This window comes from Anser brachyrhynchus, assembly GCF_964034855.1.
Source record: "Anser brachyrhynchus genome assembly, chromosome: 13".
NCBI lineage: Eukaryota > Metazoa > Chordata > Aves > Anseriformes > Anatidae > Anser > Anser brachyrhynchus.
The window spans coordinates 870,221-1,008,623 of NC_137708.1; the positions used below are offsets into that span (position 1 = coordinate 870,221).

General features: G+C 56.2%; 3 protein-coding genes across 9 annotated transcripts in view; 2 read left to right on the top strand and 1 right to left on the bottom strand.

The window, feature by feature from the left end:
* Nucleotides 1-2,917: 2,917 nt before the first annotated feature.
* Nucleotides 2,918-65,334, bottom strand: OPHN1 (oligophrenin 1). 2 transcript variants are annotated; one of them, XR_013938730.1, is made up of 24 exons: nt 64,979-65,334; nt 45,423-45,518; nt 41,618-41,679; nt 39,516-39,587; nt 32,915-33,016; nt 31,859-31,969; nt 31,044-31,148; nt 29,862-29,991; nt 27,985-28,085; nt 26,344-26,435; nt 26,134-26,212; nt 24,785-24,818; nt 23,143-23,205; nt 22,300-22,374; nt 19,606-19,690; nt 19,214-19,272; nt 17,298-17,403; nt 15,189-15,348; nt 11,498-11,645; nt 10,032-10,307; nt 7,807-7,972; nt 6,282-6,393; nt 5,649-5,699; nt 2,918-5,268 (listed from the first exon to the last, which is right to left on the bottom strand). XR_013938730.1 is itself a non-coding variant. In XM_080553346.1 (24 exons), the coding sequence occupies exons 1-23, from the start codon at nt 65,130-65,132 to the stop codon at nt 5,657-5,659; spliced, it is 2,370 nt and encodes a 789-aa protein (XP_080409472.1). In that variant the 5' UTR covers nt 65,133-65,330; the 3' UTR covers nt 2,918-5,268; nt 5,649-5,656. The 2 variants fall into 2 exon arrangements, 1 of the variants encoding a protein (XP_080409472.1); XM_080553346.1 differs by having other exon boundaries at nt 6,343-6,393; nt 64,979-65,330.
* Nucleotides 65,335-65,765: 431 nt separating this feature from the next.
* On the top strand, nt 65,766-72,177 carry YIPF6 (Yip1 domain family member 6). Its single transcript, XM_080553348.1, has 7 exons — nt 65,766-65,923; nt 66,824-66,952; nt 67,493-67,571; nt 67,972-68,014; nt 68,951-69,076; nt 69,188-69,345; nt 70,193-72,177. Exons 1-7 carry the CDS (start codon nt 65,876-65,878, stop codon nt 70,309-70,311), a joined length of 702 nt encoding a protein of 233 aa, XP_080409474.1. The 5' UTR covers nt 65,766-65,875; the 3' UTR covers nt 70,312-72,177.
* Nucleotides 72,178-86,749: 14,572 nt separating this feature from the next.
* Nucleotides 86,750-138,403, top strand: part of STARD8 (StAR related lipid transfer domain containing 8) — a 60,606-nt gene continuing 8,952 nt past the window's right edge. Inside the window, exons 1-5 of one of the 6 annotated variants that reach the window (XM_080553330.1) lie at nt 86,750-88,320; nt 92,427-92,460; nt 132,617-132,688; nt 134,963-135,044; nt 137,945-138,008. In XM_080553330.1, coding sequence (XP_080409456.1) covers nt 88,276-88,320; nt 92,427-92,460; nt 132,617-132,688; nt 134,963-135,044; nt 137,945-138,008 — 297 coding nt within the window. In that variant the 5' untranslated portion in view covers nt 86,750-88,275. Of the gene's footprint in view, nt 88,321-92,426; nt 92,461-97,535; nt 97,673-104,544; nt 104,777-122,485; nt 122,865-127,891; nt 130,694-132,616; nt 132,689-134,962; nt 135,045-137,944; nt 138,009-138,403 lie in introns of those variants that run through there. The other 5 variants (XM_080553332.1, XM_080553333.1, XM_080553329.1 and 2 more) reach the window with 5 other exon arrangements.

Genomic DNA, 138,403 nt, shown 5'->3' on the forward strand with positions numbered 1-138,403 from the left:
CTGCGCCCCGCGCTGTGGTGCTGAGAGGGGACTGGGGAGGCAGGACCTGGCTCCCCGGAGCTGGTGCCCAGCCGGGTGTCATGGGGTGCAAACTGGGTGCTCGGTCTGGGGACAAGGGGTCTCTCGGAGTGACCTCCTGGCACACCGGGACACAAAGACGATAGGGACAGAGGTGAGCTGTGAACCTATAGGGCATGCCTGCAAAGTCCAGCAGCCTCAAACGGGGGCTGGAATGGCACAAAATAATTGCAGGAAAGATACCGAGAGTAACAAAACAATGAGGAGCCTGAAAAAGTGTCAAGGGTTGTTGCTGAAAAAGTGTTGCCGTTGGTTTATGGCATTTAATTAGGGCCACAGGTTGAAATGCAGGTCAGCATGTTTTCTGCTATTCAGCTGAAGCCCATCACAGACACAGGAGCTGAACTTACTCATCTGAAATGGCCAGAGCAGCTCCTGAGCCGGGCAGCTTCCCGTCTCCTTTCCGCCCCTGAGTTGTCGCCCAATGCCGCGCCGCAGAAGGCTGGCGCGCTCCACCCAAAAGCCACCGCTCACCAGTGGTGGCCGCAGCTGTACTGGCGGGACGCTTATGCAAGTCCGTCAGCATCGCTTTAAGGCTGCCCGGGGTCAGTGCCAACGTCCCAGCCACAAACACGCCAAGGCAATGCTTTAGGAGCAGGGAAAGCAGCTCGAGCTCAGGGAGCACCCGGCACCCCCTGAGGTGCGGCTCCTGCAAGCAGCCCCTGCCCGGGGGAGGCTGCCCGGTGCCCCACCAGCGCCCCGCAGCCACTTGGTGGTGAGCCCCCCCTTTATGATGTGTTTTTTGCAGATGAAAGGAAAACAAATTGTCAGGAATTGCTGAGGAAAAGCCAGAGGCAGGGCTTACAGGAAGGAAAGCCACCGGGGAGGCTGAGCCCAGGCAGGGCCTGGGGCTGAGGCAGAGCCCCCCCGACGCTCAGTGCCAGGGGCAGAGCAGGGGGTGGCGGGGGGCAGGGGGTGGTGCCAGGCGCCCGCCCTGCTGCGGGGATTCTGCTGCCGAGCGGCTGAGCCCCTCGGCCACGAGCTTGTCCCCGGGGACCAGCACCTGCAGGTGAGGTGTGCCAAAGCCCCTCGGCTCCCCGACGCCTCTCTGGGCATCGCTGCCTTGATGCTTGGTAGTAAATGGCCGCTGAAGTTAGGAAATCTCATGGTGGGGGTGTACCTCTGCTCCGGCGAGGGAAGCGCTCCCACCCCTGCCCCTTGCCCGCCGGCCGTGCCCTGCCCTGAGCTGCGGCGCCTCTGCCAGGCCCCAGAGCAGCGCGCAGCAGCTCATGGCAAAAAATCCGTGGTTTCAGAATACAGCCATTTAAGGGGAAATGGTCCAGTGAGCAACCTGGACTTGAAAGAGCTAAACAATTCAAAAACGCTTTTAGCATTTATTCGAAAACAAAACCAACAGAACACCAAAAAAGCCTGTGGGCTCAGCAGCAATTTTGGTTGAAGAAAGCCTGCCCTGCAGCAAGCTGCCGGGGGATCTGAGCCAGCCCCCCCCGCTAATTGCAGTGCAGCGGCGCTGGCAGAGGGGCTAAGAACAGGAGCAGGGGGCTGCAGGGCCCGGCGGGGTCATCGCGTCCAGCCCCGGTGCCTGCGGGGCCGCGCAACCACGCGCCCACACGGGGCGGCCGCTGCCAGTCCAGAGCCAGCCCTGAGGGAGCGGCAACCACAGCGCGGACAACGGAGACCCAGCGGAGGTTTCGTGGTTGTCTTTATTTCGGGGGTGCCGGTTCAGCCGCCCAGCACTCGCCCAGCCCCGGCCGGACCCCGGCAGCCCCGTACGGGTGGTGGTGAGGAGGGGGCTCACGGCGAGGGGAAGAGGAGCTTCCCACGTCGAGGCACGGCGAGGTCTGCCCCTGAGCACCGCCCGCAGAGCTCTTTGCTCAGACAGGCAGTGCAGGCAGCGCATCCTCCGCAGCGTGGGTGAGCGAACTCCACCTTGGAGAAAGGAAGGTACTGCTACAGCAGGAGAAAACAAAAACCTGCAGGAGAGGAGCCTGTGATGCTCTTGAGGCACAAGGGTCACAGTCCAGGTTCAGCCCAGAGCGCGCATTTTCCTGCACGTAATTAGAAGCCTGAATCATTCGGAGAAGCTGACCCCAGAAAGCAAATCACATCAACTAGCTGCAGGGAGAGGACAGTGTCAGGGACAGAACTTTCTTTTCCAAGTGCTGTACTGGAGACACAAACCCCTGCAGCAGCTGAGGCAAGTGAGCAGCCGTGCAGCGCCCAGCCTGGGCCCGCCGCCGGTGGGACAAAGCCGCTCGTGCCCACGGGGACCTGTGAGGGGCCACGGGGCCACGCAGCCAGGCCGGCACCAGAGGCTGGCACGAGGGAGCGGGGCTCCAGGCAGCGCAGGAGCAGTGGGACAGGCAGTGCAGACTCAGCTCAGTGGGAGCTTCTCCCATCAGAAGCAGCAGAAACCCGGCTCTGGGGACTTGGCGATGCCGCAGCGGACGGACGGGGAGCAGGACCTCCCCACTCCCACGGAGGCACGGCTGAGCCTTCCCGCAGCCCCTGCGTGCAGGGACGGATCCTGCACCGCCACCGGGACGGGTGAGCCTGATCTGCACAGCAGCTGAGTGCTGGCAGCTTGCGCAACCTTTAGGCATTGTTTGAAGAAGAAAAAAATGCACACTTGGACTTTTTTTTATTTTAACTTCATGGAAACTTTATGAACACTCTAAGTAATCTATGCTTTTACATGACAAAATGGCTCTGATGGCTGACGTCCCGTGGCCTGCCGCTCCTCGCAGCGCATCCCTGTGCTCCTGGCTGCAGCGGGGCTGTGCCCCTCGCCCACCTGGCGGCACAGCGGCGTGTCCACGGCGCTCAGCTCTGCTAACGGAGGAGAAAAAGGCCGGCACAGACACATGCGACAAACAAATTTAAAAGGACACCACGAAATAAGTTTTTAATAAGCTGCTTCCTTCCATTGTTTACAATGTCAGGCTTCACAACCAGACCCTCTCGGCTTTGTTTCTTCTGACTCAAACGTAAGCCCACAGGCATCTGCGCCAGGGAGCAAACATGAGGCTGGCTTTGTTCAGGAGCAGCAAGCAGCACCGCGGGGCAGGGGCGGGACGTTGAGCAGTCGCCACTGCAAACACGCCCAGCAGCTTGGGTGCCGTTAAGATTTAGGTGCAGTACGGAGGGTGCCACGCATCGGCCCTCCCTGCTCCTTTTGGTGGAAGTCCCAGTGCCCCGCTCTCCTGAAAACGTACCGCTGCAAAGGGTCCTTGAAGCACACCTCTCACATCAGAAGGCGTTTTTGGAAATGGGGGCCTTCTGTGGAGGAGCCACCGGTGTGACAACGCTGGGTGATGAGCTCCCGTTCCCGAAGAGTGCTCCTGCAGCAGGAGACTCGGGGCGGGCAGGCGGCTCCTCCGGCCGCGGCTGGGCTGGGTGCTGGTGGGAATGGCTCCCCAGCTACTGCAGCAACCCTGGGCTCAGTCAGAGCACCCCCTCTCTCCCACCTTTAAACTCACCAGTTTGCAGCCACATCTCAGTTGTCCTCTCAGTTACCTGACCGTAACAACGCAATGTGCTCTGCTTTGATGCTGCTCGCACCTCCTGCCTGCTCATGAGAGGGTGCAGCAGAGAGGACTCGACTCACCTCAGCTTAGAGAAGCCCTGAGATGCTGGTGTACATAATACAGCCTAGGTGGTGATAGTACTTTTTTTTTTTAAAGCCACTTTTACATGCCACTGTTCAGAGTACGAGTACAGGAGCGAGCAGCTGGGGCACAGCCGAAGCCCGAGGAGCGGAAGCACCATTGAGACGGGACTGGAGTGTCCAGTGAGCGCCAGAATTACATTCAGGAATAAAGCAGCTAGGTGCTAGGTGCACACAGAAGGCAAGCACCAGGAGACAGCACAGAAAGGACTGCTGCAGCATCCCCCCAGCAAACCCGCACCAGGTTCACGAGGATGGAGCACCTGGGAAGCAGCTGACGGGGAATGTTTGGCCACTGTTTTGGGAATGCTCCCAGCACCCAAGAAAAATCACTGAAAACAGGGAAGCTGCCTTTGGGCTGGTCACGGAAAGCAGGGAAGTGCTCATTGCCTATCTACAGGTAAACACTATGGCTCCGGAACCGAGCCCTGCTGTTGACTGGAACCACAAAGAAGCCTCTACACAGGTACTAGGAGCGGGCCAGGCCTGGAGGAACACGTCCCCCTCCGGACCAAAGGGCATCACCTACAATACTGCTGCTGAGGAAAAGAGAACGGAAATCTCTTGGATTGGAAATTAATGTAACAAGCAAATAAGAAACTGGGTCCCTCTTAGGAAAATGCTGGGCTTTGACCCATATTCCGTGAGTTTCGGTCCCTCACCACCTCCGTGCTGGCCCAGCAGGATAACCACAGGGCAGAGGCTCCTCCGCAGGTCCGTGGGAAGCGGCTCTGGGGGGAGGTGGGACTGGAGGAGCAGGGCCGTGCGTCTCCTGCGGCTCCCAGCCATGCTCGCGGGAGGCTGCCCCCCGAAAGCCCCACGCTGGCTGCAGCGCCCTGCCTGCCAGCGGCGTGCTGATGGCCAGCCGCGGGACCAGGCTTCCCACAGAGCCGAGCACAACGGCCCCCGGTCCCTGTCCTGCCTGCCTTAGCACAAGCAGTGTTTCCAGTACTATACACTGCCCTCCTACACACAGAAAAACACACTACAGCTTAGTGAGCGAGGAAAATGTAGCATATGGGAAGGAGCTTCTCATGGCAAGGGGGCAACACAACTTCCAGTCATTCTTCCCTTGCGTCCAAGCACTGGGAATCAGCCCCTCACGCTTCGACTGCGACATCTGTCCGAGGTCACCACCCTTGCCAAGTCACATTTCCCAAAAGCAAGCAGGTAAACACGGCTCCTGTCCTCCGCTGTCCCTTCCGCAGCCCGTCGGACGGCCCCTGCCCAGTGCTGCCCTTGTCGCTGCTCACCCAGCACTGCAAATGTGTCTGGACCCCTGCAGAGGCACCCAACGAGATCCTTCACAGCCTGTGCGGAGAGGAATGGCAGAAGGACTGGGAACAGTTCAGAACAATCGTGTAGGTAGGGTCTTCTCTCCATTTTTATCTCCCTCTCTTCTAATTTCTTGAGCCACTTATAACAGCGCGCTCTGAAATTATCGTCCGGTAAGATAGCTGCTCTCCAGGTCGTCTGAACTGGAAAAGTCTCAGCTGTGCCACGTCCATTTCACAATCACAGAAAATCTTCTGGGTCTAGCTGGGCTGAGATGGTTACAAAGTCTGAAAGAAGAAAACAAGCAGGGTAGCATGCAGCAGAGTAGGTTTGTCAGTGATGGCAAAACCGCAACCAGCACAAACCCAGATTCTGGCACCACTGTTTCCACAGTCCTCGCATTTACCCTGACTACTGCAGTGAGAAGGCCCAGGAACGGCAGGAGAACGGCTGGTTTGCTCCACCCTGCCAGAGCACCACCCGCAAACGAAGAGCACGGCGCACCCTGAGTCAGGGTCTTTCCCTCTGCAAGGCTCTCCTACAGAAGGGACATTTCTCGTGATCTCTTTTCTGAGATTCCCACTGCCTCCGCTGGAATCCCACCACCCGTTCCTGTCGAACTGAGGTTAAATGTGTGCTTTGTCTGATTGCTGTCAGAAACACATACCTTTAGTCTCAGCTCTCATCACCTGGGATCCTGCCTTGTGGTGATGAAGAACTATGCAACAAAATGGAAGAAAACAGAAAAAAAAAAAATAACACAAATAAGGAAGTGTAAACTCAGATCTACAAACCTAAATAGAGGGATGGGTAGCAGTCAGGTCAATGGTAGATTCTTCAAGTGAAGAAATCACCGTTGACACTAGGAGACAACTTCTAGCAGCTTTTCAAAGACTTATATGCAAACCTACTTGCACTTCTGGCAGATGTTGTTGATCTTTAAGAGCAGGAAACTGAAGATTATTTGAGCAGGTATTTTCTAAATAAAAACTGCTGCCACAAACCACAGTGCTTGCGATTTGGAGCCCTGCCATCCCACCAAAGCCCAAAGGCTTCAGCGCCCATGCTGCCCCTCCATCACAGCCCAGCGGGCTGCGGCGGAGCAATGCCCTGCAGACATCACGTGCAGGTGCCGTGCGCTGCTGGGCCCTGCCTCCCCGATCAGCTGCTGCGAGCCCGCCAGCCCTTCTCAGCCCTCCCACGAGCTGTCCCATCTCTGCCCTTCACGCAGGCTGACAAATCCGTACGACACGCGCTACGCTAGCTTAGATCCACGCACACTGACGTGTTCACTACTTACTCGGTGGATTTACGTTCAGTTTTGTAGGAAGCCTGTATCTGGAGTTAGATGTAGCACTTACTTGCTCGTTCTTCGGGAAGCTGTCTCAAAGAACTTTGTCCTGGAGGCCACACTGCAAACAGATCAAGAGAGGTCACTCCGGTTATCTGATAAGGCAATTTGCTAATTAGACAGCAAGGAAAAGAGCAGTAGCATTAGCAGACACTGAAGACGATCACTTTTTAGAGATGTCTTTCTGCACTCCTCTCACCCTTGGCTCCACTTCGCGCTTCTTGCACGCCACTCCGAGCGGTCAGCCCTCGATCGCTGTTAGTCATCCTGCTTATTTCCATGCTCTTGCTCAAAATCCCGTGTGCTAGTATAAGCCTGCACCCATCCCTTTTTATGGCCTCTCCTTCACTTTTATATGCTTCATATAAAGCTTCCAACTGTCGTCATAAAAAGAGAAGTTATAACAAGTGATTCAGGAGAGCGAGGGCAAAGCCCACTCATGCCCTGCAGGTGCAGAGCTGAAGCTCACAGCACCTTTCCCGGATTAAGCAGTGAAAACGCAGGATTTGAGTCAGCTGCGTAACACAGCTCTGCAAGAAGCTTTCAGCAGCAATCGGGGGCTACAGCACGGCAGACTTGGGAACCGTCATTTTTAATGACAAATGTTTTTGCCGTCTTGTATCGCTACAGGCGCTGGGTGGGTGGCCACCCCAAATCTTACAGCTCAAGGCCGGTGGCAGAGCATTGGGTGAGGGACGTCAGTGCAAGGACTCGTGTGGCAGCCCGAGAATCTACAGGCTGGCGTGGAACGGAAAGCACAGCTTGGTGAACGCGCAGCAGCTGTGAGCCCCATGTTGGGGCTTCTGTGCCATCCACGCCAAACTGGTCCTGGCTGCTGGAGCTGATAGCCACGGGGACTTAATCACCTTCTTCTTTTTTTTCTTTTTTTCTGTTTTGTTTTCTCCTCCCACTGAAGCCAGCAGGGTTTCTGTCTCTTTAAAAACTGAAAGAAATCTAACGATGAAGCTGAACCGCATCCAATGTCCTTAACGGAGGTCCAAGCTGGATCTCTCCTTCCCTGGGAAGCATCTCATTTGAGAGGCTTGTTCAGAGCCAGGCAGGGAGGGAGCTTCCCGTGGCACTGAGACGAGAAGTAACAGAGAAGGTGACAGAAAGGAAACTCAGCCCTAGAGCTACGCTGGACAAGGCTCAGAGCTTTGTTTTTCCCACAGCGTGTTTACTTTTGCTATGGCCACGCTCCCTCCCCAGTTGTGCCCTCTGGGCAGAGCCTGAGCTGGCTCTTGCACAGCTTTTCCAAAGCTACTCAAACCCACGCCTGCCATGGTGTTGAAGGCGATGTCCACCGGCTCCAGCCATTGCACGTCAAGAGAGCTGGAACGCAGCGTGGCATTTCTCCTCCTGCTCTCCCGAGGCCCCGGGTAGGTGACACCGGCTCCCGCTCCTGCTGCCAGGCGGCCCCGCTGTCCCCACACGCCCCCCGAGCCCCCGGGGGCTGGCAGCAGCCTCGACTTACACGGAGGAAGGCATTTCCTCTGCTGTTCCTGCTACCAGGTCCGGCCTCTGCTCCAGCTTCTGAGGGACGGGAGTCCTGCACGGTGGGTCTGGGGGTCTCACCGGGGGGCGCATTATCACGGGCTTATCGCCGTGGGACCGAGGCTTTGGGACACCGTCAAACTCGCCTGCAAGGTAGATTACAAACGTCACGTGCGAAGCTTTGGCAGAGGGCTCGATGTTTGTGCAGATACACTACAGGAGTCAGTGGGCTCAGATCTGTCTGTCTGCTCCAACACCCTGACAGCCGCCAGCAGCCAGACCTGGGGAACGGGAGCCAGGACAACGCTGTTCCCCCCTACCTGTCCCGGCACAGCCTTCTGACACGAGGAAGAGGGGCTGCTGCAGGAACCTCCTGACAACAAACCCGACAGCATTACTGGCTGCAAGGATGGTGCTGGCTGGGAGCTGCCAGTTTGCCTTAATTAACGTGGGCAGTGCTGCTCTTTCAAAAGCAAGGAGCAGCCCCGAGGAGACCGCCGCAGCCCCTGCGCCCCGCTTTCTGGGCGGTCGCTTCAGACAGGGGGCCCACCTCTCCTGCCCCCAGCTTTCTGCTCTGCTCACAGCAGTTCCTAGCTTGGCTGCTTTTCCTCCCGAGGTGCAGCCGGCCTCGCTGCTCACGTAACCCTTGCAGACCTCGGTCGCCCACGCTGCCGTCCCTGATGCCCGGCCCTGCCCCAGCTCCAGAGCGCGCCTCCCTGGGGAGCGCCCGCCGCGACCACCCCACTGGCTGGTCCTGCCGCTCCAAAGCGCTGCGAGGGCCGGGCTCCTGCCCTTCTGGGCTAGGCATTTCCACCGCTACAAACTCCAGCTTCTGATTAGACACAAGCCCAAGATGTTCTTCTATTCGTTAATTCATTTGGTGTAACTACTTGACCGGGTCTTTGTCAAACCTTTAGCTACTGAACCGTATTGCGCTTTGGTGCGTTAGCTCAAACACGGGCCTCAGCCAAATCTCTTCTATACTTGCCTTTGTAAATTCTGATCCTGGACTTTCTCCTTGGCAGACTGGTCAACTTGAATTTCTCAGGAGAAGGCCTATTTTCTAATCCTTCAGCTGACATATCCTCTTGGCTTCTCCAGTTTTTCAAAATTATCCTCAAGCTGTCCTCACTAAAGCATGATACAGCGTTCTAGCGCTGATCTGAAAGTATCAATACAGATGTAATATAACTTTATTACTAATTCAGTGTTTTTCTATTTATATGTCCCAGGATCAACACAGCCTATTTTATTACACTGTGTCTCCAGAACATGCTGTCAGCATGCTATGGTTGATAATGCCAAAACATAAAACTTGTAAGCACTAAATGCAGCTGATGTATAAACCAATTTTAAAAGCTATCTTACTTTTCCAAAGGCAGATTTCCACCTACCATTTATGCAACAAATTTAAATTAAGCCAGTAGTATTAGTCAGATGAATTTTATGTTTGTGCTACCCAGCCAGGCCTTTTATTCTTTCTCCTTATTGTATGTGGGAGTCATCTGTCAAGCATACAGCCCAGTTTTTATTTTCTAAATACAGGACCGTGAAGCTGTTAGAGGATGACAGCATCTAAAAAGCACTGGAAAGAGCGCAGGAAAAGCTGGCAAACTGCAGAAAGCAATACTTCTTTTTTATGACCATCGTCTTGAGTCTCTTATAAAACTCAGCACCAAACACATGCTGTTACAGCAATGCGTACCATCCAGCAAACGGCGTCCTGGCAGTGCAAGGGAGAATTTCTATAAACACACGGATAGACAAACAGCTACATGCCTTGCTCCGCTGAGATGGACAGCAACAACTCAAATTTGGCCCCAAACTAGTTATTTCTCCATATTACGTGTATAAAGCTTATTAAAATACAAATAGGACCCAAATAAGACCAAGAGACCAAGTGCTGAAGCAGATGCTCCCAGGAAAGCCTCCACATGCCAGAAGCTGTCACAGAGGGCCTGGCACACACAGCAACCAGAAATTAAAATGTGAGAGTGACTCAAAGCCACTTTATTTGAAAGTCATTATAGTGACTTTTGCTACTTTCCTGGTTTCTGCTGAGAAGAGAGTTGAAAACCCAGGGTGCTCGTGGCTGGTCAGCCTGGGCACAACGCGCGGGGGTGAAGGATGCACAGGACGAGGGCTGGCACAGACCTGCCCTGGGAAAAGGGGCTCGCCCCACCTTGCTTCGGCCGGGTTGCTCACCCTCTCTGCCGCAGACGCCCGGCCGGGGCGCGGGTCTCCTGGCGTGGAGCGTGGGGGTCCTCAGGGCAGGGCTGGCCACCACGCCGTTGGCAGCCTTGCCGGCCAGCTTGGCTCCTCCGTCCTGCAGCCTGGCCACCGGCTTCCCCAGGTCCATCTCGGCGGGGGGCCGCGCTGGCTCGTCCCCCCCCGGCCGGGGCGTGGGCAGGCGGCTGCGGAGCAGCGGCTTGGGAGCCTCCGTGCTGATGCTGCCGTTGGGGGTCTGGCCGTAGCGGTCCGCTGCGGAGCCAAGGGGACAGACAGCGGCTGGGTTAGGAACGAGCGCGGGGGTACCGCGGTGTCTGCTCCGCTGGACGTGCCTGGATCCCGCGGCGCTGAGAAATAACAGAACTGGAACAATGCTGAATACGACAGCATGCGTTTACGGGTTTCTTTTAAATTTGCAGTGCTCTTGATCGTGAGAAGCTTTGTGCCATGCTTTTATGTCCCCCCAAAAGTCATTCATCTCACCCCTCTTGTTGTGCTACAGACCCGCGTACAGGATGCCAAAGAACGGCGATAAAACTGATTACACTCTGCAGACTCGGTGAGGTCACACATTTACACCTCTGCTCCCGCTTCGGAAAAGCATTTAAATGCAAGGTAAGAGAGGTAAATGCCCTAGCTACATGAGAAGTCTTGCAATTTTATGGAGCTATTTGCATCACCCATCTCGCGCCAGTGCCAGAAGGTACACTTGCAGCATTAAACCTAAAACATCATCAAAGCTCTGAAACCTGTAACAGATAAAAAGACTTGTAGTCGCTTTTGGTGATAATGTGATCTAGGGCACAGCTTGCAACAACAATTACAGCAAACCAGGTGCAGAGAGAAACATGATTTTAAGTCAGTGTGCCCTTAAGTACGATAGTAAGGGCCTCACCATTTCCTTACAATCAAATTAATGTAACAGCAGAGTTGTACTTGGTCTAGAAAACACCCTCACTGGGTCCTGAGGAAAGGGGCTTTGCTGTTCCTGTAAAACATAAAACTGTCGGCAGCGCTGCTGCCTCTGCAGCCTGCCGGGACTAACGCAGTCTGCGGGACACGGCTCAAACAGCACGCAGCGCGCCCCTGCCGTGCGCCTGGCTCGTTCTGCAGCTCCCTTCCTCGGCTGCATCTGTGCTGCTTTGCACTTTTACCCCCGAAGCCTCAAAACCCTTTCACTGGCTTCTCACGTGCAAGAACAGAGAATGCTGCAAGGAATACAAAGAAAAAAGAAATCCGCATGCAGCTTGAGTTGTGAGGTGATGCATCCTCCGGTGATTATGTTTTTTGCTTTCCTTTCTCACTGAACACCAGAGCTCGCTTTCTGCCATGCTCGTGCCCTTGTAAATGCAATTCTGTTGTTACTTTCATCGCTTCTGGAAAGGTGTTCAAAGAAACAGTAGGGAGAGAGAGCGAGGGTGCCAGTGGGAAGCTGAACTGACCTCCACTTTCTTCCACAGAAGCCCCAAAAAAGACAGGTCTTTCCCTCAGAGGACGCTTGGAAATGGTGATGGGCTTGTGCCTCCGGGCAGCCACCCTGGGAGGAGGCACTGGTGGGGCAGCGCTGTCTTCTGGGGGGCCCGAGTAGATCTGTAACGGCAGACAGGTTTTCAGAAAATGCTCACCAGACCAAACGGCATTCTCGAAGGCTGCCTCATTAACCCTGCTTCACTACAAGGTGTCCTGCAGCAGCGTGCCTGCACCGACGTGGGCAGACCCCACGCTGCGGCCGGGGCTGCTACAGGCACCCTGCCTGTGCTGCAGCGAGCGTTCCTGCAGGCAAGTGTCCTGCTGCCCACCCGCTTCGGCAGCTGCAGCACTGAGCCGCGTCACGCAGAAAAATCACAAATACAGACAAAATGTGCAGCAGCAAATTAGATCAGATTAAGTCAGCTTTGAATCTGATATTTGCTGAGAAGCATCAGGTTTTCCACACTAGTGAGTGAGGCAATACAATCTACAGAAAGCACCCAAACAAGCCGCTGCATTGTTTTCGATTTAACGCTAAAAACCACTTTGGGTCTTGGCTTACAATGAAGTACGTGGCACCCTAAAATTACCCCAGATGAAATACTGGCATAAAAACAATACTGGTTAGGAGTTCTATCTTCTTTTCTCACTGTTCATATGGCACCTATTTGGTTGGGGTTAATTTAGAGGTCCTTATTTATGTCAGCATTCTTTTTAATAGCTGCAAAAAGAATAAAGCCTTTGGGCAGCCTTTGGATGACACGAAACAACACAGTAAGGACCCACACCAACTGCTCTTGTATTTTTCCCATGGCTATCAGCTGAACTCACACCAGCCTCAAGGAGTGAATACCGCGCAGGGAGCAGCAGGGGCTCCGAGAGCCGCAGCTGCGCCGCCCGCCCGCAGCAAGGCAGGGCCGGTCCCTGCCCCGCGGCGCCACCAGAAAGCGGCTCAAGGCCCGGGGACAAGAGCTCAGCCCAGCCACAACGAGGCGCGGGGTCACCGCTCCTTTGGCACAGACATATGTTGGTGAGCAAGAATGTTGGTATTGTCACGCAGAACTATTCTAAGATGAAGGAATTCACATTCTGATTTGATTTTTTTTTTTTATAACTTAAACTACAAGCACATTCCCCCTTCTCCCAGACAAAGAGAAATTCCAGAAAAATAAAGATGGAGCATGGTTTTCACTCTCGTCCCCTAACTTCTTGCTCCCAAGGCCTCGGCAGCGCGTAGTGAAGTGAGGATGGCAGCAGCCCGCCGCTGCAGCCTGGCTCCCTGGACCTCACGTACCGTGACAGTGCACGGGCAGCCCAGACCTGCGCCTAGCCCAGTTGTTCAGGCTCCAAAATCAGGACACTTGGCATAAAAACTGTGTACTGCTCATGGCCTCGCTCCTGACTTGCCAACCTCAGCCTGCACAACACGAGGAGGCACAAAGTGCTCTGCAGCTGCTCGTGTGGCTCCTCTTGGGGTGTTCAGCGCAGACCCAAGACCACCTCCAGGCTCTGATGCGGTTGTTTCAGCTGCTTTTCTGTCCCACTTTGGTGACACGGAGTGGCTACTGATGCTTAATGCCACTTTGGAGAGGCAGTGCACTCTGCATCCCAGAATACAAATTCCGGTGCTTACCCCCTGCCTGGATTCAGGGGAATTTGCTGAGACATTAACAGCCTGTGATTTAAAAGCAGCACATCACGCATTACTAAAGCAGCAAAGGATGATCTGCAGCAGAGCAATTTTTTGAAACATCAGCCTCATTCCTGTACGCTGACAAGTGTCCGATGTTGTTTTTAAATAAAAAGAAGTGTTAAGTTCTCTGGATGCTTACAGAGGTACCATAGACTGCTGTTTTCACGAGATGCTTTTCAACATTTGGAAACCATGCTAAAACCCACACCAAGCCACTCTTTTTGAGATGTGAGTGCAGCCCCTGCTCTGATTCTGCTTTTCAAATAAAAATCCAAGTTAACCAACTTGAAGGTACAAAAATATTGACAGACCGTCACATTTAGAAGGTTTGTACAGCGAAGAAGGTGTTTCCAGAGGGATCAACTTATTTAATTTAATTGTGGCACTGATATATAAGCTGTGGGAGCAGTAATTATCCCCAAAGACTTCATGAATAGTTACTCTGTCCTTAGAGTCTTCATATCGCACCCTATAAATAATCTCTCTCTCTTCCTCCAGGCTCATTTAAAGTGTTTGGATATGCGTGAGCTGAAGATACTTTCAGCTCTGACGATGAACTTACATGCTCAGTCTAATAAATGTTACTAACTTAACCTTATTGCTGAAGAAATTAAAAGCAAGCAAAGATGTCTGGTTTAATTAAAGATTTAATTCCAGCTCTTCGAAGTGGCAGGGTAAATTGTATGTTGACTCAGCCCCAACCATAGGCGGTATGAGAGGGGATGACAGAGGCTCAGTTCTGGAGCAAGTTCTGCAAGGATCCCAACGCACAAACACTTTGCTGTTTTGCTGTGAGAAGTTACTTAAAAAGCATTTGTTGTGACCTACAGAGACACCGGCATGTGACTTCCACGAGCTTCTTGTGTAGATACTCTGAGTCTCTCTGAGCACTTTCATCCCGTTTCTCTGTTTTCCATCTACCACAACTGACTCTCACGCCACCCATCTGGTCTCCGTTTGGTAGCTCTGACTCCACGTCCACTTTTACAAAACCCTGCTCTTTCAGCTCCGGCTTCCTCTTCCTTTCCCCAGAAGGGAGGTTCCGTCTCACGCATGCTGCCCTGGCTGCTGGGAGCAGTCCCCATCCTCCTTGACAGCAAATCCCTCTTTAGCCGATGTCTTCAAACTTCCTCCAAGACGTAAGAGAATCTTTGAACACTCTGTAAGTGCGATGAAAAGCTGAAGGATCTCAAAACTTGCTCTTAAGAACCTGGTGCTCTTATCAAGAAAGCAGTCTGGTCCCTGGTGTCCTGATCTGAATGCAAACACTGACCAAGTTTTTGCATATTATCATAAAACTCTATCACCCTCTGGTCACTCTGGAAAGCCTCAGCAGTTATATCAGATATCACAAGGAGAAAGCACTACCAAAGAAGACAGTAGAATATTCTGCATTCCGTCAGGGGGCAAAATCAGTAGTTCCCCTCCCCAGCCTTCCCTAAGTCATCCCCACACCTACATCTGAACAGGGCATATGCACAGCTGCATCATTTCCATCAACCTTTCGGTGTTTGTTTGCTTTGGTATTTTTCCTGTTCTAACAGTCAGACAGTGTCATGTCTTGGATCGTGCCTGCTGAAAACAGTTATGCTCTGGTTTGGCTCCTGGTTTCAGCAAAGGAAGGAAAAGTCCTCTAATCTCCAGATATTGAACAGTTGTTTGGTTTTTGTTTTTGTTTTTTCCAATACAGATTTATCTTATTTAAAAAGAAAACAACAACAACAAAAAACAAGACTCAGGGTTTCCTTCGGAATTAACTAACTACAACAACCACAACATATCTGTTACACTTTTTGTTTGGTTCTGAAGCATTTCAGAAGAGTATATTTTAAAATCAAAATCCCAACCCTTACGGAGACCACAAAAAAAGGAGCCAAAGCTCCAAATCGTTGCCACAGCAACAACTTGCACGAAGGCGACGGAGCAGCTCGGAGCTCCGTGGAGGCGCTCCCTGGGGCTGCCGCCCGTACCTTCCCAAAGTGCTCAATGAGGATCTCAACCACTATGTTCTGGAACTTGATGTTCATCATTGCTGCCACGGTGTCCTCCTGTGCTCGCATGAGGGTAGGTCCAAATATCACCCCCATGTTAGATGGTGACATCAGATTCTCCCGGCTGTGCTCACATACACTGTGGACAGGAGGGAAAGAAGCAATCATTATTTTTTTTTCTTATTTTTTTTTAAAGCCAATCTTATTCTAAGAAATGTAAAAGGTGCATCAAGAATCAGCCACTGCATTTTCTTCATTTTTTTAACCAGAATTTGTTTCCCAACCCTACCAGACAGAAAACATGTCTATGACATGCACCTTCTTTGGCTCAGGCAACTGTCTGGGAGAGCTACATGCTGACAGCATTTTGTTTGATCTCTTTCAACTCTGCAAACAAAAGTCATCTGTGCAACACATACACAAGAGGAATCGTTTAATTTGAAATACCCTATTTATCCAAAACTGACTTTTGGCATTTTTTGTCTCTTTGAAGGAGAAGGACCGAATGCAGGGAGGTAACTGGGGGACATTTCTTCTCAGAAAGAGCAGTCAGGCATTGGGACGGGTTGCCCAGGGAGGTGGTGGAGTCACTGTCCCTGGGGCTGTTCAAGGAGAGGTTGGACGTGGTGCTTGGGGACGTGGTTTAGTGGGTGACATTGGCAGTAGGGTGATGGTTGGACCAAATATCTTGAAGGTCTTTTCCAACCTTAACGATTCTATGACATCTTTGGAGGATCACAATAAATCTCCACGGCATCTTTTTCTGAAAGAATCAGTTTCCAAAGAGCAGAACTCTCTCTGTTCAGCAGCTTTCAAGTTTTGGAGCAACATACAAGCCTGTGGAGCAGCACAAATTATTGACTGAACACTAACCACCTAGGTGGATGCTACACGTTCTCATCCTACACGTTTCACATCCTACACATTTCACATCCTACTCTGAGGACCAAAGGAGAACGACTCTTATGCTGAAATTTAATGAATTCTGACTTTGCACTGTAGCTCTGCTGTTAGAGAGGTTTCTGACAGCATCAAGGGGGCAGGGAACATAACTTCAGTGTAAACACTTTAAGGAATAAACATAATGACCACAAAACCAGCGTTAGCTTCATCAGCCTGTAAGCCAGACACTCTCGATTCTGCCACTAAAGCAGAGAGGTTTCTAAAAAACATAAATGTGTGCATGGAAGGCTGGAAGCAGATCCTAGCTGGATCGCACAGACTTCCTCACCCCAAAAGAGAGGGCACGGCACCAAGGGCCAAGCACTTGGCTTTGAGTGCAGGGGTGTGCAAATTGCAGAGCAGCCCTACCACAGCCCAGTTTTGAAAGAGTCTTCTCTGAAAATTCAGAGCAAGCCTTTTCATTCAAAAGCCACTGCTTCTGTTAGCCCTGGTCCTTCCTGACCCCCACACAGCTTGCTTGCTTACTTTTGAGCTTCAGCATGGCTAATTAAACCCGCTACCCTGTGGGGTGGGGAGGGCAGAGTCTCCACACCGAGCTTACACGTTTGGTGTGATGGGAAGGCAGGAAAACTCCCTTTTACCCAATGCAATGCTGGTGCCATCACCATCAAGTAAGTTACTTCTCCAGTTACTCACTGGCAGAAGCAAGTGGAAGAGGTGCTGCCCTACACCCCCAAGCATCCACTGCCAACACGTCTGTACACTCACAGCTTCGTGCTGCTCTAAGGACTCAGCCCACTGAGCTGGAGATAAAACCAAAGCATGCTTCACGTTCAGCCCAGAGGCACAGGTCTTACACAGGTTCCTGAACCCCAGACCTAATGTTCTTGTTAATTGGACTGAGAGGCGACAAGTTTATAGCTCTGCTCTCTCAGATGGTATTTTCATTTTAGAATTATTTCCTGCTTCGTGCTTGTCAGAAAGGGGGTGAGAGCGGCAAGTAGAAAGAGAAGCATCACTTGATGCAGCGGGTAGCAGGGGTAATCACACCATTTGCGCAGTCAGAACGTAAATTCCTAGGGGATGGTGGTGGATATGATTTTACAAACCTGCCACAAAAAAATGCCTGTTCTCTTGATTCCATTATTCCTTTTACTTTGGCTTTAGAGAAAAACATCTGCTTACTTGACTAGGTGTCGTATGAGGAGCTCTAACATCTCTCTGTTCTTGTCAGGTAGTTTATAGACCAGAGCGTGAATGGCTCCCAGCCTGTAGTCCAGGTTCTCAGATTCTGGGGAGAAGTAACAAAGAAAAGTTTGTGCCTTTAAAGTAAATACATAAACGAAAGGTAAAGCCAAACAAGATCTGTGGGAGCTGTTCCGTAGGCTGGCTGGCCAAACCCAGTGATGGGAAGCAGAAGGAAAATGAGATTACATAGCAACAGGGTAATCATTGTGGGAAACAAAATGAAGTGGAAAGGGGAGAAAAGAAACTTGAAAGGGAGCTCGGGGCCAGACTCTTCCTCTAAGCACAGGGCTGGGGACACAGCCTGGGTACGGCTGGCTCCTGCCCTTCGCACGCTCGCCTCGCACACCAGCACACCTGGGGAACCGCACAGCCTGGCTGCTGGGTATCTTACCAGCCCGGAGAGCTGTAATGCCAAACGGCACAGTAAAATGCACTGCCGGAAAAAAAATGGAGTCCCTGACCCAAGGAGGTCACTTTCAGAAGCATAAATAATCAAGAAACAATAAAATACTCAATGTGAGAAGAATAGTGTGGGATTTTGGTGGCTGGGAAGCTTAATGGTGCAAGTTTCTGAAGGAGTGTAAGGAAGGGATTATGGTTTTGCAAATACCCAGCCATCACTGGTTTAATCAGTGCTAAAACTAATAAATCTTGGGCTTGAGCACAACCAGTGGGTGGTGGAAAATTTTCTTTGCAAGAAAGAACAAGTGTTATTAATTCTCCAAGGGTCCAAACCAAGGAGAGGCGGGGATCTTTCCTTGCCTCCTATTGACTTCAAGGAGACATGGGGGTGCGAAGGATGCTTTCATCCAAAATGCTTCCACGTGTGCCGTGGATTTCCAAATGCCAGCACTCTCATGCTGAGGCAGATGACTCGCTCCCTGCATCCCCTGCTCTACACCTCAGCGTGCTGGCTCTCAGCAGCCTGAGGACGCAGGCAGTTCAGAACTATTATGGCTCATCTGAAATGGCCATTATGGCAGCGCAGCTGAGGACTGGCTGGTTTAGCACAGGCTATGCCACGTTGCTTTGCCCGTGTTACTTGGCTAATCTCTGTTAATATTGGCTATGACTCAGCCCCAAGAGGTGCAGGAGAGAAATGCATTTCATGTACCAGTAGATTCTTTGGCCTCAAAATCCCAGGACAAATTTCATGACCTAAAAGGACCACCTAACTCTGCTTGGCAACAGCACATCACATTCCTTCACAAGCTTTAAAATAAATACACCAATACTTTTGAGAAACAATTCTTCTGGGACACTTGTGATGATTTGCGTTCAGTTAGCTGACAACCCCTGGCTCCCAGACCCTCGACAAGCACGTAGCCCTGTTACAGGGAAGCATACTGCATTAGCAAAGAAAAAGAAGGGAAGAAATACCTTCATCATCTTGCCTTAAAATTAAACACCCAGAAGAGAGAGTCACTCCTGTTTCTACAGCAGCAAGTGGCCAGATAACTCTGGTACAGTCTAGCAAAGCTTTTTCAAGTGATTTTAACATGCACTTGCTCTGAGTATGGTAAAAGCAGGCAAGTACTCTTCCAGTCCTGTGGCTCGTGGTGTAACTGACTGTTACGGCGTGGTTTTGCCCCCGGGGCCCTCTGCCGACCCTTGTGCTGCTCCTCCTCCCCGTGGGGCTCACAAGGCTCCGCTGCCCCAAGGAGCACCACGAGCCCCAGCACCAGCTGGGACGCAGGGAGGGCTGTGTGGCAGGGGACATTCAGCTGTGGGGCAAACACAAAACAGGCTCCGTGCCCAGCAGCGTGATCAGCACCAGGCGAAAGGAAGCCCCTTCCACCTGCCGGTGAGGGGTCAGGGCTCGGGGCCACCGGCAGGGCGGCAGCAGGACTTACTGGCAGCCAGGACCAACTCTTTGTGGAGCTTGTACGTCATGACAGGTTCAGACAGGTTCCTGCAACAACCAGAAAGAAAACTGAGCTCTGCAAGGACAACGTGACCTGCTCACAGCTGATCTCAAAGCAAAAAGGTGGGCAAATCTGCCCGCCTCCAGCCCACAGGTTCCCCACAGCATCTCCCCCCAGATGGCACTGCAGGACGTGGCATTTCTACAACAGGCATATTTCGCATGAAAAGAAAAAAGATCCATTCCCCTTCCCAAAGCCTTCTCTGCTTCGTCTCCCTTTCCAGCAGCCAGATGTTACCACCTGGCAGTGCTCTCAGCTTTCCACCCGACCAACCCCAAGCTCCTTTGTCCACCCTGAGCAGGGGGGACCTGCAATGTTACCTGAGATAAAACTTCAGCGAGCTGGTAATCGTCTTGATGTCCCAGTCGCTGCTTTGGAGATCTACATCCCCTGGACATTTGGGATCTGGAGGAACAAAATGGCTTTAAAATAAGACTCATTTTGAGATTGTTAATAAAAGCAAACTCTCAGGGAGGGTTTCCACTTGAGAGAGACAAAGCTAGAGCAGCCCATGAAGAAAGCTGGTGATTCTCACAAGGGGGAAAAGCAGAACAACAGTATTGGCATCAGTATTTCAGAAAGGCTGTTACTCAGGATGAAGAGAGTGGTGCTAACTAGGGGCAAAGGAAGAAGCAGCAGAAGGTAGCACTTTAACAGTTAGCAAGGGCGCATTCTCTAGTTTGTTTTTTCCCAGCTCAGTCAAAATTGGCAGAAACCATACATCCTAACAGATCCAAGATAAGCCTTCTCATACCCAAAATAATCCAACTTTCCAGCTCCGTCCCCTCCCTCCCAGCAACTCCCCTAACGGCCGTTCTGGAAGCTTCCCCTCTTGCTGCACAGAGAGGAGCGGCATGGAGAAGGAAGCAAAGCTGGGTGGAATCATGCTTCACTCCTGCCCACCCTCACTGACCAACCCGTCGTCCCTGCAGCACGACGAAGTAAAGGACACGGATGGAAGAGGGGGGTCAGCTGGACTGAGGGAACAAACTGCACGACTTATTTTAAAAAAGAAAGAGGACTAGAGACAGAAAATCTACCTCCTTACTCAAGTTCAGGAAGAAATTGTTCTGCAGCAGTTTTTTCCGCTCAGTGTTGTTGGACTCTGTGTTGTGAGTTTGTACGCAGTGGGGTAGCAAGTGGTCAACCAGAATGATGAATATTAAATAAAACGAAAAGCCGCTCACAGCTGGGGTTCAGAAGGGAAAAACACAGAGCTGCTCGCAGGGAGGGTGAGAATCAAGAAGCAATAAAAACTTAGGCTAAGTAATTAGTCATCAGGCAAGCGTAACTGGATAGCTGAAGTAGCTCCGTGGGAATCGGGTACAGCTACATGTCAGCACAAACCAGCCGATTTAATAAACAGCAACAATAGTAAAAGCAGTAACAGCCTTTGAACACTACATTAACATCAGATGTCCGCACAGGGAGCTGAAGGAAGCTGGCGCACGCCCGAGGCGTGCAGATACCAACGTAAATGTACTTTTTGCTCTAGCCCCCTCCGGCAGCCGGCCACAAGGGCTTGGCTGCGGGTGCACGGGACCCTGGGGCCCGCACAGCGGTGTGGCCCCCTGCCCTCACCCACACGAGTGCCGGGACAGGAGCGGTGGCTTCGGCGGGTCCCTGTCTGGGAACGTCCTGGCATGGAAGGCCGCTGCTGAGCCCTGTGCAGTTACCCACTGCTTCCAGAAGGACTGCCCAGTAACTAACGTGCTCCTATGAAACGCAACTCAGTGCACAGAAAGCCTTGCCACAGAAGCACGTGCACCGAGCGACTCGTCCGTGGGATGAACGAGCCCCCGCAGCAGGTATGCCTGCAGACGTTCCGGAGGCACGGCAGGAACCTGCACCCGGCCTGCCAGCGCGCAGCGTGGCTCGGCAGCGGCACTGAGGCACACGTGGACACGGTCCAGCCAAGGCCATCTCCTCCCACACCTGGGAGCGAGCACCCCCCCGTGAAGCGGGGGGCTCAGAGAAAACAGCCCGCAGGAGGTGCCCGGCCGAACGCAGGCTCAGCTCGGGGCCGCAGGGTCCCCGTGGGACACGCACCTGAGGCTCCGCCAGCTGGTGCCGGGGTCAGGCAGGCGTTGCGGATGCTGTGGGGAGATGGAAGCGCTGGTTCTGTCACACTTCTGCCACCTCCAGTCCTCAGAAAGCCTTCACAACTGTCTGCTTAGGATGTTGCAAAAGCTCTCACTGGCTTAATCTGACCTTTATGAAGAACGATTTCAGTTCTGAGCAAAAACCCTAACCCAGGTGAACGGCCTCGCTGCTAAGGTACGGTTTTTACATCCCCACCACCGTGGGATGAGGGGAAGGGACCCCAAGTTTCCTCTCCTGGGCTGCTGCAGGGCTGGCACTGCTGGGACCTATGCAGACAAGCAGCTCCTGAGGCACGTTGCTGGCCGGGCACGTCCCCTGGCAGCAGTGCTGCCTGAACACCAAGGTCCTCGGGACCAGGCTGCTAATTAACGTGGGCTAACCTTGCACCCTGTTCTCAACCACACTGCCTAAATAAGGATTGGGGCATTGGCTTTCGTAAAGGAAACGGAGCCGGGACAGCCAGGTGGGCACCAAATGTTGCTGCTGCTTGGCTGTGGGGTGACACTGGCAAGCCCGCGCCACGCGGAGGCACGGAGCAGGGGAGGCGAGGGCTCATCCCTGCTGGCCCTCATCCCGCTGCTGGGGCCGCAGCGGAGCACGCCCCAGCACGCGACGCCAAAATGCCTGAGTATTTTTAGCACGGGGTGGGAGAAGGCTTGTCCCCACAGCTCTGGGGTCACCGCCCGCCTTCATCTCCCCGCTGCTCCCATAGCTTGAAATACAAGTTGAACCAGCAGCAAACGCGGCGGAAAGGGGGAGAGGACAGGGTGGGTTGCAGAAAAAAGCTCAGAAAAGCAGGGAAGGGTGTGGCGTGCCTCAGACTCATCTCGTTTTGAAAGCTGATCCTCTTCACCCTTCTCAAACAATATAAAAATATAACAATCTAACCGCACGGAATAATTAATTCTTACCAAAAAAGGCATTCAGCAACTTCTGCACCTGAATATTGCTGCCGACCGTTCGGTAGACGCCCTCTGTAGAGATCCCTAAGCACAACAGACCAGAGCGTTAGCCAGAGCCGTCCCGTGTTGAGGGCTGTCCAAAAGCACCATCTGGCGGAGCGACGGCCTGCTGGGGAGCTGCCCGGCTTCCCAGCGCTTCTCGCTGCCCCCCGTCCCTGCAGGGCACCCCTTCACCGCCCAGCCCCGTGGGGAGGGTCCCCCCGCTCTGCTCCTCTCCCAGCCCGCGGGACTGGGACGGGGCTGGCTGCGTCCCCGAGGGGCCGGGAGACGCCAGCACCGCCACCTTCCCGTGGCAGCCCGGAGCCTCGGATGTCAGGGAGCAATTTGTCCTGCAGCCCACACCAGCGATACACACTCGGACAGGCTGGAGGTTCGGTGAGAGACCATACAGGGAGGTGTAGTCCCCTGCCCCGCTTCAGTCCTGCCCTTCTGCCTAACGCGCCCGAGCAATTCTTTACTCCAGCTGAACCCTGCCTCTAACTCCAGCACAGAGAACGCTTCCACAGCTGTTTGCCTGCAGCCTGACGGTCAGCTTTCTGAGCCAAAGATGAGAAACTGGGGAATGAAAACACCACAAAGGTGAAAATTCAGTCCTACCTGGAACTTGGTATGACAATATTCCAAATAACGTGTTATTTCTGCTCTTTTGACCCAAGTTCTCTAGTGAATTAAATTAGACAGACTTTCAACTAACAGCGCTGTGCTGAGGAAAATGGAACGCAATTCAGGGCGACGGGAACGAGGACACGCCAGGAGCGCAGTCACTCCGGGACGCCACTGCGGGCACCTTACCTTTCGTTTCTACTGCGTTGATGCATTTCCGCACAAACTTGAAGCCGACCTCGTTCAACTCCACTGTTTCAAACAAGGGAAGCAGTGTTAGCTGCCGGAGCACCAGCATGCGGTTACTTGCGGAAAACTGCTGGGAAGGGGCCATGCACAGCCACCACGCAGCGCTCCGGCACCGCAGAGCCTGAGCGCACAGCCGGCCCCACGCGTGCATCTGGCTGTTCGTTTCATCTGCATCGCGTACGTGCCTCTACGAAAACACAGGCATTCTTTACATCTTGACGAGGAATTATTAGTTTCATATGCTCTCGAGTTTTTGTTGAATTTATTTTGAGCTACAGCGTCTCCCCCTGCCCCCTTCCTGTCTTTAATAAAAGAAGTGTGAATCAGAGTCCTGCCACATGTGAATTTGTGTCTGATAATGACTTGATTAATCATTTCCAGAGCACTGCAAAATCTGCAGTTAAATCTCTTCCACATCATAGGATCATGTAATTTCTACTTATCTACCTGATTAAATTAAAAAGCAAAAAAAATAAATAAAAAACCCCACAGCTTTACCTGCTGCCTGAGTAAAGAGAACACGGGTTTTTGTTCCAGCTGGTTAATCACAGACATTTTTTATGCCTATCTTACAGGCATCATGAAGGAGGCAGAAAGTTACAATTTTTTATAGATGTATTTCAACTTTACTACTTCTGCTAATTTTTCCAGGACATCTGGACGGATTGTCCAAGTTGTACTGTGGAACACCTTTCTGTTCAGTGCAAACATTTATACTGAACCTCTCCTAAATGACTGTGCTAAATACAGACTTGTTGCAGACACCAAGCGGGAGAGAGCCCTCTGTTTTCTTTAATTCACAGATGAGACTGAGAGACAGACTTGCTTGAAAGATGTATTTGTGTAATCCAGCTGACTGGGAAAAGCCTTCTAGAATATGGAATTTTAGTTGAAAACTCCATATTCAAATTTTTATAGTCCAAAAATCCATACCACTTTACCTGGGTTTCAAACTAAATTTTGGCTGAAAATATTGACTTTGAGTTAGCATCTGGAAATGAAAGTAAAACATTCCTTACATTTAGACTTAAATATATATATATATTTTTTCCATGTTAATACACAGTGAGATTTATTTAAAATCTCTGGTAGAAAACCCAATACTTGGTGCAAGTTTGCTTGCATGCTTTAAAGAAAACAACTTTTCACTGGAAGAAACAGACACATTTGTACCACATTTGCACCCAGCCGCGCCACCCATGTGTGGTGGGGAGCTCCAGGAGCCAACCCCGTGCTGCCTCTGTTTGCCTGCTAGAACCTTCGTTATGTGAAACCTCCTCAACTTCTCTCACTGACCTTCTCTATTATTTTGGGCTTTAGAGATGCAAATCGGACTCTGCCTCCCTCTGGCTCTTGCCATATAAAATCCGCACATTGCACTCAGTAACTTTTATCACTGGCAGCTCACTCTTATCTGGCCTTGGTATCAGACACCCTGATGAAAAGGGAAGAAGTTACACGGCTGTCCTGGAAATTACACAGCCAGTCTGCAGAAGTGAAAGATGTGTATCTGCAATGAAATGCACTGCCCGGCCTCAGGCCAGCCTCACGTATGAGAGGAACGGAAACAGAAATAACTCACTTTCTTCCTGCTTCGTGATGGGACTGTGGTAGATCTGAAAAAAGGGGAGGGGGTGGAGGAAGAAACAAAAACATAATGCAATGTGATTTGATACTTTTCAAAGGAAAACGCAGCACCCCATAAATCATCCAAAGCCAATCACAAAGAGCAAGACAACGTCCCAAAGAAAGTAATTTTACAGTTAAGCAAGCTACCATTATCTCTACAATAAACAAGCTTGCTGACTTCCTAAATTTCACTGGAACAACCGTTTCTAGGGAAGGGGTCTCCCAAAAACTGAATAAGAACTTTCATTTGTCCTTTAGGTACCCTGTAAAAATGACAGCTGGACAGTCTGGCACACTTTTTTTTTTTTCTTCTTCTTTATAAAAAAATACTTAAAATATCAAGACATTCCTTCTTCACCCCATACAAAATGCCTTTTTTTTTTTAAAAAAAACGAAGAATAAACAGTAGGTGCCATTCTTGATGGAAAATCAAGAACTTTTTATACGTAGTAACATATCATGGAAACTGAGTGAGCACCTGCCATCGTATAAGTGAATGGCTGTCTGCTATAAGCGCACTGACCCTCCATATTATTCCAGTGTTTTCTCTTTAGACGACCAGGGAAAAAAAGTGTTGTTGAAGGTGCCCATGTTCCACCTCTCTGCCCCCACGTCTCCTCAGTGCATCAGCAGTAACAGCCCTGAGCTACTCCATCCAGCCGCAAGTCAGCGAGCGCAGCCACTGCCACCCTCTGACCAGGAGCACTTAGGGGAAGGCTGCTCTCAAAAGGCGAGGGGAAACCAGGAAATGTGTTTTCCCATACTGCCCATCACGCTGTCTGTTTACAGGAAATTCTGTAAAATGTAGGAGTCTGTGCTTTGCTCACATTAAAGGAAGGAAATAACAACAGCCACAGGAACCCTGGCGAGCACTTGTGCAGGGTGGCTGCTCACACCAGAGTTTACAAACACTGCTCAGAGCAGGTATAAACAAAAAAATGCTGTCATGCAGATCTAAGAGGGAGTTTTAACCAAAATATCGATTCTTTCAAACTCTGTAAGGCCACGGATTTTAGGAATTCTGCCAGTTGCAGATAAGTAGAAAAATGTACCAAAGCTTAAAGGGGGGAAAACCAGCATCCCCACTGCAAGCTGTGCGGAGAACAGGTAGCATGAAATCCAATTACAGACGTGTAGTAGCTGAACGGATGCCCTCAGTTATGGGAAAGCAACAGCAGCCAAGCGATACCTGTAAAAACGAGCTTTCCATAGGTTGCTTTATTGACCTTTCTCAAGACCCACCAGCAGAGGACACTGCCTGACAGCAAATCCACAGCTACGTAACGCTCCTTGACTACTTACTGGCTCTTTTCCGTCCATGGCTTCCATCCACAGCCTTCGATTAGCTTCTGAGAGCGCTTGCAGCGTGATGGTCCCAGACCTATGCAGAGTTTGCCCGGGGGCAGACAGGAAAACGAAGCAAAAATTATTTTAATAAACAGCAGAGATCGATTTCATCCATTTTTACAGGGCTTATCTTTCTGGAGGCCATTTTAATACTAAGCATCTCACCTCTCATTAGTTTCAATGTCAAAACAAAACCTTTTGTCTATGGAGTCAGTCTTTCTCCTTACACAGGACTTAAGCGTCAGATCCAAGGTGCTCTAGAAAAGAAAATTAAAACCAAGATTAGAGGAAAGAACCGTGGGAGAGGATTTAAGGTTTCTCAGCCCCCTCAGTCTGCAGCCTAGCATGACGCTGCCCATCGGGACACATGTCAGGGCCGCATGCTCCCAGCAGGCGCCCCGCTCATCAGATGGCTCTGGTGACATGAGCGCAGATGGTCCTTCCCACCGCTCAACAGAGCTAAGCTAACGTAAGCTAAGACCGCGATCGCAGGCTTTGTAAACCAGGTTTCCCCTCTGCAGTAACAAAATGTTCTAGATTTCATGGGATTTTCCTGCAGACAAGTGCTAAATATCTCAGCAACAAGCAATATGCTTCCGCAGGGCACAAACCTTGCTTAAAACAAGCCTTACGAGGGACTCGCTTGTTCTTTGAGAGCAGGACCGTGCTTGTCTATTGTCTGACAGAGTTGGATCCTAGTTTTTATTGGGATTAAGGAGGGCTATCAATTATCCACAGCACTGATGGCCCAATCAGCTTTACACAAAACACCTCATAAAAAAAAGAATGCTCACTGACCAAGTCTAGCGTAGACATGCTCTGATGAAAGGGCTGGGCCTCGGCCCTACGCTTTAGTGGCCCTGTTATTTACAGCAAACAGTAGGCAGCTTATGACACGTTCATAAGACCTCCACGACCTCGCAGGAACTCTGAAGAGACACCCAGGAAACTTCACAAGGAACCAGACCTCTGTGGTGGGTGCGCGAGGCTGGGACGCGTTGTGCACTGCCACCGCCGCGCTGCCGGAGCCCGCGAGGCCTCTGGGCAAAGCGGATCCCGCAGACCCAGGGCACACCAGCAGCACGGCGGCCTGCTCCAGGATTATGCTGGGTTTATGCCCGGCGCTGATAAACTCCTGGCTGAGCTGTGCGTGTTTGCTGTTTGCTTGTTTGTTTCAGAGCCCTCTGTCATCGGGGCATTTGAAGTTGTGTGGCCAGCTATGCCCTGAAGGTGCAAATTACCAGACTGCAAGAGTTTGGGAAGGTGCTAATCTAAATTTTTACGAGCCCCTACCTGCATTAAAAGGCTTTAATAAACATGTTTACAACACAGATGATGATAGATCTCTTCAGTCAATATTTTGGACATTTCTTTGCCCTCTGCCAAGGGCTTCCAAAAAACACATTTTATTTTACTGTTGCACTGTGCAGAAGGCTGCCAAAGAACACAGACCATGAGATCAGAAACTGGAGAACAGCACGCCTGACTTGCAAGTCCCCAGGGGACGCTGTTCCATGGCAGAGAGGTGGGCGGGTGGACTCAGCTGGACTCCGATCGCTATGCTCTGAGCCATGGTCTCATCCAGCTCTGTATCCTGCCCCTTCCCTAGCACACTGAGGAACTGCAGGGAACTCCCAGACACACTGGTAAAAAACAAAGTATTTTGTATCAGGTCCCCCAGTCACCCTTCCTACAACGGGGGGCTGCTCTACTCTGCGTGTGGTTTCAGAAAGAGACAGAATAGATCAACCGAAGGAAAAACTTGGTGAGCAAGTCTGCAGATATCCCTCCAGGAAACTAACTCACCTGCTTAGCTCCAGGCTTCTGGTCCATGGGGGTCATCCTTAAGGTTTTTGCCTCCTTTTCGTATTGGCAGTAATACTTCACCCAGGAGATGCCCAGCGCCCCTGCAGAAACACAGGGAGCAGGAGTCAGCAGCAGGGCACGACTTTGACCGGCAGCCGGCCGGCACCTCCCGCGGGTTTGTGCCTCCCTGGGGAAAGGGACAGCACGACCCGTGCGGGGTCCCGGCCCCAGGAGCGGCAGGAGCGAGTGGGAGCACCCCCAGGGGCACGTGGGGACACCTCCATCCCCATCACCTCCATGCTGTGGGGAGCAGGACGGAGGAGAAGGAGCACGGGGCGGCTGCTGCCTCCAGTGCCCTTCGGAAAGCTGCTGGTGAAAGGAGGTTTGTGGGGCTCTGGTTGCAAGCCAGACTGGTGTGGCAAAGCCCAGCCAAGACCTACACTAGCAGGATCCTACGTGTCAAATGCTTGCTTCACACGGAGACCACTATTTTTGCCTGTCAACAAAAAGTTGGCAGTAAAGACAACGGCACCTTTAAAGCACCTTAAAGTTCCTATTTACTTCACACTAGGATTTGCTGCCACTTTTCTTTGTTGTCTTACCTGAACCCCATTGTATGAAATACTTGAATTGATACATTTTCTGCAATTTCACTTTTAAGTTGAAGTTTTTCTTTTCATACTCCACTTGTAAGGGAAAAATAAATAAAGGCAGCAAATACTCATTGGCATGCAGGAATGTGCAAAATTTGTTTGTGGTCTAAAATTACGATGTATGTGTTTTCTTTTGAACACAGGATAAACACACATATAAATACATTTGTATATATAACCCAAAAAAATAACTGCTTACAAAATAAGTTATCTGTAGACTCAGAGGCCACAGCTCTGTATGCAGGCTTTTGTCCCTCGAATGTTCATGCTTGCATGACCAACAAGTATTTGTAAGAGACTGAATTTGACTGAGTTCAGCACGGAATCACAACTTTTGCTGCCAGCAGATTAGCCTTCAGCACTGGCTAACACTTCAGCTCTGCTCACAGGCACTCAGAGACATTGCCTGTCTGAGCCACTACGTAAAAGACACGCAATACAGGAGATGGCATCTTTCTAATGCACGAACTTTTTTAGCTGGACAAGCTCAAACACCAGCAGCGTTCTCCCAGTCCCTCCTCTTTGCCTGGAGCTGGGAGAGAGGACATCTGGAGAGAAGGTGGGGACTGAACGCCCACAGCCCTCTGTGAAACCAGCACCAGGAGTGCTGACTTGCTGCACGAGCATGCACGTCACCTGAAGTGAGCTGGTACAGGAAAACAAATAGTAAAAATTCAGCATCCAGCACATCATCCCGAAGGGAACTCCCGGCATGGGAAGAAGCAAGAAGTGCAGTACAAATACCGGTCCTGTAACCACTCAGGAACTGCACATGCTGATGTGGGCTAAAAATGACCCTCTTATCAGTGAGAAGGAAGCTGGGCAGAACAGCACATACGTTCTCACAGAAGGCAGCCAAGGTGCAATCTGCCAGAGCTCCAGCCTCTCCAGCTAGAATGTAGTAATAAATCTCATCTAATTCAAGCACAGGGCAATTAGCTCCTTGCTTACACGGCTGGCATAACCTGGAGAAAGCTTTGTGCCATCACTGAGAAAGCTGTCAGCTGCACTGCCATTAACGCTGCTGCTAGGTCCTGAGCCACCGCCGAGCATGGCCGGAGGCACTGGGCTGGCAGGTGTGACACAGCCACAGCCGTCCCGTGGCCAGTGCTGCCCAACCACAACAGGCTGGGAGCTGAGCACAGCCCTGGCAGCAGGGCTCCAAGCCACGCAGCCCAGGCTGACGCACTCTGCAACATGTTCAGTGCAAATAAAAAGCATTACATTTCTCCTGAGTGTACAGATAGCCCTCGATGGTCGGCTGCCCTGGTAGCTTGCAGGTTAGGGGGGCTTCCTTCATCCTTTTCTTGAGGTCTTCCAGCTCCTCCCGTGTGCTGGAAAAGTGATTCCTTGTCTGTTGGGGAAAAATATAAAGAGGTACATCTGAACAAGAGCAGAGAGCAAGCCTCAGGTGTTAATGATCAAAATTTCAGCCTCAGACTTTAGGTGCTCTGGCAGAAATGTGTCAGTCTCCAGTGCACAAAATGTGAAAGCCACTCCACAGATTCTGATGAAAACTCAAAACAAAAAGCTAAGAAAGTGAAAGCCATAAGAACACCGGGCTTTTAAAGATGGTTGAAGAGACAAGGTTTAACCTACCGAACATGGAAATGGTGAAGAGTCATGAGTGGGAGGACACTTTTGTTCTTACAATAAAAGAAACTTAGCACTTTTTAAGGCTAGATGGAAGAGAAGGAAGCACCTGAACTCTTTGCACTATTATTTAGGTAACAGGTGCATTCTCCTACAAACCTAGGCTGTTTTTCCTCAAAAGATCATGCTACACTGCTTGGCATGAAATTGTTTTTAAAGAGTTGTGTCAGTGAAGGGTACAAACTCAAGGCGTTTTTACGAACACCACTCACACCAATTAACGAGCCAGCAGTAAACTTGGCTTGGCATAGATTTATGGCTGTTGTTCCACTGGAATGAGGGCCAGCCATGAAAGACTGAGGATAAAACGAACAGGACACAGTGAGTATACTCTGTGAGTACACCCTGTGAGTATATTCAGTCAGAGGAGGAGCTTACCAAAGCATTTAGGAAGCTGACACCGCAAACATGAAGGTTGTAGGCCTTTTTAGAAGTCATGCACAATTTCAACCTCATGAAATTGGAAGAAATTCTCAGGTTTACGCACAAGGTTAAATGACAAAATTTTAATAGCCCGTTCTGGACAGAATTTGTGATTTCTGAAAAACACTGTAACAGCCCCCGCGGACTCTTGTGTGCAGGAGAGAAGGAAAGGTGTGTGAACTAAGGAGGAAATAACTTTCTCTGCACCTCCCACAATGCAAACACGGACAGTCTGTTTTGCATGGAAAAGCCTTTCTACTAGAGGAGTTTAAATACAAACGAGAATAGAAGTCACATGTAAAAAAATATTTCAGCTGGGCAGGAACGTACATTCTGCAGGCTGAGCTGAAGCTGCTGTTTGTAAGGGAGGAAATCCTGTGTGAGCTCAACTGTCAGGTTGTTGTAAGTGAAGAGGCTGTGGAGAAAAGCCAGCACCTGCGAAGGAGAGAAAGGACACAGATTAAACTCCTTCTAAGTTTCTAATCACAGGAAAGATAAGCAGGAAGCAGGGTTTCAGAAATTATATATACAAATACATTTTTCCTACAGTTTTGGAATGCTGCGAGTCTTAATGTGACTTACTGACCACAGCGTCTCTAATGCCCAGGTCTGCCTCCCACAGACACACTGTCTTGGTAAAACAACCCGAAATGCAAGACCCTGCTGCGGAAACAGAAGCAGGCCTGCAGACAGCTTGTCCACGAGACCCGTGCGATCCCACGGGCAGCCGTGTCCAGCGGCGGGGCAGAGCCCCCCACCCGGGCAGGGTCCCTGCACACAGCCACGAGCTGGTACCGCTGCAGCCTGTGCTGTGACAGGTAAGCAGAGCAGACATCTCTGGAGACAGATAATGCTCATCAAAGGCAAGGTGCCCAAGGCAATTCGTAGGAAGACCTCTAGCTTCCTACAGTGTCTGGCTTGCTCCTCAGGATCGACTTAGATGAGAAACCAATCTGTGGCTTCGTGGTGCTCCAGCAAACACCACTAAAGGTGTGGCTCAGCAGCAAGCCAGGTGTGCAGGTTAACTCCTGCTCCACCACAGGAATCCCCAGGACTGAATTCAGCCTGGTAGCTCACCCCTTCCTGCAACTGCCAGTATATCTGAGCATCAAACAGTAAGGGCTGAAAGAAAAGGAAGCTCCTACCGGTTCAACAATACTGAATTTCTTGCTTTCTTGTACTTCCTGGATCTGGTACACATACTCAAGGGATGACTCAAAGAAATTGTGCCTCTCTTTGTCAACCTGAAGGTCAGCCTGAAGGAAAGAAGGGTTAGGTGAGAAAAAAAAAGTAACATCCAGTTTGATAGTATTTGACTAGCATTTGTCACTTAGCCCAGAAATAGTCCTGTCCTCACTTAAGAAAAAGCCTGCTAAATGTGTCCAGCCCAGGTTTTGATCACTTTGCACAGGACCAGAAGACTCGACCACTGGACACTGTTCCCAGGTCTACCCTTTTCTAGCTCCCTGCCCTTTACAGATCCAGAACCTCACAGCACTCTGCAAGGATGAAGCCTTCCTTAAGCGCATTTGTTATTCTAACATGAGCTCCTTCTCCACCCGCAGCCCTGCACTGGTAAGGACGACAGGGTCCCCATCCTCCCTCCCGACTCCTGCTGTGACCTGAAACCAGCAATTCCAGAGCTGCAGCACAAGGCAGGACAATGTGGCATGCCGTATTACCACACCTTACACAAATTTTGCCTTGCAGAGGTGTTTGGAACTTGATCTGGCAGATCTGATTTGATCTGACCGCTCTGACGTGGGCTGGAGCGGCTGGGGCTTTCCTTTCTTGCTGCAAATACATGGCAGCAAGAGCAGCTCGAATGGGCACCATCCCTCCTCTGCCTGCTGCCACTGCCACCATGGCCCGGCTGCCACAACTGCCCCTGCAATCACCAGGAGCTAGACAAGAAACTGGCAAAAATAAAAGCTAGTTTTAACCAGGTGAGTTCACTGCCATGTACTCTGAGGGTGAGAACAAGTGATGGCAACGCAGAAAGCCGCTGCTGCTGCTCAGCACTCTGATCTGAAGTACCATGTCCACATCCCTGCTCTCACCCATCTGAACAAGCTCCAGGTAGATTTATGCTTATGTTCAACTGGTTACTAAAAGAGATTATCCCCCCCCAGTATTTAAAAATCTAGAGCAGGTGGTGGTGTTGCTTCTGGACTCGACTCTGAGGAAAACTCCATGCACACCTCCTGTAACTGGGACTCCTTCTTCTTAGAAGACAAATGCAAATGGCGATCCAGCATGGAATAAAACTTCTCACCATCCTTCTCAAACTTCTTCTTCCTTTCCTGTAGATGCAAGAGTTGAAGCAGAACCGGTTACTGGTGTCTTTCAGATAAGAACATGCAACAGTGCCAAAATCTGTTCTGCAATTCAGCATTCCCAGGGAAAAATTCTGGTGGACCCATTAGAACAGGAGGCCACTTTTCCTTCGCTCTGCTTTCACCAGGTAGTTCCTCACACCGGATTTAGTTATGCTTCGAGAGCAAGCTCTGGCAATACATCGTGGTACAGGCACTCTAAATATTTTCTCATGTCAGCACTGTAGCAGAAGCCCCACAGAAGAGGTCCTGTTCCCCTGCTCGATCTCTTCAATGTCAAGTAAACTTGAGATACACTAACGCATCAAAAACATATTGCCATTCCCTAAATGATGTTCACATAGTTCAGCATTAACTGGGTAAGTACTTTAATGCCAAAAACATGTCCAGGATAAGAAAAGATTTATTAGGAGTCTGGCAATTTTCTGTTTTTTAAGTTTTTATCACGTGTCCAAAATGTATGAGAATGAAAGCAGAAGACTAGAGGGTGATACGTGGGAGGGAAGTCATCACCCCGTCAATAGTAGTGGCAGAAACAGAGAACAGAAACCGTGCAGCCAAAACTTATACAACTTGTACTGCGTAGTGCCAGTTTGCGCACAGCCCAGCAGAGTGGTTCATCAAACATAACAATAAACAACGGTAAGAGTTCGCATCTTGGAGGTCTCCTACAGATGGTCTGGTTCTTATTGACCTCATTTACATCTCAAACATACCAAACACAGGCAAACATGAAGTGTGGGCTGATTTGTTAAGAAAGACTCTGTGAAGGAATCAGCGTAACAAAAAGGTTTGCTTACACTGACAAATCTGAAGGGGTAAATGTCTAGAACAAGAACAAGAAGAGAAATTTGAGAATGAAACCCAGAGAAAAGCTGAGCTGAGGATGTGCCTGTTGGCTTATGCCTTACAGCAACTGTGAAACCACAGTGCACTATGGCAATCACGAATCAACCATCAGTAGAAGCCAAGTTAACAAATACTCATACAAGATGGTGAGCTATCTGTGATTGCTGAGAGGGAGTTACATTGCTAAAATAAAGAAATTCCAGCCAGCCAGCAGCCCCAGTGCCAGGTCCACGCAGATGAGAACTAGTGCCTATGGGGTACGCAAAGAATGCCCAACCCCTCTGGGCAGCTTTTGAAAGCTCAAGAAAGTGGAAAGCAGAGTTAGGACACACCAGCCTACTGTGTAATTAATGATATCTTCCAACAATTAATTCCCAAAAGCCCTGAAATGCTGTTCTCTTGCAACACTTCAGCAAACACACGCCAATACCACCAAGAAACAGACCAGATGGAGTCTGGCAAACTATTAAATATTAGGCATTTTGCTCATGAATTCAATAATGACTACAAAGTTTGAGGCTATGGTTCTTAAATAAAGTTTTTTTTCTTTTTTTCAGTCAGTTCTCCTTCATGAAGTTTTACTTCCCTGTTCCACTTGCATGGATTATTCAGTCTAGTAGGATGTCATACACCGTGGGACACGTGGGGGCTCCCAAACTGGTGCTTTGGCTAGGCATGGCTAGCCCTTGGCTGTTTTCTTCTTAGCCCTTTGCTCATAGAGGCTACTGTCGTATTCTCTCTGGAAGAAGAAACGTTATTTTCACGTTGGCACACACTAGGAGGCACTTGTGGGTTGTTTACTGGAGCACATGAAGCTTGTACATCGTGGTGGGCAGCACACCGTTCCCAATGTTATCCACCGTGGATAGCATCTGTTAGAAAAGGGCAAAGGCACCCAAATCTAACAGCTAGGTCAGATCTCCGCCTAGCAATAGCTCCCTCTGGCTTTGCTGGAAGAGCACCTTGCCTCCAGCACTCAGGCTCGTGCTGGTGGACACCAGGTCCTCAGGAGCACCTTAGCCAAAGGTCGGACAAAGTTACTGCTGCTGCCTTCCTAAGGAGAGGACTTCTCACCCCACAAGTCCCGTTTCTCTAACCCTTGCGCATTGCTATTGCCAAGGACAAATACTACAGCAAAATGCAGTAACACTTTTAGAGGCAACAACTCAAATATTCCTGCTTATTTTTAACTGCCCATGGTACAGCAGGCATCTTGTAAGGACAAGACCCCTGAAGAGGATCGTGTGTATCTTCTGGTATCACCCTGTGCATTTCAGGGATACTGAAACTCCACATTAGCAAATTTAAGCCTCCGAATAAAGAGGCCCAGCCATGAAATCCAGAGGAGAAGAGTCCTCCAAGGGTAAAACGTAACATAAGAAGTGCTGCAGCTGAAGAGCTGATGCCAGGAAGAACTGTCAAAACAAAATAACGCCCTCATGACTAACGCTGGTGATGAGTAAATCCAAATCCAGAGGCAGAGAAACAAAAGCTCTCATGAAGTAGAAATTACCCTTTCCGTAAAGTCACGCTTCTGAATGGTCTGCCATTACACGGCACGTTTAATGAAAACAGGAACCTAAGCTTATTTCGATTTTTGTAAGCAGTCCCAAACCCCACGGTGTTTGTAGCACATGCCACAGAAGCGCATCAAAGCAAAGCTGCCCCGAAAGCCCGTGGTGGCCAGAGCAGCGCTACGGGTCTGCAGCTTGCACCCTCCTGCTGCCAGCGCGTTGCACGTAAGGAGGATGGCGATGCCAGGAGCAGGTTTAAAACACCATGGCCAAGCAGCCACCCCGTGGATGTGGCGTGCCAAGGAGGTCTGGGGGAGCAATGGAAGAGCTTTCCTGCAGCAGCGGCTCCTTCAGGAGGAGCCTCCTCCCCCGGCAGTGCCGCACCGTGTGGGGAGCCCCGAGCTCGTCCCCGGGCCGAGGGAGCAGGAGCCGCGGCGGGGCCGCACTCACCCGTGCACAGCTGTGGCCATGTGGAGAGCAGAGCAGTGCGAAACGGGATTGGGGGCATGCAAATGGAGGCCTGCCAGTCATTTTGCACTCTTGCTAATTAACATATAACTGAAAAGCAGAAGGATGTACTACAAATCCCTCCTGATTTTCAAGCCAAGGTTTCTAAGAGCTTGTTGGCTGTTGAACAGAGCACGCAGAAAAAAAAAAAAAAGGAACACAACAGAAGAAAACAACACCCAGACTGGAGCACAATCTGGAACTGTGAGCATAAATTAGTTCGTCATGAATATTCAGCAAAGGGCAGCATTACCTTCCCGCTAAGATTTGCCGGTGTTCAAATCCAAAAAGCCACCCACCTTTTATTTGCTCTCTAAAAAAGATGCCGATGCGATCTCACCCCAACACAGCCAGCACACGCTCAGCAAAGGAAGGCGCTCTGTGACAGCTTCGCTCTCTGAGCTGCAGCAGATGCTGGTGCAGTCAGAAACGAGCAGCCGGAGCTGCTGCACCCAGCTGTCGGCTTCAGGGTGCTGTATGTGCAGGGTGCTGCCCTGCACAGGAGGAGGCCCGTGCCCCGTGCAGGGGGCTCGGTTCCAGCCTGGGGGCTCGGTTCCAGCCTGAGCGAGAGATGGGGGAGGGTGAGAGGGACCAACGGACCTGCCAGAACTCGCCTTTAACCAATTACTCGCTGATTGGGATCCTCTGAGATTCCCCTCCTAGAAGAGGCACGGTGAGCAGCAAGCAAGGAGCCCAGCTCACGCGGCTACGGGTCTTAAACCAAACCAAACGCACCCAGAGGAGACACACGTTGCCTGCCAGGAGCCCGCACCCGAACGCGGCTGCAGGGACTCGGAGGGCGAAGGAGCGCGGCAGAAGGGCGCGCAGGCTGCTGCTGGTGCCGGGCTCCCCCTTGCCCCTGCAGAGCAAACCGAGAGGTGGCTCTGAGCAGAGCCTGCGAAACTCTGACTGACGAAAGCCTGCAAACATTAAGTGCATCTGCTTCTGCTGCATCTCCCGCCTTGGTACGCTCCTCTTCTACGATGGCGATAATCCCGCTGAAATCACAGCAGAGCTACTGGCTCACCACACGGACACCCGGCAGCGAACACGAACGGCGATGTGTTCGTGAGCGCTAGATAAAGAAGAAGACAGCGAATAAATTCAAACTGCAAATCAGTTTGGGGAAATCACAAGCTGTTGCTCGGAATCGCAGAGGAACTGAAGGCGCGGGACAGGCTGCGTGCCCGGCTTCAGCTTAAAGCACTCGGCTGGTAGAAGGCAGAGGAAAGAAACACAAAAAAGAGAAGTGTGTTCATATTGCAAAAAATACTTTATGCCCGAGTTTTCAACTAGTTTTTATGATGCCTCAGCAGTTAATATAAAAAAAATATATATGTGATTTCTAAAAAGTAAAAAGCTGTTGAGGGCTATAGGAAGAACATTTCTGTAAAAACACACCCGGAGCTCCACCATCCCAGCTACCAAGGCCACACATCCAACTCTTCTCATTTTCAAGCATCACTGCTTTGCCCGGCACACCTGTGACACAAAGAGCTCCGGCTGAAGAGAAATGGCCTGTGGCAGGATACGAAATCCACCAAGCTCATAAATTGGGCTGAGCACGGAGTCTGACCTCCATGAATACGATCTAACATGAAATGAAAAACACAAGCAATCCCATGCTCTCTCTCCTTCAGCTGAAGCCTGCACCTCTCTGATACCATTCACGCCTTTTCATTCATGCTATTCTCCAGTTTTTGGTTCATTTTGAGCAGAACAAGGCTCCAGGGCCAGGCTGAGAACCGCGTCAGCTCAGGGCATCCTGGATGCTCCGTTTTCATTTGTGACGTTTTTGTGCACAAACATTTACCACCAAGTCACAGGAGCGACAATCCCACGGCCTGCGGCCAGCAGAGGACGGCTGGGGAAGGAGGTCCTAGGGAGAGCCCGGAGAGCTGCCCCGAGTGGAGCTGAGCACAGCATCTGGCAGCAGAGACGCCGTTCAGCCCCGGAAAATGGGTTAATGCAGGCTCAGATGTCTTAGACCGTCTGGCTTCTCTCCACCCAGAGTCATCACAAAGACCCAATTCAAACACTCTTCCTATCTGGCTTCGGCATCTTGCACAGAGAACAGAAAACATCTCACAGAAGGCGACTCTGCCAAAATATGGGAAACGAATGAGAGGGCACAAGCTCCCCCGCCACATCTGTGGTCTGCGGTGCGCACGGCGGCCTGCCCGGCCTCCCTCGCGCTGCCTGAGTCAGGAGGAGCTCGGGCCCGGCAGCAGCAGAGGCAGCACAACGGGGGACGGAGCCGTGGCGGCAGCGTGCTGCTGGACAGGTCCTCACCTGGCAGCCCCGCTTCGCGCCTCCTGCTGCCGGCGCTGCAGCGGCCTGGAGACACGCTGCGAGCGGCGAAGGGCCACGGCTCCAACGGCGCCGGGACGAGTGCTGGCGCGGGCACGCCACCCCAGGCACCGCGGGGAGGTGGCGCAGCTCTCCGAGGACCTCGCACACCGAGGGCTGGCTCAAGAAGAAACAGCCTAAGAGGCATTTTAACACTCATCCTAACATTCGCAGGCTGTTGCTCTCTTGATTTAAGTGTTCCATAAACTAGAAGGGGAAGAAAAGCTTGACCTTGTCCCCGTGACCCTTCTCCGAACGCTCGCTGGCTCTCCGTTAACGCAGAGACCAGCCAGGAGGGAGGCTTCTCAGCGCCGCACGGCCGTGCCTTGGTAGCGCAGACGCCTGCAGGGCCGCGGGCCCCGGGGCGAGGTGCCGGGCCGGCAGGTGCCCGCGGCGCCGCGTGAACACGAGGGCCACGCTCACACCGCTGCCGCTTCTCAGGGGTGCGTTGTACAAACACTGTTGTACAGGGGGATTTTGAAGGGCAGGATGGCCATCAAGTCTCATTTCTTAAATCCTGTATTTATAAAACGTCAAAGGCTCCAGATGGGCTGGGCAGAATCCAAGCCCCAAGTGTTCTCCAAAACATCTCCATTTCTGAGCTGGTTCAGAGCCAGCCCCATTTCAAGCTGCCGCCGAGTAACGTGGAACCTGGACTTCTTGATAGCAGACAAGGGAAAAATAATCTTTTCTGCTCAACATGTGCAGACTTTGCTTTTCATAGTTTGTTTCTTTAAAAGTTTGATCCATCTGAAAGACTCATTAGATGCTTTATTTAAATATTTCATAACAAAAGCCCTATGACTATAATCAAGCTCTGATTGCCGGCCTCTGCTGCTCTCCCTCCCACCCCCGGCTCTAACGCACGTTTATCAGGGAAAGTATTTCACTCTCTATAGCATTAAATGAACAAAGGGGAGAAAAGAAAAAGAAGCAGGGAGTATCTCTTGATCACTCTTTGAAACAAGCATTCCTCGCTTGGAACGGAGACAGTGCTGGTATTAGGCCAGAAGAGAACCCAAAGAATTCAGGAAAAGGTTTTGGAGCCTCTTATGATTGAAAAATCAGACTAAAAGTCACAGCGCAGACACTCTCACTCCAGCAGCTGAACACCAGCGTCAGGGAAGTTTCTGAAAGCACAAAGCCTACATGTAGAACAACTTTAAAACAATAAAAGCCAGGAGGAAAAAGGAATAACATAGTAGTAGAAAACAAATCTGTTTAAATTTAAAAGAAATAAATCTTACCTTGGTGAACCCTATTTGCTCCTTCCGAAAATTTTCCAGGGGTTTTATCAGCAGATCACTAGCATTTTGTACCTAAAGTGCGGAGAAAAACACTTTAATTACAGGACACAGATTCATTTTCTCCTAAACAGAGGCTGAACAGGGCTGGGAGCCAAGAACTCCTAGATCTTTCTTAAATGTCTCTGAATACAAACTTCTCTGTACACAGGTGAAGTCACTTAACCTCTGTATCCACTTGTTCCCGTTTGCAATGCACAGAAAACTTGAATCACAGCACAAGAGGCTTTGGGGACCTCTGGTAATTAACTGAAGGGGCTTGCCCCAGCCTGCCATCTGTGCTTGCACTGCTGCACGGTGAGCCAGACCTCCCTGCCCAAAGCGCCGTGTCACTCCCCGAAATCCCCGGGACCAACCTGCCGGCCCCGGGGCCCTTCGGGACCCCGCAGCCCCATCTGCGCCCCGCAGCAGGCACGCGGCCAAGGCCGGCTTTGCTCCTGCCGCCCACCCGCCGCAGCAGGACCAGGCGGGGAAGCCCCCGGGTCTGTGAGCCGGCGCTCCGCAGAGACCCTGGCAGGATGAGCCCTTCAGAGGTGCCGGCCACCCCTCCTCTTGGGAGAGGGCGGCTGCCCGTATCTGCACGGCGAGGAGAGCCGGGTGCTCGAGGCAGGCAGGCTGCGCGCGAGCACTAACTAGAAGCAGCCCCAAGGAGGCACAGCCGCTTGTTTATCTCTCCGAGAGGCATGGAACAGGACGGATAGATTCTCAAAATGCTCCGGAGAGTTGTCAGCTCAGCTGGGTCCCAGCCTACAGCAAGCTGCCCTGCCCTGCCTGCTCCGAAGGGAAGGGACGGAGCGGAGGAAGACGCATTGCTGCTGCTGCTGCTTTCCCCCTGCCCCTCTGCTCAGGACTGCGCGGCCGCTGCACAAGCCCTGCTTTCCATGACCACATCCAAGGCTGCTGCATGTGACAGCTGGGGAAGAAGGGAAGCCGGCCTTGCCTCCCGAGCCTTACAGAAAGGAGGGGGGAAAAGAAAGGGACATGACGCTACGCTGGCGCAGACCTTTCAGGTAATTTAAAGCTGATGAACACAGTGAGAGTACGAAACCTTCTGAGGGAGCTAAGGAAAAGAGATTGGTCCTGCAAGTGGAGGGCCAAAAAAAAAATCTGTACTGTCAGCCAACATCCCCAAAAGCATCCACGATCCCTGAAATGATCCCTTCCACCCACTTACCCATTGCAAAAGAAGCCATTGCCTGGGCTGTAATTAATAAAGAAATATCTTACTGCTTTCCTCCGGCCTCTCACTGGTTTCCTCCCGCTGCCCTCTCTGCCCGTGCCCCGCAGAGCAGGACAGCAGCGTCCCACCGGTGCTGCCTCCCCTGCGGCGGGCCCAGCCAGCCTGGCGCGGGCTCTCCCTGCTGCACGAGGCAGGAGCGAGCAGGGCCAAGCAGCTAATTCCTGGCACGCTGTAAAGGCTCTCCACCGAGCCTAACCTTCGTGTTTTTCCTGGAATTAGGAGTGAAATGGAAAGCCAGCACTCGTTGCATATTGAGGAGTTTTGGAGGCGAAGAGGGCACACCACCACAGGGGACAGACGGGAAGAAATCGCCCCGCAGGATCTGCGTGCTGGGAAGGGCAGGGGCACGGCGGGACAGTGCAGCTCCCATGGGAGAAAAATGAAGAGAGAAACTCATCTTGCTGCTTATTCTTTAAGGTTCAGTTTCACCACAAGAACAGCCTGTTGCCAGCTATCAGATACCCTGCTCCGCAGAGCGAAGCTGCTGCAGGCGGCGGCACCTCAAGCAAGCCCAGCGGTGCTGGGCTCAGCAGCGGAGCAGCTGCTTGGCACTCGGGAGAGGTTTGGGGCACCGGTGTGGGACAACCTCTCCCCTTCCCCCCCAGCACCTTCCCCTCCACTGCTCAGGGCATGCAGCGAGGGCACCACAGCTCAGACGTGGTGCAAACACGACGTCCCTGCTGCTGCCAGCTCCCGCACAACGGGAAGCTCCACACCGAGCCATGTGCTGTCGTTCAGCCACGATTTGGCATTTAAATGGTACAACCAGGCAGCAACTACCGGAGCGCAGTTGGGATCATCTTACCATCATCGATCTCTCAAGCTCTACCTCCTGGAGCAACTCTGCGAACTCCTTGAAGGACTCGGCTGCAAAGAGAAGAGGGCTTTGATCAGCACGTGGCACCTTTTGGCAGAAACCAAAAAGGTTAGCAGCTGTTGAAAAGGCTATAGGCATTGACAACTCTCCCCGCAGCGTTAAACAATAAAACAAAAAAAAAAATCTTAGGCATCAGCAGTTTTCTTGGAGTCCAACCGAAACAAAAATAACATGAAACCTTTCCTTTAGCAAACTGAAAACACGAGGCTCGTTCAGCCTGGTGGAAACAAAGAGACCAGATAGGAGCAGTGCGCTGCCTGCCCGCAGAAAAAGGGCTGTCACAAAGCGGGCACCATCTGCCTTCACGGGGCAGGGCACAGAAAGCAGCTCAATTTGCTGCAGCGCAGACCGCAGGTGGCCGTCAGGGGAAAACCTCTCCCACCATGTAGGCACGAACAGCACTGAAACGAGGAGAACTGAAGTCCCGATTCCCCAGGAGACCAGAGAACAGGCTGGACCAACACCGACCTGTGCGTACGGCGCGGCTGCCTGCGGACTGCCTCGGGGACTCCTCCAACTGCATGAGCCTACCTGGGAACTATGCGGCAGCGAGCTCGCTGGCACAGGCCAGCGCTTGCTGGGAGACGTTCCCACAGCTCCGCGGCTCCCTGCGGCTCCCGGGGCAGCAGCCTGCCTGCCCCACCGCCCTCCTGCCCCGGGCAGCTCCCACCGGGATCTCGCGCTGCCCTGCGCCTCTGGCTGCCACACGGGTGGGTTTCCTTTGCAACAGCTGCAGGAATTCCTTTGCTTTGTGTGCAGGTCAGGCTCTGCGCTCACAGCAAAGCACACAGAGGGACTTGACTGACTCCTGAGCGGTTTAAGGAATATCTGAGGGTTAACCAAAAGACGGCTCAGCAGAGTGCCTGGTACCAGGGCTCTTGAGAAGGGCAGCCTCAAGAGCTCTGGGCAGGGGTGGCATGCAAGGGAACAACCCGTGCACACAGCGAGGCACGTACAGCAATAGCTCATGCCACAGATAAGGGGAGAAGATGCATTTTTGCCCTATCCACAAAGTGAGGGCCCCGCATCCACAGGCAGAACCTTAGGACAGGACCTGTCTTTCTGCTAAAAGCAGCTGTGACACGGCTGCACAGCGAGTGAGCGTGAACTTGGAGTGCTACGGGACTCGCTCGGCAATTGCTGAGGCAGACACAGAACAGAAAAACCACAGCCTCGTGATACAGTCATTCAGCTGGCATCATCAAAACGTAACCTTTCTGATGAGTCAGGGATTTCTGAGCTCTCTTCCAGAGCGAGGGCTTCAGAGCCCCGCACATCAACGTCCCAGCAGCTTACTATGCTCTACCACAGGGCTGATGGGCTGACTTTCACCGTGGTTACTCAGGACGACATGAAATCTGAAGTGCACACACAGATGCCATGAGCTAAGTATAAGGGGCCTGAGCCTGGAAAGGAATTATCATAGAGAGAAAAAGAATCCAGACCTGAAGTTACAGAGAGAAAAAAAAGTTACGGTGCCTAACATTTTCACTGGATGTGGTTTTCTTCCTCTGCAGGATGCACCCAGGCACACATTTCCTGGCTGCAGCCGCAGAGCAGCCCTGAATTTGTCCTTGCACCACGGGCACGTAGGCTACGGCCCTGCTGCGGGACCCGCGGCGTTTGGGTCTGTGCTCGCCGCGCAGGGAGGCAGCGCGCAGCTGCGGACGTGCAGCGAGGACGTGTCTGGAGCACGCGTCCCCGTGGGAAGGCGCTGCTTGCGACAGACAGCGCCAGCGGAGCGTGTGTCCTGACTCGCACTTGCAGCGTTCAAAGCCACTACCTTAGGAGCATGAGTGTCAGCTCGCTGTCTGCCTGCGTAACAAGATAAAAGCACACCATTAGCTATATTTACAGATCAAACGCGTTCCCTGAAGTACGGCAAGAAGAGCTGTCAATGTTTTGCTTCATTCCCGTATCCTGTGCCTCAGATCAGCTCCTACGCTCGCGCACATCCCTGTGCCTCAGAAGCCCTGTAAGAGATGGGAAGTGCTACAGAGATGTCAACACCCTGCTCCTGTTTGGGGAATACGAGAGACTTGCAACGCCCTGAGCTCAGCCCCGCGCAGACACTCCAGATTGGCTGTAGGAGGAGGAACACAACACAGACTTTTCACACTGGATAATCTGGGTCCTGCTCTCGGGAAAGCAAAACAAACACGACCCAGCAAAAACAGAAATAGGGAAAAAACGCCTGTTTTGCCCCAGAGTATTTTACATGTGCTGTGATCTCTTCTTGCTTTCCTCCGCCCTCTGTCCCCTTGCACCCTGCCGTCCCCTTGCACCCTGTCTGTCATTTCCAGCTGCCTTCCTAGCCCGCCGCCAGCCAAGCGCTGGGCACGGGGGCAGGGAGTGGTGAAGCAGCGGCACACGCTGGGCGTTGGAGCTCTGTGCCTGCCAGCAGCAGAAGCAATGTGATGCTCCCCTCCTCGGCTGGCTGCTGCCTTCAGATCCCTCCATGCCCAGAAGGTAGCTTATAATGCAACGTCTTCCCCTCCATTATGCAGATGGGTTTGGAAATTCAGCACCTCTATTTCCATTAGATTTGGAGGCTGACTCATTTCCAGCAGGCTTCACCTAGCAACTTTCCATAGAGGAAATCAGATTTTGAAGGACAAGCCGCAATCTGCTTTAAATAAAACAACCGAGAGAACAGGCTTTACTTCCTTCCCTTTTAAGTGACGGCTGAGACCTGACATCAGCACTGTCAGCTTGGAGCCGCTGTTCACACAACAGCCTGACAAAGCTGTTGCTATTTTATAAACGCCTCGTGTCCCGGGCACTCCGTGGCCCACCGCCTGTGCCCCTGGTGCCTCCGGCTGTGCCCAGCAGCAGGGCTGGACCCCCCCAGCAGCTGCAGCACTTCCTGATGTCCCCCAGCAGCAGGGGTGCCCACCCCCCTCCTCTGGCCATTCTGCAGCGATAGCTAATCCAACAGCAGGATTAACTTGAAAACCTCGGTTTATGGTGTTCAGTGCATTTGCTTCAGCTCCCGGGGCACAGCTGGCAGCTTTGTAATCGACACAACGTGCACTGGGCTGGCAGGGTGGGAAAACAGGCTCAGGACTGCTAATCCCAAAGCAGATGTGTGGGGAGCAGTGAGACACACGTGCCACAGGCCTCCTTCCATGCAGGCAGAGACTGGGAACTATTTTCCATATCATGACACATCCAGCAATATGTTTTTCCCGGCAGTCCAAAGCCCGGTGCCTCTTCCAGGACAGCACGGGGCTGCTTTGTGTTTGCAAGATGTTTGCAGCAGAGCACACGCAGCGTTAGGAGCAGCGCCCATCTGGCTCAGGACACGAGGCCAAACGCCCCGAGCTGCTGCAGTCCGGCTCTGCCCGGCACACGGGGACAGGGCTTAGCTGCAGGGGCCACCCAGGGGACAGGGATGGGGACAGCGAGCGGCTCCCTGCTGCGCTGCGCATCCTCCCGGTGCTGGCCAGGCAGAGGAGGGCTGGAGCCACAGAAAACCACCACAAATTATCTGCGGAATCAGGCATGTGTAACTCAACCCGCCAAAATTCAGCTTTGTAACATATGCTACTGAGTATCTTTGCTTTTCTTCTTTTTAAACTGCAAGTAACATGACAGATACGCTATGCGTTAACTGGCATCTGAGGAACCTGGCTCCAGATTCTGTTTAGTAACCATCGATGCCAGCAAATTCCTAAAGAAGGAGAGGTTTTCTCACTAAGTAAAAGTTTGCATCCAAAAGAAGAAAACTTACCAATATTAATCTCGTCATCTGTTAGGGTGTCTCCAATAAAGTCAAACTGAAAGGACTGCAAAGTCTGGGAGAATTTCTGCACTGCCGATGAGTAACCTGGAAAAGGACAGAGCAAAGAGTGTGTATTTTGCAGCAGTTACACGGAAGTCTTAAGAAATTTAGCCTGAATGTAAAAAACCTACAGTGAGGCAGTTAAAAAAAAATCCAGTCATCATGATCTTAAAGCACTTTAGAAAATGCTGCAGTGTTAATAACCAACGGAAGCTGTAGAGAGCATTCGTGTTTTGAGTGTCTCGGCGCTGCTGGAAATGCTCCGCACTTGGTGGCTGCAGCCAGCCGCACCAGCAGCTGACGGATCGCCCAGCGCCCTGCGCGGGCCGGCAGAGCCACCTCCCTGCGGGACAGCCGGCAGCCCAGGCGCAGCGCCCGCCGCCTCCTCGGGAGCGCTGAGCCCCGAACAGACCGAGCACCGTTCACGCACCAGCGTCTCGTCTGAGCACGGGTGCTGTCAGACAGGCTAATTAGTGCTCTAAGCAGTTGTTTCAATTAGAAAGGAGCAAAGTCTGTAGAGTCAGAAAATAACTGTGGGGAAAAAAGCAGGATTCAGAGGAAGTGCTCCTCTTCAGGGGAGTCAGACCCGAACAAACAGGCCCGGGGAGAAGACGGCGAGCCAGCTGACGGCAATAAGCTCCCGCTGTGCTCCGCCGAGCGTTTGCAGATGGCCCTCGGACCTGTTTCCGTCCCTCTGCTGAAGACACTTGCAGTCTTGAAGCACAGACACTTCCTGATGGTGGTTGGTAGCTCAGCCCAAATTATTTTTGGACTTTCCAGAGAAGTTTCTAGCCAAAAGGATCCTTTGTGTCTTTGCATCCTGTGTGGCTGCTTCGTAACTTTGTCAGTGGCTTCTTTGTTGTGAATTGGTCTGATTACATTGGCCGAGGAGCGTCCACAGGGACGGGGCAGCAATAACACGGAGCAGGCCCGCAGGGCACAACCACCTACCTCGGGCCAGCTGCGGAAGCCATGGACACCGTCTCACCACGGCGAGCAGCGAGCCCCTCTGCTGCCGGCGGAGCGCAGCCCCCAGCCCCAGCCCCAGCCCCTGCCCCAGCCCCTGCCCGGGGGGCAGGCAGCAACGGGGCACAGGGAGAGCACCATGGCCTGACCTGAGGCAGCCTGGTGCTGTTTGGGGAGGCAGAGCGTCCGCACGGGGTTACGGCTGCCTTGGGCTCTTGGCTTTCATGCCGTAAAACAGGCAAGGGAGCAAAGCCTGAGAAGGGACGTGCTCTGTAACAGGCCTTGGTAGCCTTTTACAGAATTAGAAAATGAAGTAAAAAGTGCGTGGCAGCATCAGGTCAATCACACCTTACTACACAGCTACAACCGGTTGCAGGGGGTAGTTTAACACCTGAGATACAAACAGAACGAGGCTGAACCTGCCTGACCTACAGCGAACAGGATGCGGACAATAAAGCAAAAGAATAATTTTAGACTTGTGTTTACATTGCTGCTTTCCCTAACTTGGACAGCAACTATAGGCACAGTCCCAGCCTGAATTCCTCTGAGGAGGTGCACCGGGGTCTAAGATTTCTGAAATTCAGGAAGTTGAAAATGTGGAAGATGTGAAGGAACAGATGTTAGCAGGCAGCTAGGTCACGGAGCATCCTCCTGTGCTAACGGGCCGCAGGTCCCTCCGCACAGGCCGCGGCTGTCCTTGCCACAGACGCTGGTCCTGACCAAAGCCATGCGGCAGGGGGAACGAAGCAGTTGGTGCTTTCTGCTGCCCAAAGGAGCTTCCCTGGGGGATACGAGACCTGCAGCACAACACAGCCCAGCGAGCCCCTCCTGCAGAGGGAGGACAGCTTCGCCGGTCCCGGAGCCGGGCTAACTCCCGTGAAGCAGACGGGATTTTACCTCACCCCACTGCTCCCGAGCCCAGCGCAGCCGACCTGAGAAGAAAGGGCGGCTTCATCCAGCCCGGCCCCAAGCCACGGGAGGAGCGGAGCCTAGGAGTGCACAGAATCCCCTCTTTCCCGTCAAAAGCCTTGTTCAGCAGTTTCCTCCCGAGGGTCAAAACTTTGCCCTTGAATGGGCAGATTCAAGCCTGAATGTAGCTATTTAGCAACCAGCTGCTGGGAGAGCCTGAGAGCGCGAGCGTAAATGGGTGAACTCTCGCACAGAATGATGTCATTAATTTGATGGAAAACCTCAGCAAATAATTCGCTTTCAGTCCCTGCAGCATTCACTGTATTCACACACTTGAGGCCGAGCCCGGAGGCTCCTATTCACTTCTTACTCAGGCAAATCTTTGTTCTTCCCCTGCAAACTGTCTTCTCCGCTGGAAGCTTTTAATTGCCTTCTGCCCAGCCTCTCATCACTCCCCACACCTTGCCCAAGTTCATTAGTGGCTGAATTCCAAATGGCCCCATTTACACGCCAAGCAGGTCCGTGAGCACAAGGCGTGCCGTGCCGCTCCGCGGGTCCGGGCTCAGCACCCCGGGGCCGGCCAGGAACAGCTCCGCGCACCCCCGGGAGCCAGGAGAGTGGCTGCACACGCAAGTCACGCTCCTGGCAGCTTGGCCTGGGCTGAGGGGTGCACACGGCGTTTTTCCATGGTGTGTGTCAGCACAGCATCTAGTCCCGCTATCGGAGAAATTGTCCTTGGCTAGCTGTTGTCCTTTTCTCTCTTTTTTTTAATAGAAACTGGATAGGGCAATAGCAGAGAAGGATTTGAAAAAGCCAAAGGCAATATATTTTTCACCAGAAAAAAAAAGAAAAAGAACCAGTAGAACCGATTTAAGTTACATTTTCCTTTCAAAAAGTTGTCTGGCCTTTGCCAAGTTTCTGGCTGAAGCAAATCCAGGTGGACACGCTATAAACCACATCTCACATTAGCTTAGTGGCGAAAAAAGACTCGAGCCCCTTGCTGAGTCTGGCACCGCTCGGTTCCATCTGGGAGAAGGAACGTGCTGCGGTGAGCGCAGCGAGCGCACCAGGGCACGGGGCTGCGGGGCTGCTCCGGCACCAGCCTCCCCCCACGCCGGGGCGAGTCGGCATCGCCCGGGCCGTGCCCTGGGGACCGCAGCAGCACGGCCAGCTCCGGTCACTCCAGCACCTCCATCCTGGCCCCGAGGTGCAGCCGCTGCCCACAGTCTGGCTCCCCAGGAGCTCGTCACAGTCCCTGAAAATCCGACAGAAATCCCCGCTCGGCAGGCCGGACGCCGGGGCTCTCTCTTGCAGCAGGAAGGGCAGCAGCTTGGTTTCGCCGCTCAGACCCGAACGCAGCGAAGTCGCTCCTTCCGCTGATGTTCAGTGCTGAGCGAGGCCTTGGCCGAGTGTCAGCATGTGGCCCGGCCCTCCTCCTGCAGGCGCTGAACCAGCCGGCCCCGGCAAGCGTCCCTGCGCCGCGCGGACGCTCACGTGCTGCAGTCCCCCCGAGCCGGGATCTGACCCCGGCAGCAGCCGGGGCACTCACACACAGCCTTCGGCACCTTACAGCTGTGGCCCTGCGACAGCAAGGAGGTGTCAGCGACAGAGTGCAGCGTCTCAGGAACCACCGGCCAGCTCAGCCCAGGTTTCCATTCCTCTTCCCTTTCTTTCTTTGGGATCTAGGGACAGCGGTACGTCCTCCTCGGAGAGCATCATTTATTCTACTTAATCAAACGACCTCAGTAATTTTCCACGCCTACAGAAAACTTCCCGAACTGAATAAAGCCCAGTCACTGCCCCAAACCATTCAGGATCCACATGGCAAAAGAACAAGGAGCGATGATGGATGTTGCTGCGTGCCCTGAGCCGTCCTGCCATCAGAGGAGAGCCGCCACCTTGGAAGGCTCTGTGCAAGGGCAGCGAATGTCACCACGGTGCTGGGGACGCTGCTCAGAGAGGGGCCAGGAAGCGGGAGGGGACGGTCCCTGACAGAGGGCGCAAGAAGCTGAGGGGCTGCCCCTGTGGGGACAGCCGTGGTGGCACCGTGAGCTCAGCGTGGTCGGAGGGGCAGGGAGGCAAGCGGCGTCCAGTGCTGGAAGACAAATTCTTTATAGGGGAACAATTATTCAAGATTTAGGGTTAGGAAAGAACTGAACTAGTTGGAAAGAGAAGCGGTGCTGCTAGCGTCTGGCATGGCTCTCAAAGATCGTTTAATGGAAACCAGATTCCTACTGACCCACGTTACTCGTCTTTGTACACGTACGGAGCCTTGGCTGAACACCGATTTCTGACAAATCCTATATATACACACAAAGACAGCGTCGGGTACTCTTATGGTATTAGGAGTGTTATTGTTCTGATGGAGATGCCTATTGGCAAATTGACATAGGGATGGTTCTGGCATCCTCCCCTGCTGCAGAAGCGCCTGCTGGCATCCCGAGCGCAGCAGGAACAGCGGACGCTCACGCATGAAGGGCTGGGCCCGGCGGGACTTGCAGCACGAGCCTGTGCCCGTGGATCACACAAGGGCCCCCAGGCAGAGCATCTGTATTTTCCCCTCGTTTAGCAGAAACTTGGAGATTTCCCCCTCTGATGCAAGTACACGGCTGCCAAATGCACGGCCCCTTCCCACTCCCTGCTTTTCACGCCCAAAGCCCGGCGGCACGGAGGTGGCCCCACGGCCTGCAGGGCCCCAGCAGCGCGCCGAGAGCCGGACGGTCACGGGGGGATGATGCTCCTTCTGCAAGCCAGGAATGGCACGCAAAAAGCAGGCGCAGTCTCATTCCTGCCCAGCAGCAGGAACATTTGATGGCCTCACGTCAGTTTTGAGGACCCTGCCTGCTTGGTACGGCTTGTTTCCATGGAAACTCACCAAAATGAATTCAATCAAAAATCCATTAGGACTCTCTCCTTGCAGTGTTCAGTAAATGATGCCAGCCTTAGCAATCTGTGGTAACAATAATTTACTCTTCTAGTAAAAATAAAGTCCAATCCTTCCACACAGGACAGCGCTAACCAAATGGCATCTGGCAAGAGGGAGAGAACAAGCGCCAGGTACAGCCCCGACACTTTCCAAGCTACAAGAATAAATTTCCATTACATTAGTGTATATATAAAGTCACCTCTATAGATTGCAGCTATTCAAGGATGCCCACACCCTGTCCAGCAAGGAACAAATGGGGTTTCTCATTTCAAACTTCTGCAGGATTATAATGGTCACCTGCTGCCGAGTGAAAGGCTTCCCCGAGTACATAAAAATAGAAATGCCACAGCCAACCCGCTGGGGACAGCTAGAGACCACCAGCACCTCTGTGCACGAGACAAAGAGGGCTGTGCTTGGCCTGCCTCATTTAATGCCCCAGAGACACAACGTGACCTTGGGTGTAACAGATGCAGAGAAAGCAGTGTGACTTTTAGAAATAAACACTGGAAAAAAACAATAAACACCCCACTGCACAGAAGAGAAGTTGCAGAGCACGCGCTCCAAATCTGTTGGGAGCAGACTGCCAGCACCCTCCGAGAGGTTTATCGATGCCCAAGCATCCCCTCGCTGAACCCTTCATTTCACCCCCTTCGTTTCACTTTCAGCATCTGGCAAACCAGGACCACCTTTATGTCACCCCAGGAAAAAGCTATTGGAGCACTGCTCCTGCTCCAGAAGGGCTCAGTGGCTGAAGCAGAGACAGGGTTCGGCAGCTCCTTTGCTAACCTAAGTCGGGCACGCAGCTGCCTAGCACCGCCCGAAGCTTACCTACATGCTGAAAGAAGGAAAACCCAAAGCGATTTTTGAGCTCTGGCAACACAAATAAACAGACCAAATGCATAAGGCGCTCTGTTTTTGCATTTTGCTTTCCTCTTTTCCAGATTGAAAACAAACAGCAAAACCAAATGCTTTGTTCTTTAAAAAAAAATAAAAACTCTGGAAATCCAGTTTTTCATGGAAATGTTACAAAACCCTGACGTACAGCAGCCGAGGACGCATGCACCTACATTTCTTCTCAAGCCTGGTCACTTCAGAACTTTTTCTAGCTCGTCGTGGAGAGTTGTGCAACGGGATATGCAGAACATGAGAAATACCATTTTTTCTCCTGCATGAGAAAGGGAGGGTTGTAATCCCTGAGGGGAAAAGAATGTGTCCATTGTTAGCAACTCCCACTGAATAATTTTACAGGGAGTTGTATAAAAGAGAGTTCATCCATGTTACCATCCAAGAGATGAGGTTTTGCATACGTGTACCCGACCCCACCGTGTTCAGAGGATTCTCTGTGCTGGCAGGGAAGCTTCACCAGCCGACATACAAAGCGTTTGGCCAGGGTGCCAGATTCTGCTCTGAGCCGTTGTACTTACACGGTGTGTACAAACTCCACAAAGTCCCCAAACATTGTCCCACCAAAATACCTCAACTCTGAAATCAACGAAGCTACCCTGCCTGCACGCAGATGTGTCATTAAGAAAGTGAGTAATACGTCCTGACTCACAGAGCAGTCCGGAACAGTACTCTACAGCTGCTTGAGCACAAAAACATGTTGATTTTTTCAGAAGAGAAAAAAAAAATCTTCCGGTTAGCCTTGTAGGTAGTCCCAAATCCACACAAGCAACTTGCTAGAAAATAGCACTCCAGCTGTTCCATACACGAGACGCTCACCGCCAGGTAATTACACAATGGCCCATTATACAGTAGGCAGTGCTCCGCATTAACCCATGGCAAGTTGTCTGCAAATGCCTCAAAGGCTTTCTAGCCACCGTGGAGATTCAGAAATACTGACACGTTTTACAAAGGTCATTTTTCACACGCTGACTTGGGTTTTCCATTTGCCAGAAATAAATGGCTAGCCCGAGCTTCTAAAAATAACTTGCTACATTTAGCTGTGTTTTACGTTTCTCTTGCAAAGGATCTTACTGAACGCCTAATGCTTTCGTTATGTATTTATCATTTCTCTATTTAATTGGTGCGTTATTGACTGTCTGTCTTATAAACTGCCTTTTCACTGCTGTGGTTGATCTAGCGCAGACTCCAGGGAACAGAGCGGGGCTGCAGTTCAGGTACAAATACATTTTTCAGTAACTGTACCTACCTACTTGTACATACCTCTTCTTACCTTTTGTAGAGCCTTTTGCGTTACAAGCTGGGATTCGCCTTGTGTATCATTAACTAAACTTGCATACCACCCTGCTACCTTTGCCACCCTGGTTTGCTTCCCATCCATGCCGTAATTTTTTGTTCCCATAAATTCTGCTCCTTGCCCCCCTTCTGTTAAGTGCACAAACTTGCTTGACGGGCATGTTTATTTCCTTACCGTTTAGTTTAAAACAAACAAGCAAAACAAACACAAGCAAAAGACCAACACAGCAATTGTTCACATTAATCATATGTTTCTGCTGCTTGCCTTATCTCCTTTACTGACTGAGGGGAACCTGCTACACCATACCTGCTGCGCTTCAGAAAAGCTGGCAAGCTTCGTGACGCTAGATCAAAGATCACAGAAATTAAAAGCGCAGCAGCTTTCCTGGCTGCCACGACCAGGAGACTGCCAGCCTCCCGACCAGCCGCTTCCCTGCGACTGCAGCGGAGCTCACGAAGTGCGAGCGGGCTGGAGGAGCCTTCCAGTCCTTCCCTTGTCCTCCAGCTCTGAAGGGTGCAACGCAGCAGCTCAAGAAGCGAATGAACAGACAAAAAAAAAGAACAAAAAACAAAAAGCAAGCATGCAAGGCTTGCCACCGCTGCAGCAGGATGGCCTCTGGAGGATGCTGTCCAAGAGGAAAGGGACAGCCGTGAACAAGGTCCTGTGCAGAGGCAGATGGGCGTGCGGGGCTGCTCAGCTCACCCACAGCACACCCCGTGCTCTGTCCCGCAGCCCGGGGGAAGCGCCTGCCAAAGCATCAGTACCATTTCCTCCAACTCCCCCTGGTCCCTCTAAAGCCCAAACCGGCACAGGTCCTCCTCTTCTGGAGAGCGTTTCTCCCTGTTCCCTGGGATGGAGGAGGCTCGAGCACAGACTCAGGGGTCCTGCATTACCGACTGTGCCACCCCTGGGAGACAGCAAGAAGAAGGCAGAGAGCTTTAGTTTCGTTTCCCACTCAGCACTGACTACGAGTCCCACCTCTAGGAAGGTGCCAGCCTGGGGGAAGCTGACTGCCCGCCTGCCCCCACCGGGAAGGCCGGTGGCTGCTCTGCTGGGTCTGCCGCGGGACCGTGCACCCCTCCACCTAGCTCAGGGCTGTCAGCTGCAAACACAAGAGGAAAAGAAGGCATAGCTTGAAACAAAAGTTTTGGGGCTCTTCAGTCTGTTTTGGAGAAAACGGCAAGTGAGGGATGCAGGTAACATTTGATGTGAAGACAAGCAAGGAACAAAGCCCCATATTAAAGCAAAGACACAGAGCAGACCATACTCCCACACAGACACCCACTGGCTGAGGAAGAGCTGGCCTGCCTTCCTGCAGAGCAGCACCCGAGGCCACTTTTTTTTGTTTTTATAATGGACAGAATCGGGTTTATTTTTTATGATTTTGCTTCTGCCATTTCAGTACAGCCACGATCTCCCTGCGAAGCGCAGGGCATTCACTCAGCGCAGCCAGCTCGTGCCGGGCCAGGCAGGGACGCAGGCGCTGGTACCCGCCTGCTCTCCCCGCAAAGAGCGGCACTACAGCATCGCCGCTGCTGCTGGCAAAACCACTTCCAGTGCTGTTGGCTCCAGTCAAAACTTAATGCTCCTCATCACGAGCAGGAGGCAGAACTAGACTCTGAACGCTCGACTCCTGAAAGAACAATTTTTCACCGCTGGCATTTTTCTGGCCTTTCAGACCCATCCAGCAGTTCTGCAAAGCTGGAGTAGTTCCCTCAGCAAAACTGGAAAAAGACATGAGGGAGATGGGGCAGAGCACATGACTAACTGAGATGGGAGTTACAAAGACGAGCAGCCTTAGAAATCAACAGAAATGTTGAAATACGCATTAAGAAATAATGCAGCTATAACTTATCTCAATCCTTTATGTCAAGACGTTCATCCAGTATATCATAGGGGAAATAACCAAGTTTTCTTCATTAATTTTAACTCCAGGTTTACACAAAAGTTGCATTCAGAAAAAGATCCTACCGCCCCAGAAGATCAAAGTAGCTGGCAAACATCCCTCTGCTGGGAGCGCAGTTGCAGTCAGCCCACCTCATTCATTATTTCATCCCAGACTCACACGGCATGGATCCCTTAGATCGCAACTGAGCTCCAGGCAGAGCCTGAACCCTCAGGAAATTCGTAGCTTTTGTATTTCACTTCAGCTACCGTGATGGAAAGGAAAATACATTTCGTGAAGACCACAGTGGATCAAAGGACCGTGGCCACATTTCCTCCCCAGGGGAGTCTTCTCACTAGACCTGCGAAAATTGCAGACTACCCGGTGTCTCATCAAACCATCGCCAGAATGGGAAATTATGCAGCACCTCCCTGGAATTTATTAAACTGGAGCAAATGAAGGAGAGCCTCTTGAGAGCCCAGACACGAGAGGAATGCTGCCCAGCTCCTGCTCTGCAGGCACAAACGCTGGAGATGAAGGTGGGGCGGGGGTTTTTGTACTAAGGCAATCGGTAAATCCCAAGCACGCTCTGGGAGGGCTCCGCAGGCGGCTGCTGTGTACCTACCGACACCCGCGTTTATCTCGATACCACATGAGGCCAGCCTCCTTTCCTGACAGTCCTCCCCAGCCCCGGGGACAGGCCCAAAGGACGCTGAGTGAAGAGCACCAGCTTTCGGCAGGGCGGCTCTGGCACAGGCGGCAGCTGGGGGTGTGCTCCAGGAGCCGCGGCTCCCGGCCGCACAAGCAGCACGAAGGCTGGGAAAACAAACATGAAAACAACAGACACTTATCCGGGCCTGAGCACTTGCAGTCCCCACAGAGAGATCTTGTGATCGGCAAAGCCATCGGAGGCTTCCCTCCAGCAGCCCACCTCCCGGAGAGGCGAGGCGAGGCGAGCCGACCCACGCGCTTTCTGGGATCGCCTCAGCAAGGGAGCGGAGCAGGCGGCTCAGCCCTCGCGCGATGATTTCAGAGTTTCCCTGGGATAACAGCGCCGAGGGCCGGGCAGGAGGCCACAGGAGTCACGCGGGGGATCGCACGGCCGCCGAGGAGCGGTGCGGTGCCGCTCAGCACCGGGCTGCAGCACTGTGTTCGCCCTCGCGCGTGGCTGCTCCCTGCCCCGCGGCCCACACACGGGCAGGGGCCCGCGCACCCCAGCCCCACGCCGCCCTCCTTGTGCTGCCGTGAGGAGAGAGGGGCCGGCCCTGAGCAGCACCAGCGGGGCACGTATGAGAACCACCCCCTGCTCCGAAGGCAGCCACGGGACCGAAGGCTGCACGGAGGGTCTCCAGCCCCCTCACGGCGGCACAAATTCCCCGTCTGCCTGCAGTCCCCCCAGGGAGGCCGGCAGCCTCACTCCCCTCGCCAACGCTGGGCGCCTCCTCGGAGGGGACCCCGGGTCCTGTGCCTCTGCTGCTGCGGGACAGACGGGGCCCGTGCACCCAGCAGGTCCCCGGCCTGCACGTGATAGCAAAAAGCAGGTCGTGTTCGTTGTCCTTTGTTTTCACAGCTGCAAGTTTAGTAGGATTAATGAAATTACTCTTGTTTTTAAAATATCTGGCCTCAGCACTTCATAATCAGTCTTGGCTGGAGGAACAGAAACCGGATAAAAAAAGGAGGGGGAAACAGACTGCAGAGAGCAACTCGGTGGCTGGTTGGAGTTCTGTGTTCTATGTATATTTAGAAATGTTATCTCAGACTATTCAACTGCTCTTATCATCATTCAAACAACACATGAATGTGACTGTGTTTACCTGAACGGAGAGCTAAGTGACAAAAAAGGATGCCAGCTGCAAAGAAACTTTTTGAATATGTCCAAGAGATGAAGATCCAGCAGTAGCTGGAGGATCACATCTCCCAGAGGAGATCCTGACACCAATTAGCAGTCTACGACTCAAAACAAAACCAACGGAAAAGTTCAACATCACCAACACAAAACCGAGAAGTTTCCGCAAGCATTTTCCTCATAATTATCAGGCACTAACGTAATAGTTTTGCACAGTTTGAAACATTCGTTTAACGTTTAGTATGAAAAATAATTGCTGCCTGCTGAATTTCACCAGCAGTTTCAAAGGAGCTTTCATTTTGGAGCGTTCAATACCTGTAAAGTAGAGCTATTTGCTCACAGGGAAAAAGTTTGCCATTTCTTTTCTGTGAACACCACGGTTCTTCAAACTGCACAGAGACTTTGTAATTCCCAAAACATCGCTGAGCAGCGGCGGTCCCAGTGACAGGGCCCTGCTCCTGCGCCCAGACACCCACGGCAGGGGTGGCAGCGGCGCTGCTTTGTGCAGCCAGCACAGAGCTCCTGCCGAACCCCAGCCTGGACGCACACCGGGGGACCACGGCTCGGAGCTCCGCGCTCCTGCCAGGCTGGGCACAGCACGGCACAGCACCAGCGGAGCAGCGCTGCCAAGCCCAGCACCACACCGGACCCAGCGCCACGCCGCAGTGGTGCAGGAGCCACCCACGGGACGCCTGCGGGTGAATGGGGAGGCCACATCTGTAGTTACCAACATGCTACCAACAGAATTAATAACTGAAATATTCAAAAAATTTCTCAAGAAAAAAGCCAGAAAAGCTGAGTCTTCATACGGTGACTCAAGAGGAAACTCTTTAGTCAGCAGCAGCGCTGCTGCGAGCCCATGGACTTTGAGGCACGTTACAAAACATGGATAACACCCACATCCTTCCAGGGAAGGAGCCAAGAAAGGCAACAGAAGATGGATGAAAAGCTGCATGCATGTCTCGTGCAGCGGAAGAAAAAATACAGAAACACATCAAAACCCTTCAATTTTGTGATCTTGCCCGTCGTGACGATGCAGGCAGCCGAGCTCTCACGAGACAGCCGTGCGCCCCGATGCGATTCCCGTGCGGGCAGACAGCTCCGCGCCCGCCGGCTGCGCTCCCTGCCACCATGGGCACTGCTTCTCCGCAGGGCCATGGCCATCTGTGGCACCACGCTGGGAAGCGGCTCAGGGCGCGGACCCAGGCTGGAAAATGCCCCCACGAAACAATGCACGTTGGTTTGTTGTAAGCTGGCCAAGTGCTGCACCGCAGCACGCTCCAGCAGCACCTGGGTGGGCACGGAGAAGGGGCTGGCACCTGCTGCAGCGGGGCAGGCAGGAAGCGGCTTCAGACAAAAGCCCTGCCCGGCGCCTCCCATCTCCAAACCCTGACCTGAGCACCCCTTGCGCAGGCCACCAGGACGTGACCGGGATCCAGCCCTTGCCGGGGGCAGGAGCCGACACGAAGCCGTCCTGCCGCCGGGCACAGCAGCGGCCAGCGGCTCCAGCCACGCGGCCAGGCAGGGCAGCGCCGGCACGCGGGGCAGCGAGCTGCATCCAGCCAGGAACGACATCCAACAAACGCACAGCAGTGAGCCCCGGAACAAGGGGAAGATATGCCTCGCAACTGGAGCGCGCAGATACTGTGCAGGCTCCTTTTCCTTCCTGTCTGCATCTGAAGATTAGGTTTTGGGGGGTGACCCGCTTTGTTTTGTTTGTTTGTTTTTCAGTTTCTGGTTAAGGCACATCTGTTTTAGCTTTGTGCCACCTTGGGACCTTCAGTTCTGTGCACAGTGCCGAACGCCCAGGAAAATGAGCGTCTTCACCGCCCGCTGGGCTGCAGGGAGACTCCCCTCTTCCACCTGTCCCAAGCATGCTCCACGGGAGTGGAAAAGCTCAACGGGGAGAACTGTCAGTGGCACGTGAGCTCAAGTCTGCTGTGTTGACATAAAGACACAGAAAGTATTTTGCAAGTTGAGCACTGCTCCAGAAGTGCTCTAGGGTGTGGGGATTTTGAGTTCTCACTCCCAGAAAGGCAGAGATAGGCACCCAGAAAAAAATGCCATATGATTTTTCAGAGAAAGGAATCACGTTTGTTGGGTATCTTTACGCACATCCAATTCTGTCGGTAACCCCAAAGCCAAAGCACTTCCATCACCACTTCTGTAAACGGCGTGGTTTGATACCACTACCGCAGGACGCTGTGGTCTCTCCCACACGCAGCCATGCAGTTACTCTGCGGGCTCTGCGCCTCCCAGGGTCTGTGTGCGTGCCGCCAGGCGCTCCTGCTGCCACCCTGCACCCGGACAGCACAAACCGCCAGCCCCGCGGCGCAGCCATGCTCAGGAGCACGTGGCTCTCTTCAAAGCCGTAAGACTTGCATTGTATTACTGCACGCTTCTCCTTGGAGAGGAGAAACATGCAGGAAATCAACGGTTCTTGGCAAAATTAGCACGTCCTTGACACCCTGAATTTGAAGATGTATGTGGTTTAAGTCTAGGAGGTGTCTAGGTCTATACAACATGTCCCCTAAACGATCTATTGCTTTTAAGTTGGTCTGCTGTCTTTTCAGACAATGAGAGCTGAGAAATTAGGAGAAAAAAATTAAAGATATCTACAGTAACTACACATGATTCTGAAAACCCTCCTGTAAGGACCAGGACAAGTGTCGGAAAGCAGTGGCTACGATAACCCAGCAAGGAAGGAAGGAATTTTCTGCACGTGTCAGCGAGCATCTGACCAGCCGTAGCTGGAGGAAACCCACAGCAAGGACGGAGAAGACAAGTGAGGAGCGGAGAAACGCAGGCAGACGTTATTGCTACAGGAGAGTGATGTATTTTCCAGCAAGTCATTTTTCCCCCACTAAAGTCCAGAAACGGCTTAACACTAACTGCTGTACTGTAGTCCGCTCCAGGAAAAAGGGGGAAGGTGTCCCTTCAGCTGGGGGCTTCCCACGGCAGCTCTCTTCAGGAGACTTAGTGACAGCTCAGAGGGACAGCCGGCAGATTGGGGCCTCTCTTTATTCTCTGTGAAGCTTTCTCAGACTCCCTCAATTTCCAAGGCCAGCAGCGAGGCAGAGGGTCTGGACAGCCCGCTGAACCCACCCAGCCCCAGTTTGGGCGGCTGCAGACAGGCGCCCTGCAGCGCTCACAGCCAAAGAAGATCTCAGGAAGCAGCAAGTAAGCTGTGTGTGTTCTTCCCGATAACGCGCCCCTAAGCTGTTGCTTCCCTGCTTTGGGAGCCTGGTCTGATCCTGCACCCGTTCCAGGTGCTGACTGCTGCTCGAGGCCCATGGAAGTGCAAGGAGACAAGCGGGGGAGAGAGGAGAACAGAGCAGTTTTTAACAAGCTGGATGGGTTCGGTGGCAGCTGTACCGCGATCCTGGACGCAGGAGCAGTCTCCCCGCTCTTGCCTGACCGGTGGCATCGGAGGCTGTTTACACACATCCTGGCTGGGCTCCGGGCTCCCCCGAGCACACTGGGCAGCTCAACGAGCGGCTTTCCGCGAGACAGAAGGGCTCTGTGCACCCACACGGACGGTTTCTGTGCACATCTTCGTTAACGTGCCATATGCTGGCTCACAACTAAGCTGTCTTTGTGCAACAGGAGAGTTTTAAATGCGAGCTCCTCGATGCCCAGCTCTGTGGAGCGCAGAGCTAATGTTTGCCCGGAGAGCTCCCGCGTTTCATGCGGCAGCAGGCGAGGGGCACGCGTGGGACAGAGCTCCTTCCTCTTCCTCCCTTTTCCAGAGAGCTTTGGCTTTGTTCGCACACGGGCAAAACCCAGCATCTGGATCTAAAGCACTGTACCAACAGCCAGAAACCTTATCGCTACGGATTCAAGTCTTTGTCTACAGACTGTGCATGAAATAGCACATGGGTTTTCTGCAAGAATCCGACAGACCGCCGCAGGGCTGCTTTAATCTCATTAAAATATTACATTTTCTTGACACGCTGCTTTCTGCACTCCAAAGCACTGAATCCTCAAGCACCGTCCCTGATGGCAGCACCATAATGTGTCGAGAGCAGCGCTGGCGGCTGCAGAGCCCCGCGCCGAGCGGCGACCCTGCCCGCACAGCCCTGCGGCGGCTGCCAGGGGAAGCGGACGAAGGCAGGGCCTTCCCCGCGAGTAACCACCCTCTGCAGAGAAAAGCCCATCCAGTCTCTTCTGTTACTGACGCCTGCGTGCTCTGCAGGCACGGACACCTCTGCACATTCGTTCGTAGCGCTGCCCTTCCAGGATAAAAGCTTACGCTGCCTGGAGAAGCTGATTAACCGGCATGCAAATTCCCAAGCAATCTGCACAACTTTACGCCACACAGAAACAGAGTTCAAAAGCACTTATGCAACATAGGCATGAGAACTCAAAGCTCTTCCAGCTTCAAAAGCTAGCTTAAACCACTGTAGCACTCACACATTAGTAAAAACAGCCTCTACCTGATATTTATCGAGCTCCATTTGATAGATAATTGCAGGAGAGGATCAAAGACCGGGGGAAAGTAGATGTTTTTGCACAGATAAGCACACACAGCAGAATGCAGGAAAAAGAAGAGATCCCCCCCCAAATAAAAGAGCGTATTGAGCCACAGAAAGAAAATGACATAAATAACCCATTCTTACGACGACTACGATGCTGCCTAGTCACCTGCATCCTAGCACACTCGTTTGCTGCCTCAAGCACGCAGGCTGCTTGCTGATTTTCAAGAAACCGTAAGATTTCAGAAGGACCAGACACGATTTGTCAGGTGGGTAGTAGCGACTGCCAGTCCAGGGCAGACAGGCGCACGGTGCCGTACAACAGGCAGCCTCAACACCTTTCTTTGCCTTTTAAGCCTGGAAGAAAAGCGACTGCACTTTGAGCCTGCCACGTCAGCCCTCCCTCAAGAGAGGTGAGCGCAGGCACCGCGCACCTGAGCTTTGCTCCCTTCCGACCTGCCCCGTACCTCGCGCCGGGGCTCAGCGCGGCCCCGGCACTTCCCGGGGGCTGAGGCAGCCCCAGCCCCACGGCAGCCCCGGCAGGGCCGCGGTCGAGGCCCACCTCCGGCGGCAGCAGGGCAACGTATAGGAGTAACGCGGTCACTTGGCTCTTCCAGCGACTCTGAGCGCTTTTGGCACGAAAAGGAAGGGATACGGCCAACTTTGCAACAAAAACCACTCCTATTTCTGTCTTGAAGTAACCTTTTCATTTGCTATCTTTGACTTCTAAGCCCAAGCTTAATACAAGTGAACAATATTTATCTTTGCTTTAGTCAGTTCTGTTTCTCACTTGGCACAATCTTCCACTCAGTCACCTCACGGTGCCCTACGCGCAGTCAGCCGCGGGTTTTTCAGTCGAGAACAAAGCCCTTACAAGGGAGGCAACGCGCGGGAGCACGCATCGGGACGCGGGCAGCCGCACGGCGCTCAGGAGAGCCGCGTGCTGTTCTGGTTATTTCGGCAGGTAACACATCAGACCTGGCTGGGAAAACCACCACCTGACTTCTCTGAATCCCTCGAGAGGCTGGAGGAGCTCAGCGAGCACAGCGCTCGCACAGATGTCAGCCCGCGCCATGCTCCCAGCGAAGCGCTGCAGCACCGGCCGCTCGCGGAGCCGCGCGGGGCCACCGGCCGCCTCGGCGCTGCCCGCACAGGCAGGGTGGCACGAGGGACACCGCGAGGGACACCGCGAGGGACACCGCGAGGGACACCGCGAGGGACACCGCGAGCACCGCTGCCGGCCGGCACAGGGCTGCCCTCCTCCAAGGGCACCGCATGCATTCTCAAGCCTGTTCTTAAACAAGTCCTGCAAGTACTTGAAGGACTTGTTTAAGAATTTGCGCTCGAGGTCACCTATTAATCAGCTACAAATACAGTAGCAGTGAATCGACCTACCGGCAAACGTGCTACAAAAAAAAAGTCAGAGGCCCTCCAAATATCTTCAAATGGAAGTCACTGAAATAGCGCTTATCAGAGAGGTGCTGGGGGGCTGGCTTGTGCTGCTAGCGTTGAAGTGCCACCAAGTAGGGTAGCTTTTGTTTCGGTTTGTTTGCTTTCTGCGTTAGCCTCTAGAGATTCTGCTAGAACGCTCCTGCCCAGCCGGTAGGTTGCCGCTAGGTTTTCTTGCCCAACAGGTAGCTTGAGACAGCTCTAACTTTCAAAACCAACAGGTTTTTGAGCCTAAACGTGGACTGTTCCCAGCAGATCACGCAGAGGCGCAGCAGGCCCTTTCCCCACCGTGGGGAACCGCACTTTTCTTGGTACGCCGCGCGGACGCTGCCGCGCTCGGGTAATTCACAGAATCACCGAGGTTGGAAGAGACCTCCAAGATCTCCGAGTCCAACCTCTGACCTAACGCTAACGAGTCCTCAAATTCACGAGGACGCGCGTGCTGGCGCCCAGGCAGACTGCATCGCGCCCGGGCCTCTTGGTCTGCGGCTCCCACCACGGCGTCCGGCAGGACAGCCTGCCAGCCAGGGGCAGCAGGAGCTCGGCACTTCCACGAGTCTGCGCGCAAAGCAGGGGATTGAGCTGCTTTAAATCTTGTTCCACCGTATTCGCTAATCAGACCAACCAGACAACATGAACCTTGCAGGTCCCCTGAGCTCTGTACTCCGGTCGGTGAACCAATGCCCTGATCAGTCTGGCCAGGGGTTTCAGCGACAGCGTGCCTCGCCCAGGGAAACGCGCAACGCGAAGGTCACTGCCTCTGGATCGGCATCGTCTGCGGCTCGGTTTTAGCAGCCTGAGACCCTCGCACATCGCTCCGCCTCCCTCGCAAGTTCTCTCCCAAACTTTACTTCAACCCCACCCTAACAGCCACTTTATTTTTAAAATGTTAATGGCGACTGTCGACTACAGACAAGCGAAAACCTGTTGTGTTCTCCTGTAAATACTAATTGTGAGTCCGTGGTGACTGCTAATGAGCTCCGGGACAAAAACCTCACAACTCTGAGTCTTCAGGTAACAGGTCTAATGAGAGCAATCACCCTAATGAACGCTTTACCCTTAACGAAGAACTCTCTCTCTCTCTCCCGGTAGGGCTGCCATTACCTTTGCCTCCCTGCTGCTGAGGGAGGCATCCCACAGCTCCACCAAGGAGCAGGGCTGAATCACCCCTCACCGGGAAGTGGGACTTAATGAACCTAGGGTGCTTAGGCAACGAGACAGCTCCTGGCCCCAGAGTCCTAACTACAGCCCTACGCGGACAGGATTCCGAGGGGAAGACACCAGTATTTTTGCAAGCCCCCAGCTACCACGGATGAGGTGGGAGCCACAGGGGTCGGACGAGCCCACCGGTGGGTGGGCAGCACCCTGGCACCCTCCCAGCCTGTCCCCAGCGGGCTGGAGCGCTTCCTGCGCCTGCTTGCTCAGCTTCAGCCTGAAAGACAAAACAAGAACACGCCCACATCATTGCAGGCAAGAAATTTCAGGTTTCCTGAGTTCTGGGGGGTAAACCGTGCCATCTGGTGAACGCGGCTTCTTCCCACTTCTTCCCTTCCTCCGTCGCCAGCCAGTTTGGTGGGAAGGGTCTGCTGAGCCAGCAAAATCCCAGCGCGGCGGGTACCCAGCGAGCTCGCACGAGGGCTTATAAACATTAAAAAGGGAAACTGTTTTGACCAAAGCAATTAGGAAAGAGCAACATATTTACATTAACAAAGAGGCTATTTGAAATCCTTTTTATTTTTTTATTTTTTTCCCCTTGGACCAAGCAGAGATTTGGGGATTTCTTTTGCAGAAGATCAGCATCTTGCAGCCCAGCAGCGTCTGCTGTTTCAGTCACACTAGCTTTTGTCATCGCTGTTTTCCAGATGGGGAAACACAGGCTATTCCAGTCATGGCCTTGATAACAAGGAAGCTCTTAACAAAAGGGCAGCATCTAAACCTATTAATACCAACTAGAAATCAACGAGCTGATGAGAAAAGCAGCATATGAGCAGACCTTGCACTGCAGATATTTTTTTTTGTCTTCACTTGGTCCGATGCAAGCACAGCACTTATAGATCTTGCGCTATCATTTCTGGCCATATTTAACACGCTTCCGAACAAGCGACCCCCTTAAAGTCACCCCTGAAGTCTGCACTTAGGTGGATAAAATTCTCATCGTTATTTAAAAAGAAGGGGAACAAAAAGGGGAAAAAACGGACAAGACGACGAACTGCAGGGTGCCTCTGGTCTGCCGCCCCTCATCCCAGCAGCGGGCCATCCCAGGGAAGACCCGTGGCGAAGAGGCGAGCGGTGCCGCCCCCCGCCCCGCTCCAGGCGCTCTGCGGTGAGCGCAGCCGGCGGGGCGCCTTCCCCGGGCGCGGCACTGCTGCCCCCGAGCAACCGCGGTGCCCGCGAGCCCGCAGCGCACCGAGCGGCCGCTGCCCCGGCGCCCGCGGAGGCAGCGCTCGCGCAGGAAGCCCACTTCCAGCTGCGGTCCCGGCAGCGGGCCGTGCCCCAGCCCGGGACACCCACCGCCGTGCTCGCCCTCCCGCCGGCACCGCTGCCGCCCGCGGTGTGCCAGCGCTGCGGGCCCGGGGGCGGCCGCGGGAGCGGGCGGCGGGCGGCGGGGGGGCGCGCAGGGGCTGCGCTGCGCTGCCCACAGCCGCCGTGGGGCAGGGCACGGCACAAACCCTCCCGAAACGGCCCTGCGGGATCAAACGCCGGCAAAGGGAGCTTTCTGCAGCGCCCTGGAAAAGCCGAGCCAGCCGCAGCACCCCGGAGGCTGCCGAGCCCCGCGCAGCGTGCGCGGCTGGCAGGGCAGGGAGCGCCGCACCCCGGGGCCCCCCGCACCCCCGGGGACCCCCACTCACTCCTGATGGCGGCGATGAGCGCGTTGCCGTCCTTGATCACGTCCTTGATGAACTTGTTGGTGCGCTCCAGCTCCTGCTCGTAGCACTTGAGGCGCTCTCGGAAGTCGGGGCTGTCCAGGTAGCAGTCGCTGAACTCCAGCGGCGGGTGCCCCATGGCTGCCCCGCGCCGCTCCCGGGCGCCGGCCGGCGAGGCGCAGGGACGGAGGGAGGGGACGGGAGCGCTGCGGCCCTGCCCCGGCCCTGCCCCGGCCCTGCCCCGCCCGCCGAGGGAGCGCCGCGCCCCGCCGGGCCGGGCCCAGCCGAGCCGAGCCGGGAGCCGCCCCCGGAGCCGCCGCGGCCCCGCAGCGCGACCCCCGCTTCCGGGCGGCGGCGGGCTGGGAGATGTAGTCCCGCTGCGGGCGGGGGTCCGGGCCCGCCGGGGGGCGGCCGGCACCGCCCGGCCTCGGGGACCGCCCGCAGCCGGCCCCGCCCTGGCGCGGGGGTGCCCGGGGCGCTGCTGCGGGCCGGGGGCGCTGCGGGGCGGCCCGGCCCGGCCCGGCCGCTCGGGCTGGGCCCCGAGGGGTCACCGCGCCGCCCCCTGGCAGCCGCCCCCGCGCCGACTTCGCTCCTGTTACCGGCTTTGTTCCCCGGCTTGTGCGCGGGGGCCCCGAGCCTGCCCGCGGGGCTGCCCCGGTCCCGGAGCGGGCAGCGCGGGGCTCCGGCCTGCCCCGGGCACGGCCGCGGTGCGGGGCACAAACGGGCCCCGGACCCCCGCAGCCCCGCGGCCGCCCCCTGCCGGCCGGGTCCTCCCCCCCCCCCCGCCCCTCCCGTTGCCACGGACGCCGGCGGCGCGTGACGCGCGGGGCCCGCCGCGCGCTGCTGACGTCGCCCCGGCTCCACGTCGCCTCGGCGGCCAAGATGGCGGCGGCGGAGGGCGGCGGGGCCGGGGCGGCCGCGGGGCCGCTGGTGAGGGCGGGGGTGCTCCGGGCGGGGGGCTCGGGGGGCTCCGGGGGGCTCGGGGGGCTCCGGGGGGCTCCGGGGGGCCGCGGCACAGGGGCCGGGCTGCGCTCGGGTTGGGCCGGGCCGGGCCGGGCCGGGCCGGGCAGGGCAGGGCAGGGCAGGGCCGGTCGGTGCGCGGCCCTCGGCTCTGTCCGAAGCAGGCCCCGGCCCTGGGGCGGGCAGGAAGGGCCGGGGCCGGGGCCGGGGGCTGGGGCGCGCTGAGTGCCGGCTGTCCCGGCCGGACACGGCCCCGCGCACCCGCTGCCGCCCCGCCCGCGCGGGGGTCGCCTTAGAGCGGGCTGCGGCTGGTGGCTCGCTCCGGCCGGCGGTGGGGCTCCGCGCCAGGCAGCGCCGCCACGGCACGGCCGGGCAGGCGGCTCCCGCCGGCCCCCAGCGCCGGCCCGGCCTGCTGCCGGCGGTGTCTGAGCTTCCTCGGGGGTTGCCGCTCCTTTGGCCCCGTTACAGGGATACGGTGCGGTGGCTACGTGGCTGCTTGGCATTGCGTTGTCTAAAAAGTACAAGTTTTGCGTTTCGTTCAGCTGTCGGTGTTTAAATAGAAGAGAAAAGCAGGCTACTGGCAGCCTGTGAACAGAAACGCACTGCTTGTGTGTAGCTACGCACCCGACCGAGCGCCTTGTTAGGCTGAGCCGTTTAAATCAAGCAGACAGTGGCTCGGCTCTGTTGTTGATCTTAGTATTTAAAAGAGTATTTATGTTGCGTATTAAAGCTCTGAGCGGTTGCTTTCATCACAGACCCAGCTGAAAAACCCTTGAACAACTTGTACTGTTGGTTTGTATGTCTTGAATCCAACAGTTGAAACAGTCGGTTTGTATTTTTTTCATTCTAAAGGCTTTGCCATGTGCTTAGTTTGCAGGCCTCGCAGATGTGTCAATATCGGAAGACATTCCGGTGGAAGGGGAGATCTCTGTTCCTGTCGGGTCTCACTCCCCTGACGAAGATTACTCCACGCTGGATGAACCTGTTAGGGATACTATTGTAAGTTTGTATTCCCTGCTTCTGTTTGTAGTAAAACGTGTGTTTTCCTGATCTCTTTGGCCATCTGCTATGCAACTCTGTATTTTCGCATAACTCTGCTTGATTTATACGTCTAAGAAAGTTTTATTTATTTTCTTCTTTTTTTAGAACTATATGTGTAAAATCAGTTCTCATGGGTCATAAAACATTTGAATTGCAGCCTCAAAGTTTCTCTGATCTCAAAATCTGTGCAAGTGTAAAGACCTCACGTGGAACGTGGGAGAAAACTGTCCCGACTAACAGGATTTTTAATTAATTTTCTTAGGGGAGCAAACAAATTATTTTTCTTAATTGTGTATTGTTAGAGTATATAAAACACCTGTGGTCGTTAAGGAATGTAGGAAATACAGCATTGTTCGTTGCAGAGGATGCTACAGAAATTTTTGTGTTGGATCCTGTCTTGATTTACCATCGATACTGCTTTACTTTTTATCTTTCTACGTTTGGTTGAGATCTGTAACTTTTATGAAAAGGCAAATTAAAGTTACTTCTTTATTTCAGATGAGAGATCTAAAGGCTGTTGGGAAGAAATTTGTCCACGTCATGTATCCGAAAAAGAGTAGCGCGCTCCTCAGAGACTGTACGTATAAGCTGATGTTCAAGATTTTGAGCAGGTGCTTTGCCAACATGCTGTGTGTGCTGGGAAAGGAAGAGATCAGTGGAACAGGAGGGATTCAGAAGTGTCTGTTCTGTGTTCTCTCTATTGTAGAACGCTGAATAGCAGGAGTGAAAAATCAGAGGGTTATCAGAGCTCTTTTAAAGTGGAACGTGTGTCGGAGTATGTAGGACAAGTAGCTTTAATGGTTAGCAGGCTTTGAATAAGTTACGTACAGGATATGGTGTAAGATGCTAAACAAGAGAATTGTAAGCAGGTATGAGGAAGATAATACACTGGGAGTTGGAAGAGGGTGCTTTATTACTTTGATAACAATTGGGCGTCATTCTATGATGTTTATGTTTGTTTTTTTCTCTATCTACAGGGGATCTTTGGGGCCCTTTGGTGCTTTGTGTCTCACTTGCGCTGTAAGTACTGATAAGAAGTGGATTTTTATTGTTTTTGTTTGTTTTAGTCTTTGACACCAGGGAAATAAGAATTTTGGAATTTCCTTTTACATGTGTTGAGATCGAGTTCTTCTGATGCAGCTTTGGTCTTCTACAAACACTGTCTTTGTAGGTTTTCTTATAAAATGTACTTTGAACACCTGAAGCCCCTTAGGACCTCCTATCTTTAAATTTAGGATTTAAGAGTGAGCCCTCCCTCACCCTGTCTTAAGAATTTTACTGAAAAGTATTCTGATTCTGATCATTCTTGATGCTAACACATTTGGACGACTTCTTTGACCCTAATCCGTCGGTCAAAACCTACGTCTGAGAACTGCTGTGTGCATGCTGTGTGCCCTGGAGGACTGATGGAGAAAAAAAAAAAAAAGCTTGTTCTAGCAGTTCATAGATGGGAGATGGCTATGGCTCCTACATACTAAATGTTTTCTGTACACTGAGTAAAATGTTGTTAAAGCTTTATCAGAAACAGACGGTGTAATTTAGGTTTTCAGATCTATGTGTGCTTATCTTTCCAGGCCTTGTGTTGTTTCTGTCCTGTCATTACAATCTTACCTTAAGGCATACCTCATGCAGTGCCGTCTTTGAGAGATTACCAAACTCTCAGTAGTTTAATTTTTGTCATCTTGTCTGTTGTCTATGGTTTTATTCTCCTGTGTATACGTGCACACTCCTCAGAACAAGTACACAAATGAACCAAAGTGCCCTCTATTGGGGAACAGTCCTTTTCCTTTCCTATACAAAATTCAGGATACCAAAAATAAGAAAGCAGATGAAAAATAATCGGTCTTCAGCCTAGCTAGGAACTGACATCGCAGCTTCCTATTGTCACCTACTCCAAGTTTGCAAAAACTTAGTCATAAATTGGAATTAACTCCTTATATCCGTTACCTACAACAGGATGCTTCAGGGTGGATCAGCAGATAGTAAAGAAGACGGAGGGCCGCAGTTTGCTGAAGTCTTTGTCATCATCTGGTTTGGTGCAGTCGTCATCACACTAAACTCAAAGCTGCTTGGAGGAACTATGTGAGTGCTGGCGTATAGGAGCAGTCAGAATGCTCCAGTTTATGAAATTTTCAGTGATGTTTTGATCTGACTGCTTTTTTTTTTTTTCCCATTTCTCACCCTCCTCTCCAGATCTTTTTTTCAGAGCCTGTGCGTTCTGGGTTACTGTGTCCTGCCCCTGACAGTAGCGATGCTGGTGTGCAGGCTGGTGCTGCTAGCAGGTTCTGGGACCATCAGCTTCATTGTTCGTCTCATCGTAGTAATGGCTATGTTTGGTTGGTCAACGTTAGGTAAGTGTGTTTGTGTTGTAACGCTGTTGTGCACGCTGAGTAGTGCGGTGCTTAAAGAGAGATTGCGTTTTGCTGAATAAAGCAAGGGTTGTTGTAAATAAAGGATTGTTGTAGCTTGAGGTGTTTTCTGGGCTGCTGCAGTACTGCAGAAATAGTTCTTCCAGTCCTTGTGTTGGCAGGCGATCAGCATTTCACAGAATCACAGAACGGTTTGGGTTGGAAGAGACCTTAAAGATCATCTAACTCCAGCCCCCCTGCTGCGGGCAGGGACGCCTCCCACCAGATCAGGCTGCTCAAAGCCCCATCCAGCCCGGCCTTGAACACCTCCAGGGATGGGGCACCCACAGCTCCTCTGGGCAGCCTGTGCCAGTGCCTCACCACCCTCCTAGTAAAGAATTTCTGCCTTTGCCTTCCATTTGCCTATGCTCCTCTTGATTTTTGTGGTCATATACAAATGGCCCTTGAAGGGAGGATGATAATTTCGTATTAAACTTCACGTGAGACTACTAGGTATTTTATTCCGTGACCTATGTTATAAATACCATTTAAAAATCACTAGTCTGGTACAGGTGCATTTGCATTATTTCTCCTGTCCCTAATGTACAAGTCTGAATCTTATTGCACAGTGTTAATCAGCATCTGTTTTTCTATGTAATAAATAAATTAATCTTAGTTTTAACTTACAATTAGAGACCATTGTTATTGAACAATGAGTTACCATTTTCTGTCCCTGAACTTAATTGCAATCAAGATACTAATTCAAGCTTGTTAACATCTGCAGTGGATCTTTCTCTTTTAGTTTTATGTTGTTCACATTTCAAGTATTGTTCTTTTCCTTTGTCACCAGCATCTACGGCTTTCCTGGCAGACAGTCAGCCTCCAAACCGCAAAGCTCTTGTTGTGTACCCTATCTTCCTCTTCTACTTCGTTATCAGCTGGATGATTCTCACCTTTACACCTCAGTGATGCCAGATCAGAAGAGACTTGTGATACGGACTGCAAGTTTTTCATGAACACTGCAGTTAATCGTTGGCTTTATCTCTTATTAATTTATAGAGAGAGATGGTGTAAAAAAGCAGGTTATGGGATAAAGCCGGAGAACTGCAAAATTGGTCATTTGTGTGTTCCTCTTCTTGAGAGATACTGAAGTCCAGCTGCTGGTTATTTTTTTAATTAGCCCTCCCCTTTAGTTGTGTTGAATAAAAAATGCACACTGTGACAGGGATTGTTCTGCCTGAGGAATAGAGGGGGAGATCTTGGAACTTCAAGAAGTTTGTTAGGTGAAGCTATAGGATCGCACGACTTGGCAGAATTCTTGCTTATGCTTGGATTCTCGCTGGAGATGAATATGCCTTATGAAATAATAGAAGTTCATCGCTGTTACGTGTTGGTAAGGAAGAATGTGTTTGACTCCTGTTCTTTTTCACTTGTAGAGTGGTGAAATGTATATACAGTGCATCATAGGATTGTGAGCTTTCACTTTGAAATCAGATTGCAGCAAAAAATAAGTTGGGTCCAATTTCCTACTAATTAGAGCAGGGCAGAAGGGAACAGTCTTTGCTCGTATTAATGTATTCTGTATTTATGTTTCAGCCACTTTGCATGGCAAGGGTGTTTTAGCCAAATGCCTTCAACACCACAGCTACACTGACTAGTCCATACATCCAATAAGGGAGACGGTGTTTACACTGGGTAGTTACAAGTCTTTTGTTTGCCACTCTAGAGTTAAAAGTTCTGAAGAAGCAGTCAAGACTAATCGGAAAAGGGACTTGGCTATCGTATTGGCTCTGAATATTGAAAATGGAAAACTAAGTGTCTGGAGAGTACAAAGTAATGTATATTAAAAAAAAAAAAAGAGAAGTTGAAGTTTTGATATGTATGATGTTTGGATGCTAACGCGCCAAACAGGACTTAAGTCCAAAAGTTTTAAAGTGGGTCGAAGGAAGGAAAATAAATCATGATGAAGGTGGCGGCTCTTAGGGAGTATCCTACAAATTCCGTTCTTTATTGATTATATGTGACTTTCATTTGGTTGTTTACATGGTCAGTGTTTCAACGTAAACACATGCAAAGTTGCATATTGTTTCTTTGTACTTACAATGAAATGTGAGAAACTTTTCTACAGTTTTTTTTCTAGTACTTTTTATAAAAGGAGAGGAGGCTTATTGTCTAGTGCTGTAGGTAGGTGTATGTTGCCTGCCTGGAGAACCGTACGCAGGCATACCATTGGGTCATGTATATTTCAGCATAGGGATTGAGACCTGGAGAGTTGGTTGATGAAGATTGTACAGAAATTATTTATGTTGCCCATTATTTTCAGTAAGAAGTCCAAGGGGGAAGTTTTAGAATGTCTTGGAGGTGAAGAAACTGCTGTTAAAATGCTCTTTTTTTCTGAAAATGAGTATCAGATTTCCTTTCTCCTGTAGTAATGCAAATAGACCTGAAATTGGTGTAAGTGGGTCCTGTTAAAGTGTAAATATACGTAATTTATATTTATATATAAAAATGAAGTCTCTGCTATAAACACTATAAATACTTGGTAATTGGGATAGAAACTTTTAAGTGCGTGGACTAAAAGTACATTTTTGCATTTCTGGGAGCGTGGAGGAGAGGAAAAGAAAAAATCAGTTACTCTGCAGGGACCCTTGTTGGTGGCAGAACAGTCATCAGCGAGCGTGTGTGAAGCTGGCAGCTGTTCTTGCTGCCTCCCTTACGCCTCAGCGTGTGTCTCTTCTAAGCTGCTGCGAGGGGAGCTCTGGTGTTTCATATGCTTGGGTATGAAATGGAAATGGGGAATTTTTAAACATCCATTAAATTATTACTGGTAAGGAATGTGACTTTTCTTTTTTCTTTTTTTTTTTTTTAGGCGTGCTGTTTCTCATTCATTTAAACATTAGTTTGGCTTTGTGAATATGAAAAGAAATATTCAAGGGAAGTAGAAAGATAGTAAACCTATTGATTAGTGGGTTGAATTCTTTGAGGAAAAAATCTTTTCTATTTCAGCACAAGAATTTAACCATGCTTTTATAGAAATCCTTGGAATTCTATCTCTGCAGTATTTAATATCCAGTGTGTCTTGAGACTTAATGTGGTATCGTATCTGAAAGATAATTGGAGCAACGCTTGATTGAATTTGATTGATTTGATTTTTTAGGAAAGAAGGAAAAGGATTTTGAAGAGGAATTAAACAAAACCCCAGTTTTTATCTTATTTGTCTTTGACTTTGCTGTGTCTCATGGTGGCTTGTTCTGTAACATATTGCTCTTGGCTTATATAAGAGAACGAAATCATTTTTATATTAACTAGGTTCACTTTTCAGCTGGTCACTAGAGGTTTTAGTCAAGAGTTATTCTAAATCTGGAAGAATATGCAGAAATACACTGGTTATATAATGAAGTTTTTTTATTATTATTTTAAAACCCATGGCTAATCCATTAGTGTGGAAACCATCATTTTCTAAAGCAGTGAAACGTGTAAGTGGATTTTTAGCACTAAAGACCTGACATAAATAAAGCTTTAGCTGTCAGGAGGCAAGTAGGAAACTAGATTTCCTAAGTTTCCGTGTCTCCAGTTGAATAAAGTTATCCCTTAAGTATGGGGGGTTTTTAATCACAGTTTGCTCTAGCAGAGTAGAGGACACTGATGTTCTTGGCCAGGAATCCTAGCTGCTGTAGCTCACCGACCGTTGAGAGACGTGCTCGATGCCAGTGTGATTAGAAGCATGCAGTGTATCTCGTCAAAGGTAATTTCCCCACCACAACTGTGGAGTGGAAATATCATTGAAATTGTTTTAATCGATTCTGGAATATTTTCACTAAAAGTGGCTTGGCCTTTAAATCTTTAATCTACTGAAAAGCTTAGCCATTCTTATAAGTAGAATATAATTGCTTGGAAAGGCAGAGAGAGCAAGCAATGAGCGTCAGTGGAAATGAGCATCTGATTGAAAATTGTGTGACTTGAAGTCTTAGGTGACTTCAAAAAATCTAGAAGCCAAAACTATAATTTGTTCCTCAGCCAAATTTTGCTGTTCTGTACCGCCACTGTTTTTACTGACTCAGCTTGTCCCTCAGCAAGCAGCTGGTCCCCAAAGCAAGCCAGATACGGGCGCATTGCAGCATGACTGAAGCATTTCAGGTTTAGGCAGGTGAAGTACCTCGGGCTTATTGATACTCGCAGACTGCCCAGGACTCACGCTGGTGATGTTCCTTTAAAATAATGGCATTATGTGCAGGAGCTGGGGGTGCCTGCTCATTGAATGGTACTTGATCTTGTTCAGGCAGTTACATAATGCATTCCTCCAGAAACACGTGCAGGTAATCCTTGTAACCACAGCATAGATTTAATTTGTCATTAAAGCGTATGTGGTAACTCCGTCGTCGGGCCTTCCAAGGGGAAGAAAGCCTCTTCCTTCTTGTTTAGAGCTGGAAAGGCAGCAAGAAGAAAAAATGTCTCACATTTAATGAAGTGCTTTAACTTTTCTGTGTAGAACCTGGATGGTTTTCTGATGCATAAACCAAGCTGTTTTCACACTAAGGTTTTTAATACAGTTAATTGAAGTTATGTGTTCGAGTCTGAATTTAATGTTGATCTTTTTAACCCCAATGAAAATGAAAGTAATTTGTTTTAACTTCAAAATTTATAGATTAAAACACTGAAAAACATAGGGGTTAGTCATATATGTGGACGAGAAGTACCAGGTACGCTGTACTGCTGGCAGCCAGCGTCAGTGCTGGCCTGTAAAACGGGTAAGGAGTGCCTCGTCCCGGGGCCTGCCCGCGTGGACAGGGCGCAGCGCTTGTCTGCGGATGCTTTGTCCAAAGAAAGACACGTTGTGTGGCCTGGGGCTCTGGAATGAATTGAAAGAAGGTGGGGTAGGAAACAGTTGAATTCTCTACTCCTACAGAATTTTTCTAAGCATTTGAACTGTGTGCATGTGCATCAGTGAGTTAATGGAAGCTGGTAGGAGCACTGCTGCAAGGTGTAAATCGTTACTTCCTTCTGCTCAAGAGAACTGCTGCTATTATAGATGCATGTAAATACCCGATGCTCTTATGTTTTAGCCAATTGTACGGATATTTTTTAGGAGCTAGGACCAGAAAGAGCATTTTATCTGTACACGTTGAGCCTTCGTCCTACACACGGAGGTGCTGCCGGGAATCCAGCACTTCAGCATTCTGGGAAGTGAAAAACAATTCTCGCTAAGGGTTGATGACAAGATGTGCCCAAGCGTCAGTAGCACTCAGGTTCTCTAGGGACCGGGCACAGGAGAGGAGCTGTGCACTGGTAGCACCAGCAAGACGCAAGGGTGAAAGTCTCCAAGTCCCTGCCCACCGCTTCCTCCTGCTGCAGTACAGAGCCCAGGGCAAAACGCGTCAGGCGTGTGCCAGGGCTGCTCAGTGCCGAGCGGTGGCATTGGTTCGCTCGTGCTTAACTCTACTCCTGCCTGGTCACAGACCCTAAACATGAAAACAGCTGAGCTGGTTTGCCTCGAAATCAGTATTGATGCAGGCAGTCCTCAGGCTGCCGGCTGCTTCGGGGAGGGAGGTCTCAGCAACCACCTCGCGGATACGAGTCTGCCAAGTGGATCTTACCAGCATTGAGCCCTGCCGTTAAAACATGAAGGTACTAAGGGTAAAGAGGGAGCGGAGGGGTGGGAAGGCAGTCTGATAAATGAATAGCACTTTAAAAATATTTCTAATAATGGAATTGGAGGCAGTGAAGTGAAGTACATCTGTTCTCTTCCACTGCCCTGTGGGGCGCAAAGAGCACTTTGTCCTTTGGGGTGTGCTGGCTGCAGAAATACCACTGCTGAAGGCAGTGGCAGCACGTCAGGCGCTTTGCTACCCGTTTTCTGCAATATGTTCTGGAAATGCCCCGTGCTCACAGGTGGGGCACCAAGTAACGCAGCAGCGGGTGCCTAGCTCGCTGCGTGCCTGGGCACTGGATGCTCCCTGCTTGGCTGGGCGCAGCCTGGGCATGCTGGTGGTCACCGGCACCTCGGGACAGGGGGACAGGATCCTGGATCCTGCCACGGCACAGGGAGCGATCTCCCCCACCCTGTGGCTATTTCTGCTCCATTGGCAGAGATTTGAAATGCGGCAGCCCTGGTTTTTTTTTGTTGTTTTGTTTTTTATTGTCTGGTTAATGAGAGCTGCCGTTTGCAGTTATAATTCATTTCCTTGAGGCTGAGGTTCCAAGTAACCAGCACGTTAAGACTCTTAATTTTGTGCCTGACCTGTTTACGCTATGGGGTCTGCACCTACTTGGCCTTTTCTATAATACTGAATTTTGAGCAAGAAGATTACTTTCAACAGTATTTACTGTGGCAACGAGGAAATGATTAAGTGCGCCTCTTTTTCCCATAAGATGGAAATAATCAACATGTTCATTAGTCTAACTTCAGTTAGGATTGTGCACAGGAGATTGTTCAGACCTTTTGGACTATTTCCATCTATTACTCAATTAACATGTTCATGCTCTGAAGCGTGCTAGCCCTTTACACTTCTGCAAATTGTGAAGCAATTGCTCAAAGCAATTCATTTTTACCCTTTCCCAAGTTATTGCTAGGTGGAACACTGAGCAAATTTTAAGATCATTTTGTACACTCGCAGTCAGGGCTGATTAGGTGCTTCGCGTTTGAAAACTGGCCTCATGTAACTGCGTAGAAAATTTCAAGACAGTCTCGCTCTTGGAGCGATGTGAGAGTAATCCAAGTAGCTCACCTTGCACATTACTAAAAGATGTTATCAAAGGTATCAAAAGGGTCAAAAAAAAAAACACGAACCTTTTGCAGAAGCGGTGTTTTGTAATTTATTTTGCTTTGCTCTTGGGAGCAAACGGTTGCCCCTGACAGAGCTGTCCTGGGAGCGCCCTGGCCTGGTCGCAGCTCGCACCTCGTCTCTCGCTGGTGCGCGGAGCAGAGAGGTGGTTGCTCCCCCCGCACCGACAGTGGGGGCTTCCCTGTCACATTGCTGGGAAGAGGAGGACGCCTGGCAGAAAGCAGAGCGTAACTTAAATGCGGGCACAGCCTGGCCTGTGCACACGCGCTTCACTTGCCGCTGCTGGGAAGGGACGGGCTGTGCTGCCCCGCGCCCCAGGGCCCTGGGTTGCAGCTGGGGTACGGGGATGGCCTAGGAAGCAACCGAGGGAATGATGAGCAGACGTCCCGGTGGGATCGCTGACCGCTGTCAGAGTGAAACCGTAACTTCTGACCTTTGGCTTTCTGACAGGTGGCTGAAGAAATGGCTGCAGCAGCTTGGAGCCGAGCCTCAGGCTGCTAACTCCTCACGTCGCTCGTGTTCGGCCCGGGGGAAGACCCCGTGCCCTGGGCCTGGGGGCCAAGACTTTGTTCTGTGGGCACTCGCTGCCGCTGCAGGGTGGCAAAAGGGACCGGACTGGGCAAACCATGGCCAGCAGGCAGGTGTCTCAGCAGAGATGGGAAGGTGTGGTAGGGAGCTGTACGCGTGCGGCTGCTGGTTGTGGCAGAAATCGGGGACGCTGCCTTGCTCCGCTGTCATCCTTGTCCGGGAGGCAGTGCCTGAGCCGTGCTGTCTGTGTGCTTGTCTCCGGGGTTTCTCCTAGATTTTGTTCTCAGTCCCAGTGAGAATAAAAAGCTGTGAAGTTCTACCTGCCAATGTGGGAAGTAAAGCTTTATTTTCTCAGCGGTTATTTGCCTTGAACCTTGTCACCCGGCGCCTGCATTTCAGAGTTCAAAGTCGCTGCTGCACAGGACAACGAACAGGGGCAGTTTTGTTCAGCTCGCTATGGCCTCGCTGTGCCAGGCACATCGACACGGCTGGGCTTCCCAGCCTTCTGGTCCTGATAAGCCTGCTGTTTGTGTCGCAGGCTGAAGGGAGGGGGCTGGAGGTCAATAAGAGCCTCAGGGACTGCAGGCTTCCTCCTGTAGGAGAGCTGCAGGCGGGCAGCAGCCATGGCAGGGGTGAGCTCTCCCAGTGCTTACCCCTACTGGAGAGAGGGAATGGAGCAATTGCCCTCTGTCTCTGCTCAACTCCTCCTGTATGTGTGGAGGGCATTGCCCCAGCCCATCACACGCGGCCAGAGGTAACATCTCCTTTGTCCTGGTCTGAAACAGCTTCAGCCAGCACCCAGGCCCAACCTGCCTCAACAAGAGCTCTCCAAACCCCGTTTCTTCCCCCAGCTCGGGGTTGCTTGCAGTGCAAAGAGTATAATATGCAAAACAAGCTCACTCTAAAGGGGTATCAGGAGTTCCCTATTTTGAGAGAAATGAATACAAAATAAATGGGGAAGGCTGAGTGGCAGTCCTAGTGCAGTTGCATAGGCAGCGTCTCCTGCAGGAAGTGTATTAGAGGGCAACATACAGGGAGCTGCTGTGTTGCCAGTTAGTTCTGTTCCAATGTGCACAGAATATTTTAAAGCACTTTTTTTTTTTAACCTTTACAGGCTAGCCAGGCTTCACAGAGTAGTGAAATGTCTGAAACGATTGGAGAAGAAGCTGGGTGTTGCAGCAAGGAAATCACAGAATTGTTATGGTTGGAAAGACCTCTAAGATCATCTGGTCCAACTGCCTGCCTGCCACCAATATTGCCCACTAAACCACATCCCTAAGCACATGGGACATCTGCCCTTTCCTAAAACACCTCCAGGGGTGGTGACTCCACCACTTCCCTGGGCAACCTTTTCCAGTGCCTTACCGCTCTTTCTGAGAAGAAATCTTTCTTAATATCCAACCTGAGTAAAGTATGAATGTGTCTGGAGAAAATACTGTTACACCCCTATCTAACTGGGTGGAATGGAAATGGGGATTGTGGAAAAATAAGACGAGTAAAGTAACTGTCTTCTACTAAGTGGCTCTCACTAGGGAAGAACAAAGTGAAGCCGTTTCTGCATCGCCAGTTTCCCTTCATCAGATGGAGATTTCTGTCCATGGATAATGGAGACGGAGAGCGCAGAACACGGAGCGAAGCCACCTTCTGCTCCAGGCCAGCCGCAGGAGTTCCTGGCCTTGCCCTCTTCAGTTCACGAGGAGGATGAAGGTGTCTACAGCTTCTTCTGTCCGTGGAGCGGCCAGCACGATCCCGGGGAGGAACCCGACTACGTGTGCACAGGGGAGGACTCCTCACCTTGCGCAGCTGATCCTGTCCCCGGGACAGCCTGCGGGCACCGGCCGAGTGGTGTCGGCCTCACGGCGGGTCATGGGTGGCACAGAGGGGACAGTATAAATGGGAACGAATCGCCCCGAAGTGATGAAGTGCTGACCTTTAATGCGCGTTCTCAGGCAAAGTACAGGCATGTGCTCGATGAGAGTGAAATGGATGCTGCGTGGCAGCTCGAGTCGCTCTGGGCAGCGCTGAGGAGGGAGCAGGGCATCCTGGACGGGGAGGAAGATGAGGCTGATGTCTTCCCTCCTTCTCCTGGGCAAACGGCGACGTGGCCCGGCTGGCTGGTAAGTTTGTCTGCCTTTTAGGTGCCTTCACGGTCAGAACTCGGACACTTCAGAGAGGTGGTGGCTGCGGGTGCTGTCACTGCCTCCCATCACCTGCACTCTTGTGGCTCGCGACCATTGTGTTTGCACAGATGCATTGGGCTCCTATGAGCCACCCTTGGAGTGACCAAGAAATCTTCTGAAAAGTAATTTCCAAAACCAGGTTGAGCCTCTCTAGCACCTGGCATGTCCTCCTGCTGTTAAAATAAGTATACACGTGCATATATGCTCTGCTTCGTTCTTTGTTCGATCAAGACAGGTGCTGCAAAGAAAAACCTGCAGGGTAATGAGGCTTAAAAATAAGAGATCCCTACCCAGAGTTGCCTCTGTTTCTTTTTCTTGCCCTGAACAATTCCATTATCAGGGTTTTAACTTTATTATTCTGTTTTTGCAGAGCAAAACTAGCTGTCTGCTGGCAGATTTAATGAGACTTGAGAAGTGCTCTGCGATCCCCTGTGGGAAGGTGCCACAGGGGCCAGCAGCGCCAGCCCCGGCGCCCACGCGGGCAGGAGAGCTCCGAGGTGTCCTGCTGCGGGCTCCTGCTAGTCCTGCGCAGCGCCCCTTCTGCAGCTGCCAGCGGGCACCAGCGTTGTCCCTCTCGCTCCTGAGTAATTCCTGGGGTCCCTGCAAGTCATTTTAAGGCCCCCCGCACCATCTCAGGCTGAAGCTTAAACTACAGCCATTGCTGTTGCCTTTCTGACTGCCCGTCCTGGCTCAGAGCTTGCAGCCTGTGCTCGAGGCAGGCATGTTGTGCTCAGGATGATCCTTGAGGTGTCACCAGTGCTCTGGCCAGATCGCGCTTGGTTCCACGAGGCTCTGGTGCACCCAGGTTGCACTGAAACCTCCTGCCCTCTCCCTACAAACCCCACACTTCGACCGAGCTGAGCATGCCTCCTGCCTCCCCCTGAGCGTGTCCTGGAGCCGTGGCTCCACGCTGTGTGCTCGTGCTGTCACGGCTCGTGCTGTCACGGCTGCTGGCAGCTGGGGCCAGATGTGGGCTGGGACCTGCCCGTGCCTGGCACCGTGACACAGCCACATCCCGGGCAGGGGCCGCGTGGCTGCAACGGGCTGATAAGGATCCCGGATCCCCTTGATCCCGTCCACCTGCACCGTGCCTGCCCCTCCCACGGCCGGCGGCTCTTTGAAGCTCCTTGCACCTTTGGGAGTGGGGAATGAGAAGGCTGAGGCTGGCTCAACGAGCGTTCTCCTGTTACCCTTGGCTCCAATGCCTTTTCCCGTGGTAGTTGATGCTGACCTGACCTGCCCTGAGGGAAGGATTTTGGGTGGTGTCCTCCTGCCCTGGGCGAAATCTGGCAGCACAGTGCCTGCTTGAGGATGCTGGAGCCTGTGCAGTGGGGGGTGCTGGGCCGGGGCTGAGCAAGGTCACGGGAGCGTTGGTGAGGCCGTGCTGCTGCCGTGGGGCACGAGCAGCGCCGATGGGTGTGTGGGAGCGGTGGGGCTGCGGATGGACACAGCGGTGCTACCGCCCCCCTGCTGCTGTGCTGGTCTGTCCCGAGGGACGTGGCGGGGATGCTCGCGTTCCTAACACAGCCCCAGGGGTGTGAAGCCCTTTCCTTGATGTTCTGCCCTATCTTTGACTTCCCACCGAGAGCTGAGTGCCCCGAGGTGTCTGTGCCTGCTGCGCTTCCTCCCGGTGGAAAGGGCGGAGAGGAGCTGCTGCTGGTCCCTCCGTGCTTCTGCAACCCTGCTGTCGCCCCGAGCGAGGCAGGGATCTGTGGTGAGCTCATCGGTCCTACCAGAAAAAGGCAGGCTAAATTTCAGAGCTCAGCAAGAACTGCTGGATTTCACTTGAATGGTGCTTTCTGGTTCTTTTCAAATCTTATTCTGGTGTTTTGTGTTGCTGTCTCAGGATCATAAACAGCTGGTGCAATTATTTATACCATACACTTATTTAAAACCTCTCTCTCCCCATAATTCAGTCCTCCTTTAAAGAAACAAACAAATGCATCTGAGAACTGGGATGTGGTTGCTGCCTCTTTCTTTCTCAGGGCTTCTGAATTCTTCGGGAACGGCGACAGCAGCCCCAGACAATGCAGGCTCGCACCCCGCACTGTGAGCAGTGTGGTCTGGCCGCCTGCCCTGCGCCGGGACGCTTCCCGGGGCTGCGGGCGCTGCAGCGGCGTTGGGAACCAGGCGCCAGCGCCGAGACGGGGCCGCAGCCGGCCCGCTCCTGGCACACGGTTTACGCGCAGCAGCCCCAAGGCATCTTTATAATTTGGGAAGGAAAGGTGCCTTTGTTTTGATGTTATGTTTTGTTAAGAGCCTCGTAACCCGACTGTGAAAGTTTGGATGTTTCCAAGCGTGTGGGTCAGAGAAACAAGTCTGTGTCGCTCTCGCTGGAAGTGCCGCTGGAGCCCCGTCCCTCACCACGCTGGGGCTGAACAGCACGCACGGAGCTGCGGGCCGGCATTTCCCTGAGTCAAAGCAGCGCTGCTGTGTCAGTCTGAGAGCCGTCAGGGCAGAAATTCCGCTCTTACATCTTCCCCCTTTGCTTTTCCTCCTCTGGCTCTCGGCCTGCTGTGGACCAGGGCAGCAGAGCGCAGCCCAGCCCTCGGCGTGGTGCTGGGGAGCTGCCCCGCTGCTGGCAGCGTGGGTCCAAGGGCAGGACGTTCCCAGCGGCCACAGGGGGCCGGGGGAAGAAAAGAATTTGCTGTTAAATAATAAAGCTTTTGTGCGTAAGTGTTTGCCTGAAGTGCGTTCTGAAGTGTCCTTTGAGTTTTTCTGGCATCCCCAAAGGTTAGCAGCAGTGTGCGTGGCTCCTGTCCAGCCTGGAAATGCCTCTCGGGGCTGCGGCTGGTGGGCACGGGCCGGGCCCTTGCTGTGCTGCTCCTTTCCCTGAGCGAGAAGCGCCTGCCCCTGTCGGTGCCACTCCTGGCCTAAAGAAAGGGCCCGAGGTGAGCCCGGAGCGCTTCCCAGCCACCGCACCTGATCCTCAGCGCGCTGGCGAGGAGGCGTGCTGGGGCAGATGGGGAGCCAGGCACGGCCCTCGGGTCCTGTCGTCCCTGTGCCCCCGTGGGTGCTGGCGCCCGGCCGTGGGGGAATCTTTCACCTGGCTCCAGGCCCTGGGAAAGCCGCGGTGCTGCCTCCAGGGAATGATGTGTGTGGTGCTGTGCTCCATGAGCGGCTGTGCCCATGGGGTCGTGTCGGTGTGCCCGCTCTGAGAGCGAGGGGAGGCTGGATGCGGCCTCAGCGTGCGGGGGTTAAACTTGCAGAGGCTGCCCTGCTGTACAGGGAGCAGGGCTGCACCTGACAGAGATTCCTCAGTCGTCTTAATTAATCCCAAACTTGGCCAGAAATGTGGCTGGGGCCTTCCTGAGACAACAGCTGTCCCTGGAGCTATGTGCTAAAATATGAGTCGGTCAAACCTAATTCACCAAATGGCATTTAATCGTGAAAGCCTGCAAGACAAATGCGTCCCTGTTGCCTGTGATGTTCTCTTTTTGCCGACGGGCGTTTTGGTGTTGGAGACATGTAGGCAGGCACCGGCGGGTGCGTGTCCCTCCTGCACCCGGCCGGCTGGAGGCCGGGTCCGAACCCCTCGTGCCCCCTCAGCCCTTTCCTTTCCCTGCCCACACGGTTGTTTTTCACTTCTGCAGCATGCAGGTTTATCTGCTTTTTCTGCCCCGTTCTGCTCTGGTTTCAGCAGCCTGGCTGAGGGAGGGACCTCAGGGCCCCTCGTGCCTGGGTGTGGGGCGGCCTCGTGCAGGCCGCGGGCAGGGCCGTGCCCTGGGTCCGCTCCGTCTGCCTGCGCATAGCACAGCCCCTTGTTGTCGCTATACATTTGCCATACGAGCCCTCCTGCTCCTGCTAATAATACGAGATGCTAGTAATTCCTCGTGCTGGTCTGGCGCCTCTCTTCTGGGGAGGAAGATTAATGTTCCAGCCTTGGTCTGGCAGCTTGGCGATATTCCCGTGAGGAAGGGAAAACGCCTCTGAGCATTCTGCTGGTGCCCCCTTTTTTGTGTAAAATGTGTACGTCTCTGGTGCTTGTTTTCATCCTCGGGATGCCTTCAGCAGGCTGCTGCTGGAGGCCCTCGTGTGTGGGAATCACTGTGGGCTCTCCTCACACTCCTGCTCCTCAGCGTGTGGATTTACGCGGAGTTGAGACCGGTTAGGCTTACGTGCCTAGTGGTAGTCCTAACAAAAGTCACTTAGCTCTTCCGTCTGCATCACTTGGGTCTGTTTGCAAGGCCTCTGTCAAGGCATCAAACAAGTTAAGGTTACCGTATCAGTTACTCTTTTAAATGCACTTAAATAACAACCTTCCCCCAAGCCCCATCCTAATCAAAGCCTTGGGGTACTGCAGGACCACAGACTCAAACCAGCCCCCCTCAGCGACGGCCAAACGGGAGGCTATGAAGGTGGGTGGATGCCCGAGCTCGTGTGCTTTGGGATGCTCCAGCCACGGTTGTGCTTCCAGCAGGGCCCAGGGAGCAGGGCGTAGGGGGACAGCTGCTGGTGCTGAGCATCCAAAGCACCCGTCCCCGCAGCAGCGGGCGTGCTTCTGGAGGGCAGGGAGGGAGGACGCACGGGTGGCTGGGCGGCTTTCTCCCATTGCTGCTTCTAGGGAGGTTGCGGCCAAGTGCACGGGAGGTGCTGTCCCTGCTCACTCTCGGCAAAGGAGGCGGTTTGATGGTGGCTTGGTTCGTCTGGCTGCTCCAAACCTCCAAACCCAGGCTTTTCGCCTGAAGGTCTTCTTTCCTGCACCTCATGCTTCCCAAACCAGCCTCATCTGCGCAGCACAGCACCGCTTTTGGATCAAGTGTATTTTAATTGCCTTAAAGAGTGGGAGGGAGGGGTTATTTTTTGCTTCACCCGAGGGGATGGGTGAAGCTATTTTTGCCACTGGTGTCACTCCCCTCCTATGCGCACAGCGAGGGCAGGGGTGGGAAGCCCCAGGCGAGGCAGAAGGCCGGACAGCCGCAGGCCTGGGGGGAGGCACGCCGTCTGGGGGAAGCCAGGACGGGCTCCTTACTTAGTGAGGCTGAAACTCCGACTTTAATGGGATTTACTGGTACAAAACTCCTCTTGTCAAAGTCTACAAGTTTTCTGGCTAATCACTGCCAGCTTGTATTCACAGAGTCCCAGTGAAATGGAGCGAGAGCACACCCCTGCTTGTACATCCTCACTTCCACAAAAGCATCCTTGGCTAAATTTTTTCAGTGATGTTATCTCTAATTTTTCAGTGATGTTATCTCTGATTTAGCAAAGTTGGGGGCTTTTGGAGTCTCTTTGAGGACTAGTCATCTGAGAAGTCTATTTGGCTTTTGTGTATATACTAAATAACCCAGTGTTTGTTAAATACCTTTGCTGGTAGTTGCAAACACCAATGCCCCCTTTGCAAGGAAATGTACAGAATACACGCGGCTGGGGGCTGGGGGTCTCCTCTCACACCCTCGGGGAGCCCAGGGGCTGGCAGCTTGCTTGGCACAGTGCCTGTCCCTGGCAAAGCCATCCCCGTGGCACCAGCACGGACACGGAGGTGGCCGGGTGCTCGCACCCACTCTCTCCCGGCTGTCGGGGAGCCCCTGGCCGTGCCCCTGCCACCGCTGGTGCCCCCTGGCCCTGCTACGCCTGCGGGAGCCGCGCTGCCACGAGCCAGCCTGTTTGTGGGTAAATTCAGGGTGCCCTGGAGGCAAAGGGCAGGGCGTTTTCCCTCTGTTTTGGTCACAGCATGAGTTCATTTGCTATATTAATAGCTTGCCCAGCGTTCCTCAAAGTAGAAGCAGCAACTGCCCCTGGAAATAACTCTCCTTTGTTGTCAAACGGCCTTTTTGTTTGTGTGCCTCTGTGTGTCAGGGCTGATTGTGTCGGGTGGTAATGTATAACCAAGGCTGGATTTGCCAAAACCGTTCCTCTGTCGATTGGCATCGTACAGTTCTGCCTTGGGTGCTGGGTGCTCTCGTTCAGGGGTTCAGGGAGGTGCTGTGCAGGGGGCAGCCTGCCTGGGCTGCGGGGCACGGGCAGCCTCCGAGGGGCAGCAGCGGCACAGAGCCCCAGTGTGACGGACAAAGCCGGGTACCTGTTCCAGGATGTGACGCTTCCGTGTGAATTCATTTTGTAATGAAAACCAAGCAGTAACACTCTCATGTGCTAGAAAAAAAGTCTTCAGAACTTGGCGGTTTACTCGCGTTCCTGAAACGCATTGTTGGAGACCGCAGCTCACATCTCGGGGTTGTTCTTAATGAGGAGCTTTTTAAGAGAAAAGCCACGGAAAGCAAAGTGGAAAATCAGGTGGGCAAACTGGATGTAGAGCAAGGGCAGCTCGGTCACGTCCTCTGTGCCTTCATCCCCCAAACTGTGTCTGCACTCCGGGGGAGAGCAAGGTGGTGAGAGCAGCTCAGCCCGCTGCTGGCCCCGGTGGCGGCCGCTGTGGGGCAGGGGCCGCGTGAAGGCTGTGCTGCTGTGCCCTTCAGGTGGGGCCTGGTGCTGCGCCGGGGGGCAGGCACCAGCGAGCCTCCCGCGCCGTGCTTCCAGCACCGCGGCCTTCCAGCGCCCGCCTATCAATTCAGCATTATGAAAATAAAAGGGTTACTGTTCCCGCTATGCCAGCAGGGCAAATGCCTGCTCTGCAAGTAGCTGCTCTCCTCCTGACCTCTGGGAAATGTCTGTACACAGCAGAAAGTGGAAAAACACTGCATGGTAATGACTTGCTGGAGCTGCTCGCTTGTGAGGAGCGGCTTGCCTCGTGCTCACACCTCTTCAGCTGGCCCACGCTTACCGGCAGGTGTGGGGCCAGCCCCGGAGCAGAACCAGCAGCACCAGCGGCTTCTCCTGCTGGCCAGGACGCTGTCTGGGAGGCCACCAGCCTCTGTGTGTTGTTAACACTGTGCCTGGGTGCTCCTGAGCACAGCGATGGCAGTAATGGCTCGTCAGTGGGGTGGGAACAGCTCTGGCCGCAGGTCTGCTCGGAGGTGACGTGGGACCTGCCGGGTGTTGTGCTGGTGTGTGGCAGTGCCACACGTGTCCTCCCAGGGGACAGCGCAGGCGAGCTGCCTCCGTGCAGAGCTGGGGCTGGCGGTGGGCATCCTGCGGAGCCCAGCCCTGCACAGCACCATCAGGGCTGGCCTCTGCCCGCTGCAGATCTGCCGCACAGGGACAGAGCCCGACTGCCCTTAGTCAGCTGCTTTAAAAGCTGAGCTCTGGCTTGAAATGGGCTCTCACGTGAGTCTGGAGGTGACAGTGATACATACGTGTGTGTATAGAGGCAGAATTAACAGAAATTGCTTTTCCTCTTCCTGCTGAACACGTAGGGACCTATGGAGCAGGTACATCAGAAATGCTGGGAAGAGACAAATGCGCCAGTGGAGTCTGTGTCCTGTGCCACTCCGCAGAAACACCCGCTTTGGGAAGTGGTGTGTGCTGTTTTCAGGCGCTTCACAGTGGATCCAGTGCTCAGTACTTATTCTGACCAAGGATGATACCCCTGGTATGTTGGAGAAGGGTCCTAGATTTAAAATTGCTTGGATGCTTTTGGGATGACTGGGTCAAAAGAAACTACACAAGTATGCAGAAGACTCCGTGGTTTGTCTCCAGGCCCTGGGAAGGAGACAGCTTTCTCGTGTTTGCACTCACTTCTATTTTTTTCCGGAGGAAGTGGGAAGAGGACTTCACACCACAGAGCAAAGTGTGAAGCGAGCTGCTGGCTGTGCCATTTCTCTGGCAGCACAGAGCTCAAAGCTGCGTGGCTGTCACACTTTTTGGAGGGATTTTTTCTGTTTTTTGTTATTTTTGAGGGTACCTCCATTGCTCTCTCGCAAGTAACCTCCAGCAGTCTGTTTGCCGCCTGATGTGCTGTGTGCGCAGAGCGGGGCCGTGCAGGCACTGGTCCTGGCACACGGTGCAGCCCCTGGCTCGCGAGCCCTGCTGGAAAGAGTGATGGGCCCGAGAGGAAACCAGACGGGAGGGAGCCCAAAGAGCTCTGCTCTTCTCGAGGCATCCTTCCTGTGAGAACTGGCCTCACGCCCAGCACGGGCTGAGAAGGAAGCGATGGATGTGCCTGCACCAAAACCGTGCAGACGTGCCGGGGAGCCGGGTACCCCCGCGTTCGTGCCCCTGCCACCCCCTGGCCCAGCAGCACGCTTTGCAGGCACCCAGCCCTGCCCCGACAGCCCGGCCCTGCAGGATCCCCTGCTCCTGCGGGGAAACCCACGGGAAGCACTGGGAAGCTGCTCCGGGCGCTCTGAGGAGGCAGGTGGGAGGCTGGGGCTGGGGCTCAGCACCCGGCCCTGCCAGGGGCTGCGGCTGCGGGGTGGCACTGCCTGGGGCGGGTGCTGTTCCCCAGCCCAGGTGCCGGTCTGCTGGGGGAACCCGTGGTCACGCCGTGGCCCGGGCTGGCGTTTGGCAGGGGCTCAGCTGCCTCACGCAGCACCTGCCGGGGGTGTGCTAAAAATGGAGGCTTGTCACGGGGGGGCTGGGGCCCCCCGCTGCCATGCAGGAGCTGCCAGGCTGCCCGGTGCTGCCGGCTCCGCGGTGAGACCCGGGTGGCTTAGCCCTGCTGTCAGCCTGCCGTTGCTTGTTCTGAAATAATCTCATAAATCACAAGCTGGTGTGTTTTTCCTGATGTGCGTACACGAAGGCTTATTCTAGCCTGGAGGCTGTGTACCCAGCACCCGACTGCTTGCACAGAACTTTGTGGCACTTCCTTTTATTATGGTCTTTCTTGCAAACAAATGCTAAGCTTACACAAATGTTTGCAGGAGGAAGATAAGGAGCTGTGAATAGCTGTGAATAGAGTCAAAATGAATGGCCGGGCCATGTTTGGTGACTGCATTTTTCTTTCCTCCCCAGTTTTCTCCCAGCTGGGGTCACTGCCACAGGCTCACCACGGGGCCACTCTTGCAGGGGTGCGTGGGTCTAGCAGGGGACCCCGGCAAACCCCCGAGGGCGCTGGGGACGGCTTGTCCCTGGGAGAGCGGAGCTGTTGGGAGCCCTCTGCGAGCGCCTCCGTGACTGCTCCTAACGAGCTGGAGCCGGGGCCGGAGTGAAAATCTAAACCAGCTGGGCTTGGGTTTCCAACGTCCTCCATGTGCCTTTGACAGCGAGGCTCCCACTGCGTTTGCTCCGTGGCCGTTTCTTTTCCTTCTCTCTCCGGCTGCCTGGGAACGGGAACGCCGCGTGGTGCGCGAGGGAGGCAGGAAGGAAAGCCTGCAGCTTTTTAAAACTCGCAATCTTCAGGGAATTTCACTGCAATCCAGGCCCGTCCGCGACCAACTGAATAACGGTGCAGGGTTTGAATCGGCGTCCCGCCCCCGCGGGCAGGGCTCCCTGCCCGGCCCTCCCTCGCCGCTGCCTGCGCCGAGCCCTGCCCGCAGCCGCTGCCTGCCCGCGGCTCTGCCGCACCAGCACCCATGGGTGCGCAGTGCCGCGCTGGCCCCGGGGCCGGGGGTCGCCCCGCGCTCTAGCGCCCGGCGAGCACTGCGCCTGCCCCGGCCACCCGGCCCATCATGCCCTTGCTGGATTTTTTCTGGGCTTGCTTCAAGAGAGCCAAGGTAAGAAGCTGCCCTTTAAGCAGCGCCGGGGCTCGGACACGCCGCTGGTTCCCCGCGAGAGCCGCCCGAGGGACAGGACGGAGCGGGGAGGCGGCACGCGCGGTGCTGGGGCTGGCGAGGTGCCCGGCGCGTGCCGTGGGGCGACGTCGTGCCCGTGACACCCGGCGTGAGGAGGGTCTGGGACGTGCCGCGTGCGGGTCCCCACGGGGGCCGGCTCGGCGGTGCCGCTGGGTGCTGCGTGTACGTGTGTGTGTGTGTGTGCTGCTGGCTCGGGTGGTTTCCCTGCCTGCTGTGGGTCTGCGGGACGTGGCAGCAGAGGGCTCGGGTTCCTCTCCCTCCGTTCCCCCCATGCCCAGGCTCATTGTGAATCGCTGGTAATAACGAGCGGCCCCTCTCTGCTGTTATCCCCAGGAGGCATTCCTGCCCCCCTTTTGTTTTTGGTAGCCAGCTGCTTCTGAGTTATTAGTGATAAGTAGAACAAATCTCTTCCCTCTCCTTAACTTGAGCACTCACGGCCAGAAACCTTTCCTCTGCCTGGGTCAGGTCCTGCCCGTCCATGGGCTCGTGGCTGGAGGAGGGCAGTGCACACCTCTTGCACACGTGTGTGGCACCGGCCCCGCTTCCATGGGGAGCCACGGTGCATGCCTGCAGCCCCCAGCCATGGACTGTCCCACCGCACGCATGGAGCTCACCTGGAAGCCTGGGTTGTGCCAGCGGGGCCGTGCACGGGTCTGTTTCTGCCTGTGGCCGTGCCAGCCTGAACGCAGGGTGGTGAGAGCGGGATGGCGGAGCAAGGATGGAGGCCGGAGGCCCCGGGTTTTTAATTTCCTGCAGCAGTCATTCTGTGGCATCTGGCATTTTTCATCTGGGCTTAAAGCACAACCCTCTGTTAGCCCATCCCTGCTGGTTGTGTTACTTTTGTTGTGTCACAGCCTGTGTGAGGTGTGTGGGGTGGGTTTTGGGGGTATTGTTAGCAGGGGTCTCAGGAGCACCGGGTTGGAAAAAGCGCAAGAATCACTGCATCAAGCGAGTGGGTCTGCAGTGGTGAAGCGCCTGCGGAATGCAGGCTCTTCCCCGGGGGTTTCAATACAAAGCTCAGAATAGTTAAGTCTAAAAATAACATTTGTGAATTTCATTAATAATATTAATAGCTGTCTTGTCCCTGCTGTCTCCAGAGAGCTTAGCAAGTCCTCATTAACCCTCCTTGTCCCTGCAAGCTGTTGTCATCGTCTTCTCGCTGGTGGAGATGCTGTGGCAGGGACCAGGGCCTGTCCCCTGCAGCGTGTCCCCGGCTCCGTCCCGGCTCCAGCCCCCGGCTGTGTATTTCCCGCGTGCACCTCACTGCCGGGTGCCTGCGTGTAAGGGGAGTGCAGGCACCCCGAGGCTGCCAGAGACGTTTGCCGTGGGGTGGCTGGGCTTTGAGCTGGCACAGAGGGGCTGTCCCAGGGGGACACGTGCTGGAGAACAAGGCTGAGGTTCCCTCCGCTCACTGCCCGCAGCCACCTGCTGCGGGGAAAGGAAAATCCGCACGGAGAGGTGTGAAGCAGCGCGGAGCTGCCCTGGCGGTGAGCGGTGCTGGGGCGGGAGCTCCCCAGGAGCACAGAGGCGGGGGGCACACGGAGCCCGCAGCCCGGCAGCGGCGTTTCTGTTCTCGGCTGGGGCGAGAGCTGCCCGGGGTGCTCGGTGCTCGCTGGGGCCGGAGGACGTGGCTGCTCCTTGCTCCAAACGTGACGGGGATGTCGCGGGTGAGGGCTCTGCTTCGGCCGTTTTTTCCTCCTCTTTTCCCTCCCTGTGCCTGTGTTGCTCAGCTACTCGCTATGGGAGGCAGAAGAATTTCCTGAGGGCAGAGAAACGCGCAGGGCTCTGTCAGTGGGATTAAAGCTTCCCGGGTTAAATGAGGTGGAGCCGTGGCCGGGTGGAAGATTTTGTGGGAAGCAGAAGGTGTTAAGGGCGGGACACTGGGGAAGGGGAGGAAGCTCCTCAGAGTTACCTTAGGGTAGGGCCTTTTCTCTCTTCCCTCCTTTGGCTTGTCTGACCGGCACCTTACCGCGTGCCAGACCTCGCCCCACCTCCGCGGGTGTCTGCCTCCCCGGGGGGCTGCAGGGCTGATGTCTGGGGAGCTGGCGATGGTGGATATGAGAGGTCCCGGTGATCAGAGATTAAAGGTGATTAAAGACCTGGAGGTCTTTAAAAGACGTTTAGATGTAGAGCTTAGTGATGTGGTTTAGTGAAGGACTTGTTAGTGTTAGGTCAGAGGTTGGACTCGGTGGTCTTGGAGGTCTCTTCCAACCTAGATGATTCTGTGATTCTGTGATCATCTCGCCACCCACGCTCCTCCGGCGCTGACGCTCTCCAGCTCCCCGTGTGCCGCACGTGGCACCAAGGCTCCTGCACAGGACGTCCGTGGAGGGGACAGCGCTGAGCCAGCGGCCGCGTGCCCGGGTTTCTCCCTGGGGAAGGAGGTTCGGAAACGCCAAGGGGACCCCTCCTGCGGACACAGGCTCTGCAGGCCAGCAGCGGTACCCCAGCTCCAGCCCCCGCACCAGCTGGGGTTAAGCATCGCCCCGCATCGCCCCCAGCCCTGGCAGGAAGCGGGGTCCCGGGGGGGCGGTGGGAAAGCGCAGCTCAGCACAGCGCCGCGTTCCTGGGCCGATCCCCACTGTGCGTGCGGCCCCAGCTCACCCGGCCGGGGGAGGGGGCCCTGTGCTTCGTGCTCCCTTGTGGGCGGTGCGGAGACCCCTGCTTTTAGCTGCTTTTGTCTTTGTTGTTGGCTTCCCGTGCCTGCAGATGCTGTTGTACTCTGTGCCCAGAGCCTCCTAGTGCGATTAAAGTGTGGGCATCTCCCCTCCTACCCACAGCCACAAAGGTACCGAGGGCGCATTTGGGGTCCTGCACCCGGTGCCACCTCTGCTGGAGCCCGGGGCTGCCCTGCTGGGGCTTTCCCAGAGCCTGCCCCAGCTCCAGTGCAGGCATCGACCCTGTGCTGCTTTTTCTGTCCCATGCCCAAAGACCCACCGGCACGGCGGCTGAGGCCCAGCACCTTACTTCACAGGCTGCTCAAGTCCCACTGACTTGCAGTGGCTTTTTCCTTCCGTGTGGAAAATGCAGGGCACATGGTGAAAGTAAGGTTGGATGTGGGAAGGAGAAGGGCCCCTGAGAGAGCGCGAGTGCTCTCGTTCAGGGCCTTGGACTCCGGGGTTAGGGCTTGCTGGGCTGCAATCTCTGCCGAAATTCCCATGTGGCGGCTTAAAGGGAAAAAGGCTCCTGCATGAATTCACCCTGGGGCAGGGGCCAGATGTCCTGGGATCTCTCTTCCTCTGCTCCGGCTGTTTCTCATGCCTCTACCAGAGCTGTTCTCCAGCGGAGATGCTGCAGGCTCCTCCCGTGGGACGGCGGTGCCTTCCCACTCCGTTCTGCTTCTGGAGAAAGGCCCTAACGCAGCCGATTCCTGCAGCAGCTGCTCGCTGAGCCCTCGTGGGTGAGGCTGGCATTCTTCTGAAATTTGTCTTGGAGAAGCACTTGTGCTGCGTGCACCGTGGTGGCGCTTTTCACCCAAAGCCCTTAGGATGTGTGTCCACACATGAGGGCCGCCGGTGTGAGCAACCAGAGCCCGAGCCGGAGAGAGGAAGGGCTGGGACACGTAGCGAGGGGCGGCCGAAGGGGACTGGCCTGCAGAGAACACGTCCTTCGGCTCTGCCTGCTCCAGCCTGCGGGCCTCGAACCCCCAGGGAGGAGGAGGAGGAGGGGGAGCAGAGCCCTGTGGCCAGAGGGCTGTGCAGGGGCTGTGGGGGCAGAGCAGCAGCGGAGCCGGGCGCGATGCTCAGTGTGTGGTGTGTGCTGTGCGGGCAGTTCGGGGGCACCGCCTGCAGCACTGTGGCACAGAGCACCGTGGGCTGCAGGCGTGCGGACAGCCGGTGTCCTCCTAATCTCCGTTTTGATCCCTTGACGTGGATCTGATGGCCCTCGGCTGTCCACCTGCCCCATCCCTGGCAATCTTGCTGGGACTGAGCTGTACTGCATGAAGAACACAAACTGTAGGAATCTAAGAATATGAGAATTACAAAGATAACAAAATGATTTGTTATTTTTTTTCTTTCTTTTCACAGTGTTTCACACTGCTAGAAGATAAGAAAGATGCAGGTAAGCTGAGACAATATTTTTCTGGGCAGGAATGCTCTCCTTGTGGGTTGGGTAGGGGTCATGAGAAGAAAAGAAAGGACCAGCCTCTGCTGGGGCTCCTGGTTCCTTCTGCCAGCAGTGTGATTTTCCCCCAAACCGTTACGTTTCATGTGAGCAGCACAGACAACCAGTGTGAGGCAGCGCCAGCCTGGGTGCCCACCAAGCCCGGAGCCGTGCACGCGGGAGCCCCACTGCGCCGGGCCGTGCCCAGTCCCTCCTCTGCCCCACTCCACCAGGGGGCTCTCCCCAGGCTGGCGACGTGGTTTGGCCGTGGAGTTGCAAAAACCACCAGCAGCGGTGAAATCCCTGCCTTTGTGCGGGGGAGAAGCTCTGCGGGGCTGAGTCAGTCCTTGCCTGCGTTCGCGCCCCGTGCAGCTGTGCCGCCACGGTGAGCTGCTGGCAGAGCTGCTCCTGGCTGTGTCCTTTTCGGTTCCTCTTCTTGTTGTGAACAGCTCCTTGCTCCGCAGATACGCTCGTTAGGAGCCCTGGAGGGTTGGAGCTGCCGTGTGCTGGGCAGGGCTTTGGGGGTCCCAGGCTGCTTGCTTGCAGAAAAGTGCCGGGCCCTGCCTTCAGACCTGCTGGTGACCGCGGTGCTGGTGCTGCCTGCGAAGTGCCACTGCCCTGCGGGGCGTGAGGGGCTGCCCCGGGCCTCACCGCGTCCCCTGGCTAGCCCTGCACAAGCAGCCCCTTGTCCAGTGAGTCCCAGCTCTGGGGTGAGCAGGCGAGATAGGCAGAGGTGCTGAGCTTCGCAGCTTCAGGATCTGGTCGCAAAGAGGCTCTTTGCTCAGAGACAACTCGAGAACTGAGCCTGGCCGGGCCCTACGGTCAGCTTGTGGTCGTTGTACAGTCAGCCTGTGGTCGCCAGCTTCCAACAGCTCTGCAAATAGAAGCATCCCGGAGCATGCCAGGCACATCGGCTCCTCTCGTGCGTGCACAGGGCTCCCGTCAGGTCCCTCGGGCGGTGGGTGCCAGCAGTGACCGGCAGCCGGGGCAGGGGAGGAGCGGCGCAGGCTGTGCTGCTGAGCCGAGCCGTGTCAGCACACAACGGGAAATGCGGCGCCTGCGGGATGCGCCGGGGGATCCCCGCCGTGCTTCTCTGAACCGGGGGGCAGTGACCCGGCCCTGGCTTTGCATCTGCCGAAGGGGTAGGTGAGCTCTGCGCCCCGGCTCCTGCAAGAGCCCCGGCGCACAGGAAAACCCTGGGCAACAAAAGGTGCTTTGTGAAGGAGCTCCGGAGGTGAGCCTGGGTGGTCTCCCTTCCCTTTCAGGGGAGAGATTAGCAGCATGAATGTCAGGAGCTTGTTAACAGGGTTAGAGAGCCCTGTGCGAGGGAAGGGGCAGGGAAGACTCCGCCAGATCACATCCGTGGCTAAGACTCATTTGGGAAGGATGTTTAGAGGCTGGATTTTTTCCCTCGGCTAAAACGACCTATGAAACCCAAGTCTTTCCTGGTAAGACTCAGGTAGGCGCTGCCTTGAGCTCCACAACGCTCCCAGCCCTGCACCCCCGGCCCGAGGAGCCGGTGCAGGCGGCGGCGCTCAGTGTCCTGGCTGGGTGTGCCTGCAGGGTGCTCTGCCACGGGGGGTCTGCCCCGCTCCGGGGCACCGCGCTGCTGCTCGGCACCGAGCCCGTCCCGTCGCACAAGTCCCATTCAGGGCCGGGCTTTTCATTGCTGTCCTAGCTCCCCGCTTCCTTTCTGACATTTAGCTAAACTTTCCATGCATTGTTCTGCACGAAGCAGAAAGGAAAGGCTTGCGCACAAGCCATGCACGCTAAAATTGCGTCCTCCGAATAAATCCCTGTTGATAGCAGCATCAGACGTCCCCGCAAGCAGGTCTGGGAGCAGGCTCTGCAGATGTCATTAAGCAGTGGCCTCAATCTGACTGCTGGGAGAAGAGGACTGAGCTGGCAGCTTCCTTAAATACCTTTAAGAATTGTGTCAGGCAATGATGATGTTACAATATTTCCAAAGAGGGCTTCTTCCACTGGGCATTGTGAAATAAGAGGGAAAAGAAGCACTAGGGATTCTGCTGAACTTTTGCCCCTTTGTGAAATAATAAGGTTGTGTTTGCACAGCATCTGGATCTCCAAAAATACGCTGCTAAATTTAGCTGTTGTTGATGTGTTGTCACAGCTGAGTTATTCTTTTTCTACCCAAGCTTGCTTTACACAAAAAATCTTGAGTGGGTTCTGATGATTTGTAGCTTCAGGTGTGAGGCTGTCATTTCTCACCTGACTGGAGCCCACATGTGGTGGGGGCACGGGGCAGCATCGCCCTCCTCCTCCTCCTCCTCCTCCTCCTCCTCCTCCTCCTCGCCCCAGTCTGCAGCTCTGGGGCCCGGGGTGCGCGTCCCTCCTGGGCGCAGGTCACCTTGTGCCCCTTCCCCGGCGGTGCTGGATTTTGGGGGCGGAGGGGGAGGCTGGGACCTGGCTTTTTGCCATCGCTGGAGTCGGCAGGCGGGAGGAGAGGGACGCCTGCGTGACAGGAGGGTGGCAGCTGCGGCGAGTGCACGGAGCAGCGCCGGGGTGGGACAGGACGCCCGGGCTGGCTGCGGCGACCCGTTCCAGGAACTCGTGAAACTCTTAGAAATCGCCGCCTGCTCTGTGGTGGGAGATGTGGCACTGAGTCTGGGTTACAAATGAAGAGGTAGGAAGTAGAAAAACTGAACTGAATGTGATTACTGGAGGATTTGGCGTGCCGTGTGATGAGAGGCAGTCTTCGTTTCCCCTTCCCGTCCCTGCCTGCCTGCAGGGTCAGCGCTGGGCTGGGCCGTGGAGCCGCACTGAAGCGCTGGCCCCGCTCAGAGAGCAGCTTCCAACCCGCCCCGGGGAGCCTGCACGGGGCCGCATCCTGCCAGCCCTCGCGGTGCTGCCTGGCTCAGCGCTCTGACGGCTGCGCTGGGGGTGTTCGGTCGTCGTGGTGGGGAAGGGGGCTGCTCCTCGCCCTTCTTGTGCTCCGTCCCCTGCACCCCCGTGGCCTCGCTCCTGGGCGCCCTCCTCTTGCCAGGGTCAGTCCTCCCCTTGGTAGCATGAGACGCTTTGTGATCTGTTCTAATATCTTGGAAAGCAGAGAGTTACTTCCTAAATGAGAATGTATACACCAAAAATCACCCTGCCAGGGCAGTGTGAGCGAAAACAAATAGTTTATGCTTCTTTCCATCAGCTCTTTTCTCGAGCTCTGGCTGGAGATGCAATCTCCAGCATTTCCTCTTTGGCCTCCTTGTGAACTCGAGGTTGTTTTTGCACCGCTGAGCTCTCTGATATGTTTGTCCATATTGCTTTAATTTCTCCGAGAAGGTGGGCTGGTGCTGCAGCCTTCGTAATTAGGCCTCTGGGCGCAGCTGAGGTTTGCAGCCTCTGTCGTGTCCTGCTGACTGTCCGCTGGGGATCGACACCCGTATATTTACCGGTAGGCGCCAATTTACGCTGTCCCGATGCCTCGTGTTTCGGTGCTGTCCCAGGCACTGCCCCTCGGTGCCCCTGCCCCACCAAGCGGCTCCACAGGAGCAGAGGCCTCCTGCTGCTGCTCCCCTGCCGGAGCCGGGCGAGAGGCGGCTCCGTGGGCTGCTGGCGGCGTGCGTGCGCCTACTGCCCTGGTCAACCAACAGCAGCCACCACGGAGCTGATATGGGCGTGCAAAGGGCTCGTGTTTTTATCTTGACCTACGGCAATGTGAAACGCTCTCAGTTTGTTCTCCTGTCACCTTTTTGCTCCCTAGGCTAAAAAGCAAACACTGCTGAATAAACCGCTGCCTTTCCGACCCACCCTCTCCTTCCCAGGCTGAAGGGCAGCCCGCTGACGCCACGTGCCGCAGGGACTGTTCCTGAGAAACAGCGTGAGACAGAAAGTGAGAAAAAGTGCTTTAAAATAAAATCAAAATCAACTTGGCCACAGTTCACTTTTTCCAATAAATGATCACGAGGAAACTATTTGTCAGAAGCGAGAGGCACCTCCGGCCCGTGAGATCAAGCCATTTCTTGCCCTCGTTCCCCTCCTGCCTATAAAATGCTCTGAAACTCCAAAAAGCAGCGACTGCTGCAGTAAGCTGAGACTCCCATCCCCCATCGCATCCCTCGGTCCTTCGGGGGCTTCCATTTCAGGGTCTGGAAGTTTTTCCGTTTCCTGTAGCTAACAAAATGCAGATTCCCCCCTCCGAGCAGCAGGATCCTATCAAGAACCGGGTGATTTTCTCTGCAGGGCAGAAGGGAAGAGCTGCTAGGGGGAGGACGGCTCCCGCGCTGGGAGGGCAGGGAGCGCCCAGGGCACGGGCAGCGAGCTGGGGAAGGGCCCCGGCTGCGGAGGCCAGGCTGCCGTGGGCCCGGCGCTGTCAAGTTCCTCCCGGGGCAGCAAGGAGCGATTGAGACATGCTGGAAAGAAATTGCAGGCAAGAAAGTACATTTGTGTCTGCAGCACCTGAGTAGTCTGCATGAGACCAAAAGGATCGAGAGGGAAGTTTTGTGCGTGGTTACTTCCCTGAAATTAAAATGGGAACGTACATTGAAAACTGGAAGAACGGTTTGGCTGTGCGGTGTTTTTTCTCTGGTAAGAGCTTTACACATAAGCCACCTAAAAATGCAAAGAAAGGGAAGGTTTCCTGTGCCTGGAACAGTCCAGTAGCACTTCTGGAGAGAGCTCTGCTGTGAGCGAAGGAGGCCCTGGGCCGTGCAAACGGGACCTTTGTGGGTGCTTCGTAACGTTCGCGTGGTTCAGAGCGTGACGGGTCGGATGGAAAGAGAAGGCGTGAGGTGTGTGCAGGCCGGTCTGCTTGTGGTAACCCCTTCTTAGGGCAGGGGAGCGGGGTCCCGCCGGAGATGTCCTCAGCGCTCCGCCTGCCCCCTCGTCCTCGGGGGAGAGGAGGCGGGGGGCGCGTTGGGGCGTCCCCAGGCACCCCGCTGGGCGCTGCGGCCCCGGGCGGGGAACGGGCGACGCCTGCGGGCGGGGGCGGCCCCGGGGCCGGGGGCCGGGGGCCGGGGGCCGGGTGCAGGGCCCCGGCCGGCCCGGGGGCGGCCGCGATCGTGCGCGGCCCCGCCCGGCCCCGGGCATCCCCGGCGGGGGAGGAGCCGCCGCCCGCCCGTTCCGCCCGGGGGCAGCCGCGGGGCCGGGGCCGGGGCCGGGACCCGGAGCGGGGCCGGGAGCGGGGCGCAGCCGTCGGGCTCCGGGCTGCGGCCAGCAGGTGAGGGCCGGGCCGGGCCGGGGGGCGGGGGGCACGGGCGGGCCCCCCCAGCAGTGCTGCTGCTCCCCCGGTGCTCCCCCGGTGCTCCCCCGGTGCTCCCCCCCCTCCCTTCCCATCGCGGGTGCCGGGCAGGAGGGACCGGCCTGGGGCGGGAGGCGAGTGCTCGGTGCTCCCCCGGCACCGGGCGCCGGGCAGGCCCCCCGTCGGTGGGGGTGTCCCGGGGGGAGGTGGGGGCTGAGAGTCGTGGGTGGGGGGCGAAGGGCAGAGCGTGGCCTGGAAGCACGTGCTGAGGGGTCCCGGGGCCTTGCCGCACTTTTGGTCTAAAATAGTGTGAATTTGGTGACGGCCTGGCCCGGTGTCTCTGCTCGTTGCTGCGCCTGAGCAGGCTGAGGGCTGTGCGAGCGGGCTGCGGATGTCTGCAGGGAAGCGGCAGTGCTGGTGGGGCTGGAGGCGTTTGTGATGACTTGCGAGGGTGTTTGTGTAAGGCAGAGCCTTCGGCCTCATTGCATACGTTGCAAGTGCTAGCGCTGCTTTCGTAGCCAGCCCCGCGGTAGGTTGTAGGGGCTGCTTCTGTGCGCTCGGAGCACGAGAGGGGGATTGGACGCTGCAGCAGCCCCAGGCACTCTGCTACTGAAAGCACCGGAGGGGAACAGAAATGCTGGGAACGGGGGTGTGCGGGCGGTGGGGGTGTGTGGGCGGTGGGGGTGTGCGGGCGGTGGGGGTGTGCGGGCGGTGGGGGTGTGCGGGTGTGCGGGTGGCTGCACTCCGAGCCCGCCTGCCACGTGGTGGGTGAGGAGCCGGGGGTCCCCAGCTGGCGTCTCCGGCCCAGCTGTAAGGGTGAGCACCCCTCCCGAGGGGCGGCCGAGAGCAGCACGGATCGCCCTGGTTGGTGGCAACTGCTGCAGTGCTGTGGCTCGAGTCCAGGGCCTGTGGGCTTGTGCCCCCCCCGGACCCCTCCCCGTCAGGTCTTTATGAGCCCTGTGAAAGCCCTGCCCCGGCAGTCGCTCTGCATCCCGTGGAAAATAATCCTGCTCCTTCTCTGTACCCACTGCTCCTTCCTGAATGCTTCACCCGATGCCCAGCCTGCGGTGCTGATCCTCCGCTGCTGTAAGCGCCGGCCCAGGGCTCCCCGCGCCGGGCTCGTGCTGCCTGGTGCGGGGTGCTCGCCCGGTGGGGGCCACCCTCCTGCTTCGGCGTGCGGGGAGCGCGCTTCTGTGCCGATGGTGCCTCATCGGGTGGCCGGTGCTGAGCCTGAGGACAGGTCCGACACCGTGTGGGGGCAGCACCGGCCGTGTGCCCTGCTCAGTGCAAAGCGCGTGTCACTGGGGTGGTCGGTGCCCGTGTCACTGCGAGCGGGTCTGTGCGCCCGGCTGCGGTCCTGGCACTGCTGGCGTGTGGTTCTGGCCCGTGCTGTGGGACGGGCTGGGGGCCTGCACGCTGCATCCCCGCAGCAGGGACCAGGAGCGAGGCCTTTCCCTCCCCGGCCCCACGGGCATTACCAGTTTGAAACGTGGTGCTCGGGGGAAAGCATAGTTCGTCACATATAGAAGTTCTTCGTGAAAAAAAATGGTTTTAAAATCTCCTCCCTCCCACCAACCCTCCAAAAAAAGGAACCCCATACTTTTCATAAAAAAGGGGGATTGTTTTGTATTTGATAGCCTTGTAACGATACTTTTATCGGCTTTTGTATTGAGACTGTTAAAAATGTTTGAGGAATTCTTCTTCTTTTCAAACTTCAGTGCTGAGACTGGTTTGATGTGGCTTTTAAAGATGATTGTGATAACAGCCTGCGGATAACAATCCTGAAAGCAATTTATTTTGAGTTATGTGAAAGAGGAACTGTGATTTAGTTTCTCAGTCTGCTCCAATGCTCAGTGAAGAAGCAGATCTTGAACCTGCCAACTTGTGCCAGAGACTCGTGCCTTCTGCTGCTAAATGGTCTCTTTGGGAATGGTCCAAAGTACTGCTGATGGACGGGAGTAATTCCTCAGAGGCGGTAAGGTCAGCTTAGATTGTCACAGGTGAGGGAGGAAATGGAGTTTCCCGAAGAGTTAAGCTGTTACGAACCTAGTGGAGGAGAGTTCATTAATGCTCGGTGAGAACATTGGTTGATAAGATCCAGTGCGTTCTGGCAAAAGCGGCCTCCATTTCAGCTGTTTCCAGTGCCGTGGTTGTCTCAGAGGGAGATGTACGAGGGCCACGAGCTGCCAGCGCACCGTGGCCACCTCCCTGCCAGGGACACGGGCACCCCGCGGCCCCACTCAGGTCCCGCTGGTGCAGTCGGCTGTGCCGTGGCTCCTGGCGTGGTGCTGCAGCCAGGGCTGTCAGCCCGGCGGGCCGGGGAGCAGGGGGTGCAGGAGCCTCTCTGGGGACCTGCAGGAGAGCTGCGAGCACAGCCTGGAAGTGCTGCCCCCAGCCCCCGTTGCTCCCGGGGCCAGTAAGACTCGGGTGAGTTTAATCAGCACCTCGGCTGCTTTCAGTGTCTTGGTAAGCCCAGCGTGTGCTTCCCGAGGCTGGGCTGGAATGGAAAACCGCTTTCTTAGACTTGCAAACCACCATCATTATCTCTGGAACAATAAACCATTCTGGGCGTTCTTCCCCCAGCCCTGTACCAAAGCCGCGGCGGTCAGCATCCGTGGTGGCACCGGGCTGCAAACCAGTCCCTGCCTCCTCTGGCGGCTGTGTGGGGACCGGGAGGACCTGGTTCTTCCCACCCCTCGGTGGTCCCGCGTGCACGTAGTCAGGACCAGCCCCTGCTAACCGCAGCTGCCGTCCCCCCTCGTTCCGGGCACGGTGGGTGAGGCAGGAACAGTCGGGGTGATTGAGCTGGTTGCTGCTTCTCCTCGCTAGCTTGTTTGCCTTCCCGGAGCTGGGGGCTTTCTGCTCTGCTCCGGCAGTGGCCACATAATCCGGATTCCTCAGATAAATTCCTGCTGTTTCTTTGAGATCTGTGGCCGCTGTTTTAATTGCCTTGAGCTCTGGGCCAGACACAGGATCCTTGTTTTATGAAATCAGCGCCTATGAATGATGCTGTTGTGCGTGTGTCTCTGAGTTTCTCTCTTTCTCCCTCTCGCCCTCCTCCCCTGGAAGCCGGGGAATTCGGCCCTGGCGGGGCGCTGCCTGCTGTGCCCGTGCAGCTGGCGGCACCGGCTCCAGCTGCCGTTTTGTGTCCGCTGTTAGCTTCTTTCCCGAGCACGGTGCCTGCTGCCAGATCGGCCCGTTGCCCTTTCTTTGTGAGTAACACCTCGGTAACCTGCGTGGTGGCTACCGCCGCTCTCTGCGTGCTCTCTGAGGAAACAAACCCATCTGTTCTGCCCCGGGAACGTTCCCAGCGCGGGGCCACGTGCGGCTTTGCCACCTGCAGCCGTGCCCAGGGATCCTCGTGTGGCGTCTGGGGCCCAGATTTGCTGGGGACACACCGAAATGCGGCGGGCTGCGATGGCAGCGGTGGAGATGACAGCTTTTACAGCCGTGGATTAAAAAAAGCGAGCAACTGTTGTGCGGCCGGGTGGCCAGACAGAAATAAATAGGGCTCTGCTGGGCGGGAGCGAGAGCGGGTGGCAAGTGCAGGCTGGGCCCGGCGCTGACACGTATTTCAGCCCAGATGAAGCTAGCTCATGCGAAAATGTCACAGGGTTCTCCTGTTTTCCATCTGCGGTGGTGGAAAATTATGAAACATGAATAATAGTTGCATTAGCAGAGCAAGAGTCCCCCGAGCATATGCCTGTGAATAAGTTTACCCCAGGACACTCACTCCTGGTTTGCTCATTTCTGTGGCCGTTTTTTATTTATACACCTGAAAGAGAATTTTTACTTCTCTCCCCGCCCCCCTGTTTACTTTGGTCGTCGGAAAAAGAGAACCAGACAATGACGGCTCGGGGCTGGCCAGGATGTGCTTGTTGTGGGTGCGTGGGTTTTCTCCTCGTGGTGGGTGGCCACGCGGGGCGGAGATGCATTTCCCATGGATTCGATCCGTCTGTCTATTTATTTATTTATTTACCGCCTTTGCTTGTTTCGATTTTTCCAGGGTGTTTTCATCTGGTCGGGCCGTCGTGCGCCTTGCCCAGGAGAGGGTGCCCTTTGCTGGGCTGCCTGCCCGGGGGGAGCACCGAGGGGGCTGGCGGGTGTGGGACGGGGGCTCCGGGTGCTGCGGGGGGCACGGCAGAGGTCTGTGTCCGGGGGCAGGGGGGAGCCGTGCGTGCTGTTAGTCTTTGAGGATGCTTCGCGATCCCGTGTGGAAGATGTTCTACCTATTGTCAGCAAACACCTGGTTCTGTCTCTAACCCTCTGTGGGGCAGCAAGGAAAACAGAAATTGCCTGATAACGCAAAGGTTTGCGGGTGTGACGTGGTGTGATCAGGTGCTGTAGTACAGGAACGAGGGCGCTGAGGATGCCTTTGCTTTCATGAGCTCACGTCGGCTGTTCCCGGGCCTCCTGCGGGACTGTGAAGAAGTCCCAGAGGTGGCTGGAGCCCGTCTGGGGGTGCTGGGCTGCGGCTGTCCGTGCGCTGCTCACAGCCAGACGTGCTCTGTTGGAACCTGGGCATGTGCAGATGCAGGCCCAAGGGACAAATGCCAAATAACTGGTCTTTTTTAGGGGATTTGAAAATGCCTCAGTGCCATCTAGGTGTTCAGTGAGCATCTCAGTATAACCCGTCCTTCAGAACGAGGCTTTAGCTTTAGCTGCGGTGTGGCCCGGCCAATTCTCCTGCTGGACCCAGCCCAGAGCAGGGGAGGATTTTGGGCGCTGGCGGGAGCGGAGGCAGCGCGGGCGTCAGAAGCCAGGCTGCAGCGCGGGCGGCATCAGCTGGTTACCCGAAAATGCCCTCACCTCAGGTCCGGGCTGCACGTGCCTGCTGCTGCCCACAGGATTTAACCCGGCTTTCACTGCGTGTGTGCAGGCCAGGAGGGCTTCGCTCAGCTGCCGAGCCCTGCTCCCAGCCCCAGCAGCTTACTGGTGTGTGGGGATGTGCTGGGAGAGATCACAGCGCTCCTCAGGTCCCGTTTCAGGTCCCCTGTGAGGGCCGGGCGGAGGTTATTGCTTCGAGCCTCTTACCAGAGCTTCTCCCGGTGCGGGTGTCCCGCACACCAGGCTCCCGGCCTCTGCTGGGAGGAGGGCACAGCCCCGCAGCCCGCTGACCCTCCCGGACGGCTTTTCCTCTATTCAGCCAGCTTCAGAGGGCCTTTGTTGGATCTTTTCCTGTCCCTTCTCAGTGACGCCCTTTGGACCACCCTAAGCTCCTCTGCCCTTGTCCTGCCGGATCCCGCTCGGTGTGGTCCCTGCTCTCCCCGGGTTCCTCCCGGCCCTGCCCAGGAGGGCAGCGCGCCGCGGGCTGCTCCCCCTGTCCCCGCAGGGCTGCGTGCTGGCCGGAGGCAGCGCTCCCCCCGTGCTGGGCACCCCGCGAGCACACGTGCATACTGGGCGCCTTGTGCAGGCGGCGGGGCGGCCCGGGGGCGAGCCCGTGGGCTCCCTGCCATTCCTCGGCCGTACGCGGGGAACTATTAATATTGTCGGGCGTGAATGCAGCCCATTCATCGGCCGGCGCGGGGGGAGCCTGCAGCGTGCACGTTTTCTGCTCCTCCCAGCCTTCGCCCGGGTCGTGCGGCCATCGGCTGGCCCCGGTGCGTGCGGGGCGAGTGTGTGCCTGCAGGGTCCGTCGCCGTCACCGGCTGGGTGCCGTCCCCCTCGATGGCTGGGTGCTGTCCCCGTCACTGCCTGTTTATAGCTCATCGCCTCTGGGAGCCTTCCTGCCTCGCTGCCCCCACGCCTCTCCCCCTTCTCGGTTTGCGTGAGGAAACAAGTGGAAAATGCTTGAAACCCTCCTCTGAGCCACTTTTTCCACTGCCTGCCCGTGTTTCCCCCTGGGGCCGCCCTGGTGCTGGTTGCACGGCTCCAACCCACGCAAGGTGCTGTGAGCCCGCCCCTCACCCGGCCGTGCCCCGTTCTCTGGGCGAACAAGCCGGCCGCCCCGCCGGTCCCCTGGGCTGCTGGCTCCGCCGTCTGCCCCGGGGCTGTGCCGCAGGGTGCTCCAGGAGCTCCGCTCACCCTCTGCACCCCCCCGGGCGAGATGCAGCCTCTGGGACAGCCGGAGCCCGAGCAGCGCTGGCTGCCCACAGCTGTCCCCTTCCCGTGGCCCTTCCCAGGAGCCGGGGCAGCGGGGCTCTGCTGGTGGAGGCGGTAAGCAGAGAGCTGCCTGGGGGCGCTGCGGAGGGGGTCAGGGCTCGGCTGGGCGCCTGGCACCCTGAGCCAGCCCCTGCCCCTCTGTAGCGAGGTGCTTCCTGCCCTCTTGCCTTACGTTTCCCACAAACAAATGTATCCTTCAGGTCTACCTTAAATAATTTTTTCTTTTCTTTTTTTTTTTTTTCCTCTTAGCCCCTGTATTCCAGACCCTCTCCCCCCTTTTATTCTCCACCCTCTCGCCAATGGTTTTCAGCTGGTCCCGTCCCACAGGCCGTGGCTCTGGGATCCCAAGGCAGGCCGAGACGTGCGGGAGCATCTTCTGCAGGGCCGCCAAGCCTCGCCCCGGCCTGCCGGAGCGGCGAGCACCGAGCAAGGGGGACCCCTGCGATGCGGGGGGTGCTTCTGGGGGCGCAGGTCCCACGAGAGCAGCTTCTCTGCCCCGCGGCACCTCGCCGCGGCTTGTGCCCCCCCGCTTTGCCTCGCGGTGGGTCTGATGGGCAGCGGGAGCCGGGCGCGGATGGGCGCCCAGCCAGGCACTGTGCGGGGGACGCGTCTGGGGGGGGGACCCCGCGGGACAGGGAGGGGACGGGCCGGGAGGGGAGGGCAGGGGAGGGGAGCCCGGGGCCGCCCCCCCGTGGCGATTGGCCCCGGCTGCCGGGGGCCGGGGCTCCGCGGCGCTGCCCCCGCCGGGCCGCGCTCCCGGCCCGCAGCCGGCCCTGCCCGCGGCCGCTCGCCCCGACAAGGGCCGGAGCCGCGGCCCCGGCTCGCATCAGCCCGCCCGGAGCGGGGCCGGGCCGGGACCCGCTGCCGCTCCCGCTGCCCGCCCCCCGCTGTCCGTCTGTCCGTCCGTCCGTCCGTCCGCCCCCCGCTGTCCGTCCGTCTGCAGGCCGTGGCGCTTTGACGGGGGCGCAGCGGAGCCCGGAGGTAACGGGGGACCCGGCGGTGCGCGCTCCCGCGGGGGGGGGAGCAAGGGGTGCCCTGAGAGCGCGCCCCCAGGGGCTGTGCGCGGCCCCGCGGCACGGGGCTGCCCCGGGCGCGGTCCCGGCGGTGCCTCGGGGCGCCCCGGGGGGGGGGGGGAGCCGCGGGGGGCACCGGGCCCCGCCAGGCACCGAGCGGCGTCCCCGGGGTCCCTCTCCCCCCCCCCCCCCCCCGCGGCGGGGACCAGCGCGGGTTGAATTAAAGCGGCCGCCGGACGAGCCCCGTGTGCGGTGGGAGCCCCGCGCTGACGCGGGACGGGCCCCGCACGGTAGCGCCGTGGGAGGGCAGCGCCCTGCGCGGGCACCCAGGGCCCTGGGCGCGGGCACCCAGGGCCCTGGGCACGGCCCCGCGGGCAGCTCCGTCCAGAGGCTCTGCGGCTGCCGGGTGCGGATCGGCTCGCCGTGCGCGGCGCATCGGGTTGGGAGCTGACGCGGAGCTGCCAAAGCTCTCTGCCGGGGTGTCGGGCTGGTTTGTCAGAGGCTAAAGCAAACATCAGCTTCTGTGGGATTTTGTGATTTGCGTTTCAGAACGGCTCCTTGGTGCGTGGGGCGGGAGTGGGGAGAGACCTCTGCCTTTAGAGGTCCCTGTGCAGCCGCGGGCTGTCAGAGGACATATTGTGATGTTATTGGCAGCAGGTTGCGTTCTTTGCCGTGCACACACTTGAATTCTTATCAATGGACGTGCTTTCTTCTGTTTACATTGTAACTGAAATGCAGTTAAGAAAGGTAGAAGTGTTGCTGGAGCAGGCGTAGCAGCTCCTCGCTGCTCTGCGCGGCTTTACATTTGGGTCTGCCTCTTGCATGGTGAGCTGTGCAAGGAGCAAGGGCTTGTTTCAAAACCCCTCTGTCTTCCTCCGTTTGTTCAGGGAAAAAATAGATCAGATCCTTACACCAAAAGTTCATCACTGGTTTCCTAATGTGGCAAAACATCAAATCCCAGAGCAAAGCAGGTGGAAAGTGTAGCTTCTGAGAAGGTGCACACGCTCACTTGGCGTACGTGCACCTCCTTTGAGAAATGCTTTTCTAATAAAAGCCCAACTGAATAAATCTAAACGTGCTTCTGTTGGGCATTCCTTGTCTGCACTGCCTCAAATGTCCAACGCTAAGCGTATGCATGGGACGGGCTGCCAGCAATTTAGTTTCGTAAGAGAACAAAATATGGTTGTGCCTAAGGGCACTACAGTACTTCCCCTTGATTTCTGTACTAATTTCAAAAAGATTTGAAAGTTCTCAAAGTCAGTTTGAGTCGAGCAGGGGAAAAGAAGGCTGCCCTTTGCCTGCGGGTGTACCGGGGTCGCCGCGTGACGTGCAGATCACCTCCCGGGGAGAGGAGAGCGGGGTCTCCTTCCTGAAGCTGTGTATTCCTTGAAAACCTGGTAACAATTTGCCCAGAACAGAGGTTTGCAGACTGGCACGTGCCCTTTGCGTGGCCGTGGACGGGCTGCTGCATTCAGACGTCAGTGGGAGCAGACCCCTCCAAATACAGGCAGCGTGTCGGCCGCGGGGCTGCCGCAGCGGGGAGCGAACGCCTCCTGGCGCAGGGCTCCGGCCGCTCCGTGCGGGGTGCGGGGAGGCTCCTCCACGACGGCGAGGTGGGCGCGCTCACCCGGGGAATAATTGTCTCATGGGCGCTTCAGGGAACGTGGTCATTCCGGGTGTAAAAGGCATTTTGTGGTAGCGTGCGGGCCGCAAAGACTGAGGGGAGACGCTGTGCTCCTGCCAGAACCTCCCGCACCATACCGCGTCCGTGCAGGTCCTGCGGCAGCAGTGGCACTCTGAGGCTTTGTGCAAAGGATGTGGAAGAGCGAGCACAAAATTCAGCCTGCAGCATCTCTTCTCTGATGGAAGCGGTGGGAGAAGAGACCCTGACAGGAAGGGAGCGCGCTGAACCTGGCCGGGGGTGCTGGACCCGTTTGGGCAGGGGGCAGCACAGGGAGGCTGCCGGCAGCACTCTGCTCCGCTGCTGAGGCTCGGGGTGCTCTCAGGGAGGCTGCGGTGCCGGACGAAGGCTCGGTGTCTTGGGGGTGGCTTTGTCTCGTCTGCAGGAGCAGCACTCGCTGGTCATGGCTCTGTGTGAGTGCAGCCGGCCGGAGCAGCACCACATGGCGCTGCGTCAGGCGAGCGGCGGTACGCGGGGAGGCACGCGTGGCAGCGGGGACGTCTGCGGCCCGGCGGGCAGAGCCTCTCCTCGCCCCTCCGTTCTTCCTCCCGGCCCCACTGGGAAGCAGGAGGCAGCGTTTGGTGGGACGTGGTGCCGCCGGCGGGGACGTGGTGCCGCTGGCGGGGACGTGGTGCCGCCGGCAGGGACGTGGTGCCACCGGCGGGGCTGTGGTGCCGAGCGGCCGGAGCCTCTCCGCGGTCGGGGGCTGCGTTGCCCTTTGTGCCGGCTGCGGTGCGCTCTGGGCAGGGCCGGTGGCAGCGCGGCCGCATTCCAGCGGAGCCGGGGGTCTCCCGCCCGGTTAATGATTGAGCCACCGTAACCCTCCTTGTGCGAGCCTCTCTGAAAGTCACCTCCAGGTAATTACATTAATGCTCCCAAGCTGTCGGGGCTGCCACAGAGATGTAAAGACCCAGGGTCTTTTTCTCTGTTTCCAGCAATAAATGTGTTTTGATGTGCAGGAGGTGACGGCCGGCTGCCTTTTCTCGTCCCTGTTTCCCCTCTGAGGGACGAGGCGCGTTACCTGCCTGGCTGTGCACACGGGGTTGGCAGCGGTGTGGGGCGGCGCTGGCCTCATCCTGCTCCCCTTGTCCTGGGGCTCCCACCACCCGGCCTGGCAGCGGCACAAAGCTGCCAATACCTCGCTCCTTGGAGCCCCACGCTCATTTTGGTACAGGAACAAGAGCCTCTGACACAGGCTGGCCACCTTTGCTAATCAGGACTGCGTCAGGGCCCAGGATCACCCAGGGGAGTCAGCAGGGTGACCGAGGCAGTGGGATGCAGCTCCCAGCGCAGCCCTGGGTGCCCAGCTGCCCTCTCTGCTGGCACGGCCCTCGCCAGCCTGCTCTGCCTCCCCCCACTGTCTCCAGGCGCTGCCTGACTGGTCCCAGTTAATCATTGACGGGTTGCCTGTGCCACGTGGCCCCACCGCATTTGCCCAGCACGCAGCGGCGGAGCTGTTTGCCGAGTCCCTTGAAGGATTCCTTATCAGAAAAGGGCACTTGTCACCCAGTGCCAGTCACAGGCTGCGTAAACGGTAACGGCTGGCTCAGGGAACCGGCCCTGGCAAACACAGCTGCTCGGGGGACCTTCCTCCCCTAGAAAATGCCGGGGGCCTTGCCCACCTCATGTCCCTCGTATCGCACAACGGCACGTTGCCAGCTGGAGGTGCCTGTGCTGCCCTGCAGCTGCCCGTGCTGGCAGCCCCCTGCTGCTGCTTCCTCAGCGCCCACCCTGCGGATCCCACGCAGACAGCCTGCTCGGTGTCACAGACCCCTGCTGCTGCCCAGGACGGGCGTTGGGGCCGCCCCTCGGGGACAGGGCTGCAGCAGCTGGGCGGCAGGCAGGTGCCCAGGGAGAGCCTCTCATCGCTGGGGACGGTGCCACAGGAGGGGACGTGTCCCTCCCTGCCGCTTCTTCCCCCACCCACCCAAACGTGCCGCGGCGGGGCTGGAGGGCAGCGCGGCGCCTGGAGCAGCTGCGCTCCCCCCCCGCGTCCCGGGGCGAGCTCCTGGGGCTGGATTCCCACAGAGCCTGCGGCGCACGCCTGGGCCTCCCGGTGCCCAACCGGCAGCAGGAGCGCGGCGCTCCTCCGGGGACTGAGTCCTCCGGGGACGGCACGCCGCTGAGGCCGGGCTGCGCTGGGGATTTGCTGCCCTTTATCTGGGGAGGGAAGCGCGTCTGACCGCGACGTGCGCGGGGTCTGCAGGGAGCCCGCTCGCGCCGATTTAATGGCAAGCGTGCTGCGCCCTGCTGGAGCTGGCCTTGATGCTCACGTTCAAAGCTCGCTGGGGCGTAAGTGTGTAGTGTCACTGCCTAGGGGAAGTGCCTGCGCTCCCAGGAGCGTGCGTGTGCTCTGCTTCCAGCGCTGCTCGTGCAAACACGACCGGGTTACAGCAGGACAGGGGGCTTCTGACCTGCAGGTTGTAACTGCCTGAGTGTAAGTAGTGTGCGAAGGTAGATGGCGGGGTTTCTGTTCTCTCCCCAGCCCCCCGGTCTTTTTTTTTTCCTCCCCATGAATTTCACAAGAATATTTTCACTGCTGTCAAGGGCACAAGTTCAGCTTCTGAATGCCCCTTTGTCTTACGCAGCACAGAGGCGTCACGCTCTCCCGCCATGCCTTCTAGGAAAGGCAACAAAACGTTTCCCCCGCGCCCCTGCCAGCGGCGGCGGTGCTCCGGGCGCTGCGCTGGGCCCCGTGGCAGGCGGCGAGGTGGGAGCTGGTGCGGCCGGGCAGGGTCTGCCTGCGCGGAGGGTTGGTCCTCAGCCCCTGCTGCGGCGCAGGCGGGGAAGGGAGGGAGCAGAGGGCAGCGGGACTGGCCCCTTCTGCCCCCCTCTGGGTCCCTGTGGGGTCAGTGCCTGCAGGGTGCGAGGCTGGCGTCCCGCAGCGCCCCGTGGTTCCCGCTCCGGCCTGGGTGGGAGGGGAAGCAAAGGCAGAGAGGGCAAGGGAGTGAGCGCTGAAAGAAAAGGGAAAAGAAGAGGACTGAAGGGCGTCGGGCTGTGCTGCAGGAGCTGGGGCGAGGCTGTGGCCGGGGAGCTGTGAGCAGGGCTGGGGGGGAAGAGGGAGCGGTGCCGGGGGTCGGAGGATGCCGGCGAGGGGGCGGCCGGGGCAGGGTCTCTGTCACCCCCAGCAGAACTGCAAGCAGCCAGACGTGTCACAAGACTGCTGGGACAGAGACGCTCAGAGGTGACTCAAAGCTCACTTGACCTCGTTTCGTCAGGCTCGTTGGGTAAGAGCAGAACCTCCGGGCAGTTTCGGCCTCATTTTCCCGGACAGATAACAAACTGCCCACCGCCCCTCGCTGCCAGGCCCCCGCCCGCTCCCACAGCCGGCCCCAGCTCCGCAGAGCCCCGCGGTGCGCTGGCAGCCCAGCCCTCAGCGCCGTGCGCGCCGCTCGGAGCCCGGCAGCGCGGCCGTGCCGCCGGCCCCGCGCCTGGGGCTGTGCACGGGCTTCCTGCGGCCCTTCCAGAGTGAGGCCCTGAGGGTATGGCAGCGCCTCGCGGGCACTCGGGGCAGTCCTCTTCCCCCAGCTGCAAATAACGGGCTGCTGAAAAAAGGTTTGGAGAACTTAATCGCGCCTGGGATGGTGTGTATGAGAAAATAGGTGAGTGACTGCCGCGTGCCGGGGCTTCCTTCAGCGCCCTGCCCTGGTCCCCTGCTCCCTCCCCTTCCCTCTCCAGCCCAGAGAGCCTTTCCCTGGCAGACGCAGGACAGCGCTGGATTTATGGGCTGCTGTAAACCCAGCGTGCCCTTAACAGCGTTTTATCTTGTCCTTGTTTCATTCGGCACTCTTGCACCCAGCGCCGAATCCCTTTATCTGTATTACAGGTACTCCTGATTCCCATTTTCGTTGCAGATTTGGGGCAGGGAGCGTTTCTTGCCGGACGGCTGCGTGCTGGGCGCAGGGAGCGGTGCCCGTGTGCCCGCTGCTCCTCTCCCCAGGCCTCACCCCGTACGAAGGCGGCTGAGTTCTGCCTTGTGGCCATCCTGTCCCACGACTGCTGGGGTGACACGCGGGCTGCACGAACGAAGCCGGGGTCCGGCTGCCAGCACGTGTCCCCGCACGCCCCGCGCTGCTGCTGGGGACGTCGGCTGGCTGCGGGCCGCGGCCCTGGGCATGCCCCGGGCTGCAGGTACCGGGCTGCCCCCTCGGGGGCTGCATTTCCTTGCCCAGCTCGTCCGGCAGAGCCGGGGGAACGGCCCTGCTCCCTTGGGCCCCACTCGGCTGTTGTAGAAGCATCGTCCTCCTCGTCCAGAGCCCCCCGCAGCACTTGGTGCTGCCGGCTCGCGCAGGCTGTCCCGCAGGGATCAGGGCTGCTCGCCCTCAGCGCCTCCACGGACGAGGCCAAAAGCCAGGACCGAGCAGGAGCTGGGGCTCCTCTGCGAGGACAGGCACGATCTGCTGCCAGCCTTTGACTCGTGCTCCGGCCGGGCGCTTCGCTTTCCAGCCAAGTGGAAGCTGACCCCGCTGCCTTCCTTCCCCACAGCCCGTGCCTGCACACACCTCCGCAGCACAACGCTCCCAGTGCTGCTGCTGCTGCTCAGAAAAACAACAAATATTTTAGGCATCCTGCAGCAGCAGCTGAATCGTATCAAACTACTGCGTGCATCTGAGACTTAAAGCCCTGAGCGTACATTTTTGAAGGGGCACGTTCAGGGAGGCGTTGAAGAGGGGCAGCAGAGTCGCACTCTGCGAATCCTTTGTGAACCCACGGCCAGCACCTCTGCGTACGGGATTTCCTGCGTTTCTTCTCCTCCTCTTCTTTCTTTCTTTTATTTTGTGTAGGGATGTTGGTATGAAAACAGTGCTTGTACTTCCTAAGCCTCCACGTGTTGCTTTGCTCCCCAGCCTCGCTAGAGTAAATGCGGCGCTGTGGAGCCTGCACGAGGCAGGATCTGCTGCCTTTGGATGCTGGGCATTGCCAGTGCTGTGTGATCTGACCCTGCATGTGCCGTTTTACCTTCCTTATCCTGGTTTCCAATTCCCATTTCCACGTGGGAACCCCATCCCTGCCGGCTGCAGAAACCTCGCGGATGGGATTTGGAGCTGGGAAATGGCATGGCACCCTGTAGGGGGGTCAGCCGGGGGGGATGTCGGGGTCGGAGCTCGTCAGGTGGAGGTCGGGGTAGTCCCTGGGGCTGGCTGTGGCAGGGACGTTGGGCTCGCGGCTGTGCCCCGCCGTGCTGCAGGTGGCCGGGGAAGGGCTCCTGGGTGCAGGCGCACGTGTGGGGCTGGGCGGGCTGGGCGGGCTGCTCCCCGACACGGGCAGGGAGGAGGAAGGCGCAGGTGCTGCCCCTCGGCTTCCCCAGCTGCTCCCTGGCGATGCAGGACCTGGAGTGATGCAAACAACTGTGCAAGCTTGTCCTCTGCTTGGGAACGGAGCCTGTGTTTGTCTAAAAGTAAAGCCTGTTTTGAGGGTCTGGGCTTTCCTCATCAGGGAGTTTGCACCTGGGTTGTGGATTTGGGACCGGTTTCGCTCAAGACGTGGCGGTGGTGCAAGGACATGGGCGCCTCTAGCAAGAGGATGCTCTCCTGTCGCCAACCCAGAACAAAGGCACCTGGAAACTTAACGGTGGGTGTCGGAGCATGCAGCGGGGACTGAAGGGGTTAAACATGCTTTGCAGTGTGTTAAAAAAAAAGGAAAAAAAGCCATTTCCTTCATGTCCAGAGATAGTTTATTTTCTGGGCATTCTTCAGGACTCAGGGAGGTGCCTTTTCTTCAAGGCATTTCCTGTAAGCAAGTTTATATTTGGACTGGGGAGGGGGCAGGGGGCGGAGGTCGGTGGGGAGGGGGCCGGTGCCCCGGTCGAGTGACCTCAGCTTTTGGCTCCTTCTCCCAAATTGTTCGAGGCGGCGGCCGCGGGGCGGGGAAGGAGCAGGGTGGGGGCCGAGCGGGGCGAGCGGGCCCTCACCGGGATGCCAGAAACCCGGAGCACACGGGGGGGTCGCGCCGAGCAGCATGGAGCAGCGCTGGCTGGGGGGGAGCAAAACCTCATCTGTGCCAAACCCTCCGTGTTCAGACAGGAACCAAATCCCCTTACTGAGCTGTGCCATCACAGCGCCCACCTTGCTTTAAGCTCCCTCCTCGCCCTTGCTGCTGCCGTGCCCCATCGCGAGCTGGGGACCCGGACCAGCACCCAGCGGCGCTCCGTGCACCCCGGCGGCGCCCAGCGGGCACGGCTCTGGCTGCGGAAGGCATCGGAGAGGGATGGTGGGCTCTGGAAGACGAAGCTGGCGCCAGCAGGGGAGCTCGATTCCAGTCGGTCTCAGTGCTGCTGCGGCAACTTTGGTGGGAATTGGTGGCACGTGGGGCAGGGCCTACAGAGAGCGGCTGCCCTGCGCTTGGAGGTGAGGAGCTGCTGTGTTCTGTCCTCCTTGTCCTCCCCGCGAAGTAGCGACCTGCTAAGGCACCATTAAACGCCCTTCTCTGCGACACCCAGGCAGGCTTTTAGGTTAGTGTTTGGAATTTGTGGAGCAGGCGGGTTTATCCTCACCATCCTTCCCCACTGCTAACACCAGAAGCAGCTGCCTTGCCTTGCCCCAGGAGCGGTCAGTGCCAGAAAGAGGTGACTGTCATCCCTTTCCACCCTCTAAAGCCTTTAAGGTGACGAAGATGAGGCCTGCCAGAACCCAAATTCTGGGGCCCATTGTTCACCATCTCTGTCTAATTTTGCTCTCCCTGTCCCCCAAGATAACGCTGATTAATGTGAAAAACAAAAAAATCAAGCAAGTAATATATAAGATCATCAAAGCGTATTGTGCTCTTGAGCAGATTTTGAGCAGATTTAACTCTTTTCCCGTTGATATTTGATCAGACATTTATTCTTGTGCAAAACCCTTGGAGCTTGCTGCGGGAGCCCCAGCTGCCCCTGGGGTAAGACGCAGCAGGTTGGGTTAACCTCCGTGTCTCAAGCAATTCTCCCATTGTTCCCCTTGCCAAGTTTCTTCTCCCCCATTTTGTTTTCTTTTTATTACTGTGATTTCCTAACATCGGAAGAGGCGAGTTATGAAACTGGAGTTATCCAAACACGTCTTGTTTGAAGATAGCGTTTCATCCAGCAGATGCAGCTTCCTGCCCTGTAAATGGTTTTCATTGTTTCGCCTTGGCTCCTGGCCCTATATCTGTTGGGGCCACTGGTGGCGTCGCTCAGCGCTGGCAGCCTGAGCAGTGGCGGTCCCAGCCATGAAATACCAGTGGCCACGAGGCGGTGTGACAAGGCTGAACTGGGAGCACTGGTGTTTTGTAGATAGCCTCTGAAAACGTTTGGGAGGCCTGCTGGAGGTTGCCTCTGTTTGGGTCAGAAAGGCAGGTGCCTGCTTTGGGGCTGGTAGGTGCTGCCTTGGTTTGGCTGCCGCTTCAGCAGGAGACGCTCGGTTTTCCCGTAGTGCCCGCTCCTCCGTCCGGACCGTCTGGGGACACCCGTTGGTGCCGCTTCTGCTCAAAGACACGCCGAGTCAAAGCGCCCCACGTGCCTTGCGCGTTCCGTGCTGCTCGTGGGATCCCCCGCGTCTGAAGGGGATCAGGCCCTGGGGCCCGTGACCAGATGCCAGCTGCTGGGATGGAGACAAGCAGCAGCACCGAGCGGTTACAGAACACTGCATTGTTCTCCCCTGCCCGTTCGGCTGCGCACCGGGACTGTCTTGTGCTGGGCCATGCGCAAGGACAGCTGCTGACCTAGCGGTTTGCCCTCGAATTGCCAAAGAGGAAGGAACTGGAGGAGCGGGTACATGCCGTCGGGTGACGCTGGTCGGTGTGACAGGGATTATTCCCAGCCCGAAGGCAGCCGCGTCCTTTTCGGGTCTTTCCCAGGTAGCGCAGAAGCAGCGGCTGTGAAGAAGCTCCCTGGGGGCGTGCTGGGGAAGCCGGCCCTCCCGCTGCCACCGCCGCGTGCTGCGGGGCTTGGAGCGGCAGCCGGGGGCCTTCCTGCCCTGCTTCAGGGTAGTCCTGCCACGCGTGGTGTTTAAGGGCCTGAACGTGATTCTGTTCAAAGCTGTTTTGTGGTTCCTTCCCTTTCTGGGAGAGAACTGGCTCTGTATAGCAATGGGGGCTATCGTGGGGCAAGGCTTTTTCCGAGTACGCTTTCCTTGAGGGGTTGGTGCGAGGTGGGAGCAGGTGACGAAGGTGACGATCCCGCTGCTCAGCATGCCCGTGGGACAGGGACGGGGTCAGGGCTGCTCTGTGCTCCCGGGGTCCCGATGCCTGCAGGGCTGCGCTGTCCCCCTGAGCCTTCGGAGGGAGCGAGGCCGCTGAGGGCTCTGAGCAGCTCTGCTATCCCTCAGAAACCCGGGGCTGTGTTTGTGGCAAGCCCCCGAGCCCTACCTCAGCACTACCTGTGGTAAAGGGGTGGGGAGGAGGACGAGGCTCCAGAGGAGGCTGCAGCAGCTGCGTGCTCAGCGCGTGCCACTCGTCCCGCGGAGCCGACCCATCGGCAGCAGCACGAGGAACGCCTTGGCCCTGCCCGTTTTGGAGTCAAAATCACTCGGCTTCGGCTGTGTTTGTGCCCTGTCTTACTTCTCACCGTTGTGTTTTGCGTCCCTTAAGTTTCCCTGACTAAAAAAATTTGCAAACTGCTCTCAGGCTTGTAACCATGTGAGCCGCGTGTAACCGTGTAACCACCATGACTGCCTCCGGCAGGTAACTGCAAAAACGCCGTCTGGCTGTTGTCCCTGATCAGGAGCATTTGATCCAGAAATCAAAAAAGTCTGAACTGCTTTTCCAGTAGGACGGTTAAATAGGAAATGAAGAAAATAGTGATACGCTCCTTGAACAGCTGCTACGAACGTGACAAGTGTGTTTATCTGGGGAACGGGAGGCTGGTCTCTTCACAGCCTGCTGGAAGGGGCGGTGGGTGAAGGCTGTTTTGGTGGTAAAAGGCTGGAAATCCCGCTTCTCTTGTCAGCGGGGAGCAATCACCACCTGCAGCCAAAGCTGTGGGAGTTCGGCAGCTGACCTCTGAGGGGTCCTTCAGCACAGCGACTTTGAACCCCGGCATTTTGGAGAAGGAAGAGGCGTTTGCCAGCACCCTGGAAGGCAAGCGGGGGCCCTGCCGAGGGCGTGCGCAGGCGGTGGGAGCGCGGCGGCTGCCGGGGGGGCCTCGCCTCTCCTCGGGCAGCTCCTGGGAGAGCCGTGCTGCTGGTGGCTCGGGGCGGCCGGGGTGCCGAGGTGCGTGTGGGTTTTGGTGGCCTCGTTCCCTGGCATCGTGAGAACGGGATGGCGCTGTTGGTTTTATTAATTCTTCGAAGTACGCTTTTAATTCTGCTTTTTGGAGAAAAAGTGAAACGCGCAGGGACACCTGCTGCGGCCGAGGTGTGCCGCCGCATCCTTCCTGTTTCAGACCGCCTGGCTCCGGGCGGCGCGGTGAGATGGAGCTGGGGGGTCCCTGGGGGCCTCTGGCAGCCGGGGCGTCGGGTGAGGGTCTGTTCACGCCCGATGCGAGGCGCGCTCCTGCTCTAGCATGCAGGCTGAAAGGGGCACGTGGGGTGCCCCCACCGTGCCCAGTCCCGTCCTCCCTGACCAGTCCCCAGACACTGTGGTGGCTGCAGGACACGTGGCGTGGGGTTAAAGCTGTGGATGAGGAGGAGGAGCGTCAGAGCCTGCCGGTAAGTCAAAGCTTTCCTGCCTGGAGCTGCGTGACCGGGGCGCGGGGCCGCTGCTGGCTGTGACCGTGTGCTCGGGCGCGCGGCACGCAGCCGGTAACCGGCAAGTGGCTGAGGGCTTCTGGGCAGCGGGGAGCTGGAGGCAGGTTGGGACTTGGTTGAAGCTGCCCGAGGAGGTGAATTTTGGATGGACTGCATTTCGCTGACAGCAGAGCCTGTGCCAGTTGCTTCGAGAGGAGCTGGGTGTGCCGCAGAGCTCTTCCTTCGGCACCGGGCTGCGCAGGAAGCCGCAGCGGGGAGCACGCCGTCCCCGGGGCACGAGCACGGCAGCGCTGCCCTGCCTCCCCTCTCGTGTCCTCCAGCTTTCCCACCTGCTGGAAAAGCCGTGATTTTTTTATTATTATTTTTTTTCTTCGCATGAATGGAGTGTGCTTTTGTGAATGTTCTTTACGGGATGTGAAGCTGCAGATGTTTGCTCATTAATTAAGCTCTGCAGAACTGCTGCCGGAAGCAGCGCCAATCACTTGGCAGAGGTCTGCGGTTTGATGTTTTTCCTTCCTGCTCCCTTGTCGGCTAAGCAGGCCCTGCGCTAGCTGTCCGCTTGTGCAACGGTCCCTGCCCCTTCCCTGCTCCGCCAGAGCGGTGCTTTGGGCTGGCGCCTCCCATGCTGCGGTGGGCTGGGGTCCACCACGCGGGGTCACGGGGAAGGAGTTCACTGCTCACGTCTCTGTTCTCTGGCCACAGCCGTCAGGGAAGGTAGAGGATAAAAGGTCAGAAGTTGAAATTATTTGTGTTTGATAAGGTTCGCTGACATTTCATCTTCCGTCTCCATGGGGAGGAGGAAAGCACGGTGAATTGAGAACATCTGCCTTGGCAGGGAGAGCCCTCCCTGGCCCTGGGTCAGGCTGGAGTCCTGCCTCGTGAGACCTGAAGCCTCCGTGATCCCAATCTCCTCATTAAACACAAAGGCAGTGATCTCAGATGGCCTTGGGCTTCTCTCTGCACTGGCAGAGTCACTCACCTGCCCAGCTGCTTCCCTGGGCGAAATCTCCTGCTTTCTGGCCGTGCGTGCCACTCCTCCAACAGGGGCTGTGCTTGTAAACGTCTCCTGGCAGCATGGATAAATATAACTAGATGTTGTGCAATGCTGTGTGCATTATAGAGGCACTTCTGTCACCCTGCCAGGCTCCGGAGCCGGTTGGGGTGTTGGATGGTATAACAGGGGCTTGGACGCTTTTTTCCCAGTTCCCTGCTGCAAGTCATGCCCCCGTTGTCCCCTTCGGCGTGCCTGGGGCAGGGCGGCGGAGAGGAGGCTCCTGCTGCACTGGACCAGGGCGCTGAGCCTGGGTGCTCGCTGGGCGCCAAAATCCGCCTCTGTCGCGGAGCTGCTGGGGCTGGGGGTGGCTGGGGGGACGTGGTGCCAGCTGCGGGCACCCCACTTCCTGCTGCCTTATCTCTCCGGCCCAGCGGGCTGGCACGTGTAATTTATCCAGTAACGGCTCCTTATCCGAATGGGAAAAATAGTAACAGCGGGCAGGGCTCGTAAAGAAGGAGAGCAAATAAGGAAAAAGGAACACGGGCAAGCTCTGCTAGAGCCGGTGGTGCTGGTGGAGCACGTCAGTGTGGGGGGACAGGGCACTGCTGCTCCCGGGGGGCTGCCTGGCTGTGCCCCCGGGGCAGGTGGAGCGGGGCGCTCAGCACAGCACGTGCCCGCGCTGCATCGCGCGGCGTCCCGCACAGAAGCGCGGTGCGGGTGCTGCGGTCGGCGTGCTGGTGCCATCGGGGCTGAGCAAGCCCCGCTGGAGCGCAGGGGCTGGCTTTTTGCAAAGGAACAGGAGCAGAGACTTGTGCAGCAGATCTTTCAAGGCAGCTCAGCACTCGGTTTTCTAACCACTTGTGAAAACCCAGTGTGCATTAAGGGCTCCGAGTCCCTTCAGAAAATGTGTGAGAGTCAAAAATTAGTGACTCATAAAAATAGACACGGATGAGTCCTAGAAAGTAGTGAGCTGATTGATTTACCACAAGTGACGTTAGCCTGCAGCTCTGAGGTAGAAGTTTTCTGAGGCAAAGGTTTCCTGAGAAACATCAACAGAAGAACGACCGCATGCCAGTGAGCATGGCTTGAGAAGGTGTCAATATTTTAAAGCATTGTTCTGAAAGACATGAGGATGAATGCTGTGGAAGCTTAGGTGAATGAAATGCTTCCGTGCAAGCCATCCATGAGCGGGGCTGAGGTGGCAATGGGAGGCTCCACGGTTTGGGAGCTGCCCCGAGGCTCAGGAAAGGTGGATATTGCTGCCAAGGTCCTCGCTCCGCAACGCTCGGGCGCTCAGGGGGACTTTGAGCCCTGCCCGAGCACCCTTCCCGGCCGGCTGCCCGCTGGCCAAGGAGCCCGGAGCAGCTCGGAAAGCCTTTCCCTCTGTATTCCTGCCCAGTGGCTGTGCTGCGGGACGGTGCCCACCTGGCTGCTGCAGCGGAGGCTTTGCTGGAGGGCTCGCTGTAGGTGAAGATCCTGATATGACTATTTTATTTCAAAGCTTTGCTAATATAACCCCCCGAGGAGCATTGAACGTGGGCTGGAGTCACTTTCTCCAGTCCCCATGAGTAAGCCCTTCATCAGGAGGGGAATTTGTCTTCCATGAGCTGCAGACTCCTCCTCACTTTGTTGTTGCCCTTCGGGCTACATGCACAAGCGGGGCCATTGTGCTCTCGGGTCAATACTCAGCCAGGCAAAAAAGCCCTGAGTAAGTCTTGCTGTGACAAATCTCCTTCTGCTTAAACAGGGACTTTCACATGGAAGGGAAGCTGGGAAAAGCATGTCTGTTCCTGCCAAAAGGAGCTTGTTTGCAAGTAACTGACCTCTGTTTTCTAATGCTGCTACCGTGAATGGTCGGTGTGTTGAATTAGGGCTTCCTGCTGTCTTCTAACTCATGGGCTTCTCCTTGGCGTGACCCTAGGGAGGTCTTCCTGTATTTCTGACCTTGCTGTCTGCAGCCACAGGAGTCAGTCTAATGCATTTGGCGTCATAACTTCCCTTGAGCCTGGGTAGCTGTGTGAGGAGGGCGTGTGTCTGCGTGTAAAACCCTGAGAAGGCTGGGAAGTGCTTGGTTAATTAGCAGAACTGAAGGAGAGAGTCCCATTGCTTACAGGAGATGTGTGGGGTTTAAGACTGGTCCTTCAGCTACAGGTAAGTGCGCTTCCCGCCGTGGATCCTCAGATCCCCCTGCCACAACGGGCGCAGTCTCCTTGCCGTGTCCCACCGGGCTTCGCTTGCTTCTGCTCCTCAGAAAATGCCACGTTGGGCACTAAGGGCCTGGGGTTACAGGGCGTGTTGGCTGTAGGTAGGGTGTCTGGGGCGGAGGGGAGCAGAGCTGACCTGGGCAGAGGTGGCTTCTCTGGTGGGACGCAGACAGACGGGACCAGGCCAGGTGAGGCGGGTCCGTAATTCCCAGTGTAGATGCATGGTTCTTCTTCCATCGGGATTCAGCATCTTGACTGTCAGGTCAGCATATGAGTCTATAACATCGCTCGAGGCCAGCTTTTGCATCCTGTTTTGTAATATTCCCTGACATTCCCCACATTCCTGGCAAGGAGACTTCTGTATTTTTAAAAAATATTCCTTTGTCTCTTGACAAAACTGTGACATCCTTTAAAACTACTTCTCAAGAAGTCTGTTGGCTTGCTCTCTGCAGCAGCTCCTATTAGCTTCATGAAGAAAAGGAAGCCTTGAGCTTGGAGCCCAGCCCCACCACCGTCTCCTTCCAATGGGGAAAGAGTGGGAGCAGGGAAGAGAAAGGCTTGTGGGGCTCAGGTCGGTTCCATACACCTCGGCTCCATGTTACCTGGTTCCACCCTTGCTCATCACGGTGATTATGTGCTCAGAGCCGTGCTTGTGTCACCGCTGCAGCCCATCTCAACAGCGTGGTCTGGAGGTTTCTGGTGCTGGAGGAGAACTTTGTGGTCCTGGGGTTGGCATCCTGCCTCTAGCACTGCCGTCTGCCTTACCTACCAGGGTGGAAAGAAGAAAGCTGAGGGGAGGCTGGGATGGTTTGCAGTGCTGTATCCACTGCGGATGAGAGTCCTATTGTGTTTTGCACCAGGTGTCAGAAACAGGGTGGGAAATAAATAACCTGGTGTTAAAGGCAGCAGTTTGACCTGCTGGAGAGTTGGTCTTGAACCCATCCAGCTTGTTGTCAGCTGAAGTGGGGTATATCTGGTAAAACTGTCGTTACCACTGCAGCTGTACTTCAGAGTGACCAGGAAAAGACTGGTTTGAGCAGAAGCACGAACCAAGAACACAACCCACAGGCCTCTGAGTCGTGTCTTCTCCCAGTGCTGGGGCCCTGTTCCCGTGTTTCTGCAGGGCAGCAGCTCCCCAGGGAGCCCCCCGAAGGGGCTCTGCCAGCTCCCCCTTCCTCACTCGTCGAGGGGACGGGGCCACGGGGCCCTTCTGCGTGCCCGGGAAGGAGCTACTTGTGCTGGGACGCCCTCAGCCTCCTCTCCTGGGCAGCGTTTCAGTTCGCTCCAGGCACGGGGACTGGACGGGCTGTCTCCTCCAGCTCTTTGGAGCCAGCGCAGGCTCTCTCCTCCCTCCTCTCCCACCTAAAAATGTTGGCTGACTGGAAACCCAGGAGGCAGCCGCTGCCCTTTTGCTGCAACTGGAAATTACGGTCTGGTTTCCTTCTGTGGCGCCACAGGAGCGTTAACGACAGGAAGGTCCGGCCAGGGCCGTGATGGAAGAGGCTCTTCCTGAGGAGACCTGGAGCGCTGTCCCCGTGCCGAGGGGAGGCCGTGGCAGCGGGCAGGACGTGCCTGTGGCACCTGGGAGCCGGTCCGGAGCCGCCTGTCCCCTCAGAGAGCCCGCCGTGGTCATCACCCTGGTCTGCAGTGCGTGCCTGCTGCGGCCTGTGCCCAGAAGGCCTTCCTCGCTGCGAAGCGGGGCTGTTACTTGGCGTTGGCTGGCTGTGTCTGCTGCTGGCTCGTGTCTGGCGGTGCTTTCAGCCCCAGGAGGATCAGGAGTGCTCGGTTCAGAGATCTCGTTAACCTGCTCCATCGAAACAGCTTCGTGGGATCCTTGAGCAGCGTTGTTGCAGTACGTGTTGTGGGCTGGGCCCGGCAGCAGCCGCGACACCTTCCCTGACAGCACACTGAAGGGTCGCGGCGTCGCTGCCGCTGAGGCCCGGCGCTTCCTCGCATCGCTAGGACATGAGATCACGTTTGGAAGCAGCTTCGGGCTCCTCCCGTGGCGGTGGAAATTTTACACATGGTCATTGGTAACTTGGATGGCCACGGAGACGCCTCCACATCTGCAGGCGGCTCCCTGGTGTCAGCGGGACACCCTTGCTGCCACACGTGTGGGCGTTTGCGTCCCACTCCCTGCCAAGGGCTGCTCTCGGACAGATCTACCAGCCCGCTCCATCAGCTGTCCCCTTCTGCAGTTCGGACCGAGGGCTCCCCTGCCAGGTCCCGCTCCAACGAGGGGATCTCGCAGCTCGTTCTGTAAAACGGTTCGTGCCAAAAGCGCTGAATGAGGAGAGTGCAGTTACAGAGAATGTGCTTTTCATTATGGGGGCTAATCCCATGTCATCCGAAGCTTCTTATTCGGAGCGTGCTGCTCCCCTTAGCTGCAGCCTGCCTGACAGTGCGCGAGTCCTGCCTGCGTGAAGGGAAGGCATGCTCCCGCGGCAAAGTGAAGCACCGGTGCGTTGAGCACAAACCATGAATATATGGCAAATCTGGCAATCAAGTCCGTATGTCTCGGATAGCAGGTACTCCCATTCTCCTCCCTGAATAACCATTTCTTCAAAGCTTTTGGTCCCCTTTGATATCCTGAGGAACTGGGAAGTTTATGATGGCATCGGTCCCTGCTTTCCGTTCTGCCAGCTCTCCCAGAGGACGCGGTTCCCGTAGGAAAAGGCTGGATCCACCCGCGCTCCTGCCCGGCTGGGAGCGGCTCGCAGCTCTCTGCGGTTTGCCAGCAACTGGCCACCAGAAGCCGCTCAGTGCGACTGGAGCCCCGCGACGCGCGCAGCCGGCGCCTGATGGGGTTTGGGCGGCACCGCGCCTCCCCACCGGCTTTGTGCAGCCCCACTGCAGAGCCTGCACCGGCGAAATGAGGCTCTGCAGGAAGCGACACGGGCACCCCAGGGAGACCCGAAGTACCTCGTCTTTCTAATTGCAACCGAAGGCTGCAGCCTGCCTGGCTGGGGCGGGCGTCCAGTCCCTGCCGGCCGCGGTGCTGGCTCCAGGCACCTCACGCCCACTGTCTGCAGGGGACAGGAACGCCCCTGTGCTGCAGGGCGGCTGCTGTCCGTGAGTCACCGTGGGAGGGCAGTCAGTCTGTCCGGCCTGCGGCAGCCCTTCCAGAGAGCTCGAAATAGTTAAGCAGCGTACATGCATGCATATGCGCTATCGCTTTAGCTTTCTCGTGCGCTCTCCCCCTCCTACTCCCACCCCTGCTATTTAAACAGTTCAGCCTTTTGCACAGGCGTAGATATCCTGTTTGTTTCTGAAGAGAAATTAGGCGGCTTTCTGTGCATGCCGGGTCAGTAAGGGCAGGTTTTAGAAGCTCGGTACGCTAGGCCCGCATGGAAAAAATCGGAGCTCTCCAGCTGCCTGCCGCCGGGAAGGTCTTTGGCCAGGAGCCCTCTCGCTGCCCGTGGATGGTGCCCAGCGTGGCTGAAGCGGGGCCAGGAGGGCAGTGGTCATGCTGATATTCCTTTCTGCATTTAAGGCACAGTCTCCAATGAACAGAGCCAGGATTAACAGCTTCTGCCATGGTGAGTCTGCTCGTACCCCAGCTCTGTATTTTCATCCCGTAGAAGCTTTCAGCCAACAAACATGCTTTAAAGGGGGAGATGGAAAAGTCTGTGGGATGACCTTTTTCCTTGTCAGAGATTTCTTGAAAACAGCATTTCCTTTGCAGTTAGTTAGTTTGCTTTGGCTTTTACACTGCAGGGTGAGGGAAGGGTTAGGAGGTGCAATTTGTTTTGTTGTTAAGCTTTCTGTTTTGAAAAACAGAACAGATCTTCCTTTACCTTTTTTTCTTTTCCTATTTTTTTTTTCTTGAACTGATCTGTGGCTTCTGTGTTGGGGCAAGCCCCCCGCAGGGCGAGGGGCTGCAGTCACTGCCACGGTTGCTCGCCCGGATGCGAGCCCCAAGCCCCTGATAAGATGAAGGCACTAATATTTAGGGTGCGGTTGTGCTCGATAGGAAGGAGAGGGGAAATGGATGCGACAAAGTGCAGACTGGTTTCAGTTACGTGGTGTGTGGCTTTCATTTCAACCCCCCCGCTCCCTGCTTAAGATGCTGCAGACACAGTAGATCTGTAGCCTCTTTAATATTTGGGCTTATTTCTCACCGAGTCAGCCAAGCTGGTGAAAACACTGTGACTCTGTGGCATGCCAGCTCTTAGGAACCTTTGACTGTTTCCTGAGGCCGTGCCAAAATGCCGTTCTGTGCACGCTGCCCCCAGCCCCGGCCAGGCAGCGAGAGCGCCCGGGGTCGAGAGCCCGCTTTGGCCGGGAGCCCCGGGGCACGCTGACGTGCCCGCCCTGCCACGGGGACCTTTGGTGGCCCACCGCCGCCTGCTCGTCGAAAGGCCGTTTTCAGATAGAGGACGGGAGGACAGGAAGGAGGGGGGAGGCGAGGGAAAGAGCCTCGCCGCGGTGCAGGGCGAGCGGCGGGGCGGGGAGGGGACGGATGCGCGCTCACAGCAAATGGAAATTCCTGCCCGGGAATTGCCGCGCAGCTGTGCCGGTGACCAATGCACCAGCAATGCCGGTAGGGTCTCAGCGGAGCGCTTGTGTGCTTTGGGCAGCAAGGGGGATCTGTAACTTGCTGTTAATCCCTTAATGCTCCAGGTGGGAGAGATCCTATGGGGGGAGTGAAAGTCCTGCCCCAGCTCACGCAGCCTGCATTTGCATGAGAAACGTTATTTGGCTGCGCTTTGAAGCTGTGTTCCCTATGTTTTATTTTTACGCCTTGATTTGCGGTTTTCTCCGGAAGAGCTGCAGGAGGCCTGGGAGCTGCGCACCAGCAGGCGCTGCGGAGCGGGAGCGGGGCGCGGCGATGCGGGCTTTGCCGTGCCCGTCCCAGTGGGCTTCGCACGAAGCGAGGCTGTGGAGCGGGGAAAACACTCCGTGTTTTGTAAATGAAATCCTCAGCGTGCTGGGGGCAGGCTGAGGGGTGGTGTGGCCATCACCTGTCTGCCCGTGCTGGGTTGCGTGCTGTTAAAAGCCTGGAGCCGGCAGCGCGGTGGGATCGTGCACAAGTTACCGAGGAGCACGTGCGGGCACCTGTGCAGAGTCGCTGGGCACCGCCGGCGGCACAGCTCCCCGCTGAGCAGATGCAGTACGGAGATGCGGGGACCGGCTGACAGACGGGGCTTGGCCAAAGCGAACGGCGGTCCGTGGCACGCCGCAAGCAGGCGGGGGGACGGCCTCGGGGTCCTGTTTCAGCATCTGAAACACGGGGAGTGGGCAGGCAGAAAGGGTAGGCAGGTTGTTGCGCACAGCTGGAGAAATACCTGATTGTGGCTTACCTGTGTATGGCGGTGTTTAAAAAGAGAAGAGCCCTGAAGCAAGCCCCTGTGCCTCTGCCGAGGACTCGGTGCCTGTTTCCTCCCGCAGGGAAGCGTGCCTGTGCTGGGGCTGTGGCAGCGCCTGCCCAGCCCTGGCTCCGGGCTCCCCGTCCCCAGGGGCCGCACGGGGCTCCCGGTGCCTCGGCTGCGTGATGCTGGGTTCTGCTTCTGGGCAGCACCAACAGGCAGCAGGGAGCCCGCGTGGGGTTCCCCTGGTAGCAGAGACAGGTGGTTCTTCTAACTGAACGCACAAAAACAGGGGGAAATTCCTTCGTGTCTCAAGCAAATCAATGCTTTGTGATACCTGGGCTCAGAAGTGGAGGGAGCTGAGGAGAGCTGCCAGGCATGCAGCGCAGGAGAGGCTGCCGCAGGTTGCGCTGCCTGGGGCTACAAACCTGCAGCGGCTGCGGTACCGGGCTGAGAGCTCTCTGCAAAGAGGAGAGCTGAGCTGCTACCAGTTCCTGGCTTTAGAGCACGACGCCTGTAGTTTTCCTGCGCCCTGACTGCTGGCCTTCAGTGGCAGCTCGTGTCGGGTCTCTGAAGCAGTGCCAGTGCTGTGGCGAGGGCAGCGCCGTGGCGCAGCTCCCTGGGCGCAGCCTGACGGCGTGCCTGAGGTGGCACCGGGCTGCGAGCACATCTTGCTGGCGGGGCTGGCTCTGAAACGCTTCCAAGCAGTGGAAAAATGGCATCTTATTTTTGTCAAGGTAAAGACACGCATCGCGGGGTTCCTCCTCGGCGGGCGCCGTGCCCCAGCGCCGTCAGGGGGGTCTCTGGCAGAGCCCAGCCGCGGGGACGGCGTCCACTAGTCCAAACAAAGCGCGCGTGAGATCCGTGGGATGACCAACAGGAAAACAACAGCGCAATTTTAGAAAGGGTGGGATACAGGATGGGCAAGGAGGATTAGTTTTGCTGAACGTCCGAGAAGCTGTTTTCATCTTGCTTCTCTTCTGGGTTTCCAGTATCAAGAATTAGAGTACCCAGCCACCACGGCCACCTGAGGAGTAGAAACACGCATGTGGAAGAGAACATATGCTCCATAAATCAGTGGTTGGATTGTCAGGGGCCTGAATTAGGAGGAGGCACGAGTCTGCTCTCTTGGCATGGTGCACCGGCTGCAGAAAATGCTTACGTGCTTACGTGCGTTTTGGAGCAGAACCCCCGCAGCTGACAGAGCCGTACACCTTGGGAGGGCTGTCGGAGCCTTGCCGGGCCCCTCGGGAGCGCAGTAATTGCGTTTGCACACCTGCAGGCTGCTGTTTGTCCCCGTGGCTGCTTTGCTCACCGACTGCAGGCCCAGGATTGTTTGCGCGTGTGTGTGAAAGAGGGAAATGTGGAGAGCTGCTGCAGGGCTGCTGCTTTTTTATTCTACCCAACTGGGTGCCGTGTTTTTCCTTCAGCTCTCTCCTTTGAGTTGTGCAGGAGTGGCTCGGTGTTCTTAGCTTGTCAAAGGGTGGCGAACTGCAAGCATGTAGCTCCTGCTGGTGCCGTGCAGTCACTGCTACAGGCACCACTTGCAGTCCTGCTGGATGCTTCAGCCACACCAGCACCTTCTGTTTAACTGTCTTCTCTGTCCCCGGTACGTATATGTGCATTTGTGTAGATCCAGGCAGCAAATCAGGGCAAATGTCGTCTGTAAACCCGGGAAGGGAATAGCATGACCAGTGCCAAAGAGAAGACGCTGCCTGCTCAACCCTGAGTCCAGACCAGGTCAGACGCAATCCGTCGGCTGTGCCAGCGCTGCCCCATCTTCTTGGGGCAGAGCACGGGGCAGGCTGGAGCCGGGGACCCACGCTGCTTGTTGCCATCTCCAGCCGTGGCAGCGGGGTCCTGCTGGCTGTCCTCCTGCCGCGGGGGCTCCAACTGCCCGGGCTGGGGGCTCCTGCCCTGCCCGTGCACTGCTGGGCTCAGAGCAGCTGGAGGAGCACAGGTGGGGAGCGAGGAGGACGGGTGAGGGTCTTGGCCCTTCCTGGCCCTTTGTTTCTTTTCCTGTGGGCGCCCTGTCCCTTCCCGTGTCCCCACCAGACACCTGCTCTGCAGCGGCAGCCCGCAGCCTCTGCACATCTAACCCCGGCCGCCCCGGTGCTCTGAGGGCTGCTGGGTGCAGCCTGCAGCCGAGGGCCACGAGGAGGAATCCTGGGGTGGCCAGAGGTGCGAGAAGCCACCGAGGAGTGGAAATGCTTGTGGGGAGCGCGTGGCTATAATTACACCTAGGGGAGGAAGTGGCCGCGTTCGCTTCCAGCCCCCATACCGAGCGCCTCGCCTCGCCCGCACACAGACCGGCCTTTGTGCAGCCCGCCGCCGGGCCCAGCCCCAAACCGAGCGGGAAGCAGCCGCCGGCTCCCGGCCCCGGCCCCTGCCCGCAGCGAGGAGCCGGGGGTGGCTGGGAGCCGCGGCGGTGCCGGGCGGGCCGGGCTCGCTCTGGCTGTGCCACCCGCCGTGTCCCGCGTCCCGCGCCCCCTCCTGCAGCTCGTGCGCCCTAGGGCCCCGCGCACGGCTCCCGCTGGCTCAGCCTTCCATCGCTGGGCCTGCGGTGGTGCCCCGGGGCAGGAGGGGAGGCTGTGCTGCCGCAGGAGACGAGCACTGCCTTCCCCGGAGGTGATGCGGGGCTGCATCGCCCCAGAGCCCGCAGTGAAAGGGGAGAAGTTTTCTCCTCTTTAAAGTACGGAAGGAAACAAACCTGTCTGCATCTCGCTTTAACTTCCATGGGAGTGGAAGGGAGCAGAACCCAGACTGACGGTGGGCCCGTTGACAGGAGAGGACACACAGGCTCACTAGTAGCTGTAGTTACGTGCAGCTGTGGTGCTGCGTGGGTGGTTTTGGGCCGGCCTCTCCCTCCCCGGGCCCGACCCCGCTGGGCACTGAGCGCTGCGGGCAGCCCTGCCTCTGTCCTCACACGGGCGAGGGAACGGTGGCGGCACAGCCACGTGGGTACAGTGCCTCTGCATCGCCTCTGGCAGCCAGTTCCCCCGGTGTTCCCCTGGGTCATCCTGCGCCACGCACCGCGCGTCTGGAGCGTGAGCAGGGCAGTGAGAGGCTCCGGAGCCATCTGGGGCTGGCGGTGCCACCACACCGGCACCTCCCTGCTGCAGCTCGGCCGCACGGGACCACGGTGCCCCTCAGAGCCTGGCGGAGGCATCCGGACAATTCCTCGCCGGTGACAGAGCGAGCAGCGGTTCCCAAAACTGGTGAGACCTCTTCACAGCGCTAAGGTTAATTATGGAAACCCGCTGCATCTGGGACGGCATCCAGCCGAGCTTCTCATTCCTGCCTCCCTGCCCTCTCCGCGCTTGCAGCTTTGAAATCCCTGCGGTTTGCCGGGTCGTGCCGGGAGCTAGCGGGCAGGCAGCAGACGGTTCGCATTTCTCAGCGCAGCGTGCCGGCCCGCGCGCGGACGGGGGATGCCCGCGGCTCCGTGCCCTCTCCCGGCTCCAGACTCCCGGCTGCCGTGGGGAGAGCCCGCCCCGCGGGACGTGGTGCACGGAGCTGGGCGGGCGCGGGCGGCCGTGCGGGGCTTGCTCCTGGTGCGAGGGCTCGGGCGCCAGCAGCTGCAGCCGTTGTCCCTCCCCTGCTGTGAAGCCTCTGGGGGGATCCCCGTTGTTTTGTTTCCTTTGTGCTGTTTTGGGGTGAGCAGGGTGTGCAGACCTGGGGCCGTGTCCTCAGCTGGGCCCACTGAGGGGGAGGGCTGCGGGCATTCGGGACCGAGGGGTCCGGGCCTGGCCCTCTGGTGTGTCTGAGTGATGCCAAACGTGGCGCTGGTCGCTCCAAGCACAGAGCAGGGCACCGCAGGAGGAACTGAATCCTCTGACTTCAGTGGCACCGGCACTGCTGCTGGCCCCAGAACCGCTGGCAGGCGTGGGCAGCGGGTTTCCCGTGGGAGACGGGCATTTCGGATCCTCGCTAGCTTAAGCGGCCACGGCACCGACCCCTGGTTTGGGAAGCGTATTGGGATTTTCTGTTCTTTCTGTAAAAATAGGCGAGGACTTCTGCTTACAAGCCAGGAAGAGAAGCTGAGCTTCTGCATATCCAGTGTTGTAGGCAACAGTTTATTTTGAAGTGTGATGGAAAGAAAACACGCACGCACACAGCGAGGTTCCCGCGCTGGCACACGGCAGCCAGAGGCTGCTCCCGCTCGCATCTGCCCGGCGTCCGATTTCCCGGCTTTCCATGATGTAATGCAGGGGCGATGCGATGGCATGGTTTTCTTTTCACTCACTAATTGGGTGTGTGGGGCTTTTTACGGGGATTTTGGAAACTTGCTCGGAGAGGCTCGGTCCTGGGGTGTTGCTTCTCCATTTTTTGTCATTTATTTTAAAGCGAAAGTGCCGAGCCTGGGTTCTGGGAAGTGCTTTTCCTATCAGTAGTTAAGTTTGCTTCCAGTGATTCAGCTTGCTCGTTTTAGACCTGCCTGTCCTTGTATTGCACCTCCTGGGCCCCTGCCCACCCACGCCCACTCCCGGAGCTGGCAGGGGTGGCGTGGGGACCCTGTGTCCCCGGCGGACTCGAGGGAGGAGCGCCAGCCTCCAGACATCCCCGCCTGCCCCCGTGCCGTCCTGCAGCTGTGTGCAGTGCCGCGGTGCGGGGCCGTGCTGCAGAGTGGGCGCAGGAGGAACGGTTGTCTTTTTCTTCCACTTTCACTAGCAAAATGAGAGCCTCTCACCTCATTTTCACTTTCTGATCCCCACTGCAGGGTGCTGGGGCGTGCAGTCGGCCCCAGTTGCCGTCTCCTTCCCAAATCCCTTTATTCCCCTGCCCCGTCCCAGCAGTGGGCGCAGCCCCCGTGCTGCCGTGGCCTCGTGCCTGGGGACCTGTGTGGGGCAGCCGCCTGCCCCTATTGCTGGGGACGGGAGCGCTGGGAGGGGGACAGCGCCTGTGGTGCCTCTTCCTTGGGCCGTGCCACCAGCAGCTGCTGGAAAAGGGCAGAAGCTTTGCCTGGGGGACTCTCTGGTGGCTTGTAGGGGCCGTGCACCAACAGGAGCTTTTTCCAGCGGGAGTGTTGGTGCTGGTTTTCCCTCGTGGGGATGTCCGGCTGCTTGCTGAGTGCTCAGCTCACACGGAGAGCTCTCTGTGATGAGGGAGCTGGAAGCGGGCTGCCCATCCACCTGCCAGCTGCGTTCATGGAAGGCGCCAGCAGCTCGCTGTGCATCTCTTTACTCCTCAGTCAAATCTGGGTGAGCTGGCCTGCAGGTCGGAGTGCTGCCGCTGGTACCGACAGCTGGAGTAATGCAAACACAGGGAGAGGGAAGGGTTGCATAAGTCCTCTTAGGAAACCCATCTAAAAATAACAGGGACTGGCTGGCCCTTCTTCCCCTCCCCGATGTCTGACATCCAGGATGGCAGCGCTCCGGGCTTCACAGACCCCACCTTTATCTGCAGCGCGCTTTCGGTGCCAGAGCCGCGGGGGGGTGACGGTCACGCACCTCGGGGCGCCGTGCCCCGATGGCACCGCAGGCACGGCTCGTGGGGGGTGACCCCGTCACGGCATCCGGCCACGGTCCTGCCGCCGCCGAGTCCCCCGCAGGCCATTCACAAGCTGCCTGTGTCGTTCGCACGAGTGTTTTTCTGCCCATTCTTATCGAGACTCGGAAAGATCCTTTCCTGTGCTTCCTTGGGAAAGTACTTCTGTGGAAAGGGCGGTGGGAGGAGGAAGCCGGCAGCCGGCTCCGTCCGGGACGGGGACACTCAGAAACCTTTTCTGTGCCAGCGCGGGGAGGCTCCTGCGGGCGCCGGTGCAGGGCAGGCGCCGGGGCTCCACGCGGGGCTTTGGGGACGGCGCTGGCAGCAGGCGAAGCGGGGCGCCCGGCTCCAGAGCGGGGCGAGGACAGGTAGCGTGCCCCCGGCAGCCTGCGGGGGGACCAAAGCGTCTCGCTCTGCCTCCCCGCGTCCACGGGGCGATGTGCGGGGGCTGCGGCGGGCGCAGGCTGCCCGTGGCTGCGCTGGGTGCCCCGTGGCTCCCGCACGTCCCTGCGCAGACCCGTCCGGCACCTCAGCCGTGCTCTTCTGCCAGCTCGGTCCTGCTGCTGTAAGGGGTAAGCGGGGCACCAGGGCACGCCAGGAGGGTGCACGGCTCTGCTCCTGGCTGCCCTTCCCTTCCCTCTGCTGTCCCTTTTGGGGGGTGGAAGTGCCAGACCCATCCCTTCCTGCGGGTGGGGGGGATTCGGGCTCTGTGGGGCAGCAGCGGGTTGGGAGGATTGCGTTCCTCATCCTGGCCGGGGGCACCTGAACCTCTGGCCGTGGTGGCCCCCCGGCCAACGGCCCAGCCCTGAGCAAAGGGGGGGAAGGGGCAGGGGCAGGGTGCTGGAGGGTCCGGGTGAGGCTGTGTGGCTGTGTGCGTGGGGTGGCAGCGTGAGGAGCTCGGTGTCACCCACCCCACGTGTCCCCCCCAGGCACCATGGGGTGAGGGCTGCGAGCGCTGGGCTCGCTGTGCCGCGGTGGGGGGGCCGCTGAGGGGCCCTGGCTCTGAGCCCTGCCCTTCCCACAGGGCTCAGCACGCCGCTAAGGGCAGCTGCGCAGCTTGGACCCGCGTCCGGATGCTCGTTCCAAACCTCCTCCCCAGAACGTCCCAAGTATTTGGGTCGAGGGTTTTGGCTGGGTCCTGTCCTTAGCTGAACTGCTCGGCTTCACCCTTCTCGTGCGCGCAGCTTTGTGGGTGTGAGCGGGAGCGGAGCTCTCCCCTGAGCCTGTCGGGGGGGGATGGAGCTCAGAGTTTCACCACCGTAACTCTCGGTGGATCAGGCTCGATCCCAGTCTGTACTGGGTTTAGCTTCTGGGAGGGACGGGCAGGGACCTGAAGCTGCAGTCCCATTTTCTACATCTGAGGTCAAACGCCTGTCGCCGCCAGAACTGCAAGTCTCAGCGGACAGATGGACTGCTGGCACCCGACAGCAGCTTCCTCCGGCTGCTTTGCCTTCGGGCTGTGTTCCCTCAGGTCCTGTAAATCTGAGGAATTCCCCAGAACGTGGTGCTGGCAGTTGGATGGGCTCGCCCTGGGAATAGCTGAGCAGGACCAGGCCGGGCAGGGGGCAGCAGAAAGCCGTCGGGGCTCCGGTGGCTGGGCCAGCCGGCCCCTTGTGTCCCCGCGCCGCTGTGATTCCCCCCTGGGGAGAGCTCTGTGCCCCGAGCAGGGCGCCCCGCGTGCCAGGAGGAAGGCGAGCTTGGAAGAAAAGAAGGGGGTGGTCGGGATGGGGGAAGTGGGAGGGAAAATAAAAGGTTCCTTTGGCAGGCTTTTCTGGAGGATGTTTGCAAAAGACGCACGAACTGAACAGCCCCAAGCTTTGATGGGCTCTGAATTAATCGTCAGCAATAAAGGCGTTCCGCTCTTGCCTGACAGAGCCCTTCATTGGGTTTGGTGGGTATAGGAACAAAACGTTTCAAGGAGCGGTGGTAGGACATTGGTAGGACAAAGAGTAAGAACGGGTAGATTTTGATTAGATATAAGGAAGAAATTCTTCGCTCTGGGGGCGCTGAGGCCCTGGCCCAGGCTGTGCAGAGGAGCTGTGGGTGCCCCAGCCCTGGCGGTGCTGGGATGGGATTTGGGCAGCCCGGGCTGGGGCAGGGGGCGCTGCCCGTGGCAGGGGGTGGGATTACGTGGTCTTCAAGGTCCCTTCCAGCCCCAACCGTTCTGTGACTCTGCGATCCCATTATCAGGAGGTTACAACTGTCTCGTGGGCCTGTCGCTCTTGTGCCATGTCCTCTTTGTCCTGCGCTCGCGGGGCATCCGGAGCTGGGCAGTTCCTGCTGTGCGAGCCTGCCCCGTGCCTGGCGTGGTGCCACCCCCAGGCACGTGCTGCTCCCCGGCCTCGCTGTTTCGCAGTCGGTCATTTCTTCTGGTTTGTGCACGTGAAAGACAGGCGCGGGTGATGCCGGAGTGCCCCCGATGCGGAGAGCTGCCTCTGGGTGCAGCATCCCTTTGGCCGGTGCGATGCTCAGACCGTCTCTTTGCTTTGTTTCAGAAATCGAAGCCAAGAAAGCTTGCGACTGGCTGCGAGCGGCAGGATTCCCGCAGTATGCCCAGCTTTATGAAGGTGAGAGCTGCTTCCTCCTCTCTTGGGTTTGGGGCCAGCCGTGTTTGTGGTGCGGTGTCCGGAGGCTGGGCGTGCAGCAGCACATGGCGAGGGGCAGCACCTCCACGGCCGTGCTGCACCCCGGGGGCTTGGATCCGACCTGGGCAGGGGCGCAGAGCTTGGGGATGTGGGGGTGTGGGGTGGGGGCGGCGCTCCTGAGCGGGGCACCCGCAGCCCCTCGCAGGGAGGGGGTGAGCAGCCCGGCAGCGCTGCTCCTCGCTGGGGAGCCCTGCAGCAGGCAGGTGGAGCCAGGGGGTGGCCAGCACCCGCAGCGGGGCCATGGCTGGCATAGATCCGAGCGGGCAGGTCTGGGCAGCCGGACCTGGCCTGGGGATGGCTTCTGGGGACCCCAGCGTGCCCGGCACGTCACGGCTGCCCGTTACCCCCAGCGGGGCTGAGCAGAAAGTCGCTGGCCTGTACGTGGTCTTATTTGTGTATCAACTACGTACCAGGGGTGGCTGCAGGGAGAGGTCACAGAGCGCTGGGGAGAGGGCAGGACGACGGGGATTGCTTACTAATTACATGATTATATGTTAAAACGTTAAGCTTTCGGACTGGGTTGTGGTGTGGAGAACCAGCCATGCTGTTAACTTCCCTGCATTCCTGAACTTTTCCCCTTCGGGCAGGGCTGCGAGGAAGTTCCCAGGTGCCCGGGCAGGGCAGGGCAGGGCAGGGCAGGCGCTGGGTTGCCGACCGTGCCTGAGCAGTTTAGGGATGCTCGCAGGGGTTGCGAGCGCGCAGCGCAGGCAGACGGCGTGGGTAACGCGGGGAAGGGACGTTTCCTCCCTCCCTCCCTCCTGACACATCCCTGAGGCTGCTGCCCTGCCCTGCCGTCCCCCGGCAGCGAGGTCTGCGCTCCCTGCACACGCGGCACACCGTGCCTGTGCCCTGTGGTTCCCAGCGGGACGGCGCTCGGAGGGGCCGGCTCCCACCTCCGCCCCCACACAGGCACTTTGCGATTAACTCCTCTGGAGCTCGTCCGATCGGCTGTGTTTGCTCCACACAGCCGGTGGGCCTGCGGGTCCCTGCTGGGACGGGGCCGAAGCAGCGCCTGCAGCCCGGCCCCCCTGGCAGAACAATAGCCGGAAGCCCGGCCGCGGGGGGAGCGCCACCAGCCATTGTTCGCCCCGCTTCCAGCGCCCCCACCCCTTCCAGCAGAGCCACGCTCCGGCCTCCCGGGTGATGGCTTCACCGGCTGCCCGCTCGGGCCCGGTTTCTATTTCGGGGCAGCTCCCCGCAGAGCCACGTGCGCGGGCCGCCCGGGTCCTGCAGGTGAGCCCCGGCCCCGAGCAGGGCGGCTGCTGCAGCGATGAATAAACCGGCCTCGCTCCAGCCTCCCTGAGCAAAGCTTTCCACATCCTTTGACCATTTCATTCTGTTCTTCTCCCCAGCTGGCAGGGCTCAGCATCCCCTCGGTAATTACGCTCAAGAGCTTCATTAACAACCAGACGTAGACTCGTGGTTAATTGTCCAGGTCTGGCGCAGCTGGTCCCAGCAGAGCTTTCTGGGTCTGCGCGGAGAGGAGCAGGGAACTGCGTGGAGGACCTCAGGCACCTCGCCACCCTCCTCTAGCTTACCAAAAAGTGCGCTGCCCAGGGGCTCTGAGCATGTAGAGCCTTTCCTTGGTCCTCTAGCTGCTGCCCAGGGCCCTGCAGGTGCGCCTGCCCTCGGAGCCCCAGCCGTGGCCTTTGAGGCACTGAAGGAGATGCTGGAACTACGGCAGCACCCTGCTGCTGCGGCTATCTCGACGCTGGGGGACCTCTTAGCAGCTCTCAGCTGTCCCCAGGGGCTTTCCTGACCCTGGTGGATCAGTGGACAAAGGGAGTCTGAGGGAGGAAGGGGTCAGTATACGTGTGGTGTGTTGTTTTATGGGCGCCAAGATCTCCCTCGAGCGGTGTTTGGAATGTGGCTGCTCTCCAAAAACCACCGTGGCCCGAGGCCACAGGTCTTTCTTTTCCACACCAGCACCACCATCTCCACTGAGGTCCCTCTTCTCTCTGCTTTGTGGACCTGGATGTGGGGTCCAGACTTTGTGCCCGCTGCTGCTGGGTGCAGCGTGGGGCTTTGGGCAGCACATTGTTGAGGTCGTGCTTTTGGGGAGGCGAGGTGAGGTGCTGGTGTGGCTGATGGCGTGCTGGCGGCTGCTCTCCCAGAGCTGGTGTCAAAAGCGGGCGGCCCCCGCGGAGCTGCAGGGGCTCCCTGCCTCACTGATCCTCCTCTCGCCTTCCTCCCCAGACTCGCTGTTCCCACTTGACATCGGCGCTGTGAAGAAAGACCACAGTTTCCTGGACCAGGACTCCCTCAAATCCCTCTGCAGGTAAAGCCCCCTCCAGCCGGCTCTCGCTGCAGAGAGCTGCGTGAGGCAGGGGCTCAGCACCACTGCCCTGGTGCTGTGCCGTGCCTGCGCCCAGCCTGCAGGCGCTGCCTGCCCGTCCCAGCGGCGGTGGCTGAGGATGCGTTGTGCTGCCACGTGGCTGTCATGTCGGACAGGCTGGTGCGTGGGGAGCTGCAGTGCTTTGTGTCCTGAGCGTGCAGAGCGGCTGGGGAACAGACGTTAGCCAGGAGTTCTCCTCTTTGCCTGTGCTCCTCTCCCCGCTGGCTGCTCTGGGCGATGCCTCACGTGCGTGGTCATCGGGAGAGAGCCAGGCTTCCCCAGGGTACGTTGCACGTTGCTTTATTTTGCAAGGATGCTAAACAATGTCTCTGAGAGTGAAGCGGAGGCTGGACACCACACCTCTGGGTCGCAGCGAAGGGATCTTGCTTGGCTGTTGGTGTGAGCCGGATTCGGGTCAAAGTGCCCGTGGGTGAGATGGTGGCTGGGGACAGGTTTGCATCAGGCACATGCCTCCTGTGACAGGGAGCGAGCACACAGCAAGGGCTTTGCTGGGCACTTGTGCAATGAGAGCTGCTCCGTGGAAAGGCCACACCGCTAGCTAACCTTTTGTGCAGCTCCCTAGGGGCTGTGGGTGCTCAGCAGCGCTGCATCGGGAGTGGGTTTGCACTGCTGGCTGTCTTTGTGCTGGCCGACCCGCTCTTGTTCCTGGAATAAACACGCTGTTGGTCGCTCCGAGGGAGGATTGCCCTGCTGGCGGGGCTGTGCGGCGTGAGTTATCCCAGCGCCAGGCAACCAGAGCCACACCGAGCGTTTTCCACCCGGACGCACTACTCCTCGCAGCAGCAGGGCTGAAAATAGCTCCGGGAGATGCCTCCGCGTGTTTTTCTGGCAGGGGAAGCAGTGCGGTATTTCAGAGATGAGCTCTAAATGCTACCGCCGTGACCAAGAGCAAACAGCCAGCAGGAGGGACCCCCCATCTGTCCGTCTGTCCGGACGGGCCGCGCGTCAGCCTGCCTGGGGGCGACTCAGCCCCGCGTCTGCTTTCGGGCCACATCCCCGCGGCCGTGCCCCCGCGCTGAGGAACCCGGCGGCGCTCGGCAGTTCTGCTGCCTCTCGCTTCCCCCCCACGCGCTATGGGGAGCGGAGAGGCCGGGGGGCAGGCGGGGGCTGCTGGCTGCCTGCTGTCCCAGCACGGGCAGCTCCGCTCGGCGCAGGGACCCTGGCTGCAGCGCTCGGCTTCTCCCGGCTGCACTCAGTGCGGGGTAGGCAGGCTGGGGGCTGCGAGGTGCTGGGGGGGCTGTGAGGTGCTGGGGGGGCTGCGAGGTGCTGGGGGGTGCACCTGTCCCCGGCTGAGCTTTCGCATCCTTTTGTCTTCGCCTGGCTGGCTGGAGGCGTTCTGGAGGTCGTTCTGCCCTGCTAGCCTGCAGCAGGTCATCCCCATCCCGCGGCTCCTGGCAGCCTGCGCAGAGCCGGCGCCGCTGGGATGGAGCCGCCGGGGGGGCCTGGGGACACGGGGCCTGCAGCAATACCTCGCTGAGAGCCGAGGAGGGCACTGAAAACTGGAGGAAAACCAAGGACAGTTCTCCTGCGTGCCTCCTCCTCCCCACAAGCACACGCGTGCTGCCACCGGGCTCCTGCTGCTGCGCTTCCCCAGCCCGGTCCCCCCACTGCTGCAGCTCCCCCCAGCCAGGAGGGCAGAGGGGTGGCAGCGGGGCCAGCCCAGTCCCAGCCCCGCTCCTGCCCTAGTGGATACGGGAAACGTTGCCTCCAAAGCTGCAGGGCTTGTGTGCGTGGTGAACCTTCCCAGGTGGCTGTCAGGCACACCCCGGTCGCCCTCACCCTGGGCTGAGCACAGGCTGGATTCAGAACGCAACCCATCGCCGTTTGCTTTGCGGTCGCTGTTGCTTTGCTAGGTTACTTTCTTCCCCCGAACAATGGCTCGCTGCAGCCTCTCTCCGAGCGCTGTCCTGGGGCCAGGCAGACGCGATGAGCAGCCGTGTGAGGACGCTGCCGCCCGCTCTTGTGCACGCTGCGGGGCCACGCTCCTGTTCGGGAGTTTTCGGCAGGATCATGAAAGGGACGTGAGCCACTTTTTTGGTAAATTGTGCCTAAGATTTTTTTATCAGCTGTGCAGAAACGGTGTTTGCGTGCTGGAACAAAAGTTCCGTTGTGCTTGCAGTGCCGTTCGCAGTACCACTGGAGCTGCAGGGGTCCCGCCACCCCCTGCAGCCACCTGTGGGGCCAGCTCACAGCCCAGGACAAGCCCCCGGGGAGCTGCGGAAGCCGGGGCGCACAGCGATGGGGTGGGACGGCTGCCGAGGGGCCCCGGCAGCGCCCAGGGGTGCTGCGAGCTGGGGGAGCCGGGCATCCTTCGATGCCAGGGCTGCTGCCGTGGGAGAGTACACCCGGGGGCCGGAGTGGCTGCGGGTGCTGGGGCACGGCCGGGACGTCCCGGTGCCCGTGCGCTGGCGGCGGGTGCCGCTCTGATCTCTGCGCTTGCAAAATCCCTGCTGGCCTGCGACCAAGCGCTTGTGCCACCGGCGTGCTGGAGTGGTTTAAACCCCTCGGCTGCCGTGCCAAGGGCTCATGTGACTCGGTTCCTGCGCTGGGGGGAAGGAGGTGCAGAGTGCCCCCAGACCTCTGCAGCAGGAGGGTGCAGCTTCGGGAGCCCGCCTGGGGACCCTGCACTGCGCTGGGAGCGGGCTTGGAGCTCCTCCAGGCTCCGCGTGTCCGACCCCTGGAGCTGCAGCTGCTGGGTGACAGGTGACCAGGCACAACGGGAGCTCAGAGACAAAAAATAGAAAAAAAATAGGAAAAGAAGGAAAGCACTGCAGGCAGAGCAGGAAGCCACAGCCGGGTAAAGCTCTCTTGTTTCCTTGCAGGAGGCTGATGACCCTGAACACATGTGCCTCCATGAAGCTGGAAGTCCACTTTCAGCGTAAACAGGTGAGTCCTGGGCTCGAGGGGAACGTGCGCAGCTGGCGGGGCAGCGAGCCTGGTTTCCTTGATAACTCCGGAGTGATCCAGGACTGCCCCTGGGCTGGTGCTGAGCAGTGCTGAGTGCTCCCTGCCCTGCCCTGCCCTGCAGGGGGATGCCAGGCTGGGGCAGTGCGGTGTGTGCCGCGCTGTGCTGTGCCATACTGTGCCGTGCTGCACCGACAGCACCAGCCTTGGGGGCTGTGCTGAGCTGGGGCTGGATGAGACCCCGCAGCAGCACATCTCCACTCCTCGCTCCTCCTTCATCATCGCCTTCGTTATGTCGGCGGGCCCGCGCCCAGGCCCCCAGCTGCCCGGCAGAATGGCAGGAAGGCCGCAGCGCGGGGCATTGTTCCCGCGTCCGG

Coding starts and splice junctions, on each gene's coding strand:
- OPHN1 (XM_080553346.1), bottom strand. CDS start 65,132: ATGGGGCACCCGCCGCTGGAGTTCAGCGACTGCTACCTGGACAGCCCC. Junction 31,970..32,914: donor AGGAGTCCCAGTTACAGGAG/GTGTGCATGGAG, acceptor TCTTTCCTTCAG/GCTGACCTTCAGGTTGACAA. Junction 5,700..6,342: donor GCTTCCCGAAGAACGAGCAA/GTAAGTGCTACA, acceptor TTTGTTGCATAG/TTCTTCATCACCACAAGGCA.
- YIPF6 (XM_080553348.1), top strand. CDS start 65,876: ATGGCGGCGGCGGAGGGCGGCGGGGCCGGGGCGGCCGCGGGGCCGCTG. Junction 66,953..67,492: donor AACCTGTTAGGGATACTATT/GTAAGTTTGTAT, acceptor TCTTTATTTCAG/ATGAGAGATCTAAAGGCTGT. Junction 69,346..70,192: donor GTTTGGTTGGTCAACGTTAG/GTAAGTGTGTTT, acceptor CTTTGTCACCAG/CATCTACGGCTTTCCTGGCA.